At 36.3% G+C, this 130,722-nt stretch overlaps 1 protein-coding gene and 1 long non-coding RNA gene across 3 annotated transcripts; one reads left to right on the top strand and one right to left on the bottom strand.

The window, feature by feature from the left end:
* Positions 1–3,690: 3,690 nt before the first annotated feature.
* Positions 3,691–7,783, bottom strand: LOC122910438. Its single transcript, XR_006385223.1, has 3 exons — positions 7,640–7,783; positions 4,205–4,330; positions 3,691–4,114 (listed from the first exon to the last, which is right to left on the bottom strand). It is a non-coding gene; the product is annotated as an uncharacterized LOC122910438 (long non-coding RNA).
* A 25,394-nt stretch (positions 7,784–33,177) lies between these two features.
* PLOD2 (procollagen-lysine,2-oxoglutarate 5-dioxygenase 2) lies at positions 33,178–128,234 on the top strand. Of its 2 annotated transcripts, XM_044251557.1 has the most exons (20): positions 33,178–33,422; positions 74,925–75,016; positions 78,354–78,490; positions 90,131–90,294; positions 93,514–93,626; positions 95,827–95,890; positions 97,326–97,423; positions 103,989–104,090; positions 107,014–107,139; positions 109,006–109,127; positions 112,357–112,461; positions 116,019–116,144; positions 118,734–118,875; positions 120,088–120,150; positions 121,172–121,285; positions 124,153–124,218; positions 125,310–125,414; positions 126,576–126,722; positions 126,832–126,957; positions 127,129–128,234. In XM_044251557.1, exons 1-20 carry the CDS (start codon positions 33,314–33,316, stop codon positions 127,282–127,284), a joined length of 2,277 nt encoding a protein of 758 aa, XP_044107492.1. In that variant the 5' UTR covers positions 33,178–33,313; the 3' UTR covers positions 127,285–128,234. The 2 variants fall into 2 exon arrangements, with proteins under 2 accessions (XP_044107492.1, XP_044107493.1); XM_044251558.1 differs by lacking the exon at positions 120,088–120,150.
* The last annotated feature ends 2,488 nt before the right edge of the window (positions 128,235–130,722 follow it).

Here is a 130,722-nt window from a genome sequence, read left to right as displayed (position 1 = left end):
TTTTTAGAACTGCAATAAATAAATTTGCTGTTTATAAGCCATCTAGTCTATGATATTTTTGTTATAACAGCCAAAATGGACTAAGACAGTTATTTTTTTTAACACTTTTCTTCAAAGGGATTTTTTTAAGGAATTTCTTATATATCAGTTTCCTTCAGGATTCTTGTTTTTGTATATGTTCCAATAAAGTCATTTTTGTAGTGTTTTATAGTAGTGACTAGCTTTCTGATATAACCAAGTTATTTATAAATGCTTATTCCTAATCCACTTACTTAAGACACATTAAAATTTAGGTATGGTTTCAGCAGTAGTGTGTCATGCAGGAAAGTTGCTGGAATTTATAACTGTCAGTAAAGGATGCATTTTAAAACAATTTTAATGACAAGATTTCCCAAAAAGTATACAATAAGCTGGTTACCAGTCCAATTTTTCAACCAGCTGGATGTTAAGTTCAAGTATAGAATGAGCAGTGACTCCAGGGATAGCAGCCTGCTCTGCTGAAACAGCTGGCTGCTTTTTAGGACCTGCTGCCCCCTGCCCCAGTGTTTAAGGTTTAATTTAACTTATATTGGAAGATACAAACTTGGAAAATCCATAGGTATGGATTTAATAAACTAAACCAAATACAACTTTTTGGCTAGTGATAACAAACACTGAAAGTGAATCTTTCCCATAATTTGGTTGACCTTCACAGAACCTGTTTCCCATTTATTTGCCTCTAGATATCTTAGAAACCCCAGAAAAGAGAAAAACAGAATAATACATTCCAATGTAGTATGTATCAGTGATATAGCATAGTATTATCCATGATAACACTTAGCATGGTTAAGAATAGTACCTCTTGGGCATTCACTCAGTATCTGCCCAATGAATAACAAAGCAACCAGTGGCTATATTTTTGAAATATTTGTTATAGTAACCAGTAAAAAGTTTTACTGTTTAAAAAATATACCCTCTCTCCACTATTTCATTCTATTTATAATTACTCTTTTGAGCACCTCCTAAATTCAGGCATTGAACTATTTCTGAAGGCAGAGGGTAAACAAAGGTAAAAAATACACAATACTACCCTTAGAGGTTCACACACTAATGCATGAGACACACTTTTAAAGAAAATACCCATCTTTGAGTACCACATGGACATGTTCAATAGGATGTTGGCACATTCAGTAGAGACCATGTCCCTCGCCCCAACTCAGGTGCCATCTAATGTATCTCTGTCCCCATTCGATCAGAAGGTTTAGGCTGGCTGGTTGTGTCGTTTGCCCAGGTACACTTCCTGGCACTGCTGGAGGTGAATAAGATGCATTTTACAGTCTTGTCTGTAAGCTGAATACACGGTCAGTACAACTGAAAAGGTCAATTTAGCAAATTTTCATCAAGCAAAGCAGGAATTGATTGTTTATTACAGTTAAACACAGAACCCAAGAGAGTGGTGCATCCGAGATCTTCAACAAATATTTGTCGAATGAGTGAAAATAGTTCTAATGCAAGTATGACACTGTGCTAGGTGTTAAAGGAGACAGAAATGAAGAGGTAGTCCTCTATCCCTCAGCAAGGATAAAGCCAGTAAGAATGCAATTACAGCACAGATTTAAAGATTATTACATAAGATAAAAATTATTCTGTTTGAAAACCCAAAAGACTCCACTCCAAAACTGCTAGAACTTGTACAGGAATTTAGTAAAGTGTCAGGATATAAGATCAATGCACAGAAATCAGTTGCATTTCTCTACACCAACAACAAGACAGAAGAAAGAGAAATTAAGGAGTCAATCCCATTTACAATTGCACCCAAAACCATAAAATACCTACGAATAAACCTAACCAAAGAGGCTAAGAATCTATACTCAGAAAACTATAAAGTACTCATGAAAGAAATTGAGGAAGACACAAAGAAATGGAAAAATGTTCCATGCTCCTGGATTGGAAGAATAAATATTGTGAAAATGTCTATGCTACCTAAAGCAATCTACACATTTAATGCAATTCCTATCAAAGTACCATCCATCTTTTTCAAAGAAATGGAACAAATAATTTTAAAATTTATATGGAACCAGAAAAGACCTCGAATAGCCAAAGGGATATTGAAAAAGAAAGCAAAGTTGGTGGCATCACAATTCCGGACTTCAAGCTCTATTACAAAGCTGTCATCATCAAGACAGCATGGTACTGGCACAAAAATAGACACATAGATCCATGGAACAGAATAGAGAGCCCAGAAATAGACCCTCAACTCTATGGCTAACTAATCTTCGACAAAGCAGGAAAGAATGTCCAATGGAAAAAAGACAGCCTCTTCAATAAATGGTGCTGGGAAAATTGGACAGCCACATGCATAAAAATGAAATTGGACCTTTTCCTTACACCACACATGAAAACAGACTCAAAATGGATGAAGGACCTCAATGTGAGAAAGGAATTCATCAAAATCCTTGAGGAGAACACAGGCAGCAACCTCTTCGACCTCAGCCGCAGCAACATCTTCCTAGGAACATCGCCAAAGGCAAGGGAAGCAAGGGCAAAAATGAACTATTGGGATTTCATCAAGATCAAAAGCTTTTGCACAGCAAAGGAAACAGTGAACAAAACCAAAAGACAACTGACAGAATGGGAGAAGAGATTTGCAAATGACATATCAGATAAAGGGCAAGTGTCCAAAATCTATAAAGAACTTAGCAAACTCAACACCCAAAGAACAAATAATCCAATCAAGAAATGGGCAGAAGACATGAACAGACATTTCTGCAAAGAAGACATCCAGATGGCCAACAGACACATGAAAAAGTGCTCCATATCACTCGGCATCAGGGAAATACAAATCAAAACCACAATGAGGTATCACCTCACACCAGTCAGAATGGCTAAAATTAACAAGTTATGAAATGACAGTTGTTGACGAGGATGCGGAGAAAGGGGAACCCTCCTACACTGTTGGTGGGAATGCAAGCTGGTGCAACCACTCTGGAAAACAGCATGGAGGTTCCTCAAAATGTTGAAAATAGAACTACCCTATGACCCAGCAATTGCACTACTGGGTATTTACCCTAAAGATACAAACGTAGTGATCCGAAGGGGCACGTGCACCCGAATGTTTATAGCAGCAATGTCTACAGTAGCCAAACTGTGGAAAGAACCTGGATGTCCATCAACAGATGAATGGATAAAGAAGATGTGGTATATATACACAATGGAATACCATGCAGCCATCAAAAGAAATGAAATCTTGCCATTTGCGACAACATGGATGGAACTAGAGCGTATCATGCTTAGCGAAATAAGTCAAGCGGAGAAAGACAACTATCATATGATCTCCCTGATATGAGGAAGTGGTGATGCAACATGGGGGCTTAAGTGGGTAGGAGAAGAATCCATGAAACAAGATGGGATAGGGAGGGAGACAAACCATAAGTGACTCTTAATCTCACGAAACAAACTGTGGGTTGCTGGGGGGAGGGGGGTTGGGTGAAGGGGGGTAGGGTTATGGGCATTGGGGAGGGTATGTGCTTTTGGGTAAATTGGAAGGGGAGGTGAACCATGAGAGACTATGGACTCTGAAAAACAATCTGAGGGGTTTGAAGTGGCGGGGGGTGGGAGGTTGGGGTACCAGGTGGTGGGTATTATAGAGGGCACAGCTTGCATGGAGCACTGGGTGTGGTGAAAAAATAATGAATACTGTTTTTCTGAAAATAAATAAATTGGGGGGAAAATTATTCTGTTTGAAAATATGTTTTACTTGATTCTCACATCTGCATCATGAGATAAACATCAATACCATTTTTTCAGAGGAAGAAACTTCATCAAGAGGTAATGACAAAAGATGGAATGCTAAGGAATTTCCCCCTCCTTGTTGTAATTGCAATGAAGGAAAATTGAAATATTGGATAAAAGGTGAGAAACATGACAGCTTCTGGAAGATAGCACAGCTCATGGAAGAGCATGGAGAGTTGCCCAGTCTCAAAGTCCTGCTAGAAATCTGGTCAGGCAGGCTAATCTCCTCACTCCATTTTCCAATGGTCCGGAATGGCGTGGTGGTGCGTCTTCACTGGAGGGTGTGGCAGAGATGGGCTGGGTGCTAAGGTTGAGGTGGCGGTGGTGCATCTTCACATACTATCTAAACAAAAAGTAAGCAGTGGATTCTAAAATATTCTGTAATTACCTCGCTTAGTGGTAAACTTTCTTACAGTTCATTAAACTTTCTTACAGTTCTTCGTTCTGCTGCTTCTCCACAAGGGAGCCAGTCATATGAACTCATACAACTTTGAGATGTGTAGTTGCTGGGTTTACCTCAAGATTCAATTCCAGCAGAGATGAATATGCATCCGGGCACCTGTGGAGGAAAAAGAGCCTAATCATGAGACAGGTGGTGTAATGTGAGCAACTAACGAACTATGATGATGGTGGTGGTGGTGGTGGTGGTAGCAGCGAGCTCTTTCTAGTGCTCCTATACTGCAGGTACCATTCTGATTGCATGGACTTCCTATGATGTACTGACTCATTCAATTCTCATGATCCTGTGAGAGAAGATTACTATAATAACCCCAATTTTACAGATGAAATTTTAAAAAAGTATCTTACACCAAGGAACCCAACTAGCTTATGTCCACAAAACCATTATTTGACATGGCTCCAGAGGCTACATTCTAAACTACTATGCCTTGTGCTTCTTTCATCTCTGTGCGGTATGTGGTATGTCATTGTGTGTTAACTCAGAAATATAGGAAACAGAAATAAAGGAAGACGGTAGTATGTTACCTCCTGTGTTCTCTCAAGTTGAGGTTTATGATGGGATGCCCACACGGCTTTGAGGGGTTTTGTCTAAGGGTATGCTCTCTCCTAGAGATGTGCTTTTTGCTTCTGCTAGTATCCCAGTGGTGTTTCCGATCGAAGACCACTTTTATGCTGTTCTGTCAGTTTGCTGCTTCCCAATGGATGTATCCATTTTAAATAGGAAAACCAAAACAATGAGGATAAGTCTTAGTTACAAATCCTCAGTGAGCAATTTTTTTTCTTTACCTATAGCACAAGCCTGAACAGTCAAACTTTCTCTTGAGCTCTGTTTGCCAGTGGAATTTTTTTTTTCTCGCTCACACTTTACACTGAAGTGTATCTCTTTGAAAGTTCCCATTTTATTGGTATTCTCTGTTCCAGTACTACATCTTTGCTTCAGCCCATGGCTCATCACCTGTCTCATCTTAGCAGCTTAAATCTAAGCCACGGCCAATAAAGATTTGTAACTCTTCTCTAGGATGCCAGAGCAAGTGTCAGCCTGTATTTAATAGTCAGAAATTTCAGATTGTGCCTGATTTTGACCTCTACTAAATTTTCTCACTCTCTTAGGAGCTTCACTTTCCATTTACATAGCTTTTGGTTATACTTTATATATGGTTATACTTTTTGGTTATACTTTAGCTATGTATGTAGTATGTATGCTAGGTTTTAAGATAATCTTGCTGTATTGCCAGCAATGGAACTGATCTATTTTTTAACAGCACATAATTTTATTATAAAATAAAATATTCAGGGGATAATGCTTTAATGTAAACACAAAATTTAAAACAATTTGAACTTTCATATTATTAGGATTTGTGTAGACCTAATCTACAACTAAATGTTTTTCTATTTGAAATTATTTATATGAATTATTTTTCTATCATATTATCGAATTCCAGATTCTCTTAAAATATGTTTAATGTTTCTAATACTGTTGTTAGATAAAAAGAGATTCACCTAAAATGTGCCATCTCTCCTGCAATCCAGGCTCAGATAAATTTATTTTGGAAAATTATAGAAAGAATCCTCACCTTGAGTAGTTTTAACATGTTTGCTCAAATTGTCTTAGCTAATAGTTATTCAACATAATTTATTTGAGTTTTAATTCTTTTCATTATAACTGTTAGAAACAAACAGAAATTGGTGTTTTGGGTTTTGTTATTGTTTTGTTTTGTTTTGTTTTTTAGAATTTTTGACTATGAAGGAATAGGCTCATAGAGAGAGACTGAAAGAAGCAATTTGAATAACAAAATAATTCTCTGGTTTCACCCCCCAACCCTTGTTAGTCTACTATAGGGGGCAGCACCAGCTCATGGGCTCTTCAGTAAACTCTGCTCATTGTTTTTTTCTTCAGCCAAGAATATATTGGTACTAATCTAGAACTTTTAATAAATAGAATCAAGGGATTTTGGAGTTAAAGGGGCACTAAGGACTGTCTACTCTACACTCTATGGTATAAATGAAGAAACTGAGAGAGGCCCAGATAGTGCCCAAAGCTACACCAGGAATTCGTACTTAGAACCAAAAGTAAAAGTGCAGATCTCCACTTATATTCCAGTTTCCTTCCACCGCACCAAAAATTTAACAGTGATTTTAAAACAATGTGATGCAACATCTTTCATAACATTGGAATCTTAGCGATTTAAAAAAAAAAAAAAACTGTTTCAAATTGTTCTAATGTTCTACATCATTTTTTAAAGTTAAAATTGATTTTATTAATATGTTCTCTCTCCCCTCCAAACTTTCTCCCCCAAATAAATATCCCCTCATTTGAAGGGGTGGGAGAGTCTTAGGGCCAGTTTGGAGCCCGTGCCTACTCCCTCAGGCAGAGGGCCTGGGTTGGAATTTCAGTACATCTGAGAGGGTGGGGCCTGGCGGTGTGCCTGTCCCTTGCGTTAACCTGGCGCTCAAGCCTTGGGCGTGGTGTTGGAGGCGGAGGCCTCGTGCAAATGCGGAGCTTCCTTAGTGCCAACTGCCTGGTGTGAGCCAGCGCAGGTCTCCTTTTCTATGCTGGAACCAGAGACAGGGTAGTCGCAGAGCCTCTAAGCCTCCTCTGAGCAGAGACCCAGGCCTCACAAAGGTCATACCCGTTTCCATCTTTCCACCCCGCTGTTCGGTCGAGTCTGGCTTTGGCTGTCTGGAGGGAGGACTGAGGGGCAAGGGCTGGCTCCTGATGAAAGAAGGAATGATGAATGGGTGGGGCCTCCTGCTGGCCGGCGCGGGACTGTCCCTGTCCTTTCTGGAAGGCACTCCCGCCGGCCTCCTGGATGGGAGTAGTAAACTTCCCTTTCCTGCAGCACCAGCTGCTGACCAAGAAGCCAGAAAGCAGTCCCACCCAGCGGGAGGGCTAGGCTTACCTCCCCACCCCACGCCCTCCCGCCACAAGATGGGCCACAGCCGCGGGATGGGAGTGTAGTCGCGCAGTGAAAGTTCTCCTACACCAATCCGAACGGCCGTGCAACGCTGCTTCTGCGATCGAGAGCAGCAGCGGCTGAATACGGCACATAGCTGTGTGTGTGTGTGTGTGTGTGTGTGTGTGTGTGAGAGAGAGAGAGAGAGAGAGAGAGAGAGAGAGAGAAGCAAGGACAGATGCCTCAAAGCGTGACAAAGGAGTACACAGGACGGCAAATCTCTTAAAGCAGGTTTGCATTCTCCCCTACGTGTAGGAACGCAGAGAGTTAGTCTTGGGATAAGGGAGGAGCAGGATGTTTGGGCTAGCAGTCTCCAGGTGCAGAAAGGAGGGACTGAGGGTCACATCCTTTCATAGCTCCTAGCTTATGCCCCGTCCCTGGGCATCGTGTGCCATGGAGATGGTGGGATCCTGCCCCATTGCGTTCAATAGCCCGAGAACAGGAATGCGGCTTACGTTTCAGCTGTTTGCACAGTTACTCCTTAGGGCTTGCAATGTATTTTCTTAAGAATAACTCCACAGGAAGCTGGAAGGGCTGCGGAGAAGCCCAGGCAGAAGGCACTGTGAAGTCGCCGGCAGGGCATGACGTGTAGTCCGTGAACTTGCGTAAGTCTGCATTCCAGGAGCTGTCCCGAGGGCTGGGCTGGTGCCTGGCAACCTGCTCCTGGGCCGAGGCTCCCAGGAGCGCCCCCTCCAGTCCCAGCACCAGGAGCTGCAGAAGCAACGCGAGCCTCGGGCTTGGAACCATGGTACGGATCTGGCGGCCGCTGCCCTCTGTGTTCTAATGTTCCAACGCGGTTTTAAGCACATAATTATAGTCTACCTCAATAAACCTGAGTATAGTCTACCTCAATAAACCTGAGTTATAGTCTACCTCAATAAACCAGAGTAAATTTCTAACTATAGAGAGGAAACTAAATTACCGTCTTACAACAGCAACAGAAATATTTAAATTGTTTACCTCATGGGGAACATAGAAGTTTATGTATTTGTCCATTCATCCATTGATACAATGATGGACGTGTATATGCATATTTATTTGTGTATATATGTACTTGTAAAAGGCTATTATTTGTTTGCTAGATTTTCCTGCTTTGAAGAACTGTTATTGTCAGTTCGAAAGGAGTGTCAGTCCAGCAAAGACAATGAGGCCATTACCCTAAGTAAGGAAACCCAATACAGCTAATGGGAAATTGAGCACAATGCTTGCCTAGATGGGACCTAATGTAGCTTCATGTTGGCCTGACAGGTGGCATACAGATGGCATAATTTGATGGGGAATATTTTATTCAGGAATCAGGCATACAAGTTGACAGTCAGCTATATACCTGGCAGATTTCAGTGTCTATTTTATTCCCTTCAATTGCTTTGCTATTATTTTCTCTACTGGTAAAAATTTTCTGTTTTTCTCTGCATTTCATATGTTTGCATATCTCTCCCCATTCTATTTGGTTTTGTGATTCTCTGTTTATGACATGTTCATGCCACTGGTTTGAGATGTGGTCATGGGACCTGCCTCGACATGAAAATCAGGGAGAACTTACACTGTTTTGTTTACTGATAGCTCTGTAACTTTCAAAGGGAAACTCTATATTGCTGGTGTTTTGAGAGATTACTTTGTGAATGAAACCACCTGGGAGACAGACACAGAAAGGAAATACAAAGTATTTTTATTCTGATAAGGCTATTTTAAGGACATGTGGTGTTCTCTGCAGCAAAGGTTTACAGAATGGTGTAGAATCAGAATTACCCTCTCAGTCTCAGGCAGAGCTAGAAAACCAGAGTGATCCCTGGTAGAAGCTTGACCCTATAAAACATACCCCAAAGAGGAGCTAGGAATGTGTGCCTTCTGTAAGATACGTTGCCTCCCCAAAGAGACACAAAAAGAGTGGTCTGAGACACTTTGGCCCAGTTCCTTTCTCCAACTCAGTGGCTGGGTTAGTCAATCCTACTCTCTGAGGCCAGTGCATGAGAGGATGGAACAGCTAGGAGTGCTAAGGCCGCTGCCATTACATGGGGGATGTCCAGACGGGAATATAATTGTGGTAGAGGTTGTCTGGTCCTCTCCCATCTCTCTTCCCATTCTCCCCTTATGTTATATAGCGCCCAAATTCACAGTGAAGCCTGGAAGAAACACAGCATTTCCCTGAAGTGGTGACATGACAAAGTTCTAGTCCATTAAAAGTGAAGTAATTGACACTTAGCGTTTGTTTCTCATTGGTCTTCTCCTCCTCCCTTTATGCTTGGCCTAAGAAAATCTAGGCTTTGACGGTGGATACCTCTGGAAAGTGGAATTGGGTGAGTCATCTTTATTTTATATGCTTCTTTATTGCTTGAATTTATTATAATAAATATTAATTTTATAATGTAAAATATTAAACATAAACTTTTAACTGTTTTCTATAGTTGCACTCTCTCGCATGCCATATTTTAGTCTCTAATTTAGGACTTTCTGACTTTTGAAGGAACAGCATTCATTGGGCGAGTTCCCTAAATCTCAACGTAGGGGACCCATCCCTCTTCCCTTATCCCCCCGCCCTGATTTATTTGCTCTGGGGTCAGATCTGGGTATGGATACTTTCCAAAAGTCTCTTCTTAGGTCTTTGTTGGGTATAGTGCAGGATAAGAACCATTGGACATCAGTCACCAACTCCTCACCGGGGCACATTAGTGTCACCTGGAGTGCTTTGAAAAATCTCATGCCCTGATTATATTTCAGAGCAAAATCACCAGAATCTGGAGTTCCTCAGATGGTTGCAAGGTGCAGCTAAGTTTGGAAACATCTGTTACTCCCCAGAAACCTCTTGGAAACTTCTTTCCAATTTGTAAGCAAGCTGATAAAATAAGCTTTGTTGTTTTATCTATAGCTTAGCCAAATGAATCGGGGTTTTAGGTGAAATACAGGATGCCTGGTTAAATTCAAATTGCAAATATTAATTTTTCATAGAAGATCATCCCATACAATGTTTGACTTGCACCCATAAAAAAATAATTCATTGCTTGTAAGAAAATCACATTTAATTGGGCTACCTATATTTTTACTTATGAAATCTGGCAACCCTATAAGCAAAGTAAAAACAGTACTCCAAAAATCACTGAAGGATACTATAGACTTCTCTGTATGTAAAGGAGCTTTAAGAAGATTCAATACTTGGTGTCCCTGGGTGGCTCTGTCAGTTAAGTGGCTGCCTTGGGCCTGGGTCATGATTCCAGGGTCCTGGGATCCAGAGTCTTCACTGGGCTCCTTGCTTAGCAGGGAGTCTGCTTCTCCCTCTGTCCCTCCCCCGCTCATGCGTTCTGTCTCTCTCTCTCAAATAAAAAATTAAATTCTTTAAAAAAAAAAAAGGAGAAGAAAAAGAAGACTGAATACTTAAGGAAGATACGAAGAGCGATCCCCTTGCAAATGCCCAGTAAAACAATCTACAAGTTGTCATTCCTTCTCTCTCTTCCCCAGTATTCCTAGATTTTATAACTGGCTCAATTCCTTTGCCAATTTCCCCTGCCCAGCTCAATGAACAAGCAAGTAACTCCCCAACCCCGCTCTTATCTCTCTCATTCCACCCTTAATCTGTCCTTCCAGCCAACTAAAGCAACCTACTTTAAGATTTTGATCATCTTTTTTTCTGAACCAGACAGAGAAGATTCTAAACCAAGGAAATGTAGAGTTGGATTGCCCTGTGTGTGTGTGTGTGTGTGTGTGTGCTCTTACGAACTTCTTTTTTCTTAAAGGTATCATCCTTCTTTTATTCATGTGGGAATGTAACCTTCGGGGTATATCCTGTCAGTGTTAAACTAGGATTTTAGGTAAATGTATCTTCTAACTGCTGGTTTCAGTGTCAGTTTCAAACATAAACCACAGACTCTCCTTCAGTAAATGGTGTATTGAAAAAGATCAAGAAGTACTATTTTCTGTATCAACTTGAGAACTCTAATGCCTAGAATTGGTTATTAACCACAAAAATCACCACTATAGATAACAAGTATACAGGAACAATGAAGGCTTACACTGTATCTGTGTCCAATATTCAGTTGGGGGTGGGGAAGCAAGTCTCCAGCAAGTATTAGATGTTTTCTGGAGAGCCATGTTTCAGAAAGAGTGTACAAGACGTTCTGGGGCCCAGACTTTGCTCGGAGCTTAGCAGCTGCCCTTGATAATTAAGTGACCTGAGGCTTGAAATGAAGCTCTTGTGCGTCTCCACTTTTCCATCTGTAAAATTGAAACCACAGTGCCTGGCTTGTTCTGATAAGTGTTTTTTTCTTTTTTGATAAGTGTTTTTGTGAAAATTCCAGTGAGATAATTATGTGGCTAGGAATGGACCACTCCAAACATTAGCAGTTTTACTAGGAAAAGAAAAGAAGGAAGAGGAGGAACAGGGTTTGTTTTGCTCTGCACAAAGAAATCAAGCTGGGCTCTTCTATAGTCTTTTATACACTATCAAAGCATACTGACCCAGAAATACCCTCAAGGGATAAAAGAAATGCCAGTTAGCAGGCCAACTGTAAGCACTGATTTTCTAAGGAAAAAGAAAAGATGAAAAGTGCCAAGCCACAAGATTAGCCCCCATAGAGGCTCCTGGCATCCTGAGTGGGGATGGTGGATTTCTTAAATAATCATGTTCCCGTCTCTTGGTTAGATGGAAGCATTAAGTCATCTGACACAAGGATGAGTCATAGACAACTTACGGGAAGATTCCCAAAGTCTGAGTGGTAAAGTAAGTGAAATGGAAAAAAAATGTGTATGGATGTCATATTTCCATATGTCTAGAGAGATTAGCTATTTAATATAAGTTCCCCTTATGAACCAGACCAAATTCTGTTTTTAGGGTTCAAAGAGACTGCATTATGTTAGGCTCTTCTAATTTTGAATATGTGTTTATTTAGACAAGTTCTAGATTCAAGTGTACTATAACAGTTTCCATGAAATTTTTTTAAAAAGTGGAACAGCATAAGGGGGCCTTGGTGGTTCAGTTGGTTGAGCATCTGACTCTTGGTTTCAGGTTAGGTCATGATCTCACAGTTGTGAGATCAAGCCCCTAGTAGGGCTCAGTGCTCAATGGGGAGTCAGCTTGAGCTTCTCTCCCTCTGCCCCTCCCTCTGCTCATGCATGTGCTCTCTTGAAATAAATGAATCTTTAAAGAAAAAAAATCAAACAGCATATTTAACCCTCCTAAAAAAAAAAAAACTTAGGTAGCTCTATTATCTATCTTTATATAATTCATATGTTCAATTCGTAGACACATTCTTTACAAACTCAACTGCCCTTATATACATATTCATTGTTAAAAAGATATTGATTCTTCATAAGGACTTAGGGTGGGGTTAGTGTGGAGAATCTTCTAAGGTCTCCCTCTGTTGCTAACAACAGTTTTGGAAATCATATTGTAAAATGACTCCCCAGCTACAAAATTCAGTCTGTACCATAAATTCTATGACTCAGTTGAACAGCTCACCACACTCACCCACTTATCTCAAATCCATTTTCAAAGATTAACCAAATTAAGTTACGCCCTTCTGAAAATCCTCCAGTAGCTTTCCATATGCTACAAAGCAATCTCAGTTTTCTCTCAGGGCCCTAGATCATTCTTCCCAGATCCTAAGGAAGCTTATTCCTTTTCTTCACATTTCACTTGCTCGGAAAGGCATGCCTTGACCCCTCTGTCTAAAATATTTCCAGTCTCCCAAATCACTCTCTCCTTCTTTATTTTATTTTATTTTATTTTATTAACATATATTATTTGCCCCAGGGATACAGGTCTGTGAATCATCAGGCTTATACATTTCACAGCATTCACCATACCCTCCTCAATGTCCATGACACAGCCACCCTATCCCTACTCCCCCCACCCCCAGCAACCCTCAATTTGTTTTGTGAGATTGAGCCTCTTATGTTTTGTCTCCCTCTCAATCCCATCTTGTTTCTTTTTCTCCTTCCCTATGCCTCACAACCCCCTGCTCTGCCTCTCAAATTCCTCACATCAGTGAGATCGTATGATAATTGCCTTTCTCTGATTGACTTATTTCGCTTAGCATAATACCCTCTAGTTCCATCCACATCATTGCAAATGGCAAGATTTCATTTCTTTTGATGGCTGGATAGTATTCCATATATATATATATATATATATATATATTTATACACACATATACATATACCATATCTTCTTTATCCATTCATCTGTTGATGGACATCTAGGTTCTTTCCATAGTTTGGCTATTATGGACATTGCTGCTATAAACATTCGGATGTCCATGCCCCTCTGGATCACTACATTTGTTATCTATAGGGTAAACACCCAGTAGTGCGATTGCTGGGTCATAGGGTAGCTCTATTTTCAACTTTTTTGAGGAACCTCCATGCTGTTTTCCAGAGTGATTGCACAGCTTGCATTCCCACCAACAGTGGAGGAGGGTTCCCCTTTCTCTGCATCCTCATCAATATCTGGTATTTCCTGACTTGTTAATTTTAGCCATTCTGACTGGTGTAAGGTGGTATCTCATGGTGGTTTTGATTTGTATTTTCCTGATGCTAAGCGATGTTGAGTACTTTTCCATGTGTCTGTTGGCCATCTAGGTATCTTCTTTGCAGAAATATCTGTTCATGTCTTCTGCCCATTTCTTGATAGGATTATTTGTTCTTTGGGTGTTGAGTTTGATAAGTTCTTTAGAGATTTTGGATACCAGCCCTTTATTTGATACATCATTTGCAAATATCTTCTCCCATTCCGTTAGTGGTCTTTTGGTTTTGTTGACTCTTTTTTTTTTTTTTTTCCTGTGGAGAAGCTTTTGATCTTGGTGAAGTCGCAATAGTTCATTTTTGCCTTGCTTCCCTTGCCTTTGGCGATGTTTCTAGGAAGAAGTCGCTGCCACTGAAGTTGAAGAGATTGCTGCCTATGTTCTCCTCAAGGATTTTGATGGGTTCCTGTCTCACATTGAGGTCTTTCGTCCATTGTGAGGCTATTTTTGTGTGTGGTGTAAGGAAGTAGTCCAGTTCCATTCTTCTGCATGCGGCTGTCCAATTTTCCCAATACCCTTTGTTAAAGAGACTGTCTTTTTTCTTGGACATTCTTTCCCGCTTTGTCAAAGATTAGTTAACCACAGAGTTGAGGTCTATTTCTGGGCTCTCTATTCTGTTCCATTGATCTATGTGTCTGTTTTTGTGCCAGTACCATACTGTCTTGATGATTACAGCGTTGTAATAGAGCTGGAAGTCTGGAATTGTGATGCCACCAACTTTGCTTTCTTTTTTAACATTCCTTTGGCTATTCAGGGTCTTTTCTGGTTCCATATAAATTTTAAGATTATTTGTTCCATCTCTTTGAAAAAAATTGTTGGTATTTTGATAAGGATTGTGTTAAATGTGTAGATTGCTTTAGGTAGCATAGACATTTTCACAATATTTGTTCTTCCAGTACATAAGCATGGAAGGTTTTTCCATTTCTTTTTGTTTTCCACAACTTTTTTCTTGAGTACTTTAGAGTTTTCTGAGTACAGATTATTTGCCTCTTTGGTTAGGTTTATTCCAAGGTATCTTGTGGTTTGGGGTGCAATTATAAATGGGATCAACTCCTTAATTTCTCTTTCTTCTGTCTTGCTGTTGGTATATAGAAATGCACCTGATTTCTGTGCATTGATTTTATATCCTGACACTTCATTGAACTCCTGTATGAGTTCTAGCAGTTTTGGAGTGGAGTCTTTTGGGTTTTCCATATCAAGTATCATATCATCTGCCAAGAGTGAGAGTTTGACTTCTTTGCTGATTCGGATGCCTTTTATTTCTTTTTGTTGTCTGATTGCTGAGGCTAGGACTTCTAGTACAATGTTGAATAGCAGTGTTGATAGTGGACATCCCTGCCGTGTTTCTGACCTTAGGGAAAAAACTCTCAGTTTTTTTCCATTAAGAATGATATTCACTGTGGGTTTTTCATAGATGGCTTTGAGTTTCACTTTCTCCTTCTTGTCAGCACTTAACACCGTCAGAAATATTATTTGCTTATTTGTTTATAATAGTTTCAGAGAAGGCAGGGATTTTGTGCTTCATGTTTACCACTATATCTTCATTGTGTGTAACAGTGCCTAGCAAGGAGCAGGGACTAAATAAATATTAACTAGAGGCATTGAATATAGGCAAAATAACATGGCCTCTATAAAGATAATTCTAAAAGAGGAGTTTTAAAAGGTATGGATTAGAATAGCATCATTAGAGTAATTGTGTCCCTAGCCCTGATGGCTACTTTGAAGGAAGTTTATTATTTGTTCAGAAATATCCATTAACCATAAGACAAAAAAGAAGATTTTTCTTTAAGAATACAGCAAATTGGGATGCCTGGGTGGCTCAGTCGGTTAAGCCACTGCCTTTGGCTCAGGTCATGATCCCAGGGTCCTGGGATCGAGACCCACATTAGGCTCCTTGTCCAGCAGGGAGCCTGCTTCTCTCTCTGCTTCTGCCTGCCACTCTGCCTGCTTGTGCCCACTCTCTGACAAATAAATAAATAAAATCTTAAAAAAAATACATCAAATTATATATATTCAGCTTGACTCCCTGCTCTTAGGGTCTTCTAAGCCTTTAGCAAGAGATATTTAATTTCTGGCAATTTTCTTGGGATATAAATCCAAGAATAATTTTCTCTTCACCAATTTTTTTTTTTTTTTTTTTTTTTTTTTTTTTTTTTTTTGAGAGGGCTTTTCTGGCTAGCCCTGGGGGCTATGGTTAGGAATCCAACAGATGTCTCAGAAGTAGGCCTGGGAGCCTGGGAGATGTTAGTTGGACTCATTTCCATCTCAGAACAACTGATTGCTACTAGATGATTACTGGTCAAGGAGATAGGTGTTTACTGTATGGTTTTGGACATTTGTTACAAAGAGAAAATAAGGACACCCCAGTTGGTCAATGGTCGACCTGAGGCTCTGTCAATAGTTTCTGGAAGGGAGGAGTGATGGTTGTTGGTAGAACTTCTTATCTTCTTTGCTGTTGTATCAGGAATGGCATATTAATAAAAGATAACAAGGGCTTGTTTATAGGGCAGAAGATTTCTTGTATCTGAGCCTAGACCTTTACATTTATTATAGACAGGAGTAGTTAGTGACTTTATTCATTTCTCGGTTGGGAAGTCTTCTTCAAATTGGTAAATACTTGAAAAACAACAATAACAACAAAAACTCAGCGTCAGACTACTGGCACTGGGCACAGAAACCTAGGCACCAGGGAACTCGATCAAGGTTAACTTGGCTGACTCAGTAGAAGCAAATAAAGCTGAACTATAGATCTTTTCAGAGCAAGATGACAATGAGAAGTAAACCTTGATTTGAGGGCCTATATTCAAGAGGAGAGGAGTAATGTCAAAGAATGTTGTGGCCACATTTTAAACTACCAGAGTTCCAGACAATGAAACTGTTCTCTGGAGCTTAAGGTAAAGAATTGTCTCACCCTGTGAGCATAGACCCAGTGATAAAGAATGAATAGGAGAAAAAACAAAAGGCTGCAGAGTCCAGTGAGTCAGAAGTAGACTTGGATAATTTGGGGCTTGGCTTGTCTGAGCTTGAGAAGGATCAAGTTTTCTTTGGTAGCAGAGCTTGGCATGAAGAGATTGAAAGAGAAAGCTTGGCAAGGAAAATGGGAAAATAAAGTAGAAATAAAGAAAATAAAATCACTCACCACCCAGAAGGAACTAGAGTTTACATTTTGATGTGTTTCTTTCAGTGTTGTTATCTGCATGTGTGGGAGTGAGAATTTCACAATTTCAGTGAGTGAGTGAGTGAGTGAGTGTATGTGTGTGTGTATATGCACACATGCACATCTGTGTGTTTGTGTGAGCATGCATGTGAAACATTTCCATCCTACTATATATGTTTTGTGACGTTTTTTCAACCAATTTAATTTGGTTGAATGATACTATGTGAAACTATGTGACTTATGCAGCTGGTAATGAAAGGCAATGCAGTTTCTAACTTGTTTTCTGGAATACTCACATTTGGAGCCCTAAACCACTGTGTAACTTCTGACTACCTTGAAGCTACCATGTTTTAAGTTATCCTCAGCCCCATGGCTAGACCATGTTTAGGTTTGCTGAGCCCAGCAATGAGAGTGAATGAGACTTCAGATTATCTCAGCTCTGGAGGGTTTTGCATCTTCCCAGCTGAGGCCCCAGACATGGAGAAGCAGAGTCATGACTTTCATACTATGTCTTGTCTGAATTACTGATGGTAGAATCTGTGAGTTTAATAAAATGGTTGTTTTGTACTATGCTGCCATTTGGGGTAATTTGTTACACAGCGATAGTAACCAAAGCAGGAAACTTGAACCCAACTTGAGTCAGACTTCTGACAAAGAGCTGAAGTCAGCTATTTTTCCATGGTCCAGGAGCTGAGTGCAAACCCTTGTTTTTAGGCTGACATAATGCTTTCCCCAAATGTTTTAACGACTCAAGCAGCCTGAAGGAGAAGTTCTACTTCCTGTTATAGAAATGCCCAAGGAGGCTCTAGGAATAGCAACTCCTCTTAAAAATCATATCCTTTCCTTAATAAGGAAACATCCTTGATAAATTATATCCTTCACCTGTGCAACTTTTGGATCTCTGGGATTTAAGGACTCATTTTCTATACCTCTTAAAATTCTAGAAATCTTCTCTCTTCCTAGAAAACATGCCCTCACCTGTCTCCTTGCCTTCCAGTTTGGATTTAGCTGAAAATTCTAATCTCTGAAAAATTTTTTCAGCCTTGACCTGGGTCACATATACCTTGAATGTCAGAGATAAGAAGAGGAAATAAAGTCAAAGTATAGAACACAGATACTAGCTGGAAGCACAGGATGAAATTAGGAACCGAAAGAAATATAAAAAGAACTGTCATTCTTGGTTGTTGACTGTGCACCAGTAGTTACACCTGTTATGCCACTTCAGTATAACAGCAGTCCTAATGATGAAGGTATTTTTATAAGTCCTATAATAAATGGATGCACAGATTTCCCCCAGTATGGCTGATAATCATACCCAGGAGTCAGTCAGGAGTTTAAAACTGGATCCTAAAAAAAAATAAAATAAAAAAAAAATAAAAATAAAAAAAAATAAAACTGGATCCTGTTCCTCTTAACCACTAGATCATACTGTCTAGAAATAGTCAAAACTATTTTCACAGTAATATTGAGTTTATTTGACTTTTTTTACTCCTATTATGTGTATTTGGAAGAACTGCATAACTCAATGAACCAATATATTTCACATTTTTAATGCACAGTGTTACAACATCATACAGAAGCGAAAGATCCATTCAAAGTGCAAAATAAACCAGTGAATTTTAATGTAACAGAATGCCAAAACTTCATTGACATGATTCACTTTGCAACTAATCTTTCAAATGCAAATTTTGATGTGGCATCAAAGAAGAATATCCACAATTATCTAAAAAGTCTATTACAATAATCTTGTCTTTTTCTGTCTACATATTTGTATGGTACTAGGTATTATTCATATACTTCAACCAAAAACCAAAAACTTACAGCCAGTTGAATGTAGAAGATAAGAGAATCCAGCTTTTTTCCATTAAGAAAATATTTTTAAAATTTACCATTCTTCCTATGGAAATATATTCTTCAAAATATTCTTCAAAATATATTCTTCAAAATATGTTATTATGTTAACACATAGTGACTACAACATGTAATGAATAAGCAAATTAAATAAATAAAATATACAAAATTAAATATTATTTAAATAATAATCAATTAAATAAAATTAAATAAATATTATTTAAAAGTCTGTTTTTATTTTGGTTATGGTAAATATCAATGAATACAACCCACACAAACAAAACATCTTTGGGACCTGTCCTAGGCAGTTGAGGCTGCCTTAACAAAATGTTAGACTGGGTGACTTAACCAGCAAATATTTATTTCTCTCAGTTTTGAAGGCTGGGAAGTCCAAGATCAAGAGTCAGCAATGGGAATAGGGAGGGAAGGTAGTACATACCATTTATACTGATGGCTTCCACTTTTTCTATTAAGCAGAAGACAAATGCTTCTTTTAAGACTGAGACTGTAGGAGTGCCTGGGTGGCTTAACCAGCTAAGCATCTACCTGCAGCTCAGGTCATGGGTCAGGGTCAGGGTCCTGGGATTGAGCCTTTCATAGGGATTCCCTGCTCAGTGGGGAGCCTACTTCTCCCTCTCCCTCTGCCCCTCTACCTGCCTGTGCTCACTCTCTCTCTGTCAAATAAATAAAATATTTTTAAAAAATTGAGATTGTATGGAGGATCTTAGGAAAGAAGTGAAAAACTTTACAAACTATCACAGGAATAGGGAAGAAAGTTTTCCAGGAACATTTAGTCTTATGCTGGCGAATGATCACAGATAAACTGTCGAATTCCTTAAACTTTCCATGGAAGAACTTAACAAATGTTTTTGTTGTTATTGAATATTGATCATTCATATTGTGCTTAGCTCGTGTGAAGAATCATTATGGCATTATCCTACCTTTTTTTAAATCCTACTTTAATAATCCCTCTGAAAGGCAAATATTTTATTGCTTAAGTGCACAAGAAGATTAGTGACACCATCCATGATGTGAAATTGTATTAGCAGAGCCTTCAGATGACTTAAGGAAATGTTAAATCTATGTCTCAATTTCAGTGACAACCTCTTCACACTGCAATGTGACCAAAACCAAACTTTCTTCAAATGATGCAGCAAAAAGACACATGGATTCCTTTTATAGAGGGAAATATGAAATCTCAGCAACAACTGACAAGAAGGGGACAATATTAGTTTGGACCGTCTTGACGATGATCAAAGACAAAAAGCCAAATTTTCACCTCAGCCTTTAGAGTCCCACCCCCATCATGAAACTCAGCAAATGTTAGCCCTCAGGCCTTAGAGACACGTACCTGGGAAAATATTATTTCAAAAATACAAGAAATGGTGTTAATTTAAAAATTATGTCTTCAAATATGTTTATTCTTTCAGATTTCATCCAACAGACAATTCTGTACTGATTTTTTGGAATTTCTAGCTCTATGAAGCAATCAATTAGATGATCATATATGTGAAGATCGGTAGAGTTATACCAAGACCTAGTTGTCTACACAACAGGAAAACAAGCATATGTTTAAACAAATTTACATGGCCTCAAATAAAACTTTGTTTAGTCCTCAAAACATTTATTGTCTTTAAAAAATTCCAGCGGCGCCTGGGTGGCTCAGTAGATTAAGCCGCTGCCTTCGGCTCAGGTCATGATCTCAGTGTCCTGGGATCGAGCCCTGCATCGGGCTCTTTGCTCAGCAGGGAGCCTGCTTCTCTCTCTCTCTGCCTGACTCTCTGCTTACTTGTGATCTCTCTCTCTGTCAAATAAATAAATAAAATCTTTAAAAAATAAAAAAATAAAAAATAAAAAATTCCATAATTAAACACTTTGGAGAAATGACAAATATATTATAGTGAACAGTTGTTATAAAAATGAATATTTTCTGAAGAAACCAATGTGACACCATGTTATTAGTGATTTCCAGTCTAGATTGACTGACTTTGCAAAATACTAGTAAATACTTTTTTTTTTTAATCAAAAATGGTTTGGGGGCACCTTGATGGCTCAGTTGGTTAAGTGCCTGACTCAGTTTCTACTCAAGTTGTGATCTTAGGGTCCCTAAGACAAAGCTGGTTTCGGGCTCCATGCTGGGCATGGAGACTGCTTAAGATTCTCTCTCTCCCTGCTCCTCTGTTCACCCCTGACAGAGGAACACTCTCGTGCACTCTCTCTCTCACTCTCTTTCAAAAAATAATGTACAATAAAAAAATCAGAAAAGGTTTTATTGACTAGTTACAGTTTTCTAGTTTTCTTGTCGGTAAGTTGCCTCTTGTTTTCCTTTTGACTTCTGATATAAGAGGTACTCCTATAGAAAACATTTTATTCTTATCACATTATTATTATTTCAAATCTGATAATACATCACACTAGTTTTTACATATTTTTTAAATGCCAGTTTTCAGATAAATTCTGATAATATTCACAGTAGGTCACAATATGAGACAGCAAACGAACACGATGTTTCATTTGTGATGAAACTTTACAGTTTGACAGGAAAAAACATTATGGCTCAATTGAACATCTCTCAGCGGTCTGAAAAAGTACCATGTTCAACAGTCACTCTTCCCAAACTGATAGCACATGCTAGTAAACATAGCTGGTAATACCAGCTTCCTAACATCTGAATCAAAAAGAGGTGGAGAAGTGGAGATTCAGGTATAATGATGCAAAAGAGTGAAGCAATTAAAAACAAGGAAGTACAACTGTAATAGTTTATAGAGTGGACTGTGGTATACAATTATATAAGAGGAGTTGATACCCTGTTTTATTAATCTCAGTATAGTAAGTAAAATAAGTATATATCCATTATTGAAATACTAGTTAGAAAAAGAAAACAATGAATTGGGTCTTTATATTATGACAGAAAGGGGGAAAATAGTAAAGGCACTCATTCATTCTTCAGATACTTACGGCATGCCTGCAATTTTCAAGGCTTTGGGGAATACAAACATGAATCAGGTACAGCCCTGTTTCAAAGCAAAATACAACCCATGTGTGAGGAAGTAAATACTCTGAGTTGGCAAGATGAAGGTGATGTGATGAAGGATACAGGCGAAATGCCAGACAGGGCAGAGAAAGTGGGGTACTTGCAGCAACATGGACCAGGGAGGTCCTTTAGTGATAAAATGATTAGCTGCTTTCTTTTTTTTATAGAATGTCCAGACACTATTAAATTTATTCTTAGTGACGAGGTCCACCCTGATGATACAGTTTTTATTTTATTTTATTTTATTTTTTATTTTTAAAGATTTTATTTATGTACTTGACAGAGAGACAACAAGAGAGGGAACCAGCAGGGGGAGTGAGAGAGGGAGAATCAGGCTTCCTGCTGAGCAGGGCACCAGAGGTGGGGTTTGATACCAGGACCCTGGGATCATGACCTGAGCTGAAGGCAGAAGCCTAAGGACTGAGCCACCCAGGCGCCCCGATGATAGTTTTTTTTTTTTTTTTAAGATTTTATTTATTTATTTGACAGAGAGATATCACAAGCAGATGGAGAGGCAGCAGAGAGAGAGAGGAGGAAGCAGGCTCCCTGCTGAGCAGAGAGCCTGATGCGGGACTCGATCCCAGGACCCTGAGATCATGACCTGAGCCGAAGGCAGCGAGCGGCTTAACCCACTGAGCCACCCAGGCGCCCACCGATGATAGTTTTTAAAGAATAGACCTCTAATATGTTGATCACTTGGACTTTATGTTGTCTGTAGTGATGACGGTTTCTATCAGGTAACATATAGAAGTCCCTCAGATTTTGGTTAACAGAAGTTTGACAATTAGAAATATTAGAAATATTTATAAATCCATTTTAAAGTCTCACTCACCCCCCTTTCCCGGAAATCATCTTAGTCACACCAATAGTTTGTCCATAGGATATGATTACAAAAATATCATTGTGTATAACCAAAACAAAGAGATAATTATTTGTTGGGATGGGGGACAGGGAAGTCATCACTATATATCAATGACAATGGGTTCGCTAAGTTCACATTTTGATGATTTCAGCATAGTAGGCCTACATGTCTTCATCTGTGAAATGCATGATTTTAACTACAAAGATGTTTTATTTAATTAGTAAGTTCTTGAATGTAAGTATGAAAAATTCAATCCAATTTAATTAGAAATAGGTAGTAATTGATAAACAGAACAGGCAACATTTCTATTCTTATGGCATTTTTAACATAAAATAAAGAGAATAGAACATATTTTCTTGTGAATTATTTTTTGCATATAATGGTTATGTGTATATTTGTTTTATAACTGTAATAATAATAAATATTCAGTTGCTGCTTATTATGTTAGGCAATATACTAACAATTTTAATGCTTTGCTCCTTTAATTCATCAAACATATCATGAGATAGGTACTGTTAACATTCTCATTTTATTGATGGCGAAATTGAGGCTTAATGCAGCTTAACAGATACCTAGTCAAATATAGTAGATCAAACACATGGATTCCTGTCTACTTTCTCCAAAAGTCCAGCTAAAATATAAAGGAAGGCATAAAAACAAAGTGGGTAAACCCAAAAGATAATATGAGTAGGATGAGAGTAAGTGATATCAGTACATTATGGGAACGTGTAAAGCAGATAGATCCCTAGCAACTCTCTTAGCAGAGTGGAGAAAGCTGAAACCTGAGTGCCTGCAGACAAGAAAGAAAACAGTTCTTGTTGGAGAAAAGGCTCATAATTTGGAGCTGCCAAGTACCTCGGAATGCGAGACTGAGTGATACAAACAAAAGGCTTGGTTAAAGGTCTGTATACAAAGTCTGTAGGCCTCACATCTCCTGACCCACCTGCATGGTCAGAACACTACTCTTTCTTTGATTTCCTGCTTCCTTCCCCCAGTAGGTAGAGATTCATTCTCTGCAGAATATGGAACAGAGGGCATGGATTCAGGGACCCATATTAGATGAATATAAGGAGTAGGGGAGGAGGCAGAGGGAGAGGGAGAGAACCCTCAAGCAGACTATCAAGCAGACTACAGAGTAGACTACAGATCCCGCTGTAGGACTGGATCTCATGATCCTGAGATCATGACCTGAGCTGAAATCAAGAGTCTAATACTTAACCAACTGAGCAACCCAGGTGCCCCATGACAATTAAATATTTAAAAATGTAATTATTAATCCAAGGAGAAAAACAAAATTACAAGAAAGGAAATGAAACCACAGAAAATTATGTACTTTAATAGTGAATATTATTTACACAACCATAATTATGCAAATTTAGATAATAATCTAACTAAAATCATGACATATTTTGGGAGAGGGAGCAGGTATGTGAGAGAGAGATAAAAATACTTAATACTCCATTTACCTGGTAGCCAGCCAATGAACAGATAATGGGCTATGTTGGCAGTCAACCATTTATTCATTCTTCTTAATGAAATCTTGTTTAAGTTTCCAAAAAAAATCCTCCCCCCATCCCATGTGACTCAGAGAAAGGTTACCCTATCCACATCTCTAGGGAAAGACACTGACCTGCTAAATGTGAGTGGCAATCCCCTTTCCCCACCATGATTAGTTTAGTAGTGACCATGGGACATAATTCTAGCTAATGACACCAGGGGAAGACTTTTGACATGTTTTTTGGGGACAGCTGCTGGGCAAAGACATGAAAAATGGCAGTTCCTTTTCTTTTTCAGGATATCTTCATGTCAATGTAATACCTAGAACTCCTGCACACATGTTCCTACCAGTCCAAGAGCAAGGGTAGGGCAGGTCAAGAGCATCAGAAAGAATCAGTACCAGAGACCTAACACACCATGCCTGGGGACCTCCCTGCTTCTGGACACTGTTGATTGTGCAATAGATTTTCTTTAATTTCAACCAACTCAAGAGGTCAAGAAACCAGGTCAAGATTTCACAGTTATAAAGGGATAGAATTAGGATGGGGACCCAGGCTGACCTGAGTCAAAGATTTGAGGTAAACAGAATGCAAAACTGTCACTGATGAAATACCTTCAGTGTATTTCACTGAAAGTATACTTATACTCTGTATACTCATAAAACTGTTTTTGTGGCAGAGGAAAAAATTAGGGCATATGAAAGTTAGCTGATAGGCAGTATTGGTCATGAGTAAAGACTACATTAAAACTTTAATAACTAACCTACTAATGCTTTATTTTTGCAAAAATTGGCATTTTTGGTAATTTTTTAATGTAACTGAAGTAACAAAATTAATTATTTCCTAGGTATACACTATACTTTCAAAAATTAATTGTTTCCTAGGTGTGCATTTTACTGAGAATTGACATGAATAACAACAAAAAGACTTGAAAGAACATAATATTCTATTATTTAGTTAGGTGCCAAAATCAGTAAACAACAGATGCTACTCTTATCCTTATAAATGAGAAATGACAAAAAAAATTACATTGAGAGGATAATTCAAGTTATTATGTTATCTGAGACATCAAGGTCTATCCCCAATATTCTGTTATCCAAAATTCAGAACATTTTTTTTTAATAAAATTTTATTTAGATATACTATAGGCTAAAGAAATGTATAACATGATTTAATTTACTACTTAACACAGTGATTTAGACATGCATGAATATATACAAAATGAGAGAAGTGTCTAATTCATTTGGAAATCCTGAGAACAAAGTAGTGTCTGGAATAGGGTACCTGCCCAGTAATTATTTGTTGACTGAATAATGAACAGCTATGAACCTACTTTAAGGAAAACATAGGTGGAATAAAGAGAGAAAAGGATTTCCCACTTTTGTGATTGATCTGGGGCAATTTTGCTGTGTGGATACTAGTTGCAACATTTGTTTTGATGTAGGCAGTAAATAATAATTATTGAAAAACTCAAAAGTTGGCATTTATGTAACTGATTTGATAATATTTTTCATTTTAAGAGATTTTTAAATTTTTAAGAAAAAATATCTTTGTTTAAAAACTTTTTTTTTACATGATTATTCGCCTTTTATAATCTATTCCTGAAACATTTGTTTTAAAGCTGATAATCCTTTGCAACTAAATAGTGTTTCCACTTTGGGTTAAAATTGTAGTTCTTAAGAATCATATTAATAGCTGGAAAAAAAAACCAGGGCCACACATGAACAAAGTAACAAGAGAGCAGTAATTAAGAAAAACACTGTGATTGAAGGTAAAGATAAATTAGAGGGCAGTCGCCAAATGGCTACCTTCAGATACCAGAGTGGTGTCAGAGATAATGTCAGAGAACTTTGCAAAATATGATGCCTGCCAGGAGTTCACTGAACATTCACATATGATACAAAGAGGCTCACAAGGAGTCAGCAAGTGGGCGGCATGATCATTACAACTATCTTCAAACGTGTGAAGGTACTCTGTGAATTGTGATCTGTGTCTATAATACAGAAAATTACATCTGATGCAAACCATCTCTTTTGGAAACCTGTAATGGAAAATGCTCTAAAGAAGACAACACTTATAATTTCTGGGGATGCATTCAGAATGTGCATGGCGTGGCATGCTGACCAACGCCATGTTTTTCTCTATTGGCACACCCTTTAAAGGAAACCCTTCTACCTTTCATTTCTATTGCAGAAATATTTCCTTTAATGTATGTCACAAAATTCAGTTTCCAGATTTTAGGAATGATGAATTAAAAATAGTACTAGAACCTTCATGGCATATTTTTAAATAGTAAGTATTTCTCTGGAGCCAATGCTTTATAACATTCTGTTTTTATTCTCTCTCTCCCTCTCTTTTTTTATAACCTCTAATATTGGAGCTACTTATATCTGTTTTATTGCATAATGGATCCGCATTTTTTTAGCGAGGCTATGCTTCATTTCCAGTTAACATCATTGGAGATCTCACCAAGTGAAATTATAATACAATCATTTTACTCATAGTATTCTGGCTGAATCAAACACTTATAATCAATGTGTGCTAAGTTCAATTCTGGCTTGATCAGCTCTGCCAGAACAGGAATGCTCAGAATCAGACCAGCCAACCATGGGGCAGAGCATATAAGGAAGCACCCAATAGCAGGTAGTAAGATGGTGGCAGCAGGAGGCCTTGAGGGGGTTCAGAGGTTGGCCAAGCTAAAGAACTCCATTCTTTGAAGATTTTTGAGACAAAGAAAGCTCTCAGTCTGAGATCAATTAGGCTATCAGAAAGCAACCCAAGATATAGCTAAATACTTGAGCTAAGGCATGCAAAGGAGAGCTCAGTCACATAAGAATAAGGTGACAATACCATTTTTGGAAATTGGGCGTGGTATAAGATCAGGATTGACTCAGGAAGGTCCAACTCCAAGCTGATCAGGAATTACTGATTATGGATTCCTTATATTCTCAATACTTATAGAAAAATTGGGTCTAGATTTAGAGGTAGGACAAGGAATAAATCAAAGGATTAAAGTTGATATCATTTTAGCCCTTTTTAAGAAGAAAAAGACCATAGAGTTACAAATATAGAATAAGGTAAAGAGTGAGTATTTATTGGGGATAAGAAAAGTAAACCTAACAATTGATAGAATCCTTGGGGTTCAGGTCTCCATTTTTTTCTAGGATCTCCCTTGGCAGTTTCTGTGAAGTGTTTTTTTAGTAACTGTTCCTCATTACAACCTTGCTTTGTATTCAATACAGGATAGTATACAATTCCCAGACATTCCCGATATGCCCAGAGGCTCTTGCAAGTGAGGACACTGATGCTTACACTCTGTTAGCGCAGAGTAAATGTGCCTCTAGGTAGACATGCTTCCACAGAAAGGAGTTAAACGGTCCTGAGAAGAAGCAGGTCCAGGAGAATGAGGAGCAGAAAAGGTACCATAAGAAATCATTAGAACTTACTATTTGAATAAGAAATTTTGACACTATATTGTGGTTAATCAGACTTAATGTCATTCTGGTGTCACCTATGTCAGCAAATATGTCACAGCTTTGGTATGAAACTTTGGTAAAACTGTTTGGAAGACTGAATGCAGAAGCCACACATTACTTCTGCTGACCTTGTAGAGTGACTCATGGCCCAGACAGCTCTGTCCCAATCTGTGTGAATGGTCACAAAACATCTGTTAGGATCATCTTTGGAGTACTTGTGTGCTCTCTGGCTCTCTTTCCTGGCCTCCTCTTCTTACTTTGAATCTGGCTGTGTTCAGCTTTATGTCTGAAATCATTTTGCTAGGTACGAGTATTTCACAATTCATATCTACCTAGAGGGAGAGTCTGTACAGCTGTGCTCAGATGACTAACTCATATAATGAAGGTTTAAAAAAGTGGCTGGAAGTGCTGAATGGTAACTCGAATGTATTAAGAGCTTCTCTCTTTTCCTGAAGACAAAAAGAAGCTAGAGAAGAAGAAAACTTTGGAATACAGCACATGCACATTTCCCCTATGATAAGTTAATGTTTTTGTTGGCCGATTAAAGTCCTTTTGCTTACCGTATGTTAAGCCTGTGTTTATTTACTCATACTGGTCTTGTCTGAATAGCCAACTGTTGAAAAATCATCTTGGAAATCCTTCCTCTCAAATTGCAGCTTGAAGAATTTAAAAAGAAGATGGCTGGGGCCCACAGCGTGTGCTATGAACCTCTCATTCGTAGAAGATACCTTCAGCTTGGTGACAACTTGCTCACCCTAGATTTAGAAAGGCTGCCTTTGACATGTGCAGGGACACTGATTTAGACTAGAGGAACAGCCTGACCGTTCAGTGGCACTGTGAGCTCCACGCCCTCATCTGCAGTTTATATCACATTCACTGTGGTTTCTGCTCCCATCTAAGCATTTGAGCTTAAGCTCAGCCTCATGGTGCTATAAGCACCCGTCTTTTCCTAGGGTTTCTTCTGTTTCCAAGTCTCTCTTTTGCAGAATGTTTGCTGTTTCTCTGACTTTATCAGTGTCCTTTGTCGACTCCTCCCCTTCCCCTAAAAGCATTAGTCTTCTCCAAGTTTCAGCTCTTGGCTGTCTGGCTGTTTTTCCTTCTCATCTATTGCATTTAACCTCTCCTTCCATCTCCACCCCCAGAGCTATTTCATGTGTTCTCAAGGTTTGGCTTCTTACTCATTCAACAAATATTCATTGAATAAATATCCTCGTCTCCTTTTTTTCTCTCACACCTATAATCAAACCATCAAATTTTGTTGGCTTGGTAATCAAAATCTATTTAGAAGTTGAGTTGCTTTTACTGCTATCCAACAGGCTGAAAGCACTGTCTTCTCCCGGACCACTGTATTAGCTTCCAAACCGGTCTCCGAGCTTTGTATTTCATTTTTCTCCTGTTCCTTAGTCTAACCATGCATCTGGATTCTGTGAGCCTTTTCAAACCCCACACCAGATTATGGGTACAACCATCCGAATGGCATTCTCTCTTTTTTTTTTTTCACTTGTGGTAAGAACACTTCCATGAGATTGACCTTCTTAACAGATTGTTAAATGTACAAGAGATTACTGTTATCTATGGATGTACTGTTGTTCAGTAGATCTCTAGAACATATTCATCTTGCAGAACTGAAATTTTATACCCACTGATTAGCAACTCCGTTTTTTCCCCTCCCCCAGCCCCTGGCAGTCACCATTCTATTTTTAGTTTCTATGAGTTTGACTATTTTAGATGTCAGTGGCTTATCTCACTTCAGGATAATGTCTTCAAGGCCAAAGATGTTACCAGATTCTATAAGTGACTTCACACTGTCTGCATGTCTGCTTACCTTTGTCCTCCTTGTCACCTCTCAGGACCTACATCTCCCACTGGTCTTAGCCACTGTCACTGAACTCCTGCTCATTGCTATCTTGCCTTCTTTTACCATTCCAGTCAGATAAGTTCTAGCCTCAGAATCATTAAACTCCCTGTCTCTTCTTCCCAGGCATAGTTTTCCCATATAGCAGAATGACTCTCTTTCCCTCACTACTTTTAGGTCTTTTCTCAAGCATCATCTTTTCAGTGAGGCCTTCCTAGGACTTCCTTTTCCAAGTTTCCCCATACCCTCTCCCCCTTGGTCCTTCCTAGTTACTGTTCCTGATTTATTTTCTCTCTACCACTTATTCCCATGATATGTTTATTTTCTCTTTCTTAACGTAAGAGTAAATGCATAGGGATGTTTGTTTTTTCACTGATATATCTGTTTTACCAGCATCTAGAACAGTGCCTAGACAGAGTACGCAGGTACAAAGTCAATGTTTTCTGAGTGAAAGAATGAATGAATGAATACATGTTACTATGTGCCAGTTACTTAGTATGCAATGATTAAAAAACAATTGGATTCTGCCCTCAAAAAACAAACTAATAAAAAACTAATAAAAAAAACCCTCACTAATGAGAGAGTTTTGCTTAAGGTGTTAGAAAGCCTGGAATAGGGATACCTAACTCAGCCTGAGGTAGGATGAGACCCTAAAACTGGGCGTCCTGTAGGAGGCAGCACCTGAGCCTGACAAAAGCTAGCCCAATGAAAGGAGAGGTTTGGAAAGGAGCTTTTTAGATGGAGGGACAACATGAACAGAGGCATGGTATCTGGGCAGATGCTGTTAGTACTCCTCTCATTTCTCCTCAAAGCTTTCTACCATTTCCAAATATGTCAACCTGACTTGTGGCCAAGAGGTGCTTCATTACTGGGAGCTTGCTGCACCTATGAGCATAAGCAGCTGGAATGCCTGAGAATTAATAAGTATCCCTCAGCTCTTAATGACTAGTGAGTGTTGGGGTATATATACCCTTGTTCTCTTGCCTCATGGCCAGGATATTTCTGAGGGGTAAGTACAGCAATTTTGTAGGATTGAACTCTAATTACTGTTGTCGATTTACTAATGTACCCATTATCAACTAAATTCTCTTTCCTTTGTCACTTCACCCTCAACCACCCCTTTTCTTTGAAACTCCCAACAAACTGTTGATCCTTGAATCTGGGGTCAGAGTTGGCTTCTGGAAAAACTCAAATGAAGACAATGACTTTTACCCAAACTCTAGAGAGTAAAAATGACAAAAGTCTTTGGCTTGCTTTGGGAGTTCATAAAGCAAGCCATATTGGTTGTGTATAGGCGTAGGGAGAGGTGACCAGGTTTGTTAGTAAAGGAATTTGAATTCTACATGAAGGGATTTGGACTGTTTCCAAATTCCTTATGAAATTTGAGTTTGGGGGTAGTATAATCAAAACCATATCTGAGTATGATGAATCTAGCTGTGGCATATAGTGGTATTGTACTGGGGACAGGAGAAGTCTAGTTAGGAAACATTCAGGCAGCACAGTTAGGATATATTCAGGAGTGCATTAGTGAGGTGGCAGTGAGAATGGAAAGGAATAAATGGAGAGAAAATGTCAAGGGAAAAAATGACAGGATTTGGAATCGAGTGCTGAAAGTTGTGGGGTTGAGAGGAGAACAGAAAATGTCCGAGGCTGTGTGAGTTAGAGAGCAGAAGTATCGTTAACAGAGATGAGGAAGCTGTGAGTGGGATCTGGATTTGATGAGTTAAAGACATTTGGAGTTTGTGCCAGTGGAATGTCCAAGCATAAACGTTCAGCGGACAGCTGGAAATATAAGAAGGCAGGAAGGGTTTGGTTTCAGAATAGGGGCTCTTTTAAACAGCGATAAATGTGCCTGGCTACGTGAAAATCCCAAAGAAACGCTTGCTTTATTCAAGTCTTACAGTCCTGACATTGTGACTCTCAACAGAGAAATTTCAGAGCAACCCATTGGTGGACTTTGCAATTGAAATACATACTTGTGATGTAGAGAGGCTTTACGTGTGTATAGAGACAAAAGGGGGAGTAACAGGGCAGGAAGGTAGTTTCTGACCAGGTGAATTTTTGAAGATACTGGACAACCAGGGAAGCTCGAAGTCCAGTTCAAGGAGTCTGGCAGAGTTCAGGTACTGTTGGCAGGTTCTGGAATTCTGGAGACCTAGATTTGGCCCAAAGACCAGTCATTCCTTTCAGAATCCTCAGATTCAGAAGACTGAAGTTGTTTATTTTCTGTCCAAATTTACGGAGTGGCATTGGCCACACACTGAAGGATGTTATTAAGGAATCCATCCGTTAGTTTTTTCTTCTTTGGACTAAATAAACCTATTTCATTCTTCTCACAGGTCATACTTTCCATTTCTTTAATTATTTGTTAGTCTTCTCTGAATTTTTTCCAATTTTCCTCTTAAAATCCTGAGACCGAACCTTCAAAGCGGTAACAACTGGCTTAGTTCTGGGCACAGAAAATTATTTTCTAAAATGTCACACCCAGGCAACATTTCTTTGCAGGTTTTTTCCACCTGTTTTAAATGTGAACATTTATTACTCATCTTATCTTGAAATCATGCTAATTTCAGATAAAATGTGGTCATAGTGGGATTTTTTTCCCAATAATTTTCTGTTTTTAACTTCAAAGACTCCGAGTTGGAAAAGATATTGGCTCAAATTAATATTTTTTTTCATTTTAGGAAAATATAGGTAGAAGATTACAGAATACTACTGTATTACCAGTCTGATTCTTTTTCTTCCATAAGATAGCTCATGTTATGAAATATATGAAGCAAAATTGTCACAATTGAAGTTTTTGCCCCTGGTCACCCCAACAGATTAAATACTGGGCTCGTTAAAATGTGATGAGATGTGATATAGAAAAAGGGAATTTACTTAGACATGAGTCAAAACTGGAAGCAGGGGAGAACGTGCCAGGGACCTGAGAGATCGCTCAGACAGCTCTGGGAGTGATTTTCCATGTGGGCTGAAGGAAGATCTTGTAAGGCACAGCCCCAGGTTACACATGCTGGACTCCAATTCCGCAGGATTTACAAGCCATTACTGGAGAGAGTCTATGGCTCTTCTGGCACAGGCGGAGGAGGAAGAAATGTTCACTGCACAATAAAAAAAAAAAAATCGGTTTACAGGGTAAAATAAAAACAGGGCCTTCCTACTACAGAGTGAAGAAACTCATCCCCTGAGTAAGGGTTGAGAAAGTGGGGGGCGATCCATTTTCTTGACTTAAAAGGTCTCATCAGCTAAGATTGCTGAGAATTTGCAGTCCCTGCTGGTTAGAAAGTAGTCTCCAAAAGCAGAGAAGAGCAAATTCACACCCCTTGAGGCTACTGGGAAGCTTCTGGTGCTGAGGCAGCAGAGCAGGGGAGGGGAGCACCGCCCGCCAGCCTCCCCGCGGCTCCTCCCCACTCTCCCAGGCCCACTCCCAAACTTAAGCACACGCTCCCCTGTTCCAGCCAGCAGCCCTGCGTGAGCCTCTACACGTAGCCGCAGACAGCTCCTTAAATAGGTCGGAGTTGAGCAAACAATCCCAGACGTGGGGCCGGGGAAGGCGAGCGGAGGCGACCGCACCGGCGCGGCGGGTCAGCCGGCGGCCAATAGCCGGGGTGCGGCCCGCCCTGTCGCCTCCCCCTCGTGGAGCCTATAACTTGCCCGCAGCTGCCGGGGGGGCGCCCACTCCTGCGCGTCTCGGCGACGGCCTCATCCCCGCCGCCCGCCCGCCGCTCCAGCCACCCGCCGCGCCTCCGCCGCGCGCACTTGGCACCGGGGTCCCGCCCGCAGTCGTCGCCCCGGGCGGACCGGGGTCCCCGCGCTCTCGCGAGAAGTGAGCCGCCGCTGGGCGGTCGGGGCGCCGGAGCCGGCGCGGGCTCTCCAGAGGCCGAAGATGGGGTGCTGCGCGGTGAAGCTGCAGCTGTTGCTGCTGGAGCTGCTGTTCCAGCTCTGGAGTCCCTGCCTGGGCGCAGACTCGGAGAAGCCTCTCAGCATCCGCACAGGTGAGCCCTCCCGCGGGTTGCCCGTGTCCCAGGGGGCTCGGCCGGGCGGGCAGTTCATTCATCCACTGGCCCTTCGCGCGGGGCTTGCCAGGTGAGCCGGCGGGGCGCCCGTGCCTCCCCAGGACCGCAGAGATGTGTAGGTGGGCGCCTGTCCTTCGCCCGGACCACCGAGGCGAGGGACTGTCCTGCCTCCTCAGCACCGCTGAGTCCTCCCCAGAACTGCGCTCGGGCGGCGCTGGTCCCCGGGGAAGTGTGGGAGCCCCCGCGCTTGTCGGTTCTGGGAGTTCGCCGTAACCTGCGAGCGCATGAAGTTTTCTTCAGCACAAGCTGCGGTTTCCTTTTCGTCTTGCAGGTCACTGGGCGCCGACACCTTTCGGGCAGCTCTCCTTTCTCCTCCTTTCCTGGAATTGGCATGATTTATGCGTGTTGGAAGAGGCAGTAGTCCCTCTGTGACCTAAACACGGGGCTCAGTGTACTTTCTGATTGATGGTGACACATTCCTTCCAGCGCCCCAGGAAGCAGCCGGTAACACCTACCTTTTGCCAAAAACAACGCTCAAAACCTTGGTTGTTTTCAGTGAGGGGGCCTGGCTACCCAGTAACCTCGGGGCTGCAGCTTTCCTCCTTGGAAAAGGAGGACACACAGCTCCCCTCAGCCGCCCTTTTCCTAAGCCTGGTGCCGTTTCTTGTTTTCAGAAGCTGGAACTGCAGCGAAGAATCCAGTCAAGTTCCTGTAAAACAAAACTTTTTACTTTTACCAAGGTTAAAGTTTCACCACTTGTTTGCCTAAACATACTTCGGTGCCATTTGCTGCACAGGAGATATCCTTGGAGTTTTCCGCTTTTGTGCTCTGACTATGCTCAGCCCTCTGAAATTAGATCTCGCACTTAAATGTCCTTGTGTACTGTTTTTTGTTTTTTTTTGTTTTTTTTTTTTTTTAGTTAGGATCATTCTGTTCTTTCTCTCTCTCTCTCTCTCTCTCTTTGGTAAGTAAATAGGGCGTTTTTCGGCTTGAACTTTAAGCACAAGGACAAATTTCTATTTTGGATTTACAGTCGGAAGGTGACATTTGGTGTAGAACCCAGCTAGTCCCTCTAAGCAGTAGTTTTGTCTTCATCTTCAAGTGTTTCAGAAGGCTTCAGTGGGCTAAACTGCCCATCTTTCTACATTCCTGCCAAACAGTACTTGCTTTGTTAGCTTGTGAAACTTCACCCTGTAGATGATGCTTTTCTTTCTCCTAGATATATGTGTTGGTTTCACAATGGATTTCTGAATCCTGTGTGGTTCTTTTAAATTTGAACTGAGTTTTTCCATAACTTTAAATTTTTATTGAGTTTAACACGTAAAAATAGACAAGTAAATGCCTTCAGCAAACTTGGAAATGGAGACATTAAAAAAAAAATCGCCAGAAAAATGACTTTCTTTGTTGAAGCATCCAAGGAAACCTTACTGGGAAATAAAATAACCTCGAAGGGCTTTGCTGCTTTTAGAGGAATCTCTTTAGCCTTTGTATATTTTATTTCAGTGCATTACCACCTCCCCTTTTCATTTAAGAGAAGGCATCTCTTTGTAGCTTCTTTTAGGTTTACAGTCAAAATCATCTTGCTTTCCCACTCTGGCTTTTAAGTTTCACGGATCTGAATACTAAAGTTTTAATGGATTGTAACATAACGGAAAGGGAATTTTAGATATGAATGTTTTCCTCAGAAACTGACCACATAAAACCCACTGCTGAAATCCGATGTCTTATCTATCTTGTTGGGTAAGCATGGGGATTTCAGTTAGCGCCTAAACACAAGAAAATACTAATTTGTAGTACATGGAAGCAGCACTAGCCAGTTGGATTATGAACTTTTGTGTAGGTAAATGTGATGAGCTGATAAATACAGATGATACACTGCTCAGTAACACGGCCAGTCGTGGACCATTTCCATTTTCTCCCTAAAATATTGCAACTGAAAATTGCTAAATTGGAGATTTTATTTATCTATCTATCAAGTGAATTTTTTAAAAGACTTTATTTATTTATTTGGCAGACAGAGATCATAAGCAGGCAGAGAGGCAGGCAGAGAGAGGAAGGGAAGCAGGCTCCCTGCTGAGCCGATGCGGAGCTGGATGTGGGGCTCAATGTCTCGATCTCAGGACCCTGGGATCATGACCTGAGCCAAAGGCAGAGACTTTAACCCACTGAGCCACCCTATCAATTGAGCTTTAGAACTCTAACTTGTTTTGCTTAACAGGAGGTCTTTAAGAAAAGTACTTAACATTTCTGTCCGCCTGTATTTGTCACCATGTCCCACTTAGCCATGAAGAAATACATTAAACCACGCTTTCTTGGCCCAATTGATATTTTGAGCCAGAAAATTATTTATTGGATGGGGGCTGTCTGGTACACTGTGCCATGTTTACCAACATCCTTGGCCCCAGCCCAGTAGCACCCTCCTCCAGATGTGAGAATGGAAAATGCCTCAAAATGAAAAATGTCCAAATGTCTCCTGAAGGGCAGAATTGCCCAGGTTGAAACCCCTGGATTAGAAAAATGTGTATCTGAGGCAATGTGGTATTGTAGTGTTACTGGAATAATACTAGCAACTCCTTTTTGAAAGCAAATGTTTATAGTGATTTTCCAGTTTTCCACTGTAGTAGGGGATGTGCTGTTTGAATCACATTAATCAAGTTTTGGAATATGTTTTTTCCTAGCTTTCTTTGATGCTGTGTATTGACTGGAGTTGAGAATACTACTTTTCGTTACACCTACCGAGGGTTTCGCTGTGTTATGTGTTCATTCCTATTTGGTTGCCACTTTGTTTTTAGCATGGAAATAATCTAAATAAGATTTTGGTTAAAACAATTATTTTTCTCCCAGAATTATTTATAGGAATTTTCCCTTAAAATTTTACCCTGTGGGAGCTTTTGAGGCAAAATCCTCCTAATGAGTGTCCACGCAGCAGGTTAAAACCCTGATATATCTTTCCTGTACTTTTCTGCCTTCTGGATGAGAGGGAGAGAAGTGTGGATGTATATCCGCCCCATACTTACAGCTGGGTCTCCAGGCTTGGATCAAAATTTTTGTGTGTTTTCTAAGGTACCTTGAGTATTCCATGTTCTAAATTGGGCAGAAACCAGGTTTTGGGCAAAAACGGAGGAAATGGTTTCAGATGTTTCTGTCAAGACCAGTATTTTTCAACCATGTTCATTTATGAACTCTTTAATTTACTCTGGCACATTCAGGAAGGAAAGGAAAGGTTTGTCCCATCTGCTGAGGCAGAGTGACAATTTTTAGGGTGGAGAGGGAAAGGCCAAGGTCCTGGAGAAACCTCTGGAGGGGAGAGAAAGAGGCTTGTCCTCTGTGTATTTTCTGTGTCCTGGACTCCAGCCGCACAGAACGATTCATCATGCTTAAGCAGACTCTGCCTTTTATTTCATAACATAAGAAGGGACCTATGAAATATCTATGGAGTATGTAAGGATAGAAAGTAAAAATTAAATTGAGATATGCTTTTCTACCCATCATGTTGACTAAAGCATTAAAATAAACTCTGATCATAACATGTTGTAAGTATGGGAACCTGCTAACTGTTGATAGAAGTACATCATTTTTGGACAACAGTCTAGTAGAATTGATAACCCACATACCTTACAATTCTAGATACATACATGCACAGTACTCTCAAATTTCTGCGTCTGTTCTTGAATTCTATTCATTGTTAAATCCAGGTCTCAGGAAATTGTTCCCCTTACTATCTTTCTATTTTTTAAAGATTCGTTTATTTATTTGAAGGGGGGAGAGGAGAAGGGAGAGGAGAGAGAAAGAGTCTCAGCAGACTGTCTGCTGAGCCAGGAGCCCAAGGACAGAGAGGCTCACTCTCAGGACCCTGAGATCCCCACCTGAGCTGAAACCAAGAGTCTTGCACTCAACTGACCGAGCCACTCAGGCACCCCACCCCGTACTATCTTTTGTTTGGCTCACTTTCTAACTTCTTACTGCAGTTGGCTTATATAGATCACACCTGCTTTGTGTGATGGATTTTTATGTTTAATAAATTGTAGATTCTTTGAAATGAGGGACGAAGTTACTCATTTTTGGGCTCCTCATAGTCTCTTCTGTGTTCTAACACAAAGATTCTCAATGTGTGTTTGTTGAGTGTCTGACCCACTTGTAGAATTTTGAAAAGTGGCATCTCAGTGAGACTGCTGGATGCTTATTTTCCTAGGATTGTAACTGAATTCCCCTAACATCCTTACTCTACCCAGGGACCCGTACACTACCATGATCCAGCAATTTATCAATGAAATATCTGGCAAGGACTGGACTGAGGTTTGGCAATTTTTTCCACATGTCCTTTTTTTCTGCTCTACCTACCTTCCTCAATATAAAGTCACACCTTCAGAAATACTCCTAGATGATTGGATACCATGATTTTAATTTCTTTTTTAAATTTTATGGGTGGGGAAATGGACACTTGGAATGGTAATATAACTTGCAGAAGATCACAGAGCTGGAAAGCAACATGGCTGGAGCTTGTGTCCTTTCTCCAGGCTGTGTTCTATGTCTTTCCTGACCTCCTTGTTCTGCTGGGCTTTTGGAACCTATGGGAAATAGAGACTAGATATCAGAGACCTAAAGAAGCAAAAGGAATGCTTTGCTAAAATAAAAGCACGTATTTGTAGGTTTGTGTAAATGGAGGGGAAAGGGATTGGCACGACTGAAGGAAAACTGGGCCCTGGCCCAGGGTGGCAAACGGTGGCCCATGGGCCAAATATGGCAGGCCACAGCTGTCTGCTTTTGTACGGCTGTTGAGTTAGCAATAATTTTTACATTTTTAAATGGTTGAAAAATATCAAGTGAAAAGTAGTATATTGTGATATGTAAAAGTTCTATGAAATTCAGTAGTCAGGGCCCATAAAGTTTTACTGGCAGACAGCTCTATTTATTTATTTACATATTGTTTGTGGCTGCCTTGGTGCTCTGAGGCAGAGCCTTATAGTGGTCATAAAGACTGTATGACTTGTAGAGTGTAGATTATTTACTATCTGGCCCTGTACAGAAAAGCTCTGTGGATCCTTGCTTAGGAGGTGACATCCCCATTTCAGCTGTGGCTCGGGCAGAGCTGCGGCTCTCTTGGAAGGAGCTGGATTCTGGACAGTAACAGCTGATTCCAGGCATTTGAATGGTCTGTTTTTCATTTTAGACTTTCCAGTGATTTCTATGATGTTTTTAATTCAAAGATAGAGCTTCTCTGTTACGTCTTTTTAAACATGGCCCTTGATGCTAAATAGACATGTTGCTGTGGTGGAAAGAGTGTACTCACGATCAAAAAGGAGGAAGAAGACACTGATGACCGATTGGAAAGGAGATGCATGTTTCTTCTTCATAGCTTGTGGGTGTTCTACAATTTGGTCTAGAAACTTGGTTATGAATTTGTGGCTCCATTCCTGGGAGGAAATGATTAGCACATTTATCAGTGAGTGCTTTTATTTTTCTTCAACAATTGCTGTGAATTAGGCTAAACTGAGAAATTGGTGGGTTTTAAAGTGACAGATATTTTATTTCTCTTTTACATTTTACCCGTTTGCATTTGCAGTAGTGTGCTTGCCTCACTAAATTAAACTTAAATAATAGAACTAATTTTTACAGCTATCAAAATTATAGTTAGCCAAGAAACAGTCAGCCTGAGGGGTAGAATTATAGACAGTCTGTTATGATTTGTTGTCATTGTACTGCTGATTACCTTAAGGCTTATGTGTTGCAACCTGTGTTTGAAATCCTGTTAGGATGGTCTAGCAGTACAGAATTTACTACTCCCGTATCAGTTATGTCATAAGAATGCCCCTTCAAGGGATGCCTGGGTGGCTCAGTCTGTTAAGTGTCTGCCCTCAGCTCAGTTCATGATCGCAGGGCGCTGGGATCAAGCCCCACATGGGGCTCCCTGCTCAGTGAGGAGCCTGCTTCTCCTTTTCCTACTCCCTCTGCTGCTCTTCCTGCTTGTGCTTTCTTTGATTTCTCTCTCAAATAAATAAATAAATAAAATCTTTTTAAAAAAAGAAAAAAGAATGCCCCTTCAAAAACTGTTGTTTATAATGAGAAAATAATTTTCAATATCTCCCACTCAAGATAACTTTATTTTAAAATATAGTTCAAAGAATGGAGATATGTTATTTTTATACACAGAGGAAAGATTTCTATTACATATTTTCTTTTCTTTGTTGAAAGAGGGAAATCGACTTCTGTTAATAATTTTACTTAATTTTTAAATATAAATCTCTTTATAAAAGAACTAATTCAGGATAGTGGATTTATATACTTAGTTGTTGAGTTGACTCAAGTATTTTTCAGGCCTTAAATTGTATTAGTAGCATACTGTAGCAGTTTTGGGAAAATAGCAGTCATTTTTAATTTTTGCTGAAATGTGCATGTATCTTCTCCCATCTTAAATTTTTATCTTTTTAAAAAATTTTTTAATTATTCATTTGAGAGAGAGAGAGAGAGAGTGAGCATAGGAGCAGGGACAGAGGGAGAAGGGGAGAGAGAGGAAGAAGGGGAAGCGGGTTTCCCTGCTGAGCAGGGAGCCTGATGTGGGCTGGATCCCAGGATCCTGGAATCATGACCTGAGACAAAGGCAGTTGCTTAATCAATTGAGCCACTCAGGTGCCCCTTAAATTTATATCTTAAAGAAGATGTGATTAAGTGAGAAAAAGTTTAATTTGTTAGTAAAGAAATATACTTTGTTGACTATTTCTCTTCTATAAGAAATTTGTTTTGTTTTTGTTTTTAGAGATTTTATTTATTTATTTGATAGAGAAAGACACAGTGAGAGAGGGAGCACAAGCAGGAGGAGTGAGAGAGGGAGAAGTAGGCTTCCTGCCCAGCCCAGAGCCCAGTGCGGGGCTTAATCCCAGGACTCTGAGATCATGACCTGAGCCGATGGCAGCCGCTTATCGACTGAGCCACCCAGACACCCCAAGAAATTTGGTTTAAAGTTTAGTTTGTATAACTTTAGAATTAAATTTTGTCTGTCAAGAGAAAAGCTTTAAACGGTGAGTAGTAGACAGTCTTGTCTTTGCTTTCATTTAAGATCAACACTGAAATATTTTCTTTTTCTGTTCTTTTTGAATTTTATTCTTCCTCCAAGGGAGTATCATCCAGTTTCTGTGCATGCTTCTGAGTGATGGGAGCACTCCCATCATTATTAAGATGGAATAGCAGGGTCTACTACGTCTGAGTATTTTCTCCCTTTAGGCTGAAGGCTCATATTTCTGGAGAATCACTACTTTTATAATCAAAGTTTTCACTATCAAGGGAAAAAATCCACCACATTTTAATTTTAATACAATTCAAAGAACATGCAAAAATGTATTCTCTGCATATACATTATAATAAGTATACAAATATACTATATACAACTTTTAATACTAATAAAAGTTGTGGTGAACATACAGTTAAAGTGAAGGGCTAAATGAGGAAAAGTGTTTCTAACAAGTATGTTTAAATTTCTAAAATGGCTCAGTTTCTGAATCTCATTTGTTAGATTGTTATTTTGATTTTAATAATTACTTTCATTATTTTGGGTGATAAGACTTCCCAGTGTGTATTATGTTTACTGGTCATCTATTCATTTCCATTAAGATTCCATTCTCAAACTTGTAGAAGGAATTCTCTTTATTTTCTAGTTACTGTTTATCTGTTTTAAAGGGCCTTCCAAAGAGAAAGAGAGATGGTTTTCCTCTGATTTAAATGCTAACGTGGTCCTGCTTTTCCATGCTGTGGTCCTCACAAGGTAAACGTTCTTAGGGCATGAAGGAACTTTCAAGCACATGCAATTTTTATCTCTTTCACCACCATCTGCAGTCAGTCCCAGACACTCAAGTACGCGAAGTTGAATATGCATCAGGACATATAGCCCACACAGCAGGAAGCGGAACTCCTGGCAGTTTCAGATTCCTGATTCTGGGCATTGTTCAGGAGAAACTCCAGAAGCTATACTCCTTAATTCCAGTGGCCACAAAGTCTTGGCACAGAGCCATTGTCCCATTAGCAATGTTCTGTCATTGATTGGTGACTGGTTTGAAGCCACAACTTTCATGGGGCCGTAGGGTGCTAATTACCTATAGGGATTACAGAGGGCTAAGAAGGAAGCCAGTTACTTTTAGATATTTTAAATACATTCTCCTACCAGTTCTTTAAACTTTCAGGCCTTTTCTTCCTGATTGTCTGGATGATAAACACCAGCAGCTATTTCAACGTCTCAAAAGAAAATTATCAGCAAATATAGAATTTAAATCATTTTTTAGAAATGAACAAACAAAAAAACCAAAAAGAAGCCGGTAAACATTTTGCAGGCTGACTAAAATGACCTTCCTAATTCAGTCATCTAGGGAAGTCTCACAGAGCTGTTATGCAGTGAGCAAACTGATTCTTTGATGGGATTTTCCAGTCGTGCCCAAGCCAGCTCTGAGGCCCCTTGTGTTCAGAAGTCCCCCCTCTCCTTCTCTAGCCATGCTAGGTCTTTCCTGGCCTCCAGCTGGCACCACTGTGACCAGACTGCTCTGCTTGTCCAGACCCTCTGAAATTCTTGTCGGCCACATCTAGAGAAGGACAATTCTCCTTTTCTTCTTAGTTTAGTTTAAACAGGGTTGGAATTTTTAAAACAGTGACTTTACTAGGTAACCAAGGCAAAACAAAACAAAACTCCAAACTGGAAAACCACCAAAGCAAAGAAATGAGCAGACTTACAAAGTAGCGACTCAGAGTTCTTACTCTACTCTGACTTGAGTGTAGTTAGAAACCTGTATACCTGGAGTATTTTGGGGGCTTCCTAGGTTCTGTGTTGTTGCTCAGCTTTACTTTCTCCACACTTCGATCCCACTTCTAATTCTTCTTACTGTGTTCTTTTACATAGGCAGCTCTTTCTTCTCCAGGGTTGGAGTCTATAAACTCATGGGCTTTAGAAGTCCATAAGTGTTAATATGTTGTGAAATAATACGAAATATATTTTGGTCTCTGCCTCTGTTTCTTGCTAAATATTTGGTCTTTGACCCTTGTTCCTGACTCAAAGTTCCTAAAACCCTTATAATTTTTGAGTGAGAGGAGTATCTGTCATAGAACTACTTAATTCCTTAGAATTCCTGGGTGAAAAAAGCATCTTTTGTTCTGATGAGGTGACTCTTGTTCGGCTCTTGAATGGGGGCTGGTCACCAGAAAGATCAAGCCATGATTAGAAGATTGAAGCTTTCAGGGGTGCCTGGGTAGCTCAGTCAGTTAAGACTCTTGATTTTGACTTGGATTGTGATCTCAAGGTTATGAGATCGAGCCCCATATGGGGCGCTGTGCTTGGTGGGAGTCTGCTTGAGATTCTCTCCTCCCTCTGACCCTTCCCTTATACTCCCTCTCTAAAATAGATAAATCTTTAAAAAAAAAAAAAAGAAGAAGAAGAAGAAGAAGCAGAAGCAGCAGCAGCAGCAGCAGCTTGAAGTTTTCTTTTCAGGCCTAAACCTCATTTTCTGAAGAAAGAACAGGGTTAGGAAATAACCTAATTGATAGTTAATAATTGACTATTCCTACATGGTGAAGCCTCTACAAAAAGAACTGAAGTATGGGGTTTGGAGAGCTTCTAAGTTGATGATTGCATCTATGTGTGAGGAAGGTGGTGTACCCCAAATTGATGGGGACACTGGGATCCTTTCAGATCTCATCCTATTTACCTCTCCATATGGCTGTTCATTTGCATCTTCTAAAATATCCTTTGTGATAAATCTGCAATAGTGAACTATTTTCCTGGGTTCCGTGGGCTGCTTTAGTAAACTATCAAACTGGAGGAGGAGGTCTTCAGAACTTCTAATTTGTAGTCAAATCAGACAGAAGTTGTGGGTAACCTGGGGACCTACTACTTGTGATTGGCATCTGAAGTGTGAGCAGTCTTTTGGGACTGAGCTCTTAACCTGTAAGGTTTGTGCTAATTCTGGTTGAGTTGAATTGAATTACCGGACACTTAGCTGCTGTGGGAAAATTGGCAGTGTGGGAAAAAAATCTATACATCTGGTATCAGAAGTATTATGTGTGAGTGGTAGAGGAGAGACATGACTGTGTATTCTGTAGACATAGGTAGACTAGATATCTTTATAGTTTCATGGGACATATCAGCACTACATTAGCCATTAGGCAATCTATTTTCTTCTGTGAGTGAAACTTTTTATGCATTTTTTGCTTATAGCTCTGTTGGTATTGCTTTAATTCTTCATTTTGTAGAGCAATTTACATTTTATGAGTCGACATACTTTAATAAACGTGTTTATTTAATTAACTAAACTTCAACATTTCTCCCAGAATATATTTTTCCTAGAGGTAACTATCATATTGTAACTTCCTAGATACAAATATATGCTAAGAACAATTCACATTGTGTAATACTCTGAATATGACAATTAATATTTCAGAATTTAATTCAAGTATTTACTTAGTGACTAGCCTGTGTTCTATGTTGCCTTATGCGAAAGAAAAATAGAAAAACAAAACAAGGCAAACAAAAAACACACCAGGCTCCATTCCTGCTGCGCACTGAAATTCTAAGATTCTTGTGGGAGAAATACTGCGTGTGTAAAACAGAACAAACCAAAGAAGCACTTAAAGTGAATCAGCCTGGCTTATGGGGTAGAGCACTGACATCTGGGCATCAGGAAACCTTGCTCTAAGATCTAACCCTTCCATTCTCCAACGTTGAGCCAATTACCTTGCTTTCCAGACTTCCTTTGTAATTTATGATCTTTATAGCTCTGTTATTTGATGGCTCTTGAATTCTAAGTGTCAGGATGTGGAGTAGAGTCAAAGCCTGCAGGAATCAGAAAACAGGCCTGAAGGAAATTTACTATTAATACATTCGTTATGCCAAAGGAAACATAGATACAAAGTTTTGTATTTTATTTTATTTAATTTATTTTTTTAAAGGTTCCCCCCCCCCCCAATTTATTTGACAGAGAGAGTGATCACAAAGTAGGCAGAGAGGCAGGCAGAGAGAGAGAGAGGAGGAAGCAGGCTCCTTGTTTAGCAGAGATCCCGATGCGGGGCTCGATCCCAGGACCCTGAGATCATGATCTGAGCGGAAGACAGAGAGGCTTAACCCACTGAGCCACCCAGGTGCCCCTGTTTTGTATTTTAAAAGTCTAGTTATTCACTCAGGAATTGGACTTGGACAAACCTTGAGATTGCTTTTTTCCCTAATTAACTTTTGATTTAGAGGCAAGAAAGTAAATCTAAGAATAACTGGAATTAAATTTACATTTAATTACAAAGTGCTTTAATGTGAGACAAGAAAATAATCTGGTGTTTATATGAAGCTATTTTCTGTCTTCTGAAAGGAATCATATACTCTTCAGTACATTTGAATACTGTAAGCTGTTTTAAAAAAAAACTTGATATTTTTCTGCTTCAGTTTTGACTGTTTAAGCCCTACTGATTAGCAAAAATGATACTGGAACTCTTTAAAATTAGAAAAAAGTGTGGTTTTTTTATTTGTTTATTTGTTTATTTATTTAATATGCAATGTATTATTTGCTTCAGAGGTACAGGTCTGTGAATTATCAGTCTTACACAATTCACAGCACTCACCATAGCACATATGTCCACATGAAATGTGCGGTTTAAAAATTAGGGGACCTCTTCCAAATTGTTCCTGAAACAGTTATCAAATCACCTATCTGATTTTTAGATTCACTAAAATGTCTTCACTAAAATATGATTGCATTCAGTAAGCTAGAAACATGGTAAATAAAAAGAAAATCCGTTTATTGGAGAAAAGTAGTTGTGTATCTGTCTCTGTGTATGTGTCTCTAGCCACGGAGATTACTGTTAAGCCTTAAGAATGGAGTAGAACGTTGGAATGCCTTTTGATCTGGAATTTTCTTTGATATGCTGCTCGATCATTGTCACAGTAACATTTATTCAACATGTTTTTCTACCTCTAGAATGGAACATATCTAGCAAGTGGTATTGTCTTAGATACAGTCTTTGGAGGAGATAGTGGTGCCCAGTGCTTTTTCTCTTTTCTTGGTTTTCCCCCCTACTATTTGCAGAGGGATTTTATGTAAATTGAAGGAAGCAGTTCAAATAAAACAATTGGAGGAGGAAGAGGGTGGCTTAATTTTGAAAATATATATAGTTGTTGCTTTTTCAAGTAAGATTACCAAAAATCACAGAACCATTTAGCCTGGATGTTGTTTTTGGAGGTTAACTGTGATTTTTTGAATAAGCAAGTAAGCATTAGCAGATGTTTTTCCCATGGTTTAGGCAAGTTAAAGAAAGATCTGTTTTAAAAACTGATAAACTAACCTTTATATTATTATATAATATAAAGTGGTTGGTATTTTTGTATTCCACAAATATAAGCATTGGTTTTTTCATACAGTATAAAATCCTAAACAGCCAAGTCACTGAATGGCTCTATTGCAGCAGTACCAGCAGCCCCATCATGGGCTATGGTTTATGGACGAGTGGATAGGTAAGATTTTTCAGGTTGAGGTGAAAGATAAAGTAAGCAGCATACTTGAAACCAAACATGCAAACTTAAGAAATGAGTATGGTTGATAGTTACATCTTCTTTTCTGTAACTGTATTTAAATTCTTTGTAGTTGCAAGATACGAATTTTTCTTAAATGTCAGAGTAGCCCACACTTGAATTACTTTCAAGCATGTTTGAATTGTAGAAAATCCTTTTGAGAATGAATCCTACTCAGGGTGAAGAAGTGGTGGAAGGTAGAAGGTAAGTGGAGAAAAGGAGGTGAAATTACTTGTAAGCACGTTAGAAAATTATGAAATAATGTTATTTGAATGTGTTCAGACAAGTAATTTACAAACTCTGCTGTAGAAGCACTAGAAGCCACTGCCCCAAATGCTAGCAAAAGGGAATATTGCTTATGATAAATTGGGTATGCACCAAACAGAAATATGGTTTGCATGTTTTCATATGGAATGAATTTGTTTATCTGGATTATGCTAGTTGCTGGCATAGCATTTCATATTAACCATAATAGCATGCCCTGACCCCTAGCCTGCTGTCCTGTGTTCATGGACCCTAGTGGGACCCACACCAGGGACCGTGCAGTATGCATTCCCTTTTCATTTGGTTGTCTTGGGGATCAGCAGAAGTTCAGAAACGTAGATACTGTGACTCTGTGAAGCCAACCGTGGCCGTGTTCATGGTGGAAGAGGGTGTCTCATATCTCTTGGTATGCGTGATGACCCGAAGTACAAGTCTGTTGTGCTTTGAATTATCTGGAAAGCTGTCTTGGTCCCACTTCTATCTTGAATATGATACTGATACTTTGAGAGAAATGCTACTTTGTTCTTCAAAGATTAAGTGGTACAGAAGAGAATGTTTGCTTTCTAGATATAGCCAAAGAGGGTTTACCATACAGGAAGAGGATTGGACACCTCTTATTGTGAATTAAAGGTATGTATGGGCTTGTCTGGCTCACTGGCATACATGATTTATTTTAAGGCCAGAGGCTAATATACTGCTTGCCTGATGATTATGAAAGATGCACTGTGGGAGACAGCATAGGGTAATGGTTAAGGGGATAGGGTTTTGGAATCAGGCAGCTTGAATTTAAATCTCTTTTCTACACTCATTTGCTGATTATCCTTGGAACAAGTTACTTAAGATCTCTGAATCATAGTTTCTTTATAATGATAATTGTTGCCTAGGGTTGATTTGAGGCATAAATGTGGTAATGCCAGTAAAGCCTAACACAGTGTCTGGGAACAGAAAGTGCCCAGTAAGTTCTACTAACTAATGTTATTATTTTAAACAGAATTCTGATTGACATTATTCTAAAGTGGAACCTGAACTTCCTGTATAGAATTAATTATTATATTCTGATTGGTAATGGGAGAAAAGTATAGGCTGTCAATAAATTCTAGAAAATAAGTTTCAACAAAATGTCTAGACAGCTTTTTCCAGGAGAATCTAAAGGAGATAAATAAAAAATTTAGTGGTTCAGTCTGTTTGGTGATATTCTTTATTTGCTCAAATTCAAATCTTTGAAGTCCCTTTTCCTCATTCCTCAGATTTATCCTTGATATTCAGTTGTGTTGAATTCCACTCATTTTCTCTTTTTTTGTTTCATCTATAATGGAAAGCATATCTCTATATAACATATAATTAAATATCTCAAACAGATGAGTCTTTTTTTAACACAATCTTAATACCATTATCACACTCAATAGTAACTCCTTCATGTCATCTAGTGCTTATTCAAGTTCACTTTTCCAGCTGTTCTCAAAACTATCCTTTTACAGTGGGTTTGTTTGTTCGTATCCATTAATTTCTCCTAAACTCCCTAAGCTATCATCACCTTAGTCCAGGCTGCAAATCTTGGGTAGCTTGAGGGTTAAACCCATCCTGTTTATTGTTTTCCAGAAAACTTAAACTAAGTCCTATATTTTTAAAATCAGGGAATTTTACTTTAAAGTCTGGAATTTACTTCTCTTGGAAGGGGAGGTAGGGAAGAAGGACCTGGAAGCCTGGATTTGCCTTCCCATGGCAACAACAGCTGACTGATGCTGGGAGTTCTCTCCTTGAGATGCTGCTTATGCACCTGTGTTCACCACAGCTCCCACCTGGCCTCTTCACTAATGTGTGTTTGCGACTCCTGATCTGGGCACACATCACAGGATGAGATAGATATAATTGCTTCTTAAATTATTATTCTTATCTCATCTTTCCACACTAATCTTTGGAGTCCGGTTGCTCTTAATCAGGAGTGATTTTGTTCCCAGCCCTGGGTTTATTTGATAATGTCTGGAGATATTTTTGACTGTCATGAGTGATGGGTACCACTGGCATTCTGTGGGCAGAGGCTAGGGATGCTGCTCACACATCCTGCGGTGCGCAGCACAGCCCCCACAAGAAAGACTTATCAGGCTCCTCATATTTCTTTCTTTTTTTTTTTTTTTTAGGCTCCTCATGTTTCTAATTTCTAATTTCACTGCCCTATTCAGAAGCTTCCAGTGCCTTCCCTATTTTCAAATGTATTTATTATTTCTCAGTTTTCACTCTGTATTCATACCAGACTCCTCATTATCCAGGGAAGATATCATGCTTTTTCACCTTTCTTAAGTCATATCTGTTTTTCCAGTTCCCTCCTACTGTCATAATCCCATTTGTCCCTTTTAAGACCTCCATCTTTACCATTCATGAAGATGGCTTTGATGTCACCTTATCGCATTATTCTCCAAAAATCATCTTATTAGAGCTGGGAACTTTTTAAAAGAATATTTTATTTATTTATTTGACAGAGAGAGAGAGAGCGATCACAAGTAGGCATAGAGACAGGCAGAGAGAGAGAAGGGAAGCAGACACCCTGCTGAGCAGAGAGCCTGATGCAGGGCTGAATCCCAGGACCCTGAGATCATGACCTGAGTCAAAGGCAGAGGCTTAGCCCACTGAGCCACCCAGGTGCCCCAGAGCTGGGAACTTTCTAAAAGAAGACTGATGTTAATATTTTCCCTTACTACCTCCCCGCTTCTCTAATCCAAGTAACTGTATGTAGAAGTATTAAGTGATACATTCAGGGTGTCTCCTGATTCTTTGTCCCTCCCCATGCTAATATATAATCTGTTACTTAATTAGGTACTTAATATGTTATTCTCAGTCTTTTCATATGAATTAACTTCATTTTCTTAGCTGGATTTACATAAAAGAGGACAGAAACGGTATCTTTTATTGTGGGTACCGAGTCTGTGAATTGCTATGCCTTAGAACTGCAAGCCTCTGGAAGTTTCTTTTTGGATCCTATAGAGGGGTCTGGTAACCCATGGCTCACCTCAGTCACAACTACTGAGAGGAGTGGGCACCTATGTCTGTCAGAGTTCCATTCAGAAAAGAGAAGCCATTTTAGATATTTGGAGCAGAAAGGGATTTAACGAAAGTAGGTATGGGCTTACACAATTGTGGGGAAGGCTGGAAGGGCAGGCTTTCGACTGAGCCTTCAGCCTTGACACCTAGGACAACAGAGCAGCTGACCAAAGTAGGACGTTACTACCTTGATTAGAGTTGGGGTGTACTGAGTTATGAATGTGCTGACATAAGTACAATTCAGGGATCAGGAAGCTGTCTCCACTGACCCCTTACTCACATGAGGCTGTTGACTAGACTCTAGCAAGCAGAGTTGAACTACTGCCTCTGCAACATGTCTGTCTGTGTGTCTCCTTCCCTGTCTCCTTTTTCTCCCTTTCTTCTTTCTTCCTACACAAAATGGAAGACTGGAACACTAATGTAGGTAACTCCACATCTTGTTGAAACATATCTCCCAGTAGAAACAGCCAGAAGTCACGGGGAGAAGACCATCGTCTTTCATATCTCATACACATGAATCTGAAAGATGGGGCATAATTTTCTTCTAGAAGTTTAGCTCCAAAGGAGTTGGAGAAATATAGCTTTAACATTTATTTTTGTATGACTTTTTTCAGTGATTGTTCTTGAAGGTTGACAAATGATTCAGTAATTTCAGAATTCTATGTCTTTATGGCTGTGGGGAATCCAAGTATGGGGTCAGCATTACATAAAACACATGCTCTACTTACTAACATGAAAGTCTATTATAAAATTCTAAGATTTTTGAGTACTTTCGGAAGTTTTAAGAACAACTGCTGAAGAAAGTCGTGGGGAGAATGAAATAAAACTATAGTAATAGGAATTTATCTCCCCTTACTCTCTCTTTCTTTTTTTAGGCCAGTGGATCATAACTTAATGTGGAAGACAATGTAGTGCAACTTATCGCTAATTAAAATTTTATAGTGTTTATTTGACTTTCAGCTATTCATTCATCTTGTTTTCTAGCGCTTTCATCTCACACAACACCCTATTAGTCTTCAGTAATGACTTAGCTAACTAAAGTCACTTTTCTGAGATGAAACAACTGGGGCTTATTTAAGGCTTCTGGAATTTGAGAAGGTCAAGAGATAGCAGAAAAATTCTGGTTCATTTAGGAAGGAAGGATTTAATTTGACTCCACTTCTTAAGTACTCATGAAAGCAAAAGTACAAGAGAAAACTTTTGGATCACTGTAACTATACTTCACAATTATAGATTTAATGATTTTTATATGTAAATTTGGTTTTCATGTAATTTTTTTTTTTAACTTTTGTAGTTTCTTTGCTTATTGTGGAAACTATAAATAAGCTTGTGGTCGAAACTTCTGCTGAGTAAATTACAGGAGAATCTTGCATTATAATTAGAATGTTGGGCTTCCTTACAATTATCAGAGCTGAGACATACAGTGCTTCATTTTACTTCTCTAGGCTCTAAGCTCTTTGCGAAGTACACTTGGTATTTATTTATTTTTAAATTATATTTGTTTTGCTTATTTTTGACAATCCCAGATGATAAGTACATACACTTCAGTGTTAAAATGAACAAATAAACAAAACTAGGTTGGAGATGGGTGGGTTAGATTAATAAATGCTAATACAGGTTTAATATGAAGCTATGGAAAGTTTAGCTTTTTTTGATTTTATGTGTATGTGTTTAAAATAATAAATCTCGAAAAAAATTGCTTTCATTTTGATGAAGATAAAAATAAATCTTTGGTGAATCTGGATTTATTTTGATGGCATGTGCCCAGTAAGCAGTTAGTTTAGCCCTTTCTAAACATGTTTTTCACCTGAAAATCATTCTGAAAACTAGTAAAAAGTGACAGATCTTTCCTAAGACATGTTGAAGCACCAGTGGGAGTCAATAAGAACTAAGGTACAATAGACTCATGAAGATGGTATAATTTCATTTAAAAATTATATTTTGGGGGGGGTGCCTGGGTGGCTCAGTGGGTTAAGCCTCTGCCTTTGGCTCAGGTCATGATCTCAGGGTCCTGGGATCGAGCCCTGCATCAGGCTCTCTGACCAGTGGGGAGCCTGCTTCCCCTCCTCTCTGTGCCTGCCTCTCTGCCTACTTGTGATCTCTGTCAAATAAATAAAATCTTTTTTTTTTTTTTAAAAGATTTTATTTATTTGACAGAGATCACATGTAGGCAGAGAGGCAGGCACAGAGAAAGGAGGAAGCAGGCTTCCTGCTGAGCAGAAAGCCTGATGCGGGGCTCAATTCCAGGACCTGGGATCATAACCTGAGCCGAAAGCAGAGCCTTAACCCACTGAGCCACCCAGGCACCCCAAATAAAATCTTTTAAAAAAATTATATTTTTGGTTACAATGAAAATAAATGTATGTAAATGAAAATTAAGACATTTAAGAAGAATAAGTTAAATTTACCCATAATCCCACTATCATTAGTAAATAATATAAAACATTTGATAGTTTTTTCCCTTTCTTGGTTCATATTTCTTCATAAACTTTATAAAATCAGGACACATACACATATTGAAAACCATAAAGATCATTTTACGTTCTACTTTATTTACAAAACACTAAATTGTAAGTATTTTCTCATGGCTTAAAATACTGATCAAGTCATGATTTTTAAGTAACATTTTGATATCTGTTGTGGGGTTATACCATAATTTGTATAACCATTATTCTATTATTGGATATATGGTTTCTTTTCTATTTTGTAGTAGCAGAAATAACATTGTAGGGATATTCTTGAAAATGTGTTTTGGTTTCCATTTTTACAAGACAGGTCCAAGAAACAAAATTTGGAAATCAATGGGTATGAACTCTTTTTTTTAATCTCTTGTTGCACATTATTGAGTTGCTTTTCAGAGGTTATATGGATTGTCATCTTCACCCATCTCTTCCATCTTTTCCACACAAATGGTCTATTGTGTGGAATTCTCAGTAACATTACTTTTAAAAGATTTTCATCTAGTTTCTATGGGAAGTAAGAATTTGATTCTCAAATTTATAATGATTTCTCTCTTTACTTGTCAAAATAAAATCATTTTTTTTGTCCTTGCTATTTCCTCTGTGAGTTGCATCTTCTGATCAATGAAGCATACATTCTAGTGGAGTAAGAAAAGACAATAAACAGGTGTACTAGGTAGATACAAGTATCACAAAGAAAAATCATATGGGATGAGGGCCAAGAGTGCTGAGGTTGGCAGTGCCATTTTAGGTACTGTTTTCAGAGAGGACTTTTCATACTGGTTATATTTGAACAGACCTGAAGGGAGGAATTGTTGCTGGAGGAAGAACGTTCTTGACAGCAGGAATCACAAGTACCAATGCCTTAGAATGTGCTTGATGTGTCCCTGGAACAGCAGGTTTTCCCATGTGCCTGCAGCAGGGGCAGGGAGGGGCTAGTGATGGAAGAGGAACTCAGAAGGACAGGTCACTTAAGGTCACCAGATCACTTAAGGACCTGGAGACTGTGGTAAGGAGTTTGAATTATATTGAGAACAAGCCCCTCTCCTGGGTGGCTATGTGGAGTACAGCTACTCAGTTAGATACTGAACAGCTGACAGTGTTGTAGTTGTGTCATTCTAGGGACAGTGTAAGGAATAGTTTGGAGTGGACTAAATGCAGAGAAATCCTTCTGGAAGCCATTTTGGTAGTCCAGGGAAGAGCATGGTACCCAGATTTAGACCACTCACAGAGATGGTGGTTGGGTAAGGCTGGATTCTGTAGTGCTGATAGAATTTGCAGATGGATGGGGAATGTGAGCAGAACAAGGTAGTCAGAGTTTTGCATGTTAGAAATTTAAATTCGTCCTCAGTTCAGGCACCTACCAGGGGTATTGGAATATATCCCCCACCAATAAGCGGGGTGTGTGTGTGTGTGTGTGTGTGTGTGTGCGCGCGCGCGCAGTATGGCATTCCTGTATATGTTAAACCATTATGCTGCACGTCTTAAACTTACACATTGATGTATGTCCATTATTTCTCAATAAAACTATAAAAAAGTTTAAATTTACCTAAATTTATATTAGTAATATAGTCTAACTGCCATTCTTATAACATAACTCATTTTTGTGAGATTTGTGGTTTGGAACTTCCCTGAGAGATTTTGGTAACTATTTTATACGGTTATTTTAATAATCACCATTATTAAAACTTAAACTCTGTTTTGTTTCTATAATATTGTTATCCAAATGTTTATTCGGTAAGTTGCTGGTACTGAAAAACAGATCCCTTACAACAGAAATTTTGCAAGAGAAGTCAGAGTGTTAAACTCCAGGAAGAAAGCCAAAACAGCTGTTATGATTTACTGACCTGTGAGCTTGGGAGGGAGCACTCGGCAAAAATGATAGTTAAAGTGCTGAAAAATTACAGAGCAGCTTGCAGCAGATTTTTAAGTTTACAGAAATGCCATATAACCAAAACAAGGAAGATGGGAACAAATGGGGGGAAGCTCGGCTTCATGACTTGAAGATCTGTCAGTGCTGCTGCAGCCCCTCAGTGAGCTGTGGTTTACATCAAGGCATCATTGCGTTTGATTTGACTGGAGATTGGAATGTGCTGGCAATGCCTTTCTCTTATAATTTAATGCAGTGTTTTAATTAAAAACCTTAATTTGAATTCAGCTTTTATTATTTGTTATTTATCATGCTTGATACGTTTAAAGGCAAACCCTAGAAGGAGATGGATGTACCTGGAAAATACTCTCCTCACCTGCTTTTCATTTAATTCAATGGGAAAATTAATAATGTAAGAGAGGGTTGGATTTTGCAGTATTTTCACTGACTATCCTTTGCATAGAACATGCAGCTATCCTGTAGCTGGAAAAAGGTCCCCAGGGCTTCTGATATGTGCCACTGTTAGTTTTCTGAAGGAAATGGGTGGATAAAAACTGGAGAAAGACATTGAGAATGAATAAGCAAAGAGAGGAGAAAAAGAAACAGTAGAGAGAAGTGTCTGGAGGGAATAGTTTGATACAGCTAGACAGTGGAGTTGGTGGTAAACTTTTTTGCTAATTGAATCAAACAAGGAGGCTTGTTGGATTGCATAATTTTCTGTTTACTGAGAAGAAAATGCCATCCATTGATTTGGGTGACAAAAATTGTTTAGAAAAAATTAGTTTCTTTTAATGAAGGGAATTAAGTAGTAGATAGTAGCTTCAGTTATAGTTTATAGTTACTTTCAACAGGATATTTTCTTATTGTGTTAAGTTGTAACTTGGGAATTGTTCTTCTGACAGGAACATTTGGTAAATGATACATTGTGACAACATCTCTAACCCTCTAGGAACAGAAATGAAAAAAATCCAGAATAGCTGTCTTTTAAAGAGGGGACTCCTGCAATGTAAAAATTGCTTATATTCAATTATATGAATATAATCAATTATAAAATTGATTATATATAATTGATTATATTCAGTTCCACTCTCTATACAAACAGTGCATTTTTTCACCTGAACTCATCTTTCCTCCAAGTCTCAGCTTTGATGTGAATTCCTGAGAGTTCTTTCCTAACCTCCCAATTTAAAACAGTTTCCTTTATTAAAATCTCCTTCTCATTCTGGCTTTGAATTTATTCTTAGCATTTACCAAAATTTCTACTTATACTTAGTTATGTAATTATTTTCTTATTATCTGCCACCCCGCTCCCTATTATTTTGTAAAATCCATGAAAGCACTGATCGATTCTTCCAAGAATATTTACTGAGTGCCTATTATGTGTCATCTAGGAGTTGGGAACACAGCTCTTAAAGTTTACATTGTCTTAAATTCTGGTGTTTGCTTGTATCTCTAACATTTAGCACACAGGTCCTGGTTCTCAGAGAACCATCAATAACTATTTGTTGAAAGAATGAAGATGAAAGCCATTGATGATAGAATGCAGTCAAGGTTTAGATCTGTAGTTCAGGAATATAAACTGCTGAGGCTAGGACTCTTCCCCTGTTGCAGGCTGAAATTGCCAAGTGCCCCTGCTGATGTGGTATTCCTTTGGTGAACAAGGGTTTCTCTCTAGCCACAGTGATCTACCTCTCTGAAAAGGGAAATAAGAATAATCCAGAGATACTGAATGATTAAGTGGTCTGAGGTAAGTTGGGGCACCAGTTTTTGTTGTTTGTTTTTTAAGTTCTTTAGGTGTTTGCATTATGCATATCGGGTCCAAAATTACTATCCCAAAGGAACAAGAGAATGGAGTTTATGTCTAGAGAGTTCTCACTTCAAATACTGCTTGTTTTATTTTGCCAGAAGTGTTTTTAGGTAGGGTGTGTGCATGTTTGGTTGTGCATTTTTCCCCCAGAAGGAGTTTTGAATTTTTTCCATGCCATTCTAATAATTATCAAAGCAACACAAATTTTCACCAAATACCACGGAAGCCAGAGATATTTTTCACTGCTTCAGCCCAAGAATGTTTTAGGTCAGCATAACTTTTTTTTTTTAATAAAAACTAGAACCTCCCTAAAGTTAGATAATATTTTATAACTGCATTTGGGGAGTTTATATAGTTTAAAAGTTGCAAGATACATCTCTAAAGACTTCCAGTGGTAGTGATCACTTGATAAACATTATGAAATACAGAAATTTTCATTTTAATATACTTAAATTTGTACTTTTCTTTTTGGATATAATCTAAACATCTAGCTGTATCTTGATATTACTGATAATTAAAGATAGGAAAGCCATTTATTGACTTTATTTAATATAGAGTATGAACAAATGAGTCTTCTACCTCTCAGTACATAGTATGTTATGAAAATTATAAGGGGGCAGTAACTGGAGAAACATATTATGTTGTTGATAGAAGCAGACATACTGATACTCAGTTAAAGGTAGGAAATAGCATGTGAAAAGCATGGGGAAATAGCTGTATAGAATTAGATGTGTTTGGGGAATTACTGTATCATGGGAAGATAAAGTAAGGAGTGATCATGAAACATCAGGAAGAGATTATATTTGGTATTCTCTGCTTAATTAGAGTATTTTATAGAATGATTTCTATTAAGTGTTTAGAGGAAGGTCAAAGGCTCCATGGTTTAACTGACTGGAATGCTCAATGACTAAAAAGGCTAACAGAGTAATTTCTGACTTTGGGAAAGTATTTTCTATTCTTACCTTAAGGCATATTGTATATTTCTGGACAATGACACATAAATAATGTAGCTTAATCCAGAATCTCTGATGTAAGCAATATACCTATTTGTGAAATCACTGTGAGTTTTCTCTATTTTGAGAAATTCCAGAATGAAGAGCAAGTGAGGAGTGCCAGAGGGGTCTTTGATGCTGAGAAATGCGGAACACTTACCCCTGCTACTAGGTCACAATGAAATCAGACTTCACTGGGGAGCTGGGCTCTGATGAGTAATGTCAGGAACTGTTTTAGCAGTGGGAATGTCTCCTCGTTTTACTCTTGAGAGTTTGGATTTTGGGGGATTCCTCACATCAGTGGGTCCCACATGACACGGGCCCGAGCTTTCCAACCAGGGGATCTTCATTCCTATTACAGAAGTTCTCTGGCTGAAATGCTGACTCATTCAGAACAACCTGACCCAGTACCGAAGAGCATCCTGCCCTGATCGGACTGATACTACTGAGATTAGACTGCATTCAGAAGAGAGCTTCTGATAGAAACAGATATAAGCATCTGTTTTAAATATGCATCTTGTTTATGGCTACTTAATGCCTTGCTATGTTTCTGTTCTTTTTGAAGAAACAGTTGAACTATTCATTTCTAATGTGTTGCAGCTAGGTATTAGTAGAACATGATTGTACAAGAGACAGGGAAAGAGAGGGAGGGAGAGATCAGCTTTTGCGTAGTGACCATCCTCCAACAATGCTCTTTGCCAACAGCTGATATTTCTTTTCCTCAGCTGCTTTTCAAAGTACATGTTCTAATCCTTGTAACACATTTCTTACTAATGACTCAAAGTGATGACATTTATACAGGAATGTGCAGTTATGCCTTGCTTATTCTAAAATCATTTTTTTATAAAAAAATTTCTGTATATTATTTCTGCCTAAAACCAATAAAAATCTAAATAAAATATTATGAAGTACAGAAAAGCTTCACATTTAGGATGAGCTCAGTCATTATCCTGTTCTATGCATTATAATAAAACCTTAATCTACATTTAGGGGTGTCTATAATTCCTCCAGGAGCAAACAAATGACAAGGAGATGTTAAAAGGAAGTTATAAGGCCCGTATCCCCTTCAGGATAGGGAATATGGCAGTTGATATCTTTATTATCTAGAAGGGCACAGTAAATACTTTTAATTTAAACATTTTCCTACCACTTTACCCACATAGCAGGCCAGTCTTTTAAAGTTTGTCATCTTAAACAATCTGGAGTTCTTGTTCACTCCTTTCCTCAAATCTGACATTTAATAAGTCAGTCAGTTTTGTTTAATCTACCTTCAAAACATACCCAAACTGACCAGTTTTTATCTTCTTTACTGCTACTCCTTGATCCATATCACCATGGCCTCTATCCTAGGTTGTTACTGTGAACACTTCCTAGTCAGGCCGCCCAATTTTATCCTTGACTTCTTTCAGTCATAGCAGTCAGAGTAATCCTGTTAAACTTCAGTTTGATTATGGCATAGCAGTTATGAGCACAGACTTTGGAGGCACATTGTCTGGGTTCAAATCTAGGTCCTGCCATTTACAGTCTGTTTAACTTAGGGTAACATATTTAAATGTAAAACAGGAATAACTCTATCTTTTTAGGTTTCTGGACCCCATGCCTATTGGGGTTGCTCCCCACAATAACCCCTAGCAATTCTCAGATACTAGCTGGGTGTCTGAGAATTCAACTCAATTCTCCACTGTCTTCTCTGGAGATAGCATCAGATTTCATGGGTTAAGTTCTCAATCCTGGGAAGATTGCTTCCCACCCCCCATTTCAAACACCAGTTGGAAGTTACATGTGCTTCTGACCAAATGGCTCTAGACTAGAGGTTCCAACGAATTCCTTAGGTTCTTTTAATTTGGCAGAGTGGCTTACAGAATTCAGAGGTACACTTACATACCACTGGTTTATTAGAGGACGTAGTAAAATATATGTATCAACATCCAGAGATACATAAGATAGGGTATGGGGAGAGAGTGCAGAACTTCCATGCCTCTCCAGATGTGCCATTCTCCCTTAATCTTGATGTGTTTACCAACCCGGAGGCTCTTTGAACCCTGTTCTCTTGGATTTTTATGGAAGCTTCATTGCATTGTCATGATTGACTAAGTCATTGGCCATGGTCTGATTCAACCTCCAGTGCCTTGCCCTTCTCCAGAGGTCAGGAGGTGTGACTGAAGGTTCCAACCCTCTAATCACATGATTGGTCCTCCTGACAACTAACCCCCACCCTTGGATGAGGTCCAAAAATCACCTTCATTAATAGAAGGATACCCATTTTCACCTTCATGGCTCTGAGGCATTTTTAGGAACTGTGGAGGAAGACTACCTGAATAGTAAGTACCTTACTACCTGAGAAATATGCTTTGGTCATTGGAATGATCAAATATATATTTCTGACAAATCATTATATCACACTATATAGTACTTAGATTAAATTAATTAATAGTATCCTCATGGTAGACATTGCTATTAGTAGTAGTAGTAGTACTAGTAGTAGTAGTACTAATAGTAGTATTTAGCAACTGTCATGTCACCCTTTCGCTCAAAATCCTCTAAGAGCTTCGTATTGCATTTGGAACAAAAGGCAAATCTTTACAATGACCTATTTACTAGGCCTTGTGCAATCTATTTATTCTGACTTTTGAACTCATCTCATTTTCTCTCTTAGTTAGTCTCTTCTGCCCATTCTGGTATCTGTAGTGTCCTCTCCTCACTCCCCCAAGGACATATGAGAACTGGATCCTGCTTAGTCAGATTCTTTGTATTCTTTGCTTCCTTTTACTGGAAAGCTTTTCCTGAGGTGACTGCCTAGCAGGCTCACTTCCTATGCTTCATGCTACCCTCTAAGTGAAATTTGGTTATGCTATTCAAACTGTAATATATTCAAGACTCCCTAATCTACCCCCTTCTCTTTAATCCTATAAGTTAAGTGAACATATTTTGTTTGTTTTTTGTCTACCACATGCATGTAAATTCCACGATGGCAGCCTAATCTCATCTTTGAGGCCCACCTAAAACTTTTTCTTATGTGTGAATATCTCAACTACTCTTTACTTCTTCCTTCATTGTTTAACATCCTCATTGGGTTATAATTTATAATTGGAGTTACCTAAGCATGTATATTCATTGGCATAGCTGTTCAGCGTCATCACCATCTCCTAGTGCTGAAGCCAGGTGCTCAGAAGTTATTCCTGGGCTTTTCCCAAGACATACCAAATCAGAAATTCTAGGGGCATGGTCTCAAAAGTTTTGCTTGAATAAGCCTTTGGGTATTTCTAATGCGTGCTAGTATTTGTGAAACACTGGACAAGGACATTGGCATAATTTAATCAGATTGGGAAAGTCTGGATTAAGGATCTTGTTGGATCTTCAGTGTTCAGGGATCTCTAGGGGTAGAAGGAAACTAAGCTGGGTATAGGAGGTCCAGAGGTAGAATGTTCCAAGAATGAGTACACAAAAACATTTCTCAGAAACTGAGAAGTGTGTCTGCATGATAAAGGAGAGTCAAGGGAATAGAAATCTGCCCAAGACTTTCTTGCTAAGTAAATTTTGGAAAATAGATGGTTAGCAAGAAACTTGGAAGTTAGATGGTTAGCAGGGAACTTGGAAGTTATGAGTGTTAGTATCAGGCAAATCTTGAGAATGGTAAGCCATGCAAAGATTAAGGCAATGTATATATCCTTTTTTGGGTGGTGAGCATTTGAGATAACAGTTCTTTTGACAGGAGCTAAAATTAAGGAAGATTGTACAAAACCAGATTCTAGTCACCTACTGAAATGATATGTCATGATAGAGTTCTGACTTCTGATGGAAGTAGGGTAAGAAACACAGTTATTAAGAAAGGGATATATCTCTGCAGAAGAGCTTGGAATTGGAAGAACCTGAGCACTGAGAATATGTCAGTGTGACCTGGAACAACATTAAATGGTGTAGTGTTTAGAGGGGCTGGTTTTCACATAAATCATTAAGGTCAACAGTGTCTACTCTGTGTTACATGTCAAATTAAATATTTTACTTGAAGATAGGTGATTTATAAATTATACATCTTTCTGTGTCTTCATTGCCAGAATGATAATGGATTGAAATCAAATACTTTCATAGCTTTCTGTTTATGAGAAAATATTTTAATTGTATATATGTGTAACTATGTAATATCAATCTTTTTTACCTTTTTCTCCTAATTTTGAACTTGAATAAAACAGTGTTTCAATCACCAGGATAACATAGCACATGTTTAGAAAGACTTTGGCTCCCTGCTATAACTGACTCACCATGGGCACAAAACTTAGAAAAGTGAACATGTTTAGGGTTTTATATTTTGCAGGAAATAAGATAGAAGTTCAATTGTGTAGAGTTTCTCTGCTGCTGTCCTTCAAGTGTTCTAAGCCCCATGAGGGGCTTAGAGGTGCATGCTTACCCATATCACATCATTCTCACCTCGTGGAATTTGCCTAGATCTGGGTGTGTAGTGCAGGGGTTCTGATGCACTATGACTGGTATGACTGAGGCTGTACTGGGGGGAGGGGCTGTTTTAAGATTGTGAGGTTAATCAGACATAGGCTGGATTTGTCTAACAATGACTTGTCAGAGAGAATCATCCATGCATGTATTTTAACATATGATTTGGTTCAGAATTCAAGTAAGTCACTATTTAAAATTGAGAGAAGAAATAAGAAGGGAGGAAAAACTGGCACTTAGACAATAGGGAGCCAATTGGGACAGAGGTAATTACACTTTAGGTGAATTTTTGTCAGTGTGGCCGATGGGAGCAAATAGAGAACCTTCTCTATAGAGAATCTTCTATATAATTCTTTATCTCTAATCAAAATAGTGTTAGAAAGCCAGTTTTACTTAAGAAAAAACCTTTATGAAACAGTCTTCCTGTTATTTTTAGTGTTTCAGGGATTTGTATACTTTGAGACATATAAACTACCTTTTGGGTTATTCTGTCTTTAAAACAGTCACATTTCAATCCACTGTCCGATCAGAGTTGAAGTAATATTTTTCACAAAGTATTATTGTGTTAATTCATCATAAATTTTGATAATTCAGAATGGAATCTAACGACTTCCTTGTTTGGAGTAATATGAGAGAAAATCTCAGCAGGTTCATTACTTCATTTGTGCAACATCAGAGATATGAGAAAAAAAAGAAATGTAAAACGATGAAACTGAAAGCAGTAGAAGAAAAGAGGGAAGAATTGTTGTATAGCTGTAGAAGGTAGAAAGTCTTTCTAAAACCTAGAAGACATAAAAGAGTTAATGACTGATAAAAACAGTGCTAAAAAAAAAGAAATTCTGCCTGGCAAAAATCATACAATCAAAACAAAGTCAAAAGATAAATGGTAAATGGGAGAAAAATATTTGGCCTGAAAGTTCTACTTTGGACTTATTCTACAGATACAATCTTATAAGTGAAATAAATCAAACAGAGAAAGATAATTATCATATGGTTTCACTTATTTGTGGAACATAAGGAATAGCATGAAGGACATTAGGAGAAGGAAGGGGAAAATGATGGGTGGGGTGGGGTGGGGTGGGGTGGGTGGGAATCAGAGGGGGAAACAAACCATGAGAGACAATGGACTCTGAGAAACAAACTGCGGGTTTTAGAGGGGAGGGGTTGAGGGGATGGGTGAACCTGGTGATGAGTATTAAGGAGGGCACGTATTGCATGGAGCACTGGGTGTTATACACAAACAATGAATCATGGACCTCTACATCAAAATGTACTCTATGGTGACTAACATAACATAATAAACTTCTATAAATCATTATCCATTACAGATTTTTTAAGTATAGCATTGGATTGGAAACAATGTGAATACCTGTCACTAGCATAGTGTTTTATTAAATTGTAGTTTATCTATATGATGGAATATGGTGTAGCTGGAATACATTTGAAAATATCTCAAAGATGTGTAGATTTTATAAAGAGATACAGAATAGCCAAAAAAAACTGTTAATAAAACATCAATAAGCACATATTTATCAATAATTACGTTAAATTCCAATGAACTAAATTTTCTAATCAAAAGAAATGGAATGGCAGAATGGACAAAAAAAACCATGACACATTTATATGCTGCCTATGAGGGACTCACTTTAGATGTAAGGACACACTGGAAGTGAAGGGATGGAAAAAGATATTCCATGCAAATAGAAACTAAAGAAAGCTGGAGTAGCTATACTTATATCAGACAAAATGGACTTTGAAACAAAGACTATAGTAAGAGACAAAGAAGGACATAACATAATGTTAAAGGGCTCTCCAAGAAGAAGAAATAACATTTATAAATATTTATGCACCCAACATATATAAGCAAATATATAAAGCAAATATTAACAGATCTAAAGGGAGATATAGACAGCAATAAGTAACAGTAGGTGAGTTTAGTATCCCACTTACATCAATGGATAGATCATCGAAACAGAAAATCAGTAAGAAAGCACCAACCTTAAATAATACATTAGACCAGATAGACTTAACAGTTAACATTTCACTTAAAAGCAACAGAATATACATTCTTCTTAATAGCACATGGAAAAGTTTCCAAGATAGTTCATATGTTAGGCCACAAAACAAGTTTTAATAAATTTAAGAGAATTGGAATAATATCAAGCATCTTTTTTGACTGTAGTTGTATGAATCCAGAAATTAATTACATGAAGAAGACTGGAGAATTCACAAGTCTGTGGGGGAAACAACATACTACTAAACAACCAATACTACTACTACTAAACAACCAATAGATCAAAGAAGAAATGAAAAGAGAAATAGGAAAGATACCTTGAGGCAAATGAAAATGGAAACGTAACGTACCAAAATTCATGAGATGCAACAAAAGCAGTTGATTTTTTGAATCTGACCCCAAAAGCAAAAGCATCAAAAGCAACAATAAAATACACGAAAGCAAAAAGAAAGAGAAAACCACCGAAACCAATAAACATGTTGTACTATGTCAAACTAAAAGACCATCATAGCAAAGGAAACCCAACAAAATGAAAAGGCAATCTACTGAATGGGAAAAAATATTTGTAAACCATACTTCTAATAAGGGGGTAATATACAAAATATATAAAAGCCCATGTAACTCAACAAAAACAGCAACAAAACAATTTGATTTTAAAAAATGGGCAGAAAGTCTAAATAGACATTTTCTAAAGAAGAAATACAGATGGCCGACAGACACATAAAAAGATGCTCAGCATGATTAGTCATCAAGAAAATGCTGATCAAAACCACAGTGAGATCACAGACACTTTTTGAATGGCTGTTGTCAAAAAGATAAACAATAACAAGTATTGGTAAGAATATGAAAAAGGGGGAACACTTGTGTACTCTTGATGGAAATATAAACTGTTTTAGCCACTATGGAAAGCAGTATGGAGATTCCTCAAGTAATTAAAAATAGAAATACCATGTGATCCAGCAATTCCATTTCTGGATATTTGAAGAAGATGAAAACGCTAACTCTTAAGTTATGTATGCACCCCATGTCCATTGTAGCATTATTTACAATACGAAGATCTGAAAACAACCTAAGTGTCCATCGATGCTAGATAGGTAAAGAAATGCAGTACTTATATACAATGGAAACTTGCTCAGCCATAAAAAGAAAATGAATCTTGCCATTTGCGACAACATGAATGGAGCATGAAGGCATTATGCTAAGTGAAATAAGTCAGAGAAAGACAAATGTCATATGATCACTTTTATATGTAGAATCTAAAATATGTATCAACCAAATTTATAGATACAGAGAACAGATTTGGTGGTTGCCAGAGGTCAGAGATAGGGGAGGGGAAGGAAAAATGGATAAACTTTTTTTGCTTTTTAAAAAAATTTTAAATAACTTGAATAATAAAAAATTTAAAATATGCAAAATTGGAGTGTAGGATATATATTGACATCTTTTGAAGCATCCATAAGAATAACATTATTGGTATCTCCTAGGGGAAAGTCAGCTAGAAGTCTCGGAGAAAGGTCACTTCCTACTTTATCACCTAATCCAAAAAAGTAAATTACTAATTTAAGGGCTGGGGAAGGAAAAATCAGTCATTGGTATATATAAACATATTTTTTAAATCTCTAGCTTGGCACAGTGAATACTAGAATGTTTCTTACATTTTCCAGGACATACTTTCCAAAAAATAGAATATTTTTCTTATAAAAAGATGAAAGCTTATGACAGTTTACAACACAAATTAAACAATAGAACTCCTTTTTTTAATTTTTTTTTGGAGTCTTATAGTAATTCCATAGAAGGAGCTCTCCATAAGTTGTAGATATCAAATCATCTACATTTAGTTTTACGTTCCCCAGGTATCAAATGTATAGATTCAATTTTCTAGAAATCTTTTAAATATGACAAGTTCAGTTTGTTGAACAATGTGGAGAACTAGGAAGTTGTTGGGGGAGGATTCTGAGCTGCCAAACTAGATGTCATAAAACTTTCCAGACAGTGTGGGGATGGGCTGCTGCTCAGATTAAATGTACTCATTTTGTGCAAGATGGATACAATGGAAAATACCCTCTTTGAAAAAATGTATTTATAATGTGTTCATGGCAATGTGGAGTAGAGGAAGCAAATGTTTATACTTGAAGATGAGGAATGAAAGTTACGACTTTTTTCTTGTTTCCATTTCAGCCTATACTTTATTAGGTGTGCTTTTAATTTTGCATCCCAGATTCATTTATTTCTTTATTCCTTTAGGTTAGGCAGACTTCATGATGACTTTTCTTTTTCCATTATGGAGGAGTAAGGCCATTTTGGATCAGACTCTTTATCCTTCCAACTTTCTCTCAGAGTGTGGCTTGCTTAGCCACAAGTCCAAGTCAAGTTGGCCTCTGCCCAAGGGCAGATCTTCTTTTCATTTGTAGTTGAATTAGCAGGAATATGTTATCTTAGCCTCTGCTGTTTTATACTGGTTGTTAAGTTTGCAATTGATGCCCTTTGCTTATGACTCTGGGAAATATTTTTAGTGCCTATGTAAAATGTGGAATAAACAGCAATAAATCAAATTGTTTGAATAAACTACATAACCTTGGGACCAGATTTTTGGCAGACAGTTCATAGTCTCTGCTAAAGCATTTGGCTAGCACATGGGTTCCCCTAGTCCACTCAACGGAGGTTCTCATTATTGTTACATCTTTCTATTTTGGAGGTTGCTATAACCTTTGAACCCTTGGAATTCTACAGATTAAAATCAGTTCTGTCCGTGAAGGGGGCAGCACCTTTTCCTATTGACAATAAGATTATAACCAAGGTACAAATTTCTTATTTTGAATGAATCAAGTGTACCCCCCAAGTCAAAAATCGTGGAAAATGGACTTGTCCTCTTTGTATTATTGTTTATAAAGATAGAAAACACTGCTTTTCCAAGACAGTCCATTCATCCTGGATACTTTTAATCATACTTTGTATTTGCTATGGCTTGAATGTTTGTGCCTCCCCTCTGCCAATATTCCTATGTCGAAAACCTAACTCCCAAATGTGATAGTATTAGAAGATGGGGTCTTTGGGAGGTGCTTGAGTCACAAGGGTAGAGACCTCATGAATATGGTTAGTACTCTTATAAAAGAGGCTCCAAAGAGACCTCAGCCCTTTTCACCATGTGAAGACACAGGGAGAGGGTGCTGTCCGTAAACCAGGAAGAGGGCTGTCACCATACTGGTGAGGTAATCTTGGACTTTCATCCTCTAGAACTGTGAGAAATAAATTTCTGTTGTTTATAGACTACAGGGTCTGTGGTGTTTTGTTATAGCAGCCTGAATGGACTAAGACAATATTGATATAAAAATCTGCCTTCTCTCCATTAATTCTTCCCCAGCCAGTTAACTTCTTTGAAATAAAATAGAGGAAGTCTATTTTTTTTTTCTTTTCAAATGTGATAAGGTAAGGAGATGTTGGATTTTTTCTCAGGTAGAAAAATTCTCAATCCCTCAACTATTCAGTATATGAAATAATTGTCAGACCTCTAACCATGATGGTCAAACTCCATATTTGTCAAAATTTTCCTCAGTGTAGCATGCCAGACATCTCATAAGTTTTCATACATGGGCTACACTGATTACAGAGGGATCCTCACCCCTCTTGTCAAGATAGCTTTTTTGTTTGTTTGTTTTGGCCAGCTGTCTCATATATTGGCTCATTTTTGAGTTTTTATTCTGATAAAGCCTGTAGGGTACTTTTTATCCTTTCATTTTTTAAAGTCATGTTTTGATTACCCTGATCAAAGCCCCCCTTACTGTGATCATTCCTAGTGTTAAAAATTTAGTTTCCCCTTCTAAACTCCAGAAACAATTTGTTGGAACTCAGTGTATAGTTTTTGGCTGCAATCAAGTCCTTGCATTTTTATCTCCATGTTTCTGGAAGGGGATGGGGATGACTGTAGAGGAGTGGGTCTCCTTTAATTTTCATCTTATCTATCACCTTTAGGTTGAATTCTTAAAATTTAGGTCATGGATATTTATTGTGAAGGATGGTGGGGTATTACCAAAGAGAGTTATTGAATTGGAGTTCTTAAAGTTTGTTGTTGTTGTTGTTTTTACACAGTTTGAATAGATTATATTGTTCATATTAATGTTTTTCCAGAGTATGCAAATACTTTTGTGATTAAGTGAAGACAAATTTATTTAAGTATAAATTTATTTAAATTTATTAAATATGTATTTATATCAATTTTTAAAAATAATTTTCTCAATGGTTGCTATGATTAATATGGTTATAGAGGAGCACACAATTTTTGATATTAAAAATTTCACCTCATTCTAAAATTCCAATGTTATCCTAATAGTTATTCAAGTTTTACTGACTACACGTATGCTAAAATTGATGTTTTTTGTAATATTATTGTCTGTTTGAATGCTGTTCTTAAATGCCTTTAACCTCTTATAGCACTGTGAAAGAAACTAGCTGCTAGGAATTATCAGGCATAATATTAAATATCTCTTGTGTCTGTGTCTTGAAATTTGTCTTTCATTCACTACTAGGTTACCTAATAAACTAAACATGGGTATATACTATCTGGAAAAATGGGCCCCCCTAAAGAAAATTAGAAAAAAATTTTTAAAAAGGTAATATTTAGTGTATGTACAAGTTTTTATTTGAAAAAAAAAAAAAGAAGTTTAGAAATGTATATTATGGTTTGAAATACTTATGAGGGAGAGAGGTGGTCTTTGTCGACTTTGACCTTTTAGGTGCCTAAGGCCTCTGGTGGTCTTACTCTGGTCCTGCTTCACTTGATATCTGGTGTTGGTTAAACTTCTGGTTCTAGAAGTGTTTATCCTTAACGTGATGCTATCCTACCATTTGGCTCCTGGACCATTTGTCATTCAGTCTTTTATATGGAACAGGCAATAACTCACCTTCTCTAATCCCTCTGCACTTAATGCCATAGGGATCAAATCATCCTGATTTGCTCAGGACTTTCCAAGCTGTGTTTTTGTTTTGTTTTGTCTTGTCTTAACTGTGTGTGTGTGTTTTAAAGATTTTATTTATTTATTTGGCAGATAGAGAGAGAGAGAGAGAGCGCGAGCTAGCGAGCCTGTGTGCATGGGCACAGCAGGGGGAGTGGCAGTCGGAGGGAAAAGCAGACTTCCTGCTGAGCAAAGAGCCAGATTGGGGGTGGGGGGCGGGGAGAGCTCTATCCCAGGACCCTGGGATCCTGACTTGAGCCCAAGGCAGATGCTTAATCAATTGAGCCACCCAGGTGCCCCAGGACTTTCCAAGTTTTAAAACGGAAATCCCCATGCTCTGGGAACTTTCTTAGTTCAGGGCTGACTGGAGTGATAGGTCACCCTTCATGCTGCCCTTCCCCTCTACCCCACGGGATATCTCCTGATTTGCTGTAGATCTGTGCATTGTCCAGAGTAGGCTGTGGAAGCTCAGGCATCCATCAGAATGTGAATGTGTGAAGCTGTTCCCTATGTAGCATTAGTGGTTGAAAGTTTATTTTTACTTTTTTTTAAGTGTCCCCTTTTTTCCCCCACCCTTCCCTACAAAAATCCTAAGGAATTCTTTGATGTCTGACATACTCCTTTTCGGTTTTTTTCTTTGTTGGAATTTTTGATATTAGTTGTTTTTGAGGCATTATTCTTTTGATATTTTTTTTCCCAAGAATTTCACAAAGTATGATTTGTTTGCTACCTATGCACTGTAGCTTTGGTTTAATTGTCATAGTGTTTGGGTGACGCAGTACTTAAGAAAGCAACAAAATTGTTCAATAGGACCTAGGAAAACCATGTTTTTAATAACTGAGAATCTTGAAGTCCAGTTCTAGATTGGTTACCACTGAGTTGCAGGATCCTGAACAAGTGTTTTCTCTTTAGGTCTTGTTTTTTCCTATGTAAAAGAAGTGGACTTTGCTATATTATTCATGAAGTCACAAGTTACATTAAAATAAAATGACTCTGGAGCACCTGGGTGATTCAGAGGATTAAGCATCTGTCTTTGGCTCAGATCATGATCCCAGGATCCTGGGATCCAACCCCTCATTGGGCTCCCTGCTCAGTCAGCAGGGAGCCTCCTTCTCCCTCTCCCTCTGCCCCTCCACGTGCCCTCCCCCTGCCGCCTTGTGCTCTCTCTTGCTCTGCCAAATAAAGAAATCTTAAAAACCAATAATAAAAATAAAATTACTCTTGGCGAAGGAACAGAGTGTGATTGTCTTATGTACCAAATACTTCTTCTTTGGAGTCTGGAGTCTTTTCTGTATCTCTGTAGTGTGACCTTTGAGCCCTAAACCTAATACCTATCCCTTTATCAGGCACATAACCAATTAGGCCCATAATGTCTTTTTTTCAGATGAAGACTTGCTGCTTGTAATTAGAAGCATGTGGGGTCTGGCATCCTCAAGGCCATCCACCCCCAGATTCAACCATTCATTAGGAGGACTAAGAGGATGTAGCATTTAAGTCATACTTATTGTTGTGATTTATTATTGTGAAAGGATATTAAGCAAAGTCAACAAAGGGAAAAGGCACATGAGCCAATCCAGGGGAATCAGATGCAGCTTCCAACAGTTCTTTCCCAGTGGCGTCACACAGGATTTGCTTAATTCCCCTAGTAACTAACGGTGACAGCACATGTGAAATGTTATTCATCAGGAAAGCTCATTTGAGACTCAGTGCCCAAAGTTTTTAGTGGGGGCTGGTCATATAGGCAAGCTCTGTATCAAAATTCCAAGCTCCTTGAAGGAAAGCAGTTGTTCAGCATAAGTACATTGTTTCTACGTTTTAGGCACAATGAACCATTCCTATTGGGAATGGTGGGATATCCAGTTTTCCAGATGGCAGCTAAGGACTATTCTTTCTAAGAATAGAAGCTTCAGGCTTGCCACGTTCTCTCTTTTCTACAGATGTAGTAAAACTCAAAGTTCGTATCTAGTCTCTTAACTTCTCACTAGCAAGTAAGTCCACGTGAAACAACGGAAAGAAATGGACTTTGAGAAATAACTGAAGTTCTATCCCTGGCTTTGGGAGTAATTTGTTGGTTGACTTTAGTGAAATTGTTTAACTTATTTAAACCTTACTTTCTTCATCTGTGAGTTGGAGATAATAAAGCTAGTGACATGGGCTTTTGTTGAGAACACATTATTTTATATATACATACATATGAAGGATAGATTTACTTGTCCCTGAATCTACTCATTCAACAAATGTTTATTAAGAATCTACTATATGCTGAACACTGATATACCTTAGAGGGGTAGTATTGAGAAAAAGACATCCTGTAAGACATTTATAGTCTAGCTGGGGGGGAAGACTTTAATCTCAAATAATAATTGTGAATATTAATACACAATTTGTGGTAAGTGCCTTGAAAGTGAGGTAGTCAGGGACAGTCTCCCTAAGGAAATAGCCTATTTTGAGAATCTGAAATTTCAGGAGGGAGTGACTCCATCAAGAGGTCAGGAGGGGAATTAGATAATGATGTTGTATAGGCTCTTCTCTTTGGGTTGGAAGGAGTAGGTGTTGTTGGAGGGTCAAAAACAGCCAGGGCAGTTGGAACAGAGAGAAGAAAGGAGAGAGCGGTAGTGGATGACATTGGAGCGGGCCACCGTCAAAGACCACACTTAGGCACCATCTGAAGAGCAATGGAAAGCCATTTAAGGGTGTTTAGCACTGAGTGTTTTGAAAAGTTCACTCTGGCTGCTTTGTAGAGCTATGACCGGAGTGGGTTAAGTGGGTTTAGGAGACTGTTGCAGAAGCCTGGGCTTGATGGCCATAATTTGAGTTAGTGTTATAGCCTCCTTGGAGATGGGGAGAAATGTAAATATTTGAGAAGTCATATCTGCATTTTCTTGCTAAACTAGAATAAATAGCTTCAAGCTGAACTGTTTTTACAGAGGTTGGGTTTCTGTGTTTGTGTGTTTCAGTCATTACTAGCACCATAAAATCTTGAGAGTTGGAAGGGATATCAGATTCTTGAGTGTGTAACTCTGGTTAGAGACGGAGTTATAACCTGCTGAGATTTGCACAACTAAAACCTACCTTATCCATGCATTTGTTGAGTAGAAATAAGAGGATACTATCTATGTAGATTTATGTAGACTTCACAGTGTCAGCTACTTTTTATATAGTAACTAATCTAATTCTCACAGCAAACCTATCAGGCAGGTGCTATTATTACACATAATATTATAGATGAAGCATAATTGGAGACACACAGAGCTGACCAATTTCTAACAAATAAATGGAAGAGCTGGGATTTGAACCCAAGAATTTGTCTTAAGATTCATTTGGGCAACCCCAGTGGCAAACTATGATTCTTAGGTCAAATCTGATCCACTGTTTTTGTAAAGAACGCCAAAAAAAATTAATAATTTAAAAAAATTTTTAAAAGCATTTTAAAAAAAGAATAAATATAAAGAAGAATCACGACAGAGATTATATATGGTCCACAAAACCTAAAATATTTGCTTTTAGGCCTTTTACCGTGAAAGTTTGCTAGTCCTGCACTATGCTAACCATTACTAAGAAGATACGATATGTTCTTTCAGTAGAAGGTTGAGAGTCATTGATAAAGGACTGGTCATAAAATGAGTTAGTTTTTAGGATTATTTTTTTTGCTATCTGCAAATTTTAAAAATTGAGGACTGGTTTGACTGTGCAGAGAAGGTTTCTTGGAAAGATAAACTTATCCTTCCATAGTAGGATCAAAAGCAGCAGGGCTAATGCTGAGTTAATTAATATGATGACTGTCATTAAGACATTGAATTTCAGATGACTTTTATGTGCTGGTTTAGCATTTGGAGATGGTATATTATCACAAAAATTTCTCTTTAAAACCCATGGTTTGCTTTTGAAAAGAAAAATTAGGTCAGCACTAAATATTGATAAATTCTGCTCTTATAGCAACAACTATTTGGAGAAAGAATGCCTCTTTATCAATGTATTTCTCCTGCCTCCAGAACTGCATTAGTAAGAGAGAATATAGCATACTGATGGCATTTCTAGATAAACTGACTTCTTGGTTTGTTGAGAAATTCTGATATTCATCTGAATTTTTATAGAGAGCTATATATTTTGCGACTTCATATTTATTAAATCTTATTAGAATGACAGGCATTTGGGGGATTGTAAAGATGATTACAGAAGTTTTGTATGTTTGGTTTTTTTTTTCCCATGGTGTGAATTTTCATTGATAAATGGTGGTTCTAATCTACCATACTTTATAGATGCATTATGTGTTTCTTCCTCATGCAAACTGTATTAATCTATTTTATGATAGGACCAGACTGTGGCAATAGAGGTTACATTTGGTCACAGTTAAACTTCCATTTGCCTTTTCTTTGACACCATTATAGATTGGTTTTGGTAATGGTTGATGGGTGCCCCTTATTCAAGCCCATTTCCTTACTCCATCATCTCACATTATCATTTTGGTTGTGGTGCATGAATTGAGTGAAGTACTAATAGTAGTTTATTAAATTACAATCTTTTGGGTTAGACTATTTCTGCTGTTTCATCCTTCTTTTTACTTATTTAAATGGTTAAGAGTTTCATATTGAATATTTTTCTGTAATTTTTCTTATTGGAAGACTAGGGATTGTGTATAAATTTGAACGCTGTTTAATTGTAGGAATTTCCAAACATATACAAAAGAATCCAGTTTTAACAGTCATCACATATGGCCAGTCTTATTTAATCTTTATCCTCCTCCTTCATTGCCTCTTCTCAATCTCAGACAATTTTAAAACAAACTGTAAATACTGTATACTATTTCATTAGGTAAATAATACGTGTCTCGAAATTATGAGGACTCTTTAAAAAATCAATGCTATTAGCACAATAAAAAAGTAACAGTAATTTCTTAGACAACAAATATCCAGTTAGTGTTCAGATTTCCCTAATTTTCTCAAAAATACTTTCTGCAGTTAGTTTTTCAAATTAGAACCCAGCTAAACTCCATGGTTTACTTTGGTTGAATTATCTCTTAATTCTATTAATATACTATATTAGTTTCCCTTCCATTCTTTTTCCCTTTTGCCACTGATTCCTTAATCAATTGTTAAATCAAGTATGTATCAAATTTGTTAAAGTTTTGATAGGGTATTTCATAAATGGTGACCAAGTTAGACTCTGGAATTGATGGGTGAAAACTTATGAGTGGTACATGTCAACACTTTCTTCTTTTATTGCTTCCAATTGAGTAAGATTTACTTCTCATCATAGCAATGATACTGAATAACAGGTCAGAGGAAACATGTTTATATGTAATACTATTAAACATAACTTTCTTTAACAAAATTACTAATTCATTATTTGATTTTGGTGTTTTTGTTTTTGTTTTGTTTTGTAATTAGAAACAATAGTAAAGCAACAGTAGTCCTTATTTGGCAAAAGATTGCCAGACATAGTCAGACTACACATTTTTAATTTTGCCTTCTGAGTCATTGGATTTGGTAACATTTCTGTCTACACAGTGGTCTGGCCAACATTACTTTTCCTATTAAGGATGTTGAAATCCTTGCTGTTAATTTCATACTGAAAATAGTAAGTATCAAAAATCCATCTGACCAAAATCTAAGCTTGTGGATAATTCTTACGATTTGTGTATAAAATATTTACAAAAAATCTGGTATTCTCTTTCAAAATTCATTGTGAATGGTAGTATATCACATTTTTTCAGTCAGTTAAGCCTTGTTTGAAACTTTACAAATGAAATTTTTTTTTAAAAGAATGGTTAGTTTAAAAAGCACTCTTAAAATATATTCATTTGGGGCCTGACAGCTTTATGAAAATAACTTATTTTTCCTTAAGTTTTTTTTCTCATAATGGTGAAAATTATGTGAGATACACCTTTTTCCAGGAAAAAAAACCCCTAAGAATATTGATATTTATCTCCATGGAAATGTTTTCTTTTTTTGGTTGACTAATGAATGTTTGAATCTGCTATTTCTTTATATGTATTGCACCTATATATTATATTGTTTTATTTATTTAAAAAAATTGATGGAAAATTATTTTGATTTATATGGAATTATTTCTAATTAAATTCTTTTTTTTTAAAGATTTTATTTATTTATTGGACAGACAGAGATCACAAGTAGGCAGAGAGGCAGGCAGAGAGAGAGAGGGGGAAGCAGGCTCCCTGCTGAGCAGAGAACCCAACACAGGGCTCGATCCCAGGACCCTGAAATCATGACCTGAACTGAAGGCAGAGACTTTAACCCACTGAGCCACTCAGGCTCCCCTCTAATTAAATTCTTTAATGCATTGATGCTATTTCCAATAATTGCCTATTACTTAGAAGACATAAATTTGTGGATTTTTGGTTATTGGTAACAGGCAAGTGAGAATCAAGCAATACAGCTCAGTGCCTAGAATGTTGAAAAGATGTTAATTTTTGCTTTCTTAGTCCATAGGTCCTTCCATGTCCTATGGTTAAAAGAAATGTCCCAGCACTTTTGATATCTGCTAATGTATTTGCTTCCTTTGTATATTTTCCAATGTGGCTTTTCCTGATAAAGATTCTCCTTAATAGCTTTTACGGATATTTTGAAATGATTTCTTAAATCTACCTACTCCTACTAAGAAGTGGTTTTATGTTGGATAGAAAATAATCATCATCCTTTATAAAATGGTGACTAAAAGCTGTGTATTTACTAGAGCAGTGCTGATTTGGTTTTTTTATTTGTTAAAAAAACGATGTACTGACTGTGATGTCAATGTTGCTGTGGCTTTTAAGAGTCCATTACAGGGACGCCTGGGTGGCTCAGTTGGTTAAGCAGCTGCCTTCGGCTCAGGTCATGATCCCAGCGTCCTGGGATCGAGTCCCACATCGGGCTCCTTGCTCGGCAGGGAGCCTGCTTCTCCCTCTGCCTCTGCCTGCCTCTCTGTCTGCCTGTGCTCGCTCTCCCTCTCTCTCTGACAAATAAATAAATAAAATCTTTAAAAAAAAGAGTCCATTACAAAAACTAACAGGAGGTAGGTGGGTAGGTTTAGTGAGGACTCTAATCACTATTGTAGGTTGTAAAGTGGGATCATTTACACTCTTGGTAAACCATCTTATGTAAGCCCTTCTGTCTTTGCAGATAAATTATTAGTCATAACTGTAGCAACGAAAGAAAGTGATGGATTCCATCGATTTATGCAGTCTGCCAAATACTTCAATTATACTGTGAAGGTATGGTATATCTTTTAATTCATGGAGATGTTAGAATATATGACTAAAGTACATTTTTTCATAGTAGTAACAATATCACCACCACAATCTGCAATCCACACAAGGGAGATGAAATTTGGTTGCATAGTTATTGAGTTCGTGTATATAGTTAATTGTCTTATGGGTATACTTTGACCTTATTAATACTGTGCCACTTAGATAATTTCTTCATATTTGATAATGCTTTATATAAACACATTATATAAAACAACATAAAATATGGTTTTATATATATATATGTTTCTTTTGAGGGGTCATATATAAGCACAGCATAACAGATTTGACAGTAATGTTTTTCACTTACTTTGAAGGATTTTTTTCTGTAATGGGTATGTCTGTCATAGTCTGTTTCTTTGTCTATAGAGAATTAGAAACATGGCTGTGAGGAGAATAGCTTTTCTGTCCCATTATTGAGAGTTGTTCCTCCTGTTTTGTTTTAGAGGAGTTTGGGAAGGTTATAAAAGTATAAAAATGTTTTTTAGAAGACTGACCTCCAGGAGAATATCTCGTTGATAAGTGATCAGAGGAAACCTGGGGACTTTGGTAGAACTAGTAAACTGAGTGTGAAAGGCCTGCCTTTTTTATTTACTTACATATTTTTTTATAGAAATGAGGATCTGTCAGCCAAGTCTTTTCACAAATAAGAGGTGGATGGGGAGGTATCCCAAGTAGGAAAACAAACCAGCCAACTAACCAACAAACTGAACACATTTACAAACCTCCCCCCCAAAACCAAACAACCTAAAACCAACCAAACAAACAAAAAACAACTTAAAAAAAAAAAAAGAGCAGAAGATCATTTTGCTTAGGGAAAAACTGAGCTGTTTTAGTATGTAATGTAGAAATAAGGTGGTATTCACGTCCATAACCCCTGGGAGACTAGGTACAAATGTTAATATAGAGTAGCTGTTAAGGAGGCTGAGCTCTGCTGGAAAAGAGATCTAGTGTTAACAACCAGATGTTTAGTGTGGAATAAATGAGAAATAGGTTAGAAGTTTGTTAGGAGAGAGGAAAAATATAGTAGTATGTACTGATAGGAGACATATGGAAGTAACAGTGAAATCGGAGTAACATAATGCTGAAATCCAGTAAGGGGGGGGAATCTTTATAGAGTTTGGACTGGGGAGAGTGTGGAATATTCCTTATATGTGAAGCTGTTTGGAACTTTGTATAGTATTCTGTTGAAACCATATAAGCTAGATATTACTTCATTTCTAGGTAAGGAAAACTTGCCCTAGGGTGTATAGCTATGAAATGTCAAATCTTGGAACCAGCCCATTTGAGTGACTCTTGCTGTCTTCCCAATCATGAAATGTAATAGTTCTTAAAGTGTGGACCACAGACCACCAGCATCAGCATCATCTGGGGAATTGTTAGAAAGGAGATTCTCAAGGCTGCTGTCAGACCTACTGAATCACAAACTCTAGCAGCAGGACCCTGTCAGAGACAGTAGGATCCTATATTTTTTTAAATATTTATTTATGAGAGAGAGGTCATGAGTTGGAGGAGCACAAAGAGAATCTCAAGCAGACTCTTTACTAAGTACAGAGCCTGATGTTGGGCTCAATCTCATGACCCTGGGATCATGACTGCCACTGAGGCACCCCAAAGCAGTCTGTGTTTTAACAGACCCTCTGTGTGATTTTGATTCATACTAAAATTTGACACACTGATAGAGTGGAAAGAAAATAGAGAATAGAGCTTAGTGTGGTGAACTGCACAGAGTAGGCTTTTGCATGTGGCTGGGTCTGGTATTACTGTGATATTGGAGAAATCCAGAAGGGTTTTGGAGTGGAAGTATAACAAATCACAGGGTTATAGGAAAGCAGTTTTTAGGACAAAAACTAACAATTCTACTAGACTAATAATTCTCTTAGACTAGCCTCAATATGAATCCAGAGGCACATCAATTTTGAGTTTTCTTGGTAGCATTTATCTCCAACCTGCAGTAGAGATGGTGATCAAGTAACAACTAGAGATCTGAGGCTAGGACCCCGTAGGCTTTGCCAGCCAGGTTTATATTTGGTTCAGGGTTAAAGTGGTGTTGGAGCTAATAGTATTTATTTTCTAATAAGCAACAAAACTTAAAGGTAACCTACTGAGTAGGAGAAGATATTTGCAAATGATATATCCAATAAAGAGTTAGTATCCAAAATATATGAAGAACTGATACAACTCAATACTCAAAAAACAAATAATCCAATTAAAAAAAATAGGCAGAAGACATGAACAGACATTTCTCCAAAGAAGGCATCCAGATGGCCAACAGATACATGAAAAGATGCTCAACATCACTCATTATCAGGGAAATGCAAGTCAAAACTACAATGAGGTATCACATCACACCTGTCAGAATGGCAAAAATCAAAAACACAAGGGAAAGGAAGTGTTGGCAAGGATGTGGAGAAAAAGGAACCCTTTTGCACTGCTGGAGGGAATGCAAACTGGTGCAGCTGCTATGGAAAACAGTATGGAGGTTCCTCAAAAAGTTAAGACTAGAACTACCCTATGACCTGGTAATTGCACTATAGGATTTTTACCCCCCAAATATAAAAACACTAATTCAAGGAATACATGCCCCTCTATGTTCATAGCAGCATTATTTATAATCACCAAACTATGGAAGCAGCCCCGTGTTACCACGCATTTCCAAAGTGGGAGCCAACTGCTGAGCCTAAGGCAAACAGTGAGGAGAACAGCTGTAAGTTTAACTTTGATTAACTGTGCTTAGGCAGTTTCTTGCATTGATAAATTATGACGCTTTTGAGGGTTATGGGAATTTTAAGATTTATAAGGTAAAGTAGGTGACATTGGACCTAATGCCCTCTGTCTTTCCTTGAATGACCCATACGGTTCAGTAGGAAAATCATCCAACGGCCCTGTCCAGGAGTTACTGAGCTTTCAGTGTTCATCATACAGATTTCCTGCCAGATTGAAAAGTGTTATGGAAATTTCTGTATTTTCTTTTTTATTTTATCTGAACAAATTAAAAATAAGATATGAGAAATACTATCTGTGCCCCGCCACGCCCCGCACCTCTTGATCTCCTTAGATTAGACTCTCCTTTTGAAATGGTAAAATTAGGAATGGCATTTTATGGGGTGGATAACATTGAAGAATCATGACCTGACCTGTGCATCAAGTGTTTTTCTCCGTAGCATCGTGATTTCGTGATTTTGTAAAATGCTGAAAGAGTGGATACTATGTCATACTCTACAAGTTGTTGATGACTTCTCGCTTTTATGTTACTGTCATCACTTGAGTTTTACTCAGTGATAAATGTTGATTTCATTTATAGGTCCTTGGTCAAGGAGAAGAGTGGAGAGGTGGTGATGGAATTAATAGTATTGGAGGGGGCCAGAAAGTGAGATTAATGAAAGAAGTCATGGAACATTATGCCAATCAAGAGGATTTGGTTATTTTGTTTACTGAATGGTAAGAGAAATACTCTATAGATTTTTAAGTTTACATGAAATTATTTTAAAAAGTGTCAAAATTCATATTTGCAGATTATATATTAAATTATTTTATTCATAAGGAATTATTGTTTAAAAAGTAGATTTTACTCATGATTATAAAACCATGGTCTGATATAATTTTGTAATGGATTTTATCTGACGAATAAGCAACAATGAGAAAACATGGCATGAGCTAACATTTTTATGAAATTCATATTTTAATCCTAACTTGAGGTAGAAGAAAGATCATGTTGAGCTTCTCTGTTGAGGAGAATAACTCAGTGGATCCTGGTCAACCAGAAAGAAACAGATCATGAAAAGCTATAAGTGAGAAATGAGAAAGCTCATTTTTAAAAAGAAAAGCCTTTCCAATTTGTGAATATCTTTTTGCATATTGTTTTACTTTCCTTCTACCTCATTTCAAGTGTCCACTGTACGTCTTTACCGTCTTTCTACAAGTTTTTATAATGTCAAGTTGTCATTAGTTATTAGTGATTGTTACCTTCTTTCTTCCATTTTTTTCTACCTTTTTATTTTTATTTTTTGGTCATTGATTGCTCATTTCAAATCCCCATGCACTTTCCTCTGTAACTTAGGACAGTTTATTTATGTCTCCCCTTCAATTTGTGTGTTCGCTTCGGCAGCACATAAACTATATCTCTCCCTCAATTTGAAAATCCAAAACCATAATTTATGCAGATATATAAATAAGAAAGGCATAAATTTTGAAATGAAAATAGACGTAATGAAGTCCTGGTGCCATCAACCATTAAAAGTTGAGAGGCTCTGTATACTTGCTTCATTAGAATTCCCTAATGTCTACCAGGAAGGAAATAAAGTTCTGCTTATAGCTAACCTGTTCTTGCAACATGAAATGTGGGATAGCTGTTATCACCTTGCATACTGGGAATTTTTCTGCAGAATCTATTATTATATATTTTTTATCCTTGAGAAAAAGAGTAGAAAGCTCATAATAACTGTTCAGATGAAATATTAAGTATGTTTTGGTTTAAAATTACCATGGATTTCAAACAACCATTTTGGTGAGCTTGCACTTGCCACATGTACATTTTGATCTTGACTTTGAGGCAAATTCTGCTTGTGAAAGTTACCACATATGTGTCAGTAATGGTTTTAGACACCCAAGCCTCCTTTTGTGTTTTTTTTTTTTTTTTTTAAAGATTTTATTTTATTTATTTGAGAGAGAGAGACAGTGAGAGAGAGAATGTCAGAGAGCGAAGCTGACTCCCCATGGAGCTGGGAGCCTGATGTGGGACTCGATCCCGGGACTCCAGGATCACACCCTGAGCCGGAGGCAGTCGCCTAACCAACTGCGCCACCCAGGCATCCCTCCTTTTGTGTTTTCAAAAGAACCTCTTAACCTCCACCTTTACCCTCCTGCCGCATTCGACCTCCTCCCACCACCACTCACAATCTAAGATTTAGCCTTGGGAGAAGCTGATGTAATAAGATGCCATTTGTTTCTCTTTAAGAAAAGGGATACTTTGAGATATCTGAAAACTGCTTGAGGTTGCATTTGTTTATTCAGGTGATATGTTAAGATCCAGCTTGACAAAAAAACAACAGTAGGATTTATTTATTTGGGGGGGGGCAGAGGGAGAGGGAAAGAGAGTCTTTTTTTTTTTTTTTTAAGATTTTTTGTATTGGAGAGAAAGCGTGAGAGAACATAAGCAGAGGGAGCAGCAGAGGGAGAAGGAGAATCAGGCTCCCCAGTGAGCACAGAGCCCAATGCGGGACTTTGGTCCAGGACCCCGAGATCATGACCTGAGCCGAAGGTAGGCACTTAACCAACTGAGCCACACAGGTACCCTGAGGTGGAGAATCTTAAGCAGGCTCCATACCCAGCACAGAGCCCAATGCAGGGCTTGATTTCACAATCCTGAGATTATGACCTGAGGCAAAAATCAAGAGTTGGTTGCTTAACCAACTGAGCCACCTAAATGCCCTTTAGAACATTTCCAATACCTCCAAATAATCCCTTGTGTTATTTAGATAGGTTTTTGTGAATTAATTTCTTCCATGGGAATATGTATTCTAAACTGTCTTTTGGATGAACATTTAAAATTAAGAGACTAGATATTTATAAATGTACTCTATAGGGTAAGATTTATCGTGTTTAATTTAGATATAAACAAATATTTGTCAAGGGTTTGGGTACTTAAAATGAAAACTGAAGCTATTCATATAAGAAAGTACTACAAACTTTTTTTTCAAGTTATTTCATACTGTAGTGTGTGTATGTCTGTGTATATGTGTGAATATAATTTTAGATGTTTTATAAATCTTCTTGATTAGAGCAACTACCAATAATTATAATGAATTTGATGACTTGTAACTGAGGAGTGTGAGGAGTTCTTTTGGAATTGACTCATAACGATTTTGAGGACAAATATTGTAGCTTGGTAGCTGCATATTCCCTTAAGGAGAAAAATTATTCCATAATGATTTTATAATTCACCTTAATCAAGGTATCTGAGCCCTTTGAGTTTTATTACAAGGCACATTGCAATACTTTTAGAATTACCTTGTAAATTATGTGTTTCTTTTACTTTAGTCACATTGAAGACAGATGGTCAGATCTAATAATCATTACATAATAAACAGGGTTTTTCCTTTTTTTTTTTTTTTTTTTAGAATAATGTATATACCAGTATGTAGCAAAGTAAATTAAATACAAATTGAATATCTCCACAGGCTTGTTCTGTACTAGATACAGTAAATTATAAACCAGCAGAATCCAGACCCCAAAATAAGCATGAGGTAGAATATTTTTGGTATCAGATTAATGTCCAATGAAAACCTTGGTTATTTCTTTTATTCTTTTTCTTTTAGACTTAAGAAAATTCCTTTTTTAAAATTTTGTTTCATTTTTTCAGTGTTCCAGCATCTTTAGAAGTAATTAGAAATAAAGTTGGTATAATTATTTGAGTTTGAATTTGGACAAAACAGAAATTTCTGTTTTTTTGGTGGTGTTGACTATAATGGCATTAAACAGAATGCAGATGATGCTACATTTTGAAAGACCCCCAATATGTGAGATATTTAAAAGACTTTGGTGGTGGTTATTGGCCTCACCAAAAAGGAGTATTTCCTTCTGAAAATATCAAGATTTTTGGCAGATAGAGACTCCTCCATTCATTTAAGTATTTGTTTAAATATAATTAACTTTATGACTTTGAGGTAAGATAAAGGAATTGACTTTGCTGTTTATAAGCTCTTGCTATTTAATATTGGTAAGGAAGACTGAACTTAAAAAATTAGAATTGTAGTAAATGTTACAATACAGAAGTCAATATAGAATTAAAATGAATATAAAGTAAAGCCATAATTATAGTAGTTTTCTAGTTGGCTCTGTTCTGGGACATGGATTGAGGATAAGTAGCACTGCTTCAAAATGCAGGGATAATCTCAGTCATACAAATCTTTTCTGTGTTAATGTGAATGCCTTACCCCTTGTATATTGCTAGCTTCCATTCACTTATCATCTTGAATTCTAATTCTCCTTATTTCCAGGCAGTGAAGCTGGGGGATGTACCTGATTTAAATATTGTCTGGGTAAATAGCAAGGTATCCATAAATATTAGCTAACAGAAACTTGCATTAAAAGAGCGAGGAATAGCTCTTCCAAGAGGAGAAATATAGTGGATGTTTTGAAACTGTTTTTAATTTTTTTTAAAGATTTACTTATTTATTTTTGAGAGAGCGTAGAAGAGGATCAGAGGGAGAGACAGCCCCAAGCAGAATCCCTGCTGAGTGGGGCTTGATCCTACAACCCTGAGCCAAAACCAAGAGACAGCCCTTAACCAACTGCACCACCCGGTGCCCTGTAACTGTTTTTAAAGATGGATTTTCTTCATTAATTTAGAGAAACAAAATGATTTATAAAGGAAGGAAAGCATCCAAATTTTCTAAATCTCAAAGATTGAAATTATTAGAAAAACAAATTTTGATTGTCAGAAGTCATGAATATGATGCTTCTGGTCTTCCATATCTAGGCCAATGTTTCTTTTTTTTACTTTATCTAAATATTACTTTGTTGAGAAAGTGAGATAAGTGGAAAGACTTTTCACTTTACATTGAGTACTCATGTTTTAAGCACAAACTGTGATCTAGGGATTAAACTTAACTCTACGAAAAAGATAAACGTAGATCCCACGCTCAAGGAATTCACATTATACTAATTTTGCAAATAAAACTGAACAGACCTAACTTGAAAGACATAATATGTCTCCAAAAGTTTGGATGTTAAAAAAAATTGCATTTTGGCAAATTTTGGCATTTGGCAAATTCTCTTTAGAATCATTTACTTTTAGAAAATTATCAAAGATTATGTTTTATTGTTTTGATTATTTATAAAAATATTTTTATGATTTTATTGTTGTAATAAATATAATTTATATTATTCATTTAATAGATGACCAGATCCTATCTATTTTATTCTATGAAATAAGTATTTTATACCTTTCATAGTTCAGGTTACATACCCAGTATGCCTGCAGTTTTTGTCTTACATAGTTTATACAGAAGACACAATAAAAATTTTCTGAAAGCAAAGCTTTCCAAGTATGATGACTATAATTTTAACCAACTATGGCAGATTTATTTGATGGACTCCTCCTTCCTGGCAGTGATGACACTTTAAGTGTGCCGACACAAAGAACCTATTCATTAGCCATGGACAACATTTCATTATATTAGTGTGAAAGAAGGGCAAAGTGTATCACGGTTCTTAGCTCTAGTATTGCTTTTTTCTTTTTTTCCCTTTTTTGAATGGAAGATTGAAATCATTAGCTGTCGCTTAAATATATTGCACTGCCTTCTGGCTCATCCAGAATAGTCTGAAATATGGTTAGGAATTTTGTAGGAAATGAGTGACTTGTTTTTTTCAAATTGTTCAAATGTTCTTGTTAATATTTACTGAATGTTGGAATGAAGATGAAATAAGTTATATGCAAGAGAAGCATTGGGTGTTTTTATATATATATATGTATGTTTATATATTATCTATATGTAAATTGATATATGATACTCTCATATGGCATTAATTTGCCTGTGTATGTATGTATACAAATACATGTGTGTGTGTGTGTGTATAATATGTAATATATATATATATATATATTTTTTTTTTCCAAACCAGATTGCCTACTCCTTGAAGTTTGTTCTTTTGAGTAAACATGTATTAAGTATCTGTTATGTGCAAAATACGGTGCTAGCCCCCGTGGTTGGAACTGGAATCAGGAAGAAAGGGCTGAGTGGGACAGAAATCTTGCCCCTGGATACGTTTTTCCATCCATAGCTCTATAAATATTGTATCTGGCATGTCGTAGCTGCATAATAATAAGTTTGGGGGATTTTCAAAATTTTTTTTTAAATTCCCTCATTGATTTATTGAATATTTACTGTGTACTTAATATGTGTCAGATTTAAATGTTCTCATGTTGCAGAGATAAATTTAACTATTTTTTTTTAAGATTTTATTTATTTATTTGACAGACAGAGATCACAAGTAGGCAGAGAGGCCGACAGAGAGAGAGAGAGAGAGGAGGAAGCAGGCTCCCTGCAGAGCAGAGAGCCCAACGTGGGGCTCGATCCCAGGACTCTGGGATCATGACCTGAGCCGAAGGCTGAGGCTTTAACCCACTGAGCCACCCAGGCGCCCCAATTTAACTATTATTTAAATGTAGAGGAAATTTTTTCATTTAATTAACCCAACCTTTTGACTTTTTATTTTCCCAATATGGAGAGTGACCCGGAAACAAGTCGTAGTGACTCGTGGCCTCACAGGTGGCTAGCTAGCAGCTTGAGTAGTTTGGTGTCTTGGTGCCATTCCTGCCTTGGCTGCCTTCTTTGTTAGGTTACTCCAGAGCTAGCCACTCAGAAAACAGTCTGGAGAAAATGACTCTCCAGCACAGCAGTGTCCTCATTAACTTCTACCTCTATGCAACCTCAGTAAGAATTCTGTACAGGAAATGAAAGTCTGTACCATTTGGAGAAATAAGTCTCCCAGTAATATTTAGTTTTTAAAGTAGTACCCACTTTTTAAGAGCTAATTCCTACCCTTTCCTTCAAAATTCTTGCAGTAAATTTATTTATCATTTTATACTGTGCTTTTATTGTTATGTATTTTGTAAGTTCAACTGAGTCAATGTTGTTTAAAAAAAAATTTATTTTTTTTTAAGTAGGCTCCACACTCAGTGTGGGATTCGAACTCATAACCCTGAGATCAGGAGTTGCGTGCTGTACTGACTGAGCCAGCCAGGTGTCCCCTGGTTGATAGTTTTTTTTTTTTTTTTTTAAAGATTTTTAATTTATTTGACAGAGAGAAATCACAAGTAGGCAGAGAGGCAGGCAGAGAGAGAGAGAGGGGAGAAAGCAGGTTCCCTGCGGAGCAGAGAGCCCGACGCGGGGCTTGATCCCAGAACCCTAGGATCATGACCTGAGCCGAAGGCAGAGGCATTAACCCACTGAGCCACCCAGTCGCCCCCCCTGGTTGATAGTTTTAAGTGTTTTTTTTTTTTTCCCCAGGGGGAAAGGACAATGGTTTCATAGTACTGGTTTGTGGTATTATCTATAGAAATATTGACATGTATTAAGATGAGGATGTGATTAAAGGTGTGTTGCTATTTGTGTGCTTCAGTTTCATTAGCCTTCAGCTTTTAAACACTAGCTGCAAGTAGTTTGGGTGATTATAACTTTCGGCTTAGGTTTGTGTCAGTGATGAAGAAATTGTTGGATTGGGGAGGAACAAATAAATAAAATTAGGGAACACTTCTGTTGTTTTCTTTTCTGGCTACCCAGTAACTTTTGCTTCTTGTTAAGACTGGAGATGACTCATTCATTCGTTTGTTCAACAAATACTTACTACCTTCAAAATACAAGGCATAGGGGAATACATGGATAAATAAAGATGTGGATCAAGCCGATGAAGGAAGAACAGGCAGACTAGTATAAAATAGGCATTCCTAGCATGGAGAGCAAGAAATAAAATGTTTCATGAAAGGGGAAACGAAAAGAGTTGTGGGAGTTAAAAGAAAGGGAGTGATCTTTTCCATTTAGGCTGATCCACTAGAAGGTTTTAGAAGAGGTGAGATTTGAAATGGGCCTCAAGAGTGAATGGTGTGGACCCAATTGGGAAAAGATGTGCTAAGTGGATGGAACATTATGAGTAAACACAGATGACAGATCGAATAATTTAGTCTGGTCTCAGAACAAGTTACTTAATAGAATGTTATTACTGTGATGCTGATTACTTTAGACTTTATTCCAAGGTTAGGGATTGGTAAACCGTGGTCTAGCTTACTTCTTGTTTTTATAAATAGTTTTTTTTTTTTAAGATTTTATTTGTTTATTTGACACAGAGAGATCACAAGCAGGCAGAGAGGCAGGCAGAGAGAGAGGAGGAAGCAGGCTCCCTGCTGAGCAGAGAGCCCGATGCAGGCCTCGATCCCAGGACCCTGAGATCATGACCCGAGCCGAAGGCAGCGGCCCAACCCACTGAGCCACCCAGGTGCCCTTTATAAATAGTTTTATTGGAACACAGCTATGTCCATTGCTTCTGCCTGCTTGTGCATCACAACAGCAGAATTGTGTCCTTGAAAAGGAGACCCAAAATGAAAAAAGAGCTTGTTAATATGCCAAGATAGTAATAATGCATCAGGCAAGATTTAAGAACTTTCTAGATATGAATTATTTTATCAAAATAAAACACACTATTGCTCATCTCTGTCAAAGTAAAAACCCCATGAAGTTTTAAAAATTGCTTTAAAAATTATTTTAAAAATTTTTTGCCCTCAAAGCCAAAAGTATTTTCTGTAAAAGGCTAGATAGTAATTATTTGTAGAGTCCTGCTTTAGACCTAGTTGAGAACCACTGTTCCAGTCTTGGCTGGAATGGTTTTCAGGAGAGTTTATTAAACAGTCCTTATCAGAAGTGGAGTGGAGATAGGTAATGTGGGGGCTTCTAGGGTTTTTGAATCAATCTATTCCAGTGTCTTCTAGAGAGAGTGGAGAAGATTTGAATGCTAAATAGATTAAGTAGATGGAATCAGTAGGATTTGGTGAAATATTTGATGAGAGAGGCTGTAGGAAGGGAGGAGGCAAGGCTGGAAGAAAGATTTTCACCTTGGGTGACTGGGTGGTTGATGGTGCCACAGAAACAGGGAACACAGAAGGACAAACGCTTGTAAATGTTTGAATGAACTGTTGGAGACAGAACGCTGACATGTCTGTTAGAGAACTCAATATGACCACATAAGGTGGGACCTTATAGTTCCTGCAGGACCCAGGAATATTTACCAGAGTTAACTATGGAGAAATTTTATTATTCCTATTTAAATGGACCAAATTCCTATGAGAATTATTTTTGTGACTGTTGTGCATTTTTTAAAAATTTGATTATTTGGTTTGTTCTGGCCAAAGTAATTTTAAGTAGAAAAACTTTCTTCCCTTTGAAAGGTTTTAAATCAATTTAGAGAGCTTTTCTAAAGTACTTAAACACAGAAATAACAATGCCACTAAAATATGATGGGAAAGTTTTAGCAACCTTAAGTTTTTATTCAGATTCTTACTTGAATTACGTGAATGTAGTTTTTGCACTTATATTTTGCTTTAAAATAATTGGTTTTTGTTGTAAAGGTAAAGCATACTTATAACTACTGAATCATAAAAGTAAAAGTTGCTACAAATCCTCCTTTTCAAGCTACTGGCTTCTGCTAATAGTTTGAGACATGCAATGTGGATACTATATCCTTCACTAGGATTATAAAGACAGAAAGTTCTCACTTTCCAAATGTGTTTTTATACCTCTAAAGACACAATGCTACCTGCAAAATTTCTGAGTCATTGGCCTCAGTATCCAATCATGTGATTCTCTGACACAATAAGCCCTTTCTTCTGTGTCCAGACAATGTATTGGGGTTCTTCTGCAACTTGTAGGTCAGTCTCTGACTCAGAAGTTTTAATTTATTTGCCTTGCTTCTCGTGACTCAGTTACCTATGATACTGGTCTTCTTTCCTAATCTTTAATATTAAAAAGAATATATCAACAACTGGTAGTCTTCAGGAAAGTAGCCCTGTTAGAAAAGATAGGATTATCTTAGTAGGCAGAAATATAAAGTGGTCATACTGAGGAGCTAGGTTGTACTTGTTTATAAGAAAAAGAGAAAATTGATATTTTTATAAGTATTATTTTGTGTAGTCAGATTCAGTTTTTTAAATCAACAGGGAAAAGTTAGTCTGAGGTTTTAGTCAGAACATATTTATTCTGATTTAAAATTTACCTTAACACACGTGTATATAAAAATAAAATTATTTTAAATTACAGATTGGTATAAACTTAAAAGTGAGTTTTTCTCCTGCTTTTCCCTTTACTGCAGTCTCTTCTAGTAACAATAATGTTAATTTTCACTTTAGCCAGTGCTTATAATGTGCCATGTATTGTTCTTAATTTTTTGTTTTTTTTTTTTTCAATAACTCGATGACATCAGTGCTCCCTTCTCCTGTGTTCTACATGAAGAAATGGAAGCATAAAGAGTTTAAGTAACTGGTTTAAGGTTACTCAGATAGCATGTGGCAGAGCTGAAATTAGAAATCCAACTAGCAGACTTCAAATTGCATGGCCTCAGTCCCTTTATGAATATGTTATTAATAGTATTATTAATAGTACTAACAGAAGCTTGCCAATTGATTCTGGAAGAAAGAAAAAGCTATGTATCAAAATGTATATATATAGACATGTTTTAATTTTGAGGTACTGTTTTCTGTAACTGAAGAAAAAAACATCATAAAATTTAAATCCTCTAGAACAACATAAAATGAAAAGAAATAGTTTATCTCTCTGATCCCAGCCTTATTTTTACTTTTTTAAAAAATTGGCTGGGCACAATTACTAAATTGAGTTGCACATTAGTAACATTTTAACTCTCTCAGTTTTGCTTTAAGATTCAAAAATGTGCTATACAGTGAGGGTGTGTGTATGTCAAGTATTTGTTACTTGTGAAGTGTAGTTCACCATGAAAGCAGAAACAGAGGGAAGGAGCAGAGGACAAGCAGCTTCCTTTGTAAAGTACAGGACCTGCAGATTACAGAAGCACACCAGTTCCGCCCACATCCCAGGGGACAGACGTAATCATGTGGCCACATCTATCTTCAGAGTAGTCTTTAGCAGGATGGCCATGTGCCCAGTTAACACAGGGGGATTCCATTACTCACATAAAGGCTCAGGAAAGTATATGGGATCAGTCAGCATCTCTGCCACAAGGATAAACTTACACTATTCTTGCTAAAGCAATTTTTAAAACTTTATGGGGTTTTTACTTTGACAGAGATGAGCAATAGTGTGTTTTATTTTGATAAAAAATTCACATCTAGAAAGTTCTTAAATCTTGTCTGATGCATTATTACTATCTTGGCATATTAACAAGCTCTTTGAGAGCAAGGGTGGCTGGGAAAGGCCGTGGAACAGCCTCCTTACTCCTCCACTCACATATCACAGCAGTGACTCTAGACGACCAGCTTGTAGGAAAACTTGGTGCTGAATTCATCAACATTTGTTTGTTCTTATTGTTTGCTGCCTGGGATGTCAGGCCAATAAATTATGATCTTTAGAAACTTGGTCTTGAGGTACTCTAATGTGGAAAAAAAAAAGGATGCTGAAGAATTTGTCAGTTATAACGAAAATAAAGAATTTTTTTTGCAGAGTGGAAGCATATCAGGTAGTGGCTGTTACACTTCCAGTTTTATTAATCATTATCATTCTATGAATGAACAATGAGCAATGTCTCCAGAAAAATCAGTGGAACCATAGGCATTAAATTCTAGTGTAAACTTTTAGACTTTTTTTTTTCAAATATATTGAGCTTTAAAAAGATGCAGTTGTCTGAACACTTTTATTTTAAGATTTTAGGCTAGGGGCGCTTGGGTGGCTCAGTGGGTTGAAGCCTCTGCCTTCAGCTAAGGTCATGATCCCGGGGTCCTGGGATCGAGCCCCACATCAGGCTCTCTGCTCAGCAGGGAGCCTGCTTCCTCCTGTCTCTCTGCCTGCCTCTCTGCCTACTTGTGATCTCTGTCTGGCAAATAAATAAATAAAATCTTAAAAAAAAAAAAAGATTTTAGGCTAAATAGTGATTCAAATATAAATTTATATAGGTGATATTGAGTAGTTGAACACATTTCATCAAAGATAATAAAATCTTCAGACATTATAATGGAAGGGTACAAATTACATTGAAACGTTAGGCAATTAAAATTGCAGCTTCTTTTACATCTATATTTTATTAAGTTCTATAGCGAGTTATTGATTTCTTAACCTTTAAGCACTGTTTTAGCATTTTCATTTGGGAGGATACTAAGCTAGTACTAAGAAAAGTTGTCTTTGTTTGGACTTCATTTGCCAGTGTAATGTAAACATGAATAATTTAATACAATCCATATAATTTAACTTGAGGGAAAATTGTTTGGGAGTATTCTGTAAATAGCTGGTATTAATCTTAGGTTGGATTTTAAATTCTAACTTTATTAGTGACTATTTCTTGGTTTATGTGCCTAAATTCTCACAAGTGTATTTTAAAACTTCTTTTTCCCCCCTCATTAAACAGCTTTAATGTCATATTTGCTGGTGGTCCAGAAGAAGTTCTAAAAAAGTTCCAAAAGTCAAACCACAAAGTTGTGTTTGCAGCAGATGGAATTCTGTGGCCAGATAAAAGACTAGCAGACAAGTATCCCATTGTGCACATTGGGAAACGCTACCTGAATTCGGGAGGTGGGTAAGATACTGGCAGAGAAGTTTAATGCTAGTCACAGAAAATTATAAAGATTGATGAAACAACCTTTTTTTAAAAGTTTTTTAATTTTTTAATTAACATATAATTTATTATTAGCCTCAGGGGTACAGGTCGGTGAATCGCCAGGTTTACACACTTCACATCACTCACCATAGCACACACCCTCCCCATTGTCCTTAGAAACAACCTTTTTTTGATATATGTAGCTATAGACATGAAACTTTAAATAACCATTATCTTTTTTATTAGTATGAAAAAATATATCAGTTTAGAATCCATGGCGTGTTTTGTAGTTGACAAAAGGTTTTCCACATACCATATTATATGATACTCCTAACAAAACTAAGCGGTATAAGTATTATTTCCAGATTGAAAGTGGGAAAATCCATGTTTCCCCAATTTAAGTGACTTTTCCTAAAGACATTCAGTTGTTCAAGGAAAAACAACTTGGATTCAGGTCTTCTGATCATAGTTTGATGGAGAATTTTCTGGCTATAGGATAATGGGTTTAGTAAGTTCCCATATTTAGGAATAAGTGCAAGCTACAATTACATAGCTATAAAAATAGGCATTACTTAATTTTATCTATATTTTAAATATATCAAAGTCACTAGTCAAAAAGTTTGGCATTGAGTGTCTGGGTATAAAGTACTGCATTAGCTTTAATCATGGATTAAAGGAACAAATTATTACATTTTCTCTCTCCTTTCAAAAAAGAAAATAAAACTGACTTTGGACATTATTATGACTCCAAAATGTTTTCCTTAGACTGAGATTAATATAAACATATGACCAGAAGATGTAACCAAATAGGATGGGGGACGTGTTAGAAAAACTGTTTGGATGGAATTTGCAAGTGGGAAAACAAAATTTTTGGGGTGATTTGCATGTATATGACTGATGCTATTCAGTCTAGTTCAAGTAAGTACTACTTGAGGTAACGACATTTTTGGATTCTAGGCTCTGCTCAAGCTGCTTATAGCAATGAAACCTTTAGCAAGTAATACAGTTTCTCTGAGATGCCTCAATGCCAGCTCTATTTCCCCACAATATATTTTAGCAACCCATTCCCATAGTTGTACCCTGGAACTTGGTCAGCTCATTATAAATACTGCACTTCTGAAACCTTAAATTCCAGTTTGTATTGGCTAGTTTCAGCTCACTTTTTCTCTCCATCTCAATACAACCATAGTTTATCGTTTGGGGAATCTCTTGATCATTTTATTATTCTCCCAATCTATCTACCACCTTTGGATTTTACTTCCACATTCAAGTCAGAACCTAGGTTTTCTCAGATTGGTCACTCCCACCTCAATGCCTTAGCCATCTTTTCCTCTTAGATTTACGGTTTTATATATTGATGAAGCCTTTCCTAAGATTGTTGCTCACTTTTGATGTCTCTGTCTGAATTCTCAGTTATGGATTGGTGCAACTTCTACTTCCAAACTGTCAGGTTCTCAGTAACACACAACTTTTAATTTATCTGATGTCCTAGATTGTTTAAAAACCATTTAGCTATTCACCTCTGGGAGAAGTTTTATTTTATATATATTAATTTTTCTAAACATGACATATGTAGTAAAATATCATATATAAATTCATCTAGATATTGATATATTTATTCAGGAATCTAAATTTCAGACAGATGTACAGTGCTGTGGAAACAGCAGAAGACTAGCAAGTGAGTGCCTTTAAGAGCTAGTTTAATTAAGGAAAAGGTGCTTTTAAGTGGGGAAGAGATCATATAAGGACATCAAAACATGATTTTTGTGCTTTCTGTAGTCCTAGTAATGAAAGTGATGCTAGGAAATCTAAATATATTCAAATAAAAGTGTATGTAATTTCATGAATGGGGCGTTATTTAAGGGACAAGAATTTTATTTCTGATTTTATCATTTAGTTTAAAAATATATGTCATGGAAAGAAAACATGTTTCCTAATCAGGAAAATTTCAGAATGTTATAAACATAATATGGCAGTTTAATAAAAAATATAAATCATATGAAATATATCTCACATAATTTGAAAATAGATGGAATTTCTTTTCAATTTTGAAATAGATTTATAAAAAGGATAAGAGAAACTAATTTTTGAAAAACAGCAATATAAGCCTTTGGAAAATGTTATGTGTTACTACTTGGACATATTTTTCATCATAGTAGTTGGGTCATAGGACTTAAAAATGCACTATTTTTCAGTGTTTTAGAATTTTTTAGTTTGATGAAAATAATAAGAATGAGCAACCGATGATTGGTTTAAGCATGTTTTCATTTTGTCTTGTTTTCTCTAGGTAACATTATTCCCAGATGTATTTCTTTTCATTCTTTTATTCCTACAAGGAAATTTTAATATTAAGCATAAAAAATTAGGTTTTCTTTCAATTCAAGGAGTAACAATTGGTCCCTTTTTAAAAGTATTGCATGTCAATGAAACATAGCATCTTGGCTGCATTTCTGAAATGGAGAGGAAGATTCAAAAGGGGGAAAAATGATCCTTTTGTCTGTGTCTTTTATAAACAAATGTTAGTGGCAAATTTAATACTTATGCTCGAAGGCCAAGGGGAACAATCCAATTTTAGACTTCCTTCTCCAGACTATGACACACAAAATCTTGCCAGAAAATGGTTTAGCAGGTACAATAATGACTAGTTCAAGGAAAGGAAAAATTCCCAAAATGGCCTAGATATAGAATTTCTTTGAGATGTTTGCAGTCAGTCAGTGACATTTCCAACATTCCTTTGATTTTGTTAGCATCACTGGCACTGATATTAAAACCACTGTAGTAGAGACTTTTTTTTTTTTTCCAGAAACAGTGAATTCTCTCCAAAGGATTCAAGAAAGAGCATTTTAGAAGGTCAAGAAGAAAATTCTCTGTCTTATTTTGTTCTTTTCCTAGTAACTTTTTCCCTTAGGGGCCTTGGAAAACATTACTCCCTCTCTTGTGTCAGTTAATTTTGGGAATGTGGTTATGTGAGTCTCTGATTTGTAGTTGATGGTAGTAAAAACTCATTCTATTTTAGTTTACATATAAAACAAACAATGCTCAATAACATTTTTTTCATGGTGGGCTGTAAAATTCCAACCTAAGGATTAGGTCTAATGGCTTTACAGTTCTATGCAACTGGTCAGTGGAATTTATGGGCACAAGCTTTGGTCTTTGACTACTAAATTCTCTAATCTCACTCTGTTATATTGCAGGATTTATTGGTTATGCTCCATATATCAACAAGATTGTTCAACAATGGAATCTCCAGGATAATGATGATGATCAGCTATTTTACACCAAAATTTACATTGATCCACTGAAGAGGGTATGGAATAGCTCCCATTTTCAATGTAACCTCCTTGTTTAAGATGGCTACTGCAGCTCCAGCCATCTAGCTCCACCTAGAATATGGCAGTTAACAGGCAAAATAGTAAATAAAGGGCCATCTCAGTTGTATCAACTCTCTTTAAAATAACCTTTCTAGAAGAAAAAAAAAATTCTCTTTTCTTTGACCAGAACATATTTATGTGGCTATGCACAATATGGAAAGAAAATGTTGGCCTTTATTTCAAGCAGAAACATCCTACTGAAAATCTGAGTTCTGTTATTAAGGAAGGGAATGTAGGGACAATAGCTGTGTTACCAGTCCCTGAGAGAACAATCCTGAGATTGATTTAAATGAAACCTTGGAGAAAAGTAAAACCAAAGTTCCCTAATTTGAGAATATTTTTAGTATATTTACATAATGTAAGTTAATGTTTCATAAATTCCCTGTATGTAACTGATAAAAGTTAGAACTGACATATTTTCAAGTGTCCTGAATTGGGTAATTTGTAGGTGGTATTACTCTAAACAGGTTTTTTAAAGTATATTTTATGGTGAGTTTCCAACTCTAGCTGTTTCTGTTCCTTAGATAAATAGTTCAGTCATCTAAATATTTTCATTAGACACTTAATACTGAAGAAACCTTATTCTTAAAGTGTTTATCGTTCTTCATCTCCATTTTTTGCTTTCCCACTTATGTACCTGACAGAGCAAGCCTGAGGACTTGCTTTTAATCTGAGAGGAGAGACCTACTGTTGGCATGAGTCCTAGCCCATGAAGCATCATGCTTGTCTTTCCCAGTGTAATTCAACTATGAATGTACTTTGAGTCTTATTAGTTGTCTCTGCCTCAGGATGCTTTCTCTGAACTCTCACTGCTGAGTCCATAATATTTTTAGTCGTATAAATCCTGTTTAAGATTTTTTTCAGGACTCTGGACTTTGGAAAACAAACTGAGGGTTGCAGAAGGGAAGGGGGTGAGAGAATAGGGTAGCCGAGTGATGGGTATTAAGGAGGGCACATGTGGTAATGAGCACTGGGTGTTATACACAATTAATGAATCATTGAACACTACATCAAAAACTAATGATGCACCATATATTGGCTAATTGAACTTAAAAAAAAAAAAAGATTATCTGGCAGTATAAAATTTTATCTGATTAGCATGTGTCCTAGTCTGTTTGTCATAACAAAATACCATAGACTGTTCTGGAGGCTGCAAGTCCTAGATCAGGGTGCCAGCTTGGTTGGTTTCTGGTGTAGACTCTCTTTCTGGCTTGTAGACAACAGCAGCTTCTTGCCCTGTCCTCTCATGCTGAAGAGAGAGGGACACACACACAGAGACACAAAGGCACACTCAGACATACATGAAGGGAGCGAGAGAGTATATATGAACTCTTTGGTGTCTCTTCTTATATAGACATTAATTCTATCATGAGGACATCGCCCTCATGACCTCAGTTTAATCCTAATGACTTCCCAAAGGCCCTGTCTCTAAATACCAACCATCACATTGTAGATTAGGGCTTCGTATGAATTTTGAGGGGACACAAACATCAGTCTCTAACAATATATAAAGTCAATTTTAGGAGTATTATTATACAGAGAAATGTAGCTGAAAAACTGGTATGTTGAGAATCATAAAGTTTGTAAAGCAGATTAATCTTTATGATTACACTGATTAATTATAAACCTATTGTAGTAGGCGGATTGGGGATTATGCTGCAATAATAATCCCAACCCCAAGAGCTTAACACAACAGAGGTCTGATTCTCCTCCTCTACGTCCACTGTAGGTCCGCAGAGTGTTTCTGCTTACTGTTCTCACCTGGGACCCGGGCAGATGGAGCAGCCATCTTAGACTTTACCAGTGCATGTCCCAGAGAGAGAGCACACTTAGGGTCTCAAACTGTAAGCTCCATGCTTCAGGTTAGAAGCAAAATATTTCAACTCTGCTAAAAGTCACTGGTCAGAATTAGTCATAAGGTAAGGAAGTGGAAATATTTGGAGGGTAGTATGAATACTTTGCCATTCGCTTTATCCTTTAACTCAGTCAACCATAAAATTACAGTCTTTCTGTCTTTCAGAAGAATATTGCTGGAAAAATTCACAAATAAGATCCTTAAAATCTGCAAAAAATAAAATATAGTAACATGATAGTGTTGTTTGCATATTTCAATGGTATCTGTATTTTCCTTTTTAGGAAGCTATTAACATCACATTGGATCACAAATGCAAAATTTTCCAGGCTTTAAACGGAGCTGTAGGTATGTTTCCTAAATACTGAATTGCTCATGTATACAAATGAATACAAGTGTTTTCAACTGTCTGTCCTTTGTCATATCTATTTTGGGGGTATGATTTAGGTTTATTGTATAGATATTACCACTTTTAAAATATAATGAACTTAAGGGGGCATCTGGGTGGTTCAGTGGGTTAAGCCTCTGCCTTCGGCTCAGGTCATGGTCTCGGGATCCTGGGATGGAGGGTCCTGGGATTGAGCCCCTCATCAGGCTCTCTGCTCAGCAGGGAGCCTGCCTCCCCCTCTCTCTCTGCCTGCCTCTCTGCCTACTTGTGATCTCTCTCTCTCTGTCAAATAAACAAATAAAATCTTAAAAAAATAAAATAGAATAAAAATAAAAAATAATGGACTTGAGCTTAACTTGATATAGTGAAATTCATTTACTTAAAATCATGTCCTAAGACTGGTGCAAAAAAAGATAAGCTTCTAGCTTTAGGTAATTTAGAATTTAGTGTTTCACCATCTGGAGACTGTAGATATATTTTTAAGTTAATTATACCTTATTATTACACATTTTTCAGTATAAATTCTTCATATTGTGAATTATTAGGAGTATGAGTATTAGAGTACTTTACCTAGCTGAAGGTAACTGGTAATCAGGCACATATACTATGGAATGTGTGGGTGTTCATGCATCTGTGTTTTTGTGTGCCTATGCATGTATGCCTGTGTTTGTTTTCCTTGATAGACATATATCTTAGCAAAAATATACTAATACATCAATTAATTAATATATTAAAAATAAAAACACATTAATTAACTAATGCATTAATACTTTAAACATTAAAAATACATTGCAATTCAGTACAACTTTTCAAGGCAGTGCATACGCTATAAAGTTTCTCAGGATGAAAGCATTTAGTTTGGAGTGTTTAGAAAATGTGGGAAACAACACCACCTGACCTGTGTATTCCTGGAATTGGCATAAGGCCTGATTTTCAAGAACTGGCAATGCTCTCAATGATGTCCAACTGTGGAGACCTTGCTTATGTCTGGCAGTGTTCTATTTCCCATATTTATGTTGTTATTATCATCATAATAACTTTGAAAGGCAGGCAAGGATCCCATTTCACAGCTGAATCAATTCAATGGTTTAGTTCATCCTGGATCACATTACTATCAAGAGTCCTTGGGGGCAGGATTACAAAGAAGCTTTCCTTCTGCCAGAAACCTCAGTGGCTTAGCACCTCAGTTTGCTGGTGCCTGGCTGGAGTGACTGAAGTGCTCTCTGGTGTGGCATAGGCAAAATTCATAGAAATGTTGTGGCACATGGAATGGCACTTGTGGGAAATTCTCTAACAACCAGAAGATAGAGAATAATGTACACACATATATGTATATATGAATACACACACATTTTAAATGACTAAAATCTGTTCTTTTTTTTCTTTTTAACCTAGATGAAGTTGTTTTGAGATTTGAAAATGGCAAAGCCAGAGCTAAGAATGTATTTTATGAAACCTTACCAGTGGCAATTAATGGAAATGGACCCACCAAGGTGAGTCACAGTGATTTTTCCCCGTTTCTTTATTTCTTGGAGATAGACTTTAGAGCAATATATAGAATGTCCTTTCCTCCTTCTCCTTCATTCCCTTCCTCACCTTCTCCTCATCCTTTTTTAGTGTCTGTAAGAGGCTCTATTTTGATGCTAGCAATCTACTAGCTTCATATTTTACACTGTAAATTGTGGTTTCCTTCAGATTCATCCAACTGATGATATCTCCTAAGCAAAGGGATACCTTTCCATTCTGTTTTTAACACATTTCACTTTAGTGTTTAATAATAACAGCAAACGAGAGAATAAGCCATCTCCCTCATACAGGATATCCTATCTGAATAGGAAATGTTCAGGTCTGTAAGTCACCATTTTCTTGCTTAACAACTCTGTTGAGATTGAGGTGTAACATTTTATGGACAGAAGCTTCTTGCACTTATGTTATACAAAGTTTACTGGGTTATCATTGACAAAGACTTAATGTGACTAATAAAATTTTGGATCCTTTTCAAATATATATAATTGAGCTTGCTGAAAATGTTATTGAGAGAAAAATTCATGGATAAGTTTGGTAGTTATCTACCTATTTATCATTTAGGTATCTATTTCATAAAAATTGTGCTTAAAGCAGTGTTATGAGATACTAAGATGCCTAGTTTACTCACAAGTCCCTGGAAAAGAGATTAACAGATCTGCGCTGTGGGAAGAGGGGGTAGGGTGATGTCTGCTGTTTCAGAGGACTGAGTAGTCTGGAATTCCAATGTAAGCTATATGGATGGGAAGAAATGCAAGGGGAAGCCCATACCGGCAGCTTTTCTGTGATCAAACTGGAAGAAGTAGATTCCTCTTCTCCTCTAGTTCATCTTTCTGCCTTGTTTTTTGTCCCATTCCAGCCCTCCTGCAAATCCCTCTTGCTGGGTCGGTAAGGACTCTCAATCTTGGATCAGTTTTCCTTGCTCTATCCTCTCATACTCATCAGCATTTTAAAGATCCTCTAGTGTTTCCCATTTTAAAACAAAACAGAGCCAGCACAAACTAAAACATCCTCCTCAGTCCCCTTGCCTTCCATCCTATGCGTCTCCCCCCTCTTCACAGCCACATTCTTTAAAGTAGAGATAACTTACTGCCGCCTTAGTTCCTCTTCCCACCATACCAGTAAATCCTCCACTGACATCTGTTGTGACATCCTTTTCAGCCCTGATTTTTACTTTACCCAAAGATAACATTTGACGATGTTCATCCCACTTGGTTCTCTTTCTCTTTGTTTGCACAGTTCTCTGCTGGTTTGTCCACTAATTTTCTGGCTTCTTGAATCTCTCTTTTTTTCTCTTTATTAAATCTAAAAAAAATCTAACACATTGTGTGGGGGGATGATTTGGGGGTGGTTGGGGGCATTCCCTTTACTTAGTTTAGTTTCAGTGACGCATTCCACAGGTATCGATCTGAGACCTCTTCCTTTTCTCTTCTACACAAATTCTTGGTTAATTTGCTTCATTCCTACATCAGCAAATCCTATCTTAATGTTGGTGATTTCTAAGTCCTTGCTTTAGCTCCTGTGTCTTCCTTGACCTCCACGTCTGCATACTTAGTTGGTAGATTTATTTGTGTATCATATGAGACCTGGAGCTTAAGACCAGCTCTGCCTCCTCTTTCATCGATTTGGTTAACTGGAAAGTAGGTTTTGTTTGCGTTCTGATCGCTTTCCCACTCCCAATCCAAGAGCTGTTTTTTCTGACTCCTGTACATGGAGGTTTGTCTAATATTCTCAGTGCCATTGACAGCTTCTTTAGTTCATGCCACCTGCACCCTACCACCCCTCACATTCACCCACCAGGAGCCTGGAACTAGGGCATTTGGCTAAAGCAGAAAGCCAGTCACGTCACTTACTTGTGTAATGCCCTCTGTGGACTTCAGGGTAAAGATCCAAATTCTCAACTAGTTTTTAAAGCTCTTTTTAAAATTTCACTCTGGGTTTAGTCGTCACCATTGCATCTACTCCCCCTCTCCTGACCCTACAAATATCCACACATCCATTTCTCATACTCACTCATTCTCTCCCCCTTTCTCTCCCTTAACTCCTACCATACTGAATTACTTTGAACTTTGCAAGTTTTGTGTTTTCTCTTTCTACAAATCTTATGTACCTGCCTTTCATTCACATTTCTGGCCCCAGTTCCCACTTGCTGTACCCACTTACTAAATCTTCTTTACCTTTTAGGTGTCTAAAAGGACTAAGGACTAAAGACTTAGGTCTCCTGCATACTTTTATAATATTTGGAACTTCCTCTGTCACAGTACATATTGCCACACGCTGGACAGGGGTGAAATTTACTTGTTTTTTTGGTCTCTCTTACTGGGCCTTTAGCCTAGGGGTTATAGAAATCATATCTATCCCATTTATTTTTTGTTTCCCCAGGGTCCAGCCCATGTCTGGCATATATTAGCCTTTCAAATAAATGTTAGAGTATAGAAACTATCTAGTGACCTAGCATTATTCTTGAAAGTGTTAAGACAGATGATTTTTTGGCAGGGCAAAAATTCATAAAATTGAGGTGGGTCCTGGAACTCTCCATAAGCAGATAAATGGACAGATTTCTCTACGAAGCACTTTACAGGATGTGTGTGTGTGTGCATGCACGTGTGTTTGTGAGTGTGCATGCATGCTCACTGTGTCTGTTTTAGCTCTCTGTCTGAGACCCTTAGTGCCAATTAGGCCAGGGCTTTTGCACAACCAGACATCTTTTATAACTAAGTAGGGTGCTGCTGCTTCTTGGTAATTTTTTTAATCAAATGTAAATTCATTGTTTTAATCTCCTCTTCCTTGCCCTTTTTCTAATATCTTCTATTTTCCTACACAATCATGCACTTTATTCAGGTTTTAAAATATACTTCCATAAAGTTGAAACAATGAAATGATCCCATCTCGTGTATATTCCTGGGATTCTATTTGGCAACAAAGTGAAGTAAATTTTTTTTATTATAAAAATTATATTTGTTATGGGCATTGGGAAGGGTATGCACTCTGGTGAGTGCTATGAATTATATAAGACTGATGATTCACAGACCTGTACCCCTGAAGCAAATAATACATCATATGTTAATTTAAAAAAATATACCTACTATAACAAAAACATCTGAGAAAAGATCATGTAAATAAACTTTTACTTTATGTTAATACCTATTTAGTAATATTATGTTAAAGTTAGAGGCACATGAATATATCACATTTTCCCCTGCATCCAGGCTAATGGGGAAAGAAAGCAGATTATTCTCTAGATACAAACTTGGTTTTTTTAGTCGTCATGAAAGGCAAAAGGATATTCTGTATGAATTTTTATAAGTTAATTTTACTTATTATTTTATTTAGTAAAGGGTGATTATAATGTCAGTGTCTTTGGACCATAACATTGACCTAACATAATATTTAAGCCATTTCTTTCATTTAAAAATTGAACATAATCTGTAAATGATAAATTATTTTTAATGTGTTTGTGGACTGAAGTTATTAAAGTTATTTTCTCTAAATCTCATGCTATTAAAATTTTTTAATTATAAATTAAATTTTTATAATTTTTTAAAATTTTTATAATTTTTTAATTAATAAAAAATCACTTTATTCCACTAACCTACACTTTGATATTGTTTTGTTCATGATTTCTTTCGGTTTTTATGTCCTTTCAGTCTATATCTATAAGCATTAAAGTTTTCATTTGTTTTCATAATGATATGTAAATTTGTTTTTAAGTAATATTTTATTTAAGATATGTTCTTTAAAATAAAAGTTTTATTTTATTTAAAATGTGTTATTTAAAATAAAGTTTCATTTTATTTGAAATATGTTATCTACATAATTATTTTCATACTTGGTTAGATACATAGAATCTGATATAAATAAGTTTTTAGACAGGAACTGTGATTTCTGACTGAAACTTTACTTTTTATTCTTGAAGCTCATTTACTGTTAGTAACACATCATAAGATGCTTACTTTAATACCTAACCTTTTCTTTTAAATATCAGATAATATACATGTTAAAGTAATCATGAAATTGGTGGTATTTTTATAGAAGCTAAGATTGAACAGAAGAAGATCCAATCACCTAATTTGCATATGAAAATAAGCATTTGCAATAAAAATAGGGATGTTAATTTTGTACATACTTGGTCACTATGACCTTGAATAATTGGATGATTTGGAAGAAAGAGTGGGAGAAAGAGAAAGAAAAAAGAAAAGAAAAGATTGGTTGGAAACGTTTCTCTGCCAATGAAATGACATCATTCCTGGAAAGGGTTTGATAATTGTGCAAGAAGGATCAGGAAAGTACTACCACCTAGTAGCTGAGAACTGCCTGGAACAGCCAAACTACAGAAACAGTTTTCTGAACTTTCCAAAGCTGCCAGCATAAATGTCTGCAGATTTTAATGAAGAAAACAGATATAAATGAAGGGGGGTGGGTTCGTGATGGAAAGCTTCTCCATGTGTAGTGAGAGATCCGAAAGAGAGAGGTGTCCAGTCAAAAGTAATGCTTTTAAAATATCTTAATTATCCTATGAAAATTAAATTGAGGTATAAAAAGAAAGTGGAGTGGTTAAAAATAAAGTCTTAATTCTGAAAACTAAAAGTAATGCCTTTTATGCTCTAACCTTTTAAAAGAGATTGATCATTTTCACATTCACATAAGCGTTCTAATAGACTGATCAATAATTCATGAAATAAATATTTAATTTTTATGAGATTTCTGAGATGAGGAAAGTCCCAGTGTTTACACATTGTTGGGAATTCTAGATATGGCCAACTATTTGGGGGATGTTTTTTCTTTTAAAAAAAAAACAAAAACAAATTATATTTCCCACTAGCCTTTAAAAAAGGGTTTTTAAATTTCTTTTAGAAATAATGCTTAGTATAGGTTCCATTTTCAGATGAATCTTTTTTCTTCCTTCAAAACCATATTATATAGAATGTTAATGATTAATGTTTGCATTTGTAATTTGACAATAGCAAAACTTGTTTTTACTTTAGAGGCACATTTAAAATGACCACATTGACTCTTGAAATGTCATTAATGAATTTCATGAGTACATATTTCCTGCCTTGTAATTTGTTTTCTGAATTATCATGTAGTTCAAAAGAGATGTGAATGAGTTACTTTTCCACGTCCTGTGATCGTACTCTACAGATCACACCAAGATTTTCTCATTGTAATGAATATTGTACTGTTTGAACAACATTTGTTTCAGTTTTAGTGCAGAAGAAATATGTGGATGGTATCTGAAATATTTGAGAGGAATCTAGAAAAATGGTACTATACTAATTACCTCGCCTATTCTGAACTGGAGGATCTTTTATGGTCTTAGGAAGCTAGAAAAATCCAGTTGGCACTTCCGTACATTTTTGACCATCTTTAATATATTGACATGTTTTTCTTTTGAGTTTATCTCACCTTTCTAATGAAGACTTAATGATTTTATAAGCATAGTGATGATTTTATGTGCTTCCTTTTCACAGTACTATAAAATCACAGCTAAAGCTAGTTTGCTGCAGCTTCACTGTCTTGAGGTAAAATTGTTTTTGAAAAGAAATTAAAAACATAAAAATTTAAAAATTACCAATGTTCATACCACTTCAGGTATTGAAATTGCAGTAGAAAAGTGTGCTGATTTTTTAAAAATTAAATCAGAATTTTCCCTATAATGTTTACACTCTCGAAATACTCAGGATTTGTTTGAGGGCTTATATTTTAGTGTTTATGTCTCTATCTTCATTTTCTTCACCCAAAACACATACAAGCGACTCATATTTTTCAAATGAAATGAGGAGAGCGGATGATGAGTTACAAAGGAGATGCTCTGAGTGGTCTGAAAGGGGTAGATGGGGAAGCAGTATTGTACTTCAGTTTACTGTTTATAGGATTTGTGGGGGGTAGAGGGCAGTAATTAGGACCTTGTTCTAGATCTGTTCTAATCTGTAAGCTTTCTTTTCCTGAAGTCAGTGCCCCTGAACCACTGCCCAGAAGCCTAGTTTATAGTCATAGGTCGCAGAGCTTCCTGGAAGAGTTTAGTGCTTTTTGGTGATAAGGTAAATATATAATACCTGTTTTGTGTGGTGATGGTTGGCAAGAGATTACATTGGCACTGCCCCCATCTACTGCATGTGTCTGCACTAGGCCTTTTATCATATTTATTTTATTACCAGATTACAGTTCCCATGATGGCTCTTATCAATGGTGTTTTTGCTAAGTCTCATTAACTCAATTAAAACTGTGTTTAATTATTTGGCATATTTCTTAAATTCTGTCTCATCTGGTATTATTTCTTACATACTGAAATAAAGTGACCTTGTGAGTTATAAATAATTTTTTGACCTTTCTAGACAAAGTTTGCCCTGATTTTATGATTCTTCGTCTGGAGAGAATTTAGTTCAGTGTATACCTCTAGGTGCTAAATGTTAGCAGAATTATTAAGGAATCTATCTAATGCAGAAAACCTGCTTTGAAGCTAGATGTTTATGGAATGAAAGTACTTGATAGGAAAGGCTTACTTTCTTAATACAGTTTTCCTTCATTTACTAGATTCTCCTGAACTATTTTGGAAACTATGTACCAAATGCGTGGACACAGGATAATGGCTGCACTCTTTGTGATCTGGATACCATTGACTTATCAACAGTGGATGTGAGTGAATTGACTATGTGTGAAATGTGGAAATAAAAAGCACAGTGTCATGAAATGCAATGATTTTTCAAAAGAAGCGTGTTATTTTATAGTTTTAGTGATCTGGTAGATATAGATTTATAAAGCCAAAACATGATGACTCAGAAAATTGCTAGATTTGTGTGTTTCTGAACTGTTTTTGAAAGTAAAACTGGCTAGTAATTGATCCCAACAAAAGGGACTTAGTTGTTAAATATTTAATAGCTTGTTATGATTGGATGCTCTTGTTTTTAGTCTGCTAACTTAATCAAAACACTGAAGAAAAAATGCTTTAGCATTTGTATTGACTAGTATTCTCCATGTTTGATTTTCAAAATTGATGATTTAAAAAAAAACATATGATTATATAACTAAGGATTTTATTGTAAGTATTTTACATAAAGTAACTCAATTAAAATTCACAAAATCTCTTAAGTACCATTGATTCAGTTTTACAAATGAAAAACTGAAGTACATACAAATTAAGTAATTTTGCTTAAGGACACCCGGTTTTTTTAGGCGTTAAAGGTGGGATTTGAATGTAGGCAGTCAGGCTCTAGACCCTGTATTCTTGACCACTGCAGGTACGTATTATATGCCAGGCATGGTGCTGTATGTTTCATAGACAATTATAGCTGTAGGTTATCTTTTATACCTAGAGGTTAAAGGAGCAATTAGAAATAATAGTTACCTGTAGAACATTTTGATGCATTCTTCTTCTGTCATCAACCAGAGCAGTTTTAGGATACCTTATAGTAACATTTTTCTTCCAAGAAATTGCTCGTTACTTGGAAGACTTATTGTGTATATGAACAGCTGGATTCTAGGGATGATTTTTTCATTAAGACTGATTCTTTCCCTCATTCATCATAGGTTTATTGAGTTTCTACCACATGCCAGATAGGTAGAACCAATATAAGCAAAAATAAAATTCCCAGTTATATGGTCTTGGTAACTCCTGGATCCATGTGAATATAATATACTCTCACTGGAAAGAACTGAAGTTCCTGAATTAGTTTCTATGCTTATCACTGTCTAAAAGGAGGACAAAGAGTAACTTGTGCACATTTAGGAGCTTCTGAATAGAGCCTTACTTTTCTTAAAAATAAGACTTTTTGGCTGGTCTCTCAAATAACAAACTGAATATTTCCTATCTGAAAAGAGTGCCAAAATATTTCTGAATGAAGCAGCACCGTGATGTTTAAAAATCCATCCTGATCTTTTTTGCAGAAAGTAGCGTTGTCCTTTAGAGGGAGGGTTAATGCTTTTTATCTGTTTGGTCTTCTTTTACATAAACTTTCTTGTGCAAAGATAGAAAAATATTTACTTAAGTTAAAAAATATTTACTTAAACTAAAAAAAATTTTAGTTATTATGCAGTAGGGATATGAAAATTAAAATTATGTGGGTAGTTAAGATCTCAGGCCTACCATATTCTTAGATGTGGGCCATAGGCAAGTTTCTTTCTATGTAAAGAAATATTATATAAATAATATTTTATATGTATAAATTATATATACATATGAAGTGCTAAGCCTTCAATATATGTTAACTGTTGTATTATCATTAATATATAAAACAAACTTAGATGGGTAATGAAAAGGTAACACATTGAAACCCTGATCTTTACCTACTAATTACGTATTCTGAGTTGCTTAATTTCTGTAAATTCCATTTTCCTCATGTGGAAATTTGGAATAATAAGTAACTCTAAAGTTATTATGAAATGTATTATTTCATTTAATAAGGGAGAGTTGTAATTTTCTTTTTACTTATTTCCCCTCTTAAACTGAGAACTCTTAGAGGGTAGATATTTTGTCTTTAGTTGTTTGTATTCTTTTATTCAGTAATAAATATTTGGGTGAGTGAATAAATTGATAAAGAAGTATGATAGTATATAAGGTGTACTTCAATGCAAACAAATAATAAGTTATGATCCAGGTAACAGAAATATATGAAGCATCCATCATGAAAAGATGGGAGAGGAGGTACCTAATTCAGTACAAACATATATGATACTTCTAAAAATCTTTAATTTTTAAATTCAGGCTTTAGGACATGTTTTAAAAAGACATTATAACAAAATCTTTCATATAGTTTTGATAATAACACTATTACATGGTCATTTACTTACGTTTCGGTCTTCCCCAATCATTTGTAAATTTTTTAAGCCAGGAACGTTTTACTCCTTGTTGTAAGTGTTACTCATCATAAGGATGAACAAATAATAATGACTATTTCAAGAGTTCTCATTGCAATGAATGAAAGATAAACTATCCTCTAAAACATAACCAAAAAGAATTCTTAAAAATCTATAGAAATAGATTGAACAAGATAAACTATGTTAGTGAAAGAAAATGGTTTTCTTATATATATAATAAAGAAGCAAAATAAAGTACTATCCATAAAGGAGATTAAAAGAAATATTTAAAGATAGAGATAAAGGCTCAAGACCTCTATGATTGCTTTATCTGAGCTATAAATTGAATGCTGAATTTCCAAGCCATAGAAACCAAAAGGGAAACACAATTAGCATTCTGATTCTTAGATGAAGATGATAAGTAGATTGAAATTTGAAGGACATTTCTTTATAAACTATCATAAAGGAAGCATTAATGATAGAGTAGGCAATTTCCTTTATTACTTTTATATAATAAATATGATAGTGAGTTTCCTCCTCAAACTTAAGTCATAATGTCAAGATATGATTGGGTAAATCACTTTGATGGGGGCCATAGGAATGTATTCTAAGTGTTAGACAATTGCCACGGGACGATTATATTTAGCAGATTATGTTGAACTCATATTCCTAATATATTTTATGGTGTATTGATTAAGACTTAAATAGTATTTAGAGTACATCCACACTAGTAATAATTTGCTTTTATGTTTGCCATAAAACAAAGGTCCATCCAAATGTAACAATAGGAGTTTTTATTGAACAACCAACCCCTTTCCTACCTCGATTTCTGGACATATTGTTGACACTGGATTACCCAAAAGACGCACTTAAACTCTTTATTCATAACAAAGTAAGTATTTGAGAAATGAATATTTTATGTGAAAATTGTTTTTGATCTTCTTTGGAACTATTTGCTATTATTTATTTATGTCTAAAATAACCTATTGAGCTAAATACAGTGGAGAATTTGAGGGGTAATTACTGCCCGGTTTTTTAGGACCTAAGGACTTTAGAGTTTGGAAACTAGTATCACAATATTGGAGTGAGTTCCATGAAACCCAATTTTGTAGACCCCAAATAGTGGAATATCAGTTACTTTCATATGGTTCAGTTTAATATATAAGTGAAGAATGCCAAAGGTCCTCATATTCCTTTGCCTTTGGGTTAGTTCTAGGACCTTTGTTGGAACTGGTCATGAAATTGTTTGCAGTTTAAGTTAATACTGTGACATCAGAACTGAAAATAGCTTCCAGATATTGTATTGTTTTGATTAATCATATAATGGCATTCTCTTCCCCAAAGGATTTTGAATCTGTCATTTCCTCCAAAAATAATCAGAACCTCCCCCAAACCTCCCACATATAATCTAAACTTAAAGACATTTTTCCTCAATATTTTCCCATTTACTTGTCTCTTTCCAGTTAAAACAATTGACACTCAACATCTTCTACAAAAATACAATAACTATGAAGTATGCATTTTTTCTGTTTTGCCCAATGCTTTTTGTTTAACATTGTTCTTTCTTCCTAATGTACATGTCAGCTTATCATTTGCCTTTTCCAGAGAATATTTTAAATTTGCAGAAAACCAGCTAAAATTAGCTTAAAAGGTGAATCATTTAGCATTTGCTTCGTAAAATGTGTCATGATATATTTATTTACATTGAAATGTTTTGATTTTATATATTGTATCATTATATTTATGTCCCCTTCCTTTCATAAGACCTTGTGATGAGAGGGGATTTTGTCTTCTTTTTTTATATATAAAATTAACTCTGTGCAGCTTTTATGCTATAAGTAGTTTTAACAAACTGTGAAAATCTTTCAAATAACTTAGGGAAACAATACACAGAAAGCTCTGAAATGCTCTAATGTTGGACACACATAATCTTATCTAAATTTTAGCACAGTTGAATCATACTAATTTGATGAATTTTATGTTCATGATTTCCTATTATATTTCCTTATCAACGAAGTTTTGTTAAACTTTACCTACTTTTTGTAAAAATACAATTTTATATATGACCATTTTTCTCTCTGGCTTCAGAGAGAATTATAATACTTATTTTATAAAATATTATATTTATAACAGATTAATATCGATTAGGTTTTTTTTTTTAAAGATTTTATTTATTTATTTGACAGACAGAGATCACAAGTAGGCAGAGAAGCAGGCAGACAGAGAGGAAGGGAAGCAGGCCCCCTGCTGAGCAGAGAGCCCGATGTGGGACTCGACCCCAGGACCCTGAGATCATGACCTGAGCCAAAGGCAGCGGCTTAACCCACTGAGCCACCCAGGCGCCCCTCTATTAGGTTTAATAGACTTTTTTTCTTTGGATATTGGTTGTTTTAAAGCACATGTCTGAAATTCTCAGTCTATGAGCCATTTTTCCTTCAAGAAGAAACATTTTGTAGCACTCAGGATTTAAATATTTCTTCAAGTACGTGTCCAGGAGTAGATGTTAGAAAAATCTTGTGTATCTTCTATTTATAAGATATTGATATGTATCTATTTTAGATTCTTCATTTGATATTTAGGTGACATTTAAATATAATGTGTTTGATATAGGTTATTTCATCTGTAATTGAGGGAATATGTAATTGTGGAATTCACAACTTTGAATATGATGCCAAAGCTACATATGAATACTTCTGAATAGTTCAGTCATCCTATTGTCATTTTCACACTAATTTTCCATTTTTAAAATATATTACAGGAAGTTTATCATGAAAAGGACATCAAAGTATTTTTTGATAAAGCTAAACGTGAAATCAATACTATAAAAATAGTAGGACCAGAAGAAAATCTAAGTCAAGCTGAAGCCAGGAACATGGGAATGTATGTTTTAATCAATTTAAATTAAGTAATTGCTACTAAAGAAATATGAAGAAAAACAACTTTTCTTCAAAATTAGTATCCTGAACTTGAGTATGTCAACTGTGTGTGTGTGTGTGTGCGTGCGTGTGTGCGCACGTGCGTATGTGCTTTTGTATGCTCATGAGCCATACCTCTACTGTTACACTGTATCTACATTTGTGTGTATTTACTTGGCAATGGAAATTACATACATAATACATATAGATATACATATATAGAGAGAGACAGACAGATATGGCTAAGAGTCAACATATTTAATCAAACTATTAATTGAACTGCAGATCAAAATTTTAAAACATACTCCAACAGTGGTGCCTGGCTGGCTCAGTCAGAAGAACATATGACTCTTGATCTCTGGGTCATGAGTTTGAGCCTCATGTTGGGAGCAGAGATTACTTAAAATAAGATATTTTAAAAAATCCTTAGACAAATCAATAGTATGGTTGTGGTAGCGGTGATTTAAATGTTTACTGTCTGAAGATTATGTGTGGCTTAAATGTATGTTTCAGATTATGGGGTGTGAAGGGTATTCCTATTTTCTAGCCACCTACTAATCTAGATAAAACTATAACCCTCCAAGGAAAGTTTTAGGTTCTTTGTTTAGCCAGATTACTAGTAAAATTCTGGTTATAATAAAACAATCATTTTTCAGTGAATATTAATTGAATATGCCAGCAGTGAGTTAAGAGCTGCTGAGAAAAAGGTGAATAAGTCATGTGACTTCTCTTCAGATGTTCTCATGTGTTGTAGAAGCTCACGGTACAGAGTGATGGGTAGTGCCTTGTGTGAGAATAAAGATATAGGCAGGAAAACAGGCCTCAGAAAGACAAAGCTAATGGTTCCATAATTTATTCATTGAAGAATATCCTGGATCCACATTTGGAACTTATTTTCTCTAAGTTTTTTTAATATACTCTGTTGTGTCTGGCTTCTTTGGCTCAGTACAGTGTATTTTCATTCACTCATGTCAATACAGTTATCAGCAATTCATTCTTTTCATCACTAAGACTGTCATATGAATATAGCACAAATAATTTTATACTTACTGATTGATAGAATTAGATCATGTCCAGTTTGGAGCCACTTGAATAAAATTGCTAATGAAGACTCCTTATTAGAAGTATATGTCTATGTGTATGTGTGTACATATTTTGCTTCAGTATATTTTAGGAAAATACCCCAGAGTAGACTAACTAGGGCGTAGGGTTAGAGTCAATGTATGTTTAGCTTTATAAGAAACTGCTAAATAATCCTCCAAACCATTATACCATTGTATACTCCTGACAGCAAGTAGTCCAGACCACTGGCAGCTTCACATTTGTCAACAGTTAATGTTGTCCATTTTTTTCATTTTAGCTACTTTATTGGGTAACAAAAATATCTTACTGTGATTCTAATTTAATTCCCTGACAATGAATTCCCTATTTGTATATTAATTGGCTATTTGTATATATTCATTTGTGGAGTATCTGTTGAAGTCTTTTGTGCATTTTTGTTTACATTGGTTTGTCTTTTTTGTTGTTTATTTGTAGGAGTTCATTATATAATCTGTATACAAGGGGTGTGTGTGATATTTTATGAACATTTGCTCCATTCTGTGGTTTGATTTTTTACTTTTAACCATGTCTTTTGAGGAGAAGAAATTTGAATTTCAATAAAATTCCACTTCTCTCTTTTTTTAAAATTTTATGCTTGTGCTTTTGGGGTTTATTTTCTATTTAAGAAATATTTTTAATTTCAATGTCATGAAAACATCCTTTGGAACTTTATAAGCTTTATTGTTCTAGCATTTACATTTAAGATGTTTCAATCTACAATTCATCCTGAATATATTTTTGTGTTTGGAGTGAAGTAGGAATCAAATTTTATTCTTTGCAAAAGGAATTTCAGTAGTTTCCACACTCCTTTTTATTTTAAGGCTTTCTTTTCCTATTTAATTGACCTGGCTTTGGTAAAAAATCAATTTACTGAATATTTACGAGTGATTGTGAACTCTCTACTGTCTTCTGTACTGTCTTCATCGATCTTAGATCGATGCCATACTTTATTACCAGGGATTTATATTAATCTTGAAATCAAGTAGTCTAATTCCTTCAGTTTTAATTCCAAAATAATTTTGGCTATTTTCTTTTTCTTTTATTTATGTATTTAATTGAGATATAATTCACATATATTAGCTTTAGATGTACAACATAATAATTCAATATTTGTATACATTTTGAAAAATGATCACCAAAATAAGTTTAGTTACCATCTATCATCATACATAATTACAAAACTTTAAAAAATTTTTCTCTATTTCTTTGCACAAAGTTTTAGCAAAGTTTCCTCTCTGCTGTCTTATATGACAGTTGTGTAGAAACAAATGTGGAATAGGGATACATACTGATCATGGTGGAAAGTGGTACCTGGGATCAGCAGTGAGGGAGCGAAGCTCAAAAGGTGAGAGCCCCGGATGTAGAAACCATTAATACTTGGAAGCATCCTGTGTACCAAAAGTAGTTCTTTCCTTCTTGTTCCTGATGATAATGCTACAGACTCTCCCAAGAAAAATATATATCATAATCCGTGACCCCTGATAAGAAGCAGGGGAGTAAATTTCTTAGAAAGAATTCCATGCAAATCAAGTTTAAAAAGTATTGATAATACACATTTGTATCTCCAAGATATTTGTATATCTAAATATCTAGGAATCAGTTATCAGCAATAATACATTTGTATCTCCAAGATTCACATTTGTATCTCCAACTTTCACTTAAAACTGAGTTGTTGAATAAGCGAGATTTTGCACTGTGTGTATGTGTATGTGTGCAAAAAACCATTTTGATTTGTGAAAAAAAGTTGTTGATAAATATATTGAGATAAACTCTGTTTCCCTTTTAGAGAGGTCTAAGTACTAACTTCTAAATTGCACTTCTGACTGGGTCTTCTATGCCTTAAACTTTTTAATAGCTTGAAAATGTATTATACTTGACCTAAAATTTTTAGTGTGATCTCCATATGAATATCTATGTTGATAAAGTGACCATTTTGAAATCTAAGACAATATTTATCCCTTTGGAGACTGTCTTACTATTTTGATTAGAAGAATATGGTAGAGAAACTTTATTTTATATATAAGCTTTATGTTGACATTTTTCAACTCTCAACTATTTGTTTTATCTAATTCTTATTTCTTTTTCAATGTTAGGGATTTTTGCCGTCAGGATGAAAATTGTGATTATTATTTTAGTATGGATGCAGATGTTGTTTTGACAAATCCAAGGACCTTAAAAATTTTGATTGAACAAAACAGGTACTGCATAAGATTCGTTGTCAATTTATTTTTAAAATGATAATCATTTTCTGTGTCTATGTGGACACACTATGCTTACATACCTGTGTTTAGTGAATTAAGGGAAATCACATGAAGTTATTTTCTGTGCATTATAAACTTAAAATTCTGATTAGTTTTCTTTTAAAGAATTTAAATAGAAAACAACCTAATGAAAATTAGAAGTATTTAATATTAGTTACAACTATAAATGCAATGTTTATCAATTATATTTGACCTATTTTTCTGTTAAAAGTAATGTGAAATCATGATATATCTGTAAATTTGGAATTCTTAAATTATCTGTACATATTTTTGAAGTAGAATTTCATAAAACTTATGACCTAAAAAGTTACTGCAAACAAAGATCTAAGTTCTTAGAATTTGAAAGAAATTTCAGAGATCTGTGATTTTTTTTAGTTCTGAACTAGTAATTACTACTCGGCAGTGACTATTTTTATTTAATGAAATTGAAGTGTGAAAAATCATCTATATCAGCTTATCATGATATTAATCATTATTTATTATATTACACCTATTGCTCCTAGTAGTCATTAATCCTCCTACTAATAGCCCACCTTTAATGAGCGCTTACTAAATGCCAGGTATTGTTTTTAAGTATGTTTACATATATTAATGCAATTATTTCTCTTAGCAAATAGTATGGTTAGCAGTGAAATGTTAGAATTACTGGTTTTATTTTGCTGAGTAAAATATATGAGAAATCTGTTATACTGTACTAATCTCCTCTATATGTCATGATTTGCCAGTTTGAGAATTTAGTTACTACTTCAAAATCTAAGACCACTTAGTATTAATCTGTATATACAGCCCCACTGTATATCTATAAATTGCAAGCAATTTTTCAAAACATATAAATAATGCTTTAATCATTAAATAAGGAAGAACAGCCTACCTTAGAGATACGGGATTGAATTGCAATTTGTGACTCTTAAAACCTAGCGGAATTCAGTAATATTTTCTTGAATTTGCACTGTTAATTGCTTCTTAATTTGATTTAAATTCAATATTATGGAATGTACAATTCTTATTTTTTATTTTTAAAGATTTTATTTATTTATTTGTCAGAGAGAGAGAGTGCACAAGCAGGGGGAGCAACAGGCAGAGCAGGCAGTGGAAGAAGCAGACTCCTTGCCGAGCAAGGAGCCCCATGTGGTACTCGATCCTAGGACCCTGGGATCATAACCTGAACCGAAGGCAGTCGCTTAGCTGACTGAGCCACCCAGGCATCCCTGGAATGCACATTTTTTAGATAATATTTATATGTTTTTATTATATGACATTTTTGCAGGTACTTATTCTTACAGTGAACTATTTAATGAATTCATATTATGTATTTAACATATATATATATCCCCTTAATGTTAATCTAATGTTTTAAACCTTGTAAAAAATAAAATTCCCTCATAAGTAACTCAGCTGCCCTCTGGGGCCATTGCCCTTGAAAGGCCAATAAAACTTAGGATATTTTTCCAATTCCATAAATTTCTGTTGCTGATCAAATGTTTAGGTTCATATGATACTTATGGTTCTTGCTTCTGTATCCAAGTGTGTAGTTTTCGTAAAGAATTTGCATACAACAAAAATTTGTGAGATTTAGCAGACTTGACTGAAGGTTAGAGGAACAAGGGATGGATATGTTCCAAGACCTCCAGTGGATGCCTGAAACCACAGATAATTCCAAACTCTGTATACGCTGTTTTTTTCCTATACTTACAGACCTGCAATAAAGTTTAATTTATAAGTTGTTCACATAAGAGATTAACAGCAATAATAAAAATAGAACAGTTATAACAAGATACTGTAATAAAAGTTATGTGGATATGATCGCTCTCAAGATATCCTTTTGTTCTGTACTCATGCTTCTTTTGACGATATGAGATGATAAAATGCCAGTATGAGGAGATGAAGGGAGGTGAATGACACAGGCAGTGTGACTTAGTATTAAGCTACTGTTGATCTGATGATTCTTCAGAAGAAGTCATCCGCTTCTGGACCATGGTTGGCCCTGGGTCATAGAAACCATGGAAAGTGATGGTTGAGGGGCTTTACTGTATTTCAGCACTCAAAACGTTGAGGGGTGCCTGGGTGGTGGCTCAGTTGTTAAGCGTCTGCCTTTGGCTCCGGTGGTGATCCCAGGGTCCTGGGATGGAGCAGGCTCTGTGGGAAGCCTGCTTCTCCCTCTCCCACTCCCCCTACTTCTGTTCTTTCTCTTGCTATGTATCTCTCTGTTAAATAAATAAATAGAATATTTTGAAAAAAACAAAACAAAACATTGAGGCACACTTAAGATGGATTTTGATTCCATTTCTTTGCCCAACCTTCTTTGGAAGGTAGCTGGGATTATAAATTCCAAGATTTGTTTTTCTAGTATATATTCGATCTTATCAGTTATCGCTATTGAATTATTCCTTAAATTAACATAATATGTAAATTCTAATTTATATTATCATTTCTAATATTATAGATATTCTAAACAAAACAACATTTAAATGTTTCTGGTTAACATTTCCTTTTAATAGAAACCAGGAAAAATAATGAAAATCACTATTTTGAATGATAAGTATTTACAGACTATGTTTCACTTTTCTGTAGGTAAGGGAAAAAGCACCCCTGGTGCTCACAGGACTGGAATATAGGTTTTTTTGTGGCAAATACCTGGTTCATAAACTTCCTCATGGAAGAGTTGAGTGAGCTTTTCTTAAAAATTGACACCACTATAATTCACTTCGTTTTTAAAGTAATTCTAGAAGAATCTCAGAATTACCTCATTTGGAAAGTGTTGACACATTATAAATCAGATTTTCCTAAGAAAAAAATCTGACATATTTTGAATTTGTAACATGTGCTTGTCTCAAAGGAACTGGTAGGTAGTCAGACAGGGTGCTATGGCAATTACCCTCTGTTTTGTTTTTTTTAAGTAGATGAAGGGCCAGAAGAATGTCCAGTATTGCCAGGACTAGCACAACCCATTTTAAAAGTTTAAAAAAAAAAAGAAAAAGGAAACATACTTTAAAGTAATTCAGGACTTAACTTTAGGAAAACTGGCCTGTTTACAAATATCTCAGCTCATCGTTATTCATTTTTTTATTCAACAAATATTTATTGGTACATCAATGCACCAGGGATTGTTATGTCTTCTCAATGACAATGAAAATATTTTATTTCATTTTGCATAATTTCTGAAATGCTTAAAATAATTAAATAATTAAGGTAATTTGACTTAGTTGGATATAAGTAAGTACTTTTAAAAGTCATTTTTATACTTTCATTAGCATTTTCAATTACTTTGCCTTTCTTCTTACTCTTAAGAAACATCATTGAAAATAAGCAGTGTGCTTATTTAAGAAAAAGTGGGAATTCTGTTTCTCTTTTATTTTACTTTTTTTTGAACTCATTACATAGGTATTAAATGAACTTTAGTGTTGCATGAATCGTGCTAAGCCCAAAACAAAATTCTATGGTAACTAAGAATAAATAATTACTTGGATTTGTTTTTCCTTTCACGCTGTCTTTAGAAAGATCATTGCTCCTCTCGTAACTCGTCATGGAAAGCTGTGGTCCAACTTCTGGGGAGCCTTGAGTCCTGATGGATACTATGCCCGATCTGAAGATTATGTGGATATTGTTCAAGGGAATAGAGTGTAAGTTACTTGGTTGGTCTTCTAATGTAAAGTGCCATAATCTCTAAATGTGGTCTTGTTCACATGACCTGAGTTTTTTCCCCTCTTTTCTTCATGATTAGTGAAAATCTGAAAACCTGGAGACCACTTGAGATCCTGAAATACTAGTGTAAAATAATATTACAAAAATCTGTCATTGAAGTTCTAAATCTTCACAGGAACAAACTTAACTGTTGTGGAAAATACTAAGATACTGCATGGTAGGTGGGAGTAGCCATGAGACGGCGTCAGAAGACTAATATTATTTAGTTAAAAGTTTAGAAAAGGAATTTCATTTAGCTTATCTATTGGCAGGATGAAGCCAGGATGACAGTTGTTTTGATGGCTTTCAAGTGAACAGCCCCTCCCTCCTCCCCTTGCTCAGTCATTAAGCCTCTGCCTTGGCTCAGTTCATGATCCCAGGAGCCTGGGATCAAGCCCTGTATGGGTGGAAGCGGGGGTGGGTACCTGTTCGGCAGGAAGCCTGCTTCTCCCTCTCCCACTCTCCCTGCTTGTATTCCCTCTCTTGCTGTCTCTCTCCCTTCACATAAAGACATAAAATTTTAAAAAATTTAAAAAAAAATTACAAGTGGACAAACAAAATCAATACCAAAAGCAATGATTTACCTTCCAACATTTCCTACTGCAAGAGTTTTCTATGTAACATAGCTAATATTCTGCTTTAAAGATCAATTTCTTCTCCAATATCTGATTTCCATTTCTAGAGTTTAAAAAGAATATACTTGCTACCAAGTGTATACGTGATTGATATTTATTTCAGAGACAACAGTTGATATGTTTTAGACTGAAAAATAATCAGAATTGAAACAATTTTTTTTTTGCTAAGGTAATAATAAAGTGGAATGTTGTCCTTTTTCTTCATATAGATGATGAACCAGAATGACAGATGTTAAAGGCTTTGCCTAATTTCTCAGATATATCAGCCCAATTAAAAAAGGAAAACATTCTTTCATGACTAAAGATATGTGCCTCTAAATTTAGAATAAAAACCCCACATATTTTTTGATGAATATTTGAGTATTAAAAAGATGTTTTAGTTGTGAAAATAGTAATAGTAGATTTGAATAATATGATAAAAGCTTTTTTTAGCTGCAATTAAGAAGCATGATAGCTGAGTAAACACTGTTCAGATCATACTCTGTTGTTTCAAAATATTTGATTGTCTCTGGGATGATTTGTGTAGACAAAATGCTCTATATTGTCTGTGGGTATAACCAAAATAAGTAAGGGTTTACAGAAGTAGAATATAGAATTAATGTTTCCTTTAAGTTGCTTTAGGCACTGGTGATATTTTGTACAGTCTCCTGTCACTGTTGTTTAAAGTATAGGGAAAAGAATATGGGAGAAGTTTTTTTTTTTTAAAGATTTTATTTATTTACTTGACAGACAGAGATCACAAGTAGGCAGAGAAGCAGGCAGATAGAGAGGAAGGGAAGCAGACTCCCTGCCGAGCAGAGAGCCCCACGCGGGACTCGATCCCAGGACCCTGAGATCTAGTTAATACAAAAATGCACTTCATGTCCAAAAGCTACATGATGGAATGACATCTTATGACATGTATGCACACGAGTATGCGTGTCTGCGTGTGTTTCTTCAAAACTGAGATACTGCATACTCTGCCAGTGACAAATTTCTGAGTTCAGATGATACACTGTGTATCTTTTATGGCTATTTCCCTTGAGGTTCATCTAGCAAAACAAAAGGAAATCATATTCCTTTTAATATCTAACTACATTTCCTTGGTCAAAATCTTTCCTTTCCGTTCTCTAAAAGCAACCGGCCTATATGCCTTTCAGTGAAGCCTACTCACTGTTCTTAGGAAGTGAGTCATGTGTAGAGTAAAAAGACAAATGTGGGGAAGAATGAAGGACAAAATAAAGTATCTCCACCCCTCACGTACTTCTAGCTCTATTTTTTAATATCTTCTCTTTCTCAAGAAATTTGAGATGGTTTAGTGAATTTCAAAAGAATATCTTTTAGAAGAAGTTTAGGCTCTACTCAGTGGTGTGCTGGTAAGGGTCTAACAACTGGATCTTAGGGTTGAGGGTTGCCCTCATTTGTAGTGTTTGCCCATTTCTGTGGCGTAAATGGCTTCTGCCATAACTGATTTCAAGCTTCCAAGATGAAGTCATTGAGCATAGCTAAGTGCTCTGGGGAGTCAGTGTGAGCTAGTTCTAGCACACCACAGGTTGTATGTGATTATTTTTGCTGTCAAACTGCTTGATCCTAAATGGAAGCTCTTTCTGTATAACAGAATATTATACTCTTATAAATGAAGTGAAAGAGTATAGCCAAAATGCTAAACAGATAACCCTAAAATGAAGTTTATGTAGAGAGATAGTGATTTATTGTGTGGTATATAGCAAGTAATGTCATCTAAGTGTATATGTTACATATCATTACATGTGTTTGCATTTGCATGTAATTTGATTCAATGCTTTATATATACAAAATTTAAAACATACAAGGCATTTGTTTTGAGAACATAAAAATAAAACTTTAAATATTTTTTATTTGTGGTATTTTGGAATGTCTTGTCTTTACTTTCAGAGGGATATGGAATGTCCCATACATGGCTAATGTGTACTTAATTAAGGGAAAAACGCTTCGATCAGAGATGAATGAAAGGAACTATTTTGTTCGTGATAAATTGGATCCTGATATGGCTCTGTGCCGAAATGCTAGAGAAATGGTAGGGTATACAATGATGGCTTGCATGAATGTTCCTATAAAATGGCTTGCTTTACCAGTTGATGTGTCATTGTGTTTTGATGCCCCTTTTCTTTCTAATTTGTAAGTACTTGCCAATTTTTTTGGTTCCATATTGAAAAATTGGGAGCAGTTATGGAGATAATTTGTGAACATTTACCTGTAGAAATAGCTTGGAAAATATTAGGTTCTGTGCTTAGGCTAATTCATAAGCAACAGAAAGATTTCAGTCGTAAACATGGATTTGTTACAAATCAGTTGGCATTTTTAACCAGCTGAGCCACCCAGGTGCCTATTAAATAAGTTTGCATTTTTAGGAATTTATCTTCAGTTCCACTTGAATTTTTTTTTTTTTTTTTTTTTTTACTGTGGCTATTTCCACTTGAAATTTTATGGTGGAAAACTGACCTAGGGTGAAATAATCATTTACACATTTAAGAAGAACAGACTTGTGTTCTGAAATCAATGTCAATTTCTTTATTATTATCAACTGCACACTCCTCAAGGCAGTTCTTGACCACTAAACTGAGAGAGGGATTGGGATATGTAGTATATTTCATCTGTGTGAAAAGTAATGATACATTGCTGTTCTACAAATGTACTTTCATTTTTTTCAGTGTTTATAGAAAATAATCTGTTTTTCAAAATGTGTAAATGTTTTAAAACATGTTTCTATAATTTTTTTTTTTAGAAGTGGTTGGGTTATTTTACTCAAATTTATATAAGCAGATGTGATTTGGGGAAAAATCAGAAAAGTTGGCAAATATTTCTTTCCAGTTTAATAAGGCATGTATTATTTGAGTATATTTGTTTTTCCCACAAACCTATGTGCATTGTTATACCGAGTATCTTCAGTACTTGTGATTGTAATTTGTGCTCATGTTCTGCTAATTTGACTCAACAGCGCATCCTGGAATGGCCTCTCTTACACATTTTTTCCTTTGTCTTAATTTTGTGTCTAATGACAATTCTACTAAGGAATGAGCTTGGATTTATGTTTGACCAAAAAAAAGGGGGTGGGGCTGGAGTTGTTTCTTTGTGTGCGCTATAAGCTTTGCTTGTTATGCATGTTGTCTATGAAGGACATTTCAGAATGTCAGCTTTTGATCAAGGGCTGCTAATGTTATTTATCTAAGATTACCTGAGAGAGTGTGGGTGTGCAGGTCAACTTACCCAATGCTTCTCTTCATTTTAGACTTTACAAAGGGAAAAAGACTCCCCTACTCCGGAAACATTCCAAATGCTCAGCCCCCCAAAGGTGTTATTTTTATTTATTTTTATTTGTTTTTGTTTATTTAATTAATACTAGATATATGGTATATTGCCTACCAGTAAAGTTTCTTTAAGAGTCTTCTTTCCATTTAGCCCAGTAAAATGTTGGTATTCATTGGTTCTTAATTTGTATATGTGTGTGTATGTTTTGTGTGTTGGGGTATCATTATTGTGATATTCAACTCTTAGTTCTTTGGGCCAATTCATATTTTGTGGTTGACAAATGAGAACGTTAAACCCAAATCCCTTTTACTAGTTTTTCTAGGTTTTTTTTTGTTTGTTTGTTTTTGTTTTTAAGGGGGAGAAGACATAGGAGTAAGTATAAAGTACATCTTGACTACAATGAGATTGCGGTACTCTTCATTATTTTTATATTTTATTAATAACTAACCCCTTTATCATTAAAACAGGTACAAAAAGAAACAAACTTACCATAGTGGTGTTTGCCACATTTATTTGGTCTGGGGCAAGGGAATGAGACTGATTTTCTTTAGCTGCCTTTAATGAATAAGTAATTTCTATGTTCAGTTTTTAAATGTAAGGACAATAAAAAGAATGACATAGTCTGATGAAATAATACTGACATTTGAATTCTTGTTTAAAAATATGACATTTTCTTTGAAAGGGAAAGAAGCCAAAAGAGGTACAGTTCATTGCACTTTGGTGTCTCAAAAATATTTCTGCTTTCAAACAGGATTTTTTTCCCCCGATGTCTACATCTAGGATCATTGAGAAAGGGACAAAAACAGTCGTTCTTCCTCTTCTTTTTTTCAGTTGAGTGTCAGTGCTATCAATTAGCTTTATGTGGTGTCTGAATCCATAATTAATAAAAATGTTATTTCTTTTATTTTAAATCATGCATGTTTTATATGAAAAATAAAAATGCATGTTCAGGAATGAGAGATGAAAGTTGAAATTAATATCTCATTTATATTTTTCCTATGGTTAAGTTTATTTCCTTGTATTTTCCTGTAAGATTGTTAATATTGTTATTCTTTGGCACATAGGGTGTATTTATGTACATTTCTAATAGACATGAATTTGGAAGACTTTTATCAACTGCTAATTACAATACTTCCCATTATAACAATGACCTCTGGCAGATTTTTGAAAATCCTGTGGTAAGTATTTCACACTCAACTTCATTCATTTCTTCTTTTCCTATAACTCTAAATGGATTGAAGTCAGTTGGGTTAATAATATGAAAATGTGGTAAGAGACTTTAAAAAGGTTTAAAGTTTAAAAAGCAACTTAAGAAATATAATTAATTGTGCCTTCTAAAAATAAAATAATTTAAAATATTATTATTTATATTATTCTTTAAAAGATGCAATTATATTTCTTGACCAAGAATTTTAAATTTTTAAAAAATTTTTCTTTGTTTTCCTTCTTTTTAAAAACTTTTTGTAATAATTTATTCTTTGGTCTTTCCCAAGAATTTTTTTAAAGATTTTATTTGTTGATTTGATAGAGAGAGATCACAAGTAGACAGAGAGGCAGGCAGAGAGAGAGAGAGGGAGAAGCAGGCTCCCTACTCAACAGAGAGCCTAATGTGGGGCTCCATTTTAGGACCCTGAGATCATGACCTGAGACAAAGGCAGATGCTTAACCCACTGAGCCACCCAGGTACCCCCCCCAAGAATTTTTTTTTTTAAATTAAGACACATATTAGGTGTGGGTAAAAGAATTATCAGTTTCTATGGTTTTTCTCAATACTTCTGTTTTATATATTCAAAAGCATTATAAAATTTTTAATTGTAATTTCAGAAAAACTGTTTACAAGTAGCTCACATATGACAATATTGTGTTTTGATTTTCCAGAAGAGAATTCAAGAAGTTAGTATGGGAACATACGTTTTATTTTATCATCTTATTTATTTTTTAATAACAAGTTTGTGAATGTATGCCAAAGACAGAGAAGGGGATTCAGCATATATCAAAAGTCTGAGGTTGAAGAAATTATTACCTTCTAACTCTAAAATTATTTCGTATCTTAAAGATTTGAATCGTACAAGAATTCACTCCTTTCTTTTGTTTGTTTTATGGGAGCCTATTTTTGTCAATTTGGAATATTTATTCAAGTCAAAATACTCTTTTTAGTAATCATCTCTGTAATGCTACTGTTCATGGTTTTCCTCTTTTCCATAGTAAAAATTTTAAATTGCAAAGACTCTAGCCACCTGGTCAGAATTGTCTTTTATTTTGTAGGAGTAGTTGACATCCAGGTATAGGAATTTTAGTGGTCTCTGAAGACTCTCTTCAATAGAAAAACAATGTCTTTTGACATTTTTGTATTTTAGAAGTATTTTCATTTCATCTTAGCTATATATCTTAATCTTTCACAGGAGTATAATTTTAAAAAAGGCTTTTTAAAATGGTGAGGATAGAATTACATATTTTACTTTGGCACTGAGTCTCTTGGTTATTTTGAGGAATAGAATTTTTTCTTGGGTAGTATTAGTTCCTGAAAAAATGTCCCAAATTATATCCTGAATTGTAGACATTTGTGTCAGAATTCATATCTTTGGAAAATATGAAAGGAAAACATCAGAAGTAAGTAGGAACTGCTTTTCTTTCCATGGCTTTGTTTTGTTTTGGTAAATTAGCCTGATGGTTAATGCCTCCTGAGGGATGTCCCATAGCAAACTATTTGACTTTGTCCTATTATCAGGATGTCTAAGCAATGAGTAAAGTCACAGTTTGTTTAATGATACTTGAAAGGTAACCTAAAATGAGAAATAAATGCCTTACTGTAAGATCTTAGGGATTTTTTTTCCTTCTCCAAAAAAATCAATAATGATGCATGGAAAAAAATACTTAAAGATTCTGAAATGTTATGAATGACTGTTTTTTTCTAATTTCCCACATATTTTGGAATCAGAAAATAACCACTATTAAAGGGATTAATGACATAATGCAATAATTTGATTCTTATAATTACATACTATGTATAAATGAAATGTACTAAAGAATTAGAAGATAACTTTGGTTCTTTCATGTCAAAAATATCTGAGCTACATATAGGCAAAGATGTACAAAACTAAGAATGGTGTATAAATTATCAGGGCCTCTCTGAAATCTGACCTCAAAAGATGTATTTCAGAGACATTTTCTGCAACATATTTTGTTTGGAATTATTTTGAGTCTATACCTCAGTTCTTCCCTCCTGGCTCCCTTTGTCTGTACTTGGTAAAGAGAAAATTAAAAGTTTGTTAAACATGTCTAAATATATTTAAGAAGAGATCTTTTTGGATACTAAAACACTCTATATTTTCATATATACCCTCTGAATATGTGGTTTTTAAATAAAACACTTGACCAAGGAAAAGGATTCCTTAGCTGATGTTGACAAAAACTGAGATATCTTAGTATGTAGTTCAGGTGTCATTATCAAAGAGAAGAATCAAGTTCCTAAGTCAGCATGAAGAGAAGCTATTTCTCAATGTATGGTTCTATACCTTAATTTCAGTAATTAAAAGAAATGAAAATGTTAGTAATGCATGATCATTCTTTGATACATATTAAAAACTGAAGTGAAGAGAAAATTTTGAAATAATTTTCAAAATCAAAATTATTTAGAGTGATTTACTACTAAAGTACATATAAGTAAGACTTTAGTTTATTAATTTGCTGATTTTACTAGTATTTGTTGATAGGATTTTGTTATCATTAACTTTTAAGCACATATTTACCTATCCCTGTGTATATGCATAAAATACAGTATATAAATCTAATTGCTATAAGATTACTCAGGTTTTAAAATCTTGAGGTATAACTTCATAGATAAAAATTTGATTTTCATAGAATGATGTGAGCATATGCAGACTCAGACTATGTTTAATAAACATAAACTGATTTCTGAAAATTCCTTTTTTGTCTAGTACATGCAGCCATTCATAAATTGAGCAATTTCTAAAATGATCTTTGGATTTTCTATTACTTATAAAAAGGTACTTGCTTTAATCTGTGCAATTAATTTTTTTTATAGGACTGGAAGGAAAAGTATATAAACCGTGATTATTCAAAGATTTTCACCGAAAATATAGTTGAACAGGTTTGTATTAATAATTACTATGCTGTGTAAGGCACTTTCGCCTTGTTTTCCAGAAGGGAACAATATTAATGCAGTATGGCTTTAGCGGAGAATGTTGTGAAAGTACAGAAACCATCTCTTAGGTAAAAATCATGTGGCTTAATTACCAATGTTATAGCCTTAAGGGTCATGTAGTTGTAAAAATGTAGAACATGGAATTGAACAATAATTTTAAGATCTTGCCCTTTTTGGGGGGATGCTTTCAAATGCTGTATCTTTCTCAAACCACAGAAAATAAGGAACCCTTGGCAAATCTCTAGTGTAGGCCTCATTCATTAAATTTATCTTTGAAAGAAATTGAACTTCAGGAGTCTTTTTTCAAAGATATTTGTTTAAAGAAATGAACTTTAAATGTTCCAAACTGTTGCTAATAGCTTATTTCAGAGAATGTAAGGCATCTTTGATTCTGAGATGCTGTTATTTTGTGTACTGTGAGAAAGAATAAGAATATTGCCAATTAAACTAGGACACAACATTGTCTAGTCATTTAGAAATTTTTTATTTTATACATATTGGAAGAGCTCATTTAGGCTTATTAAGGTATAGATGTTATCACATGTCGTAGAGCCTTGTGTACAAAATAACTTTCATTTCAATGGCAAACTGAGTATAAATTATTTTAGTATAAATTATTTATACTAAATAATTTAGTATAGTATAAATTATTTAGAAAACATTTCAAAGGGTAAGTCAACTCAAGTCAACACCAGGTACATGGGTGTGCGTACGTGCACACACACAGATGTACGCGTACACACAAGGTAAGGCAGACTGTAGCATTACAGCTGTATCAGTGGCTGCCTGGTCAAATGTGAGACTAAGATCTGTCTTGATTTTACAGATGTAAAATGCAAAAAAAGAAAAAAGTTGTAGCATTAAAGAAAAGCTACTATTATTTGTAACAGTAATGTCAGTAATATTGGCCAAACCTCTTAAAAAGGCATCTAAGTGAGATGAATATTGAATATTCCGTCCTGTTACTTTTGAAATGCCACTTATTACTTAAGAGATAAGAACTATTATTCTCTTCATGGTGATGCCTTGTTTTATAGCCTTGTCCCGATGTCTTTTGGTTTCCCATCTTTTCTGAAAAAGCCTGTGACGAATTGGTGGAAGAAATGGAGCATTATGGCCAGTGGTCTGGGGGGAAACATCATGTAAGTGGTAATTTCACACAAAGAACTATAATGTGTATGTGGGGATAGACGCGGGGTAAATGTCTTTAGACAATTTAGAGGGGATATATCTGTTTTGTTGTGTATCTCTGACTCTTAGACCTAAATATAAGGCTGACAAGGCTGGCAGGAGAACTCTGATAGCATTTAATTTGTCTGGCCTCAGGTTGTCCTTTATGTATGTAATTACACTGGATGGTTTCTAAAGGTCAGTGTTTCTAGGCTGGAATGGTAAGGTAATTTATGTCTATTGTGTGGTATTGGTCTTCTCCAGGGCCACTTCCTATTCTCTCCATTTTCACAGTGAGCTATAGTGGAAGTACCGAGACAAAGTTTATCTGGTTGACTGCCAAAGCTTTTTGTGGGTGTGTAAACATTGGTGGAAAAAATCTGTTTGAATGCCATTGGTGTAATTCAGTTTTGCATTTATATTCAGTGTCAAAGGCTTGGCAGGAAGTATTGCTGTTTTTGTTTCAGTGTGTTTCTTTTCCTCAGAGTATCCACAGATGCCTGTTCCTTAACAATACCAGGAATTCTAGGGGAATACTCTGGAATATTACTGCCTCTGCTCAATTTCATACTCTAGCTAGTCAACTGACCAGAGAGACAGAAGTTCAAAGTATGAGGAAGAACTTGGAGTCAGCAGGTTGTAGGATAATAGAAAGCAATCATGGAAGTACTTTGGGTATCCTAAAATTGAAGTGGGGAACATAGCAGGGAAAGCTTGTTTTCAGTGGTAGGGGATTCAAAGGCAGACAAGCAGAATCTTTGTTGGTCAAGTAGCTAAGACTGCCTGAAGGGTTACTGTAAAAAACTAATTTTTTGGGAGGCATGGGAGGGCTTTGGAAATGTTTTATTTACTTTATAGTCAGACCGCCCATATATATTAAGTAAGTAAAAAAGGAGTCTACTGACTCTGCCCAACTTTGCTTCATCATTGATACATTTGCAACACCATGTTATATAACATGTTATATATATTATTTTGATAGTTTTGCTATTAAAGCAGATGGTACACCATAATTGAACAACTGTTATTTTTATTGTCTATTATGATCTCGTGGTTGAAAAAAAAATCCAAGGTAATATAAATGTGAATTGCACGTGGACCACACTTTATGACATCATTAATGCTGTTTCTAGGATAGCCGTATATCTGGTGGTTATGAAAATGTCCCAACCGATGATATCCACATGAAGCAAATTGATCTGGAGAATGTATGGCTTCATTTTATCCGGGAGTTTATTGCACCCGTTACACTGAAGGTCTTTGCAGGTTATTATACGAAGGTAGTTATCTTCCCATTCCCCCCATCTACCTCCTACTCGTTTTTATACAAATGTGCTATTTTATATTTTTATTGATAAACAAATCCATTGGTTTACTTTGCTTTTTTAGGGGTTTGCACTATTGAATTTTGTAGTAAAATACTCCCCTGAAAGACAGCGCTCTCTTCGCCCTCATCATGATGCTTCTACATTTACCATCAACATTGCACTCAATAACGTGGGAGAAGATTTTCAGGTAATTATGGCTTTGATTTTTTACATTTTGAAATCATAAATTTACGTTCACGAGAGGCCTTTGCCTTATTTTTTTTTAGATTCTGGTTAGATGGCATAATTTGAATTTTACTAAAGATTAAAAATTAAACATAATAAACTGATACATTTATTTGTTCCATCTCTTTTTTAGGGAGGCGGATGCAAATTTCTAAGGTACAATTGCTCTATTGAATCACCCAGAAAAGGCTGGAGTTTCATGCATCCAGGGAGACTCACACATTTGCATGAAGGACTTCCTGTTAAAAATGGAACAAGATACATTGCAGTGTCATTTATAGACCCCTAAGTGATTTGCTTTTCATTGAATTGAATTTTCTTTTGGAATGGACGGACATGTCTTTCAAGTTGTGCTTGAGAAGATGAGAGGAATATTTAAATAACTTCAACAGAACAACTTCACTTTGGGCCAAACATTTGAAAAACTTTTTTGTAAAAAATTGTTTGATATTTCTTAATGTCTGCTCTGAGCCTTAAAACACAGATTGAAGAAGAAAAGAAAGAAAAAGCAAAAACAAATATTTATTTCTATGCCTTACTGTCTCTGAGAATAACGACAGTTTTCTGGATTTGTGTTTCAGTTGATAAAATACTCAGCTATAAATGTACAAGGGACAAGAGACATAGTATTTTATTATTAAAAAAGCATGGGAAGGATTTTATTTATTAACATATGAACAAAATGAATATAAGTGAAAATTGGCAATTTTTGAAACATTGGAAAACTGGAGTTATAACTGAATTTGTATGCAACTAATTGTGTAAGTACTTTTTTGATGACCTATACAGATACCTTTTACAGTAGTTACTGAAGGAATACAAAGAGCAGTAAATATTATGCAACGTTTTTCTTCAAGAAACTTGGTACAGAATACAACTGAGGTTTAGAGCCAGTTGAAAACATTATTTAGATTGTTAGATTTTTTTTGTTTGTTACGTTTGTATTAAAAAATCAAACCCAATATTCCTTCAGATTAATTTTCCAAGGTGGATTATATTGAGTAGGTATTAGATTTAGGAAAGTTTTCAAGCCTTTCCGTTTTGCAAAGGATATCAAATATGAACTTAAGATCGCCAAGTGTCCTTAAGTCAAAACAGGCTTTTGATTTTAATTCTAGAAAATAATGAGGAAAAAGAACATTTCACGAGATTACTAGTACATTTTATAGTTTTTTAAAAACTTTGTTAAGTACTTGAATTTTATATCAGGAAAATAAAGTTGGTGAGCCTTTCTTCTTCTCTTTGCCCCTTGTCTCCCTCATTATTCCTTTTTTAGAGAAGGTTATTTGCCTTTTTGTCTTTCCAGCATAGTCTCCTTTCATCCTTCCTACTCTTTTTGTTACCTTTTCTTAATCCCATTTTTTAAAAATTCCCCAGCACAAAAAATTTGTGACTTGATTTTTCACCATTCCTCTGAGTGAGATTTAAATATACTTTTTGTAGCTACTGTTTTAATTTAAAGGTTAAACTTGAAAAAAAATTCTAAGTCATGGTGCCAAAATTCATTTTTCTAACACTATGTGTTAGAAAATTATGAAAAATAAAATAATTTAAAATAAGTTTCTGTTGGTCTCTTTATTACTGGTGATTTATCTTTAGAAGAGAATGTATGATTGGGAGTATCCTAAAAGAATATCTAGATGTAATAGGCTATGATTTTTTCATTTTGATTGGTGTATTTACTAATATTATAACTTAATATTATAACTCTACTTATTGAATTATGAATTGAATTGTAATATCTTCAGTCTCATAATGACTAGGGATTGATCTAATTTATTTTATAAGTGAAGAAATCAAGACAAAACATTCATTCAATACATATTTATTCAGTGATGTATTTATTTGTTTGTTTATTTATTTATTGACTCTTCAGATCATGTTTATTAGGGGGATAATTTTTTTATTATGTTTAGTTAGTCAGCATATAGTACATACTAGTATTTGATGTAGTGTTCACCGATTCATTAGCTGTGTGTAACACCCAGTGTTACACAACGCGTCCCCTCCTTAATACCCATCATCCAGTCACTCCATCCCTCCACTTCCCTCCCTTCCATAACCCTCAGTTTGTTTCCCAGAGTCCAGAGTCTCTCATGGCTTGTCTCCCTCTCTGATTTCTTCCTGTTCAGTTTTTCGTCCATTCCCCTGTGGTCCTCCACGCTATTCCTTATGTTCCACATATGAGTGAAACCATATGATAATTGTCTTTCTCTCCTTATTTCATTTAGCATAATACCCTCCAGTTCCATCCATGTCAATGCAAATGGTGGGTATTCAATCTTTCTGATAGCTGAGTAATATTCCATTGTGTTTTATGTCTTCAGTGGTGTTTTTCAAGTCCCTACTATGGGCCATGCAATGTTCCAAGCACTGAGGAGATAGTGATGATCAAGATTATGATTATTGGATGATGGACTTAGGAAATAAGGAAGTTGGGTTCTATCTCTTTTCTCTTCTTTGATGGCACTTAATACTCAAAGTAAATTCCTATAGCCCATCAACTTTGTTGAAGAGACATGTTATTATTTCTGAATTACATTACTATATTTCAAGGATGGTATTCTAAATATGTAACAACTGATATGTCATGGATGTCAGCCAATCAGAGCAGACTCTGGTTATAAAAAAACAATGCAAGCCAGCATAATGCCCCTTGTATACCTAAGAAGAAAGACATCTGCTAGATCCTCGTTCTTTTTAGTTGTGGTTCACATCTGTGGCAACCTATAGTAACTATTTTAATCTCATGCTTTGTTTTCAGAAATTGGATCAAGGCAGTCAGTAGCATTTTCTATCTTCCCTCTTGTCCCAGTCTTCCTGAAATGATATGAAATTTTAAAAAGAACAATTCATGATTAGTGAGGGAAAGTGTGAAAAATTCCCATAAGTAGACCAGCAAATTGGAAAGATGGAAAATAGGTAGGATTGGATGTATGGAGAACTCCGCTCTGGCAACCACCTATCTGTTCTCCTGTTTCTGTTAGTTCATTTTTTTTTAGACTGTGCATGCAAGTGATAGGTAGTCTCTGCCTTTGTCTGTCTGACTTATTTCACTTAGTATAATGCCCCCAAGACTTGTCCATGCTGTCACAAATGGTAATATTTCCTTCCTTTTTAAGATTGAATAATATTCCCTTGCATATATACCACATGTTTTTTTAATCTATTCATTCACCTGTGAACACTTGTTGTTTCCATGTCTTGACTATTATAAATCATGCTGCTACAGCGAACATGAGGTTGCTTTTTGAGATAATGATTTTCTTTTAGATACACTCCCAGAAATGAAATTGCTAGATCATATCCTTGCTATTTTTAGTGTTTTGTGGAACTGAAATCTTTTACTGTGGATATATATTTGTGTATTAATTGTTAAATATAAAGAAAAAACAGTAGAAAGAAAAGGGGAAAATTCCTATGACTAATTTAATTTGAATAATTGAAGTATATTGATATCAATAGTAACTATTTGTGTCTATGGATACATGTTTGTGTCTCTGTGTGTGTATATATATGTATTCCCAGAGAGCTTTAAATGCTTATATTGGTGGCTTTTTTCCTAATTCTGAGTATGCATAGGAATTAATGTGAATATTTTTCCTTAATACAGATACTTTAGTAGTAGTCTAGTATATTGATTTTCTTGATCCTGCTAATTTTTGAAAAACACTAATAATTTACTTGTGTTGGTAACTTACCGAAGAGATCAAATACCCCTCTACAG

The sequence above is a fragment of the Neovison vison genome, chromosome 6, assembly GCF_020171115.1.
Source record: "Neovison vison isolate M4711 chromosome 6, ASM_NN_V1, whole genome shotgun sequence".
Taxonomy (NCBI): domain Eukaryota; kingdom Metazoa; phylum Chordata; class Mammalia; order Carnivora; family Mustelidae; genus Neogale; species Neogale vison.
The sequence above is the reverse complement of the archived record's forward strand: the minus strand, read 5'-3'. Positions and strand labels throughout refer to the sequence as shown.

Excerpts from the sequence above, each read along its gene's own strand:
- PLOD2 (XM_044251557.1), top strand. The coding sequence starts at position 33,314 with ATGGGGTGCTGCGCGGTGAAGCTGCAGCTGTTGCTGCTGGAGCTGCTG. Across the intron at positions 97,424-103,988 it reads ATGGAAATGGACCCACCAAG|ATTCTCCTGAACTATTTTGG; the intron begins GTGAGTCACAGT and ends TTCATTTACTAG. Across the intron at positions 107,140-109,005 it reads AACTCTTTATTCATAACAAA|GAAGTTTATCATGAAAAGGA; the intron begins GTAAGTATTTGA and ends AATATATTACAG.